Below are 131225 nucleotides of genomic sequence, written 5' to 3' on the forward strand. Positions count from 1 at the left end.
TGTTAGGATGTAATTCGTTCTTCAATATCTTTATTCAATGCTTTTATCCATTATGTATGCTGATTGTATCTTGTTATCCCTTCTGTAATCTGTATTGCAATAATCTTTTATTTAACTTTACTCCCTTTCTTTTTTGTTTTATGTGAAGCTATCTGACAGGCATTTAATGTATGAAAAGCAAAACATTAATATTGTAATTTTAAAATTGATTTAAGATTAATAACTTTGGTCAAAATAATGCCATTCAGTCACTGATTATGAAACATTGTATTCTTTTGGATGCTAAGCACCTTCCCTCACTTTGCATACTTAAGAGGGATTACTCCATGCTGACTCCTCTAGAAGCTGTAATAAGAACAAGTTACTAAGTAACGCATTACTGTTATTCCACTACTTTGGCAGTAACAAATAATGTATCTAATTACCTTTTCAACTAGCACAATTACAATAATACTGTAATAATAATTAATACTAATACTACTAATAATAATAACAATAATAAATATAGCCGCAAGCGGCGATGAGCGGGTTCAAGCACGTACAAGCAATACCACCCCTTCAGCAGTTTAGCCCATCAGGCGTAAAAAGGCCTCAAGCTGTTTGAATCTTGTTCAGAGGCCGAGCCGAATAGAACCGAAATGATGTCAATTCATCAAAAGGCCTTCAGTTGCCATAAACAACGAGCAGAGGTCTTTACCCACATTATAAGTTTCCATTTATATGTACTGAGCTACACTGGTTTGTAGAACATCCAAGAGGTTTTCAACATGTTTTGGCTCTTCTGAATTTTTTGAGACCAAATACATGAGGATTGGGCGAAAATTGGCGGACTAGTTCGCAAAAGTAGGTTTCGCATATTTCGCAGTATTGCGAAAAATCTAAGTGGGCGGAGCTAAACGGTCCAAATACAAAAGTGGTTTGTTTGGACCCAAGGAACCTAGAAAAAAATGTGCCATGTCTGGCAAAAATCTGGTTTAGGAGTTATAGGCCAAAACGCGTTGACCTTCGCTATAGCGCCCCCTTGTGGCCGACTGGGCTGATTTCATGCGCCTGAGTAGCGGGAGGGACTACTACCAGTAGACCAAGTTTCAAGTCTGTAGGACTTACGGTTTGGGCTGTGCGTTCCGTTTTAGGGCAGAAAAAGAATAATAAGAAAAATCTTGACAAAAACAATAGGGTTCTTGCACTGTGTGCTTGAACCCTAATAATACCTCTCCATGGATCACCACCTTATCGTGGTGGAGGGGTTTGCATGCTTGAATGATCCTAGGAGCTATGTTGTCTGGAGCAAAAGCTCCTGGTAGGGTCTCCCATGGCAAACTGGTCCTAGGTGACAGGTCAGACAAAGTGTGATCCATAATAACCCCTATGAAGACACAAAAACAGGACTTGTGTACCCTGCCCGGAACAGGGTTACCAGGGCCCCACCCTGGAGCCAGGCCTGGGGGAGGGGCTCGCCAGCAAGCGTCTGGTGGCCGGGCATTTACTCATGGTGCCCGGCCGGGCCCAGCCCGAAGGAGTTACATGAGTCAATGGGAGGGGCAGTAGTAGGGGTTCGGTGCGTTGTGGATCGGGCAGTGTCCGAAGGCGTGGGCCTTGGCGTTCTGATCCTCGGTTGCTGAAACTGGCTTTTGGAACTTGGAACGTTACCTCACTGGCGGGGAAGGAGCCTCAGTTGGTGCGCGAGGTTGAGAGATACTGGCTAGATATAGTTGGGCTCTGGGTCCAATCTCCTTGAGAGGGGCTGGACTTTATTCTTTTCTGGAGTTGCCCATGGTGAGAGGCGGCGGGCAGGTGTGGGCTTTCTCATAGCCCCTCGACTCTGTGCCTGTATGTTGGGGTTTTCTCCGGTGGACGAGAGGGTAGCTTCCCTACGCCTTCGGGTTGGGGAACGGGTCCTGACTGCTGTCTGTGCTTATGCACCGAACATCAGTTCAGAGTACCCAGCCTTCTTAGAGTCCTTGGGAAGGGTGCTTGAAAGTGCTCCTCCTGGAGACTCTATTGTCCTACTGGGGGACTTCAACGCTCACGTGGGCAATGAGAGTGAGACCTGGAGGGGTGTGATTGGGAGGAATGGCCTCTCTGATCTGAACCCGAGTGGTGTTCAGTTTTTGGACTTCTGTGCAAACCACAGTTTGTCCATCACGAACACCATGTTTGAACACAAGGATTTCCATAAGTGCACATGGCACCAGGACACCCTAGGCCGCAGTTCAATGATTGACTTTGTAGTCGTGTCATCGGACTTGCAGCCATGTGTTTTGGACACTCGGGTAAAGAGAGGAGCTGAGCTGTCAACTGATCACCACCTGGTGGTGAGTTGGATCAGGTGGTGGGGGAAGATGCCGGTCAGACCAGGCAAGCCCAAACGTATAGTGAGGGTTTGCTGGGAACATCTAGCAGAAGAACCTGTCAGATTGATCTTCAACTCACACCTCCGTCAGAACTTTGACCAGATATCGGGGGAGGTGGGGGACATTGACTCAGAATTGGCCATGTTCCGCTCCTCCATTGTTGAAGCGGCTGACTGTAGCTGTGGCCGTAAGTTGGTGCCTGTCGAGGCGGTAATCCTCGAACCCGGTGGTGGACACCCCAGGTGAGAGATGCCGTCAAGCTGAAGAAGGAGTCCTACCGGGCATGGTTGGCCTGTGGGACACCAGAGGCAGCTGGCAGGTATCGACAGGCCAAGCGATCTGCGGCTTCAGTTGTCGCCAAGGCAAAAACCCGTGTATGGGTGGAGTTTGGTGAGGCCTTGGAAAGTGACTTTAAGTCGGCTCCGAAAAGATTCTGCAAACCGTCAGACGACTCAGAAGGGGAAAGCAGTGTGCCACTAGCACTGTATATAGTGGAGATGGTGTGCTGCTGACTTCGACTGAAGACGTCATTGGGCGGTGGAATACTTTGAGGACCTTCTCAATCCCACTGACACGTTCTCCAGTGAGGAGGCTGAGTCTGGGGACATGGGAATAGGCTTGTCCATTACTGAGGCCGAAGTCGCTAAGGTAGTTAAGAAGCTCCTTGGTGGCAAGGCTCCAGGGGTGGATGAGATCCGCCCTGAGTTCCTCGAAGCTCTGGATGTTGTGGGGCTGTCTTGGCTGACACGCCTTTTCAACATTGCGTGGACATCGGGGGCGGTGCCACTGGATTGGCAGACTGGGGTGGTGGTGCCTCTTTTTAAAAAAGGGGACCGGAGGATGTGTTCCAACTACAGGGGAATCACACTCCTCAGCCTCCCTGGCAAGGTCTATGCAGGGGTACTGGAGAAGAGAGTCCGGCTTATAGTCGAACCTCGGATCCAGGAGGAGCAGTGCGGGTTCCGCCCTGGTCGTGGAACACTGGACCAACTCTTCACCCTCTCCAGGATTCTGGAGGGTTCATGGGAGTTTGCCCAACCAGTCCACATGTGCTTTGTGGATTTGGAGAAGGCATTCGACTGTGTTCCCCGGGGTATTCTGTGGGAGGTGCTTCGGGAGTACGGGGTACATGGCTCTTTGCTACGAGCAATTCAGGCCCTGTACAAACAAAGCTGGAGTTTGGTTCGCATACCCGAGAGTAAGTCAGACTCGTTCCCAGTGAGAGTTGGACTCCGTCAGGGCTGCCCTTTGTCACCGATTCTATTCATAATTTTTATGGATAGAATTTCTAGGCGCAGTCAAGGGATGGAGGGTGTCCGGTTTGGTGACCTCAGGGTCACATCGCTGCTGTTTGCAGATGATGTGGTCCTACTGGGGACATCAGGCCGCGAACTTCAGCTTTCGCTGGATCGGTTTGCAGCCGAGTGTGAAGCGGCTGGGATGAGAATCAGTACCTCTAAATCCGAGACCATGGTTCTCAGGCGGAAAAGGGTGGAGAGCCCTCTCTGGGTCGGGGATAGGCTCTTGCCTCAAGTGGAGGAGTTTAAGTATCTCGGGGTCTTGTTCACGAGTGATGGTACAAGGGAGCGGGAGATTGACAGGCGGATTGGTGCTGGGTCAGCAGTGATGCGGGCTCTTTACCGGTCTGTTGTGGTAAAGAAAGAGCTGAGCCATAAGGCAAGGCTCTCGATTTACCGGTCGATCTACGTTCCCACCCTCACCTATGGTCATGAGCTTTGGGTAATGACCGAAAGAATAAGATCGTGAATACAAGCGGCCGAAATGAGTTTCCTCCGCAGGGTGTCTGGACTCTCCCTTAGAGATAGGGTGAGAAGTTCAGTCATCCGGGAGGGACTCGGAGTAGAGCCGCTGCTTCTTCACGTCAAGAGGAGCCAGCTGAGGTGGTTCGGGCATCTGGTTAGGATGCCTCCTGGACGCCTCCCTCGGGAGGTGTCACAGGCAAGTCCCTGGGAGGAGACCCCGGGGAAGACCCAGGACACGCTGGCGTGACTATATCGCCCAGCTGGCCTGGGAGCGCCTTGGAATCCCCCTTGGAGAGCTGGTGGAAGTGGCTGGGGAAAGGGAGGTCTGGGCTTCATTGCTTAGGATGCTGCCCCCGCGACCCGAACCCCGGAGAAGCGGAAGATAATGGATGGATGGATGGATAATAATAATGTCTCAAATGTAGATATCTATTGTTAACAGTTTAATTATTGTTAAAAGCATACTGAAACTCGAAAAAGGTGGTTTAATGACATGGAGGTTTAATGAGAGCAGTATTTATTTAATAATTAATCATTACACCAATAACACTGATAAGTAAACCAAAAGGAACTATTACTGTACTTTAGACCAGTCACTGCTTTGACAAACTTTGACAAAAAAAATCCTTTTTTGGCAATGTTACATACAAGAAAAGACATTTCTACTGCAATTTGGTCAAAATGGTGTACCTTCTATAAAAATTCAAATCACTTATATTCAGTTTTGTTTTGATACTGGTAGTGAAATTGTACAGTAGACCATTACTAGTCAATTTTACTCAAGTAATATTTAAATAACAAGATTCATCATTTACTGTACAACAAAAAGTAAAGCTTTTTTTCTACATAAACTCGAAACTTGAATTCAATCATTAATTAAATTACATTAGTTGAACTCACAAATATAAGCTAATCATTATATCTTTACATTTAACATCAACATTAACTTGTAAACAGACTGAACCCGAGTCAAAAAGCACTCCCTCAAACATTCTGAAGACATATACCAGCATCGATTACTATTATACAGGTAAATCTATATATAAATCCAATCTACTATTTAAATTGAACTATGATTCTTGTAAACAAACATTTGCTGATGTCATTAGATGCACAAATTACTACATTCACATTACCTCAAAGGTATATTCATATTGTTGATCTACTTGTAAGCATGTAAGGCTCTATGGTCTTCCAGCTGAAAAATATATAAATTCAAAGAATAATTAAAAAAAAAACAAAAAAAAAAAACAATACCCTCTCTATAAACTGTTCCCAGATAAAGCTCTCCAGGAAACCTGTATTGTTCCTCTAGTACTTCCACGACACACTCCATTAAGGCTGTATTGTTAAAATAATTAATAAGCTGTGAGAGGCAACTATTGATTTTAGTTGTTTTGATTAGAATAATCTGTACTTGATCTGTATATCTGTATGCTCCCAAATGTACTGAAAGGGGTTTTCAGGACTCACTCACTGGTTTGAAAATAATGATGCAAACCTTACCCTTACTCTTTAGTGTTTAAAGCAGTATAATAGCTAGCTGTTACAGGAAGCACTGCATGAAATGTATCCAATGCATTAAATCGTATCAAAAGAAACCAAAAGAAGGTAAGAAACATTAGCCAATGCAAACTGTTTAGACAAGTCCTTGGATTACTATGCAAGGCGTTTTCCACTGGACAATGTTATATACGACACAGTATGTTTGCTTATCTGAATTCAGTTACACTGTACAAAATTTTCCTAGGTTTCTAGGTCCACCCATACATTCCAGCTGGGCACACCAAGTACTGTAAGATGAGTAACCACATTCATACTCTGGTACAGCACAATTTACTTGGTAGTGAAAACAGCTTTAAAATAAATTGTTTGTAACTATACCGCACACCCGGTATACACATGGAAAAAAATGCCACTAGACACCTGTGAGTGCTAAATTGATTGCTAGGAAAAACCACATTCTACAAATACAATTGAACGATAGCATGTTCCATATAATGTGGGAGAGGAGAAAGAGAAGTTAAAACAGAAATTTAGCTCTTTTAGCTATCCTGTTGCAAGCTACTACAGCTGAAACAAAGATTTCTTCCTTTAAAAGCCTCAATTCTCAAAGAAAAACTATGATCTTCTAATGAAGGTGTTTTAGGTAATTTAGCCCAGTCAGGTCCAATTTGCCACTTTTGTATACCTCCAATTTACCTATTTTCCTCCCAAATATATTTTTACTTTTTTTTTTTTTTTTTTTTTTTTTTACAATGTTTTACAAAAAAAAAGACACCACTTTAAAATTCTAATAATAGGAACACTCACCTTTCAACATAATTCTACCACACCTTTCAACATAATTCTGCCACACTTTTCAAAATCAGCTTGTAACAAACTGCAAGTAATTGACAGTGTAAAACTACAGATGTTGAAGCATTCCATTTTTAACTCCTCAAATCACTTTTGTTTACCTCATGCTCCAAATAAAAATAACAACATTTTACACATAACCCAACTAGGTTAAGTTGGATTATTCCCTTAGAACACAGTCACAAGCCTTCAAACCAGAATTTGGAGGCTGGCTGGCAAACATATGCAAAGAGGTGGTTTGTTTCAAGGCATCCAACCTAAGTCTTATATTTTACTGATAAAATGAAATGAGCAACAATTAAATCATCAACTATTCAGGGCTACAGATAAAAAACAGTTAATTAACTGGTAAATTAGCCAGAAGTGCAAAAATACAATAGTGAAACAATACTGTACTAAAATATAAAGTATTAAAAACATGTGAAGAGAGACAACATTTCAGCTCTTCTGGAAAACCATACACTCTACTTCGCAATGTCAGGAGAGATTGAATTTTCCCTTCCATCACTTCCGCCCTCTTCCTCTTCTCTGATCTGTTCCGGAACTAAAGTTATAAGGCCATTCGATTCTAGTTCTTCGCTGCCGATACAAACAAATTCGTGGTGAGGGAACTCTCCGGAAAAAAACTGCAGAAAGAAAAAGGGATGTAAATGTCAAAAGTGAAACATCTTTTTGCTGTTTATGTGATTTACTGACCCAAATAGTTTGTTTCTTTGTGTGTGTGTGTGTGATGTTTATTTAATTTGGGTTTGTGAACACTTTGTTTGCTGTGGGTATGTTGTGACACTGTGCTTGTAATTGCATGACAAACAGCTGATCATTACAGCCAGCTGACTATCCCCTAGCCAGCTGCGCACAAGACTGATTGCTAATTGATGGCCAGGTGTGAAAGAGAGACGGAGAGGGGTATTTTTGGAGTGAACGCGGAGGAACAAGAAATAATAAAAAATAAAAAAAAAGAGCGCCATGCAGGGAGACACGGAGGCTGTAGTGATATGCCTCGCTCTGAGGGCTTGTTAGGCGAACTTAATGACTGCGGACACGGTAAGAGGAAAGAGCCCTGTTCGAGTGACACAGCAGTTGGGCACAGAGTTTGATTCAACGCATACTAAAGCCAAGTAAAGTCCGATCGCCTACAGTGGCTGTGTGTGTGTCTGCGACTAAGGAGCTGTCTTTCTCCCATAGTGTGCTTATTGGTGCAAAGCAAGCTGCGACAGTAAGACGATTCGGAGAACCTGACGCGAAGTTCAGTTCAACGCAAGCTGAAGTCGCTGGGCGTGGTCGGGAGTTTGCCTGCGGAAGCCCGACCACTCGGTGCCAGCGACCGAGTACGGAGTTTTGTTCAACGCGCATTAAAGTTAAGTAAATACAAGTTGGTTTGCCTGTGCGAGTGCATGTGACCTTTCTCCGGCGGTGTGCGGCTGTGACCGTTTTGTTTGCCCATAGTGTTGCGGAGTAGCTGGAGCCTGCCTGTGAAGGCGAGACAACGAGCCTTTCCAACTCGACGCCAAGGTAGACGGACTCTTGGAGTATTATCCATGGTTTTTGAGTGGACTGCTCCTTTTGGTTATATTGTTGATTCAATGTTAAATGCCAATGGACTGTCTGCCTGTAAATTTATGACTATAGTCTATGTGAAATGGACAACTTTTTTTTTTTATTGCAGCTTCTTTTAAGCGTGCACATTATGTATTTTGGTTGTAATTTCAATAAATCCATTTAATTGGATTGGTGTCTTCCGTTCTCCAACAGTGGATGATATTATGCTGGTAATTTGGAACCCATCACCGACATTTATGATCCTGTGCGCACAGCAATTTAAAAGAAAACATTAACAGTTCAATGAATGGGTAATACGTTTCCTGCAGAAAAAATTGGGTGACAAATTTACAAAGGTATAGTGAGTATGTATTTCATTCACTGCTTAACATTTTTTTACAGCAAAACTATAATTCCTTGATATTTTATAATTTTGTTTTAGAAAGCTAGTGAGCATGTTATCCTGGGAGTGATCCAAATGGCATTAGTCACACACATGAAAAGAGCTGTGAGCCTGACAGTGGTAACATTAGCCACCTTCCCAAAGTTAGGCTGTGCAATTTATTACATTTTATTTTCACTAGCAGCTTTGGGCTTCCAAAGATCATGAAGACAAGATAATTGAGGTAAAATGATCATTGTATTCCATTTTGCATTAGTGATCTCATTTTGTCTTGTTATAAATCCCCTTTCCTTTAAAAGTTTAACAAATGCATGATTTCCCAAAAAAAAAAAAAAAAAATTAACAGATGTCAATATTAACTAAAATAATCGTAATTTCGATTTTTGCCATAACCAAGCAGCCCTAGGTCCAGATAGGCTGGATTTCTAGACTGCTTTGCGACAGCTACCGTGTCTGACTTTGGACAGTACTAGCAAGGCTGCATGTTTTTGGGCTGTAGTTTTGGAATGCCACACAAGTGTGTTCTGATAACGTACAATTTCTTCTGCAGAAAACGTATTACCCATTCATTGAACTGTTAATGTTTTCTTTTAAATTGCTGTACGCACAGGATCATAAATGTCGGTGATGGGTTCCAAATTACCAGCATAATATCATCCACTGTTGGAGAACGGAAGACACCAATCCAATTAAATGGATTTATTGAAATTACAATGCTGTAATAATTCAATATTCAAATAACTGAAAAATCACTGAAATCAAACTACTCCAATTGCACCTAATTCACCTACTATTTAATGATTGGGACAGGCATACATCATCCACCCAAGAACAATAAAAACACTAGTCTAAAAGTGACATCTCACCTCTTCAATGTGCTCAGGAATATCCAGAGGTGGCTGAAGAAATGTCTTTATTCTCTTATAATTCTTGTAAACAAAGTATAAGCAACATCCAAAAACCATCAATCCCGCATTTATTAGCACGCCCGATATGATAATCCGAAGGTTTTGCACTGTAGCTGAACAAAGAAAAAAAAGAAAAAAATTGTCAGAATTTCTTGTTTTGAACAAACAGCAGTATCAAATTCATGAGCTATAAATTTGCTATAACTTAAGTTCTTGAAGCCTTTTGACTGTCAGTCAGTCAAAATATCACGCAATGTTAATATTATCCTTAAAAGGTATACATGCTTTACTTTGATCACTGTTCAAAACAGTACTACTATGTTCAACCAGACTAAGTTTGAACATAAATCACTTGACATAGCAGATGTTTATTTAACTTTTTAAATTTTGTTTGTTTATTAAAATCCAGGTATGGTCATAACATCATGAAGATTTGCCAGCTGCGTAGGTCATTAAGCCTGAATTGGTTAAAAGGAGTGATCCGTTTTTAACTTTAACTTTTAACTGTTTTTAACCACTATTTCATGTTTTTCATTAAATGTAATGACAAACTTGTTGTTGCCAAGTAGATTTAAAATGTTTACTGCAAATCTTTTTTTCATTGATTTCATTAACTTACCCTAAGGAATAACTGTACACAATCATACTTCTTTTCCCTTTTCTTTTTGTACTACAAAGTGCTTTTTGTTTGAGGTGGCAAAAGGTCCCTAACCCTACTTGCATCGCTCCCAGACATAATTTTTTCAGACACTAATTCAGAGGAACTTAGAAAAGGTGGTATGCAATATTAGAAGTCTTGTCTCTAGCAGTAGCATTCCTGCCTGAATGATTAATTGATGACTTATTGCCTGTGTGTAGGGCAATATTGTTACTCACCGTGCTATCCAACCTTTTCACATGGTGTATTATCCCTTGACATTTACATTCAGCTAATGAGGTTTAACACCAGGGATTAAAATGAGCCAGAACACCTCTCCACCACTGCATCGTATGAATGTAAATGTAAATAGAGTGCTTGAAAAAGCACTCTATTATTCTCTCATACTTATTCTTCTTCCACACTTTTCTGTGATTAATACAGCCTGAACCGTTTAACATACAGACTCCGTTCAAACTGCGTTTCAAAGGTCTTGGCACTGTGACTTGTGCTATGTATTTTTAGAGTTGATCGGATTGGTAGTTTTTAATAAAATTAAGTTTAAAAAATTAAACCTCCCATAAGAATGAATAGCGGAATGTTCAGAACTTCAATTTCTAACTGACATCAATGTCATCACAGCAGGCCACTTAGTCTCAAAGACACATCTGTCACACAGGGAATCTGCTTTAAAATCCTTAAAACTTTCACCTATAAACTCCATTTCGGCTTTAAATGGTGGAGAAACTTTCTGAAACCTCAAAATATCTCATCAATTCAATTAGCTTTAGAGTTATGAGCATTTGTTTGGCACTAGGCACAGAAAACTGCCCCATTCTCTCCCAAGTCGTCTTCATCTTCTTTCGGCTGCTCCCTTTAGAGGTCGCCACAGCAGATCATCTGCCTCCATCTTGCCCTATCCACTGCCTCCTCTACTTTTACACCAACCATCTCCATGTCCACCTTCACTACATCCATAAACCTTCTCTGAGGTCTACCTCTTCTCCTTCTACCCGGCAGCTCCATCTCCAACATTCTTTGCCCAATATATCCACTATTCCTCCTCAACACATGTCCAAACCATTTCAACCTGGCCTCTCTGGCTTTATCTCTAAACTGCTCCACCTTCATTGTCCCTCTGATCTGCTCATTTCTAAACTTGTCCATCCTTGTCACTCCCAACGAAAAGCATCTTCATCTCCACCACCTCCAGCTCAGCCTCCTCTCTTTTAGACAGAGCCACAGAGTCTCCAAACCATGCATCATAGCAGGACACACTACTGTCTTGTAAACCTTCCCTTTCACTCTTGCTGCTATCCTTTTGTCACACATCAGCCCTGACATCCGTCTCCACCCACTCCATCCTGCCTGCACCCTCTTCTTCACCTCTTTTATACACTGTCCATTGCTCTGGATGGTTGACCCACGATATTTGAAGTCATCCATCTTTACGACCTCTGCTCCTTGCATCTTCACCTTTCCACCTGCCTCCCTCTCATTCACACACACGTATTCCGTCTTGTCTCTACTGACCTTCATTCCTCTCCTCTCCAGTGCAAACCTCCACCTCTCCAGATTCTCTTCCACCTGCTCTCTACTCTCACCACAGATTACAATGTCATCTGCAAACATCATGGTCCATGGAGCCTCCTGCCTGACCTCATCTGTCAACCCTTCCATCACCATTGCAAACAAGGGGCTCAAAGCTGATCCCTGATGTAACCCTACATTCACCTTGAAACCATTTGTCACTCCAACTGCACACCTCACCACTGTCTCACTATCCTCATACAGGTCCTGCACCACCCTAACATACTTTTCAGCTACACCTGACTTCCTCATACAGTACCACAGCTCCTCTCTTGGCACCCTATCATATGCCTTCTCTAGATCCACAAAGACACAATGTAGCTCCTTCTGACCTTCTCTGTACTTCTCTACCAACACTCTCAATGCAAAAATTGCATCTGTGGTACTCTTTCTGGGCATGAAACCAAACTGCTGCTCACTGATCTGAACCTCTCGCCTTAGCCTTGCTTCAACAACTCTTTCCCATACCTCCATGGTGTGGCTCATCAACTTTATACCTCTGTAGTTACTGCAGCTTTGCACATCACCCTTGTTCTTAAAAATGGGGACGAGTACACTGCTTCTCTCCCAAGTAAATTTCTCAAAATCAGAATCTGCTTATTTCAAGATTTTCTCTGTGTTTAACTTGTCATAACTCAGTAATTTTCTTCTCAATACACACAACATTACACCATCTATCCGGTTAAGCCACAGAGTAAACATTTTCTGAGTTATGACTGTTTGTTCAAAGGGTGCAAATCGGACTCAAACAAGGCTTTTCCACTAAGAGCTGCATAATAACAGAGTGACAGTTAATTTGAATGACCCCCCCCCCAAACACATACATCTCTCCCCCTCACACACACTACATTAGTTATTATTACTTTTATTATTATTATTATTAACAATAATAACATTTTAAAATAAAATATTAAAAATAATCACCCCGTACAATACAGAGGTTTTGCTTTAACATGATAATTATGAACTTGATAATCAGAGTGTAATAGTAATCACATCGTAATAAAAGCAAAAGAATATTGCAAAACCAAAAACTTACGTGTTTCAGGGATGACTTCACATAGCACACGGCTGGGACTTCCATAGGGCTTATTATAAACCACATACACAACATTAAAGCAGTATTTCTGTCCTGCCTCAAGTTCCTCTATTAGCAGGGTCTTGCCACTCGCATCAAGCTCCTGGATATGGTTTTTATAAAAAAAAGTTTATTTCTGACATGTTGTATGAGAAATAGCTTTAAAATGGTACAGAACCCTTCAAAAGTAGCCAGACAGTGATACCTGCTCTAGCGTTTTTGGCTAAAGACTGAAAAACAATGGAAAAACTACTAAATGTCACGTCATGTTTTTGAACATTTACAATCATGAAAGTGCTATTTATTCTTTTTTTTTTATATTCACATTTCAAAATTGTACTTTTGTCTCACAAATTCTCTCAATTTTAATTGTTTTGTTTTCTTTTACAGACTTCCCTGGAGCCTTTGTACTAGTTTGTTCTAAGACTCCAAAAGACACTAACGCTTATACTGCACATAACTTTAAGATAAAGTGTATTTTTTGTCTTAAATCTACTTCTCTCATTTTAATTCAACTTTCTTCATAGCAAAAACAGCCATTTTAACACCACTGTCTGGCGACTTATGGAGGTCAATTTTTGAGGTATCGATCAGACCTGTTTATCAGAGGCACTTGTTTCTTTCCAGTACAAAGCTCTGAAGGTGATGTGGCCTCCAAACTCCTTCTTCAGGGTCTCGTCTTTATCGTCCATCCACAGAAGCACCTTGTAGTTCTTTATTGTCAGGTTGAGTAGGGGAGCACATGCATCAGCTGTTAAACAGTTAGCACAAAATGTTAGTAGCACGAATAGAAATGAACGTGTATATACACTTGATTTCAAAGTAATAAATCCCATGATGAAAAGGGAGGCTTACTGTGTCTGCACTGGATCTTAACTGACTCCTGCCAAACTGTAGTTTGGTTTCCTCTCTCTGCTCGAACGCGAAATATCTTTCCATAGAAATCTCCATCTGCAAAGCTGAACTGCGGCTGATTACATCCACACAAGTAGTGCCACTCTTGCCCAGGATCCCTACAGTTAAAAAAATGGTCTATGTTGACTATGTGAGCCTAGAACAGCTATGCACTCACTGGCCACTTTATTAGGTACAATTGCTTGTTAACACAAATAGCTAATCAGCTAATCACATGGCCGCAACTCAATGCATTAAGGCATGTAGTGGTGGTCAAGACAAATTGCTGAAGTCCAAACCAAGCATCAGAATGGGGATGAAAGGTGATTTAAGTGACTTTGAACATGGCATGGTTGTTGGTGCCAGATGGGCTGGTCCGATTATTTCAGAAACTGCTGATCTACTGGGATTTTCATGCACAACCATCTCTAGGGTTTACAGAGAATGGTCCGAAAAAGAGAAAATATCCAGTGAGCGGCAGTTGTGTGGACGAAAATGCCTTGTTGGTGTGAGAGGTCAGAGGAGAATGGGCAGACAGGTTCGAGATTTTTTTTTTTTTTTTTTTGACTTACTTTCACCCATTTCCACTCACCACTCGAAAGTGCTACTTTTGTGTTACATGAGTGTCCATTCAAAGCAGAAGTGGGGTAGGGCTCAGTGAGAGCAGATTATACAAATAGAACACACTCACCCTCTGCAGGTTAGACTCAGTGAGCTAATTGGCTACCCATGCAAACTTTGCAATGCAAAAAAAGTTTGTAGTGTATATAAAGTTGGCTATAAACCAGAGCTGTGCTGCTGAGGCTTTCGTTTAGTTGTCAGCCACGTAGCCTTTAGCATACTAATGAGCCAGCAAGCGGAGAAAAGTAAAGTATCAGCAGTCATGTACAACAGATGGAGTCGAATGTTATGGTTTTGAAATGTTAGGCATTTTAAAATATTGCTGTCACTTATGAACAGCTCTGTCTGTCATTATTTTGCGGTTTGAAATGCACAGGTCACATTGATTTCTGGGTAAGTTCTGCTGCTGAAATCAACACTAGTGTTTGCTTGATCCCTGATCCCTCTGTGGGCTTTTAGAACACCCTTCAGCTAATAAAGTAAGAGAACAGCCCTTAAGATAGCACTGGGCATTCCTCCAAGAGGAACTGATGAGGCAAAGTGGATGAGGGCTTGTTACAACTAGTAACTAATTACCTGATGATGCATTGCACTATTATCAAATTAGAATATTTTTATATGTGATCATGCAACAACCTGGAAAAGCACAATTTAACCCGATCCCACAATAGTACATGTTTAAACTTCCACATCTCTACAAATGGCTCTAGAATAAAACATGAAGATTTTATGTATATGCACAACATAAAAATCCTAATTCTGCCTTCTTACAAAAGGTTATTTTTTTCTTTAACCTGCATTCATATTTCTGCCTGTTTGCCTACACCAGCAGTGGCAGTGCACATCTATTTTATTTGACAGCATACTTTAGCCATGCGTACTTCTGTTTCTGTCTTGCTTTCTTAAACATTGTTCTTTCAAACTCCTAAGAGTCATTATTACTCAATAAAAACTGTGTTATTATTACTCTGTTGTTTTTAACAGTTTATTTCTTGTTTTGTGTCCAAAATAATAAATCGGAGCAGTCAAATCTCACGAATATTGCTGGTAAGTTTTTTAAGGGGACAGTACATGAATACACAGAGTGGGGAAAGGATTTAAAAAAAAATTTTTAATAACTGACATGGGCAAGATTACGTCGATTAGAGGTCATTTTATTTGTGTTGTGTTTATTAAATATGTTTGCTGTGAAAGCAACTGCCACACACACTTACAATACTGGGTGTGAGAACAATCCTAACACTTGATGTGTTTTCACGACAGTGTACTTCAAAAGGGAGGAGTATTTGAGCTTCACACGTATTTTGTTATTGCCCATTTAGCTGAATCGTTAAGTATTACTCGTCCCCCAAGTGAGAAAGCAGCATTCCTCCAAGCACAGAAAAACACTCATTAGACTCATGTAATGATAAACCAGCCATTAGGGGTGTACTTTGTGTACTTCTGGTACCGGTCCCAAGCCCGGATAAATGGTGAGGGTTGCGTCAGGAAGGGCATCCGGCCAAAACTATCTTCAGGATCACAAATATGATTGCCATACCGGATCGGTCGAGGCCCGGGTTAACAATGACTGCCTCTGGTGCTGTTGACCAGCAGGGTGACGGGGGAAATTGGACTACTGTAGGTCGAAGAGAGGAGAGGAGAAAGGCGGGTTAGAAGGCAGCGATAGAGAAGGAAAGGCAGGAGTGTGGAGGTTAGAGTAGGGACTCTGAACATAGCGACAATGACTGGTAAAGGCAGAGAGCTTGCAGACATGATGGAGAGAAGGAAGGTAGATATTCTGTGTGTCCAGGAGACCAGATGGAAAGGAAGCAAGCCCAGGAACATTGGAGGTGGATTCAAACTGTTCTATCATGGTGTACAGAGGAAGAGAATTAGAGTAGGGATAATCCTAAAGGAACAGCTTGGGAAAAGTGTTCTGGATGTAAAGAGAGTGTCAGACAGGATCATGAGCCTGAAGTTGGAGGTTGATGGTGTGATTTTAAATGTGGTCAGTTCATATGCACCACAGGTTGGTTGTCAGTTAGAGGACAAAGAGGAATTTTGGAGTAAGATGGATGACGTGGTAGATGGTGTCCCTAGAGAGGAGAGATTGGTGATTGGTGCAGCCTTCAATGGACATGTTGGTGAAGGGAACAGAGGGGATGAAGAGGTGCTGGGTATGTATGGTGTGAAACACAGAAATGCGGAAGGTCAGATGGTTGTAGATTTTGCAAAGAGAATGGAAATGGCTGTGGTGAACACGTATTTTCAGAAGAGGGAAGAAAACAGGGTGACATACAAGAGTAGAGGGAGATGCACACAGGTGGATTATTTCCTTAGCAGGAGATGCCATCTAAAGGAGATTGGAGATTGTAAAGTGGTGCCAGGGGAAAGTGTAGCAAGGCAGCATGGGGTGGTGTCTGTAGAATGAGATTAGAAACAAAGAGGAAGAGAGTGAAGACAGAGCCAAAGATTAGATAGTGGAAGCTGAAGGAGGAGGATGGTTGCAGGCAATTCAGGGAAAATTGCAACAGGTCCTTGGGGGCAGTGAGGAGCTACATGAGGACTGGGAAACTACAGCTAAGGTGGCGAGAGAAACTGGCAAGAATGTGTTGGGTGTTTCGTCTGGTCAAAGGAAAGAAGACAAGGAAAGTTGGTGGTGGAATGAGGAAGTCCAGGAGAGTATTCAGAAGAAGAAGGCAGCCAAGAAAAAGTGGGATAACCAGAGAGATGAAGGAAGTAGGCAGGAGTACTGTGAGGCTAGTCACATAGCAAAAAGAATGGTGGTAAAGGCTCAGGCCTATGATGAGCTGTATGAGAGGCTGGACAGTAAAGAAGGAGTAAAGGACTTGTATCGTTTGGCTAAACAGAGAGATAGAGCTGGAAAGGATGTACAGCAGGTTAGGCTGATAAAGCATAGAGAGGGAAATGTACTAGTGAGTGAACAGAGAGTGATGAGTAGATGGAAGGAGTACTTTGAAGAACTAATGAATGAAGAAAACGAGAGAGAGAGGACGACAACTTGGGGAGAGATAGTGGATCAGGAAGTGCAGAGAATTAGTAAGGTGGAAGTGAGGGCAGCTTTAAAAAGGATGAAGAATGGAAAGGCAGGTGGTCCAGATGACATACCTGTGGAGGTATGGAGATGTTTAGGAGAGAAGGCAGTGGACCTTTTAACCAGGTTGTTTAACAAAATCCTGGAGAGTGAGAGGATGCCTGATGAGTGGAGAAGCAGTGTATTGGTCCCCATTTTTAAGAACAAGGGTGATGTGCAGAGCTATAGTAACTACAGAGGTATAAAGGGTGATGCAGGACCTGTATGAGGATAGTGAGACAGTGGTGAGGTGTGCAGTAGGAGTGACAAATGGTTACAAGGTGAAGGTAGGGTTACATCAAGGATCAGCTTTGAGCCCCTTCTTGTTTGCAATGGTGATGGACAGGTTGACAGATGAGGTCAGGCAGGAGGCTCCATGGACCATGATGTTTGCAGATGACATTGTAATCTGTGGTGAGAGTAGAGAGCAGGTGGAAGAGAATCTGGAGAGGTGGAGGTTTGCACTGGAGAGGAGAGGAATGAAGGTCAGTAGAGATAAGAAGCAATACATGTGTGTGAATGAGAGGGAGGCAGGTGGAAAGGTGAAGATGCAAGGAGTAGAGGTCGTAAAGGTGGATGACTTCAAATATCTTGGGTCAACCATCCAGAGCAATGGACAGTGTAGAAAAGAGGTGAAGAAGATGGTGCAGGCAGGATGGAATGGGTGGAGACGGATGTCAGGGCTGATGTGTGACAGAAGGATAGCAGCAAGAGTGAAAGGGAAGGTTTACAAGACAGTAGTGTGTCCTGCTATGATGTATGATTTGGAGACTGTGGCTCTGTCTAAAAAGACAGGAGGCTGAGCTGGAGGTGGCAGAGATGAAGATGCTGAGATTTTCGTTGGGAGTGACAAGGCTGGACAAGATTAGAAATGAGCATATCAGAGGGACAGTGAAGGTGGAGCAGTTTGGAGATAAAGCCAGAGAGGCCAGGTGGAGATGATTTGGACATGTGTTGAGGGGGAATAGTGGATATATTGGGCAAAGAATGTTGGAGACGGAGCTGCCGGGTAGAAGGAGAAGAGGTAGACCTCAGAGAAGGTTTATGGATGTAGTGAAAGTGGACATGGAGATGGTTGGTGTGAAAGTAGAGGAGGCAATGGATAGGGCAAGGTTGAGGTAGATTATCCGCTGTGGCAACCCCTAAAGGGAGCAGCCGAAAGAAGAAGAAGAAGACGACTTGTGTAATTATGTCTCTCTGGCGCTGTGTGGATGAGGTAATATGATCTGTTATGCCATCGCAGCTCCAAAGGTGCAGAAACTATATCGCCATAATGACAAAATTATTTATCATACAGATCTAATTTAAACAGATAACCCAGTGATGATGACACAAAAAAAATGCTGACAAAAAACTTACGCTCTGTACTGAACAGTATACGTCACGTTGTTGACTTTCGAAGGTTCCCATGACAACACTGATGAACTGACTTCTTTAAGTTTTGGTGCTGACAGATTAGTCGACCATGCTGAAATAAACAGAACAGGAGTTATTTAAAAAAAAAAAAAAAAAAAAAAATTTCAAACTTGTTCAGCCAAAGCTGACGTTTCAATTTGGAGTTGTTAAACTCCAGGTTTCAGGGAAGTAACCGGGTCAGTCACATACAGCAGTAAATCATCAGCGTATAATGATTATAACTCCATATATAATTATTATAATTATAATAACTCCAGTGCGGACAATACCTCTACAAGATGAGAGAGATTTTAAAGCAATTGACAGAGGTTTGATGGCTAGGGCAAAAAGTAATGGCGAGAGGGGACATCCCTGTCTAGTGCCCCGTGTCAATGGAAAATATTCTGAATAAAGTTCATTAGTGTGTACACTCGCTTGAGGGGCAGTATATAGCAGTCTTATCCAGGAAATGAATTTTTCTCCGAATCCAAATTGCAGTAGAACAACAAACAAATAGTTCCATTCAACACGATCGAATGCTTTTTCTGCGTCAAGAGAAATGATCAATTCAGCAGAGTTAGTGGAGTGATCCATGAAAATGGCATTTAAGAGTGCCCGGATATTGAAATAGAGCTGGCGTCCCTTGATAAAGCCATTTTGATCGCATGATATAATATTAGGGAGTACCTGCTCCAATCTCAGCACCAGGGCTTTGGTCAAATTTTTTACATCTGCATTTAAAAGAGATATAGGTCTATATGACCCACATTGGGTGGGGTCCTTCTCTTTTTTCAAGAGTAGTGAGATGGACGCCTGAGTCATAGGTTGTGGTAAGGTGCCAGAAGATAGAGACTCGTTGAAAACTGCTAATAAAAGCGGTACTAATTTCACACCAAACTTCTTGTAAAATTCGATGGGAAACCCATCTGGGCCAGGTGCTTTGTTGTTTTCCATGCTCTTAATAGAAATTTCAATGTCTTTTTGGGTCAGTGGTAGGTCAAGCTGATCAGCAAATGATGAGTTCACAACAGGGAAAACCAGTTTGCCTAAAAAAATAGAAATCTCAACATCAGATACAGCCTGTGATCTATAAAGGTCAGAATAAAACCATTTGAAAGATCTGTTGATGGAGCAGGAGTCTGAACATTGCTCATCATTCTGGTCTTTAATACAAGGAATCAGACGAGATGCCGCCAGTCTTTTCAACTGGTGAGTCAACGACCTAGAAGCTTTTTCCCCATGTTCATAATAATTACTATGTGAATGTAAAAGAAGCAGCTCTGCACTGGATGTCGAGATCAAATCAAATTTAATCTGAAGATCCAAACAACGTTTCTGCAGAACTGGGGTTGGGTTTGTAGCATAAAGCTCAGCAAGTTTTGTAAATTCTGATAGATCTTGAAGCTCGAGCTTAAGTGAGCTGTCCATGAACATGTATTCAAGCCGAGAGTAACTTTTATGGGGATTTGAGTAAAAGGAAAACACCCTGGCACCTGGATTTTTATGTCTCCAAGGGTCTAGCTGTTAAGAAATCCAAAAGAACCTGAGACATTGCCGAACTGGATCTAGCATGGAGGGATGAATTATCCAAGGTTGGGTCAACTACACAATTGAAATCTCCGCTCAAAAATAATAAGTGATTGTTAAAGATGGTATAGCTTTAAATACCTTATGCAAGAAGTTAGGATGATCAAAATTTGGGGCGTAAACACTTACAAGTAACACGGGAGTGTTAAATAAGAGGCCCTGCACAATCAAATACCTGCCATCTGTGTCTACAAAGACGTTACTCGGAACAAACTGTATCCCTTTTTTAATTAGAATTGCGACTCCTCTAATTTTAGTGTTAAATTTAGAATGAAAAAACTCACCAACCCAGGGAAAGTTCAGTTTATAATGATCTGCATTGTTGAGGTGTGTCTCCTGTAAAAAGGCTACATCTGTGTTTAAATGTCTCAGATGATTTGATACTTTTAAACCTTTAATCGGATTATTCAATCCCCTCACATTCCAAGTCAAGAATCGTATAGGATACCCACCAAGTGGTGCCTTTATATTAGAATCCGCCATTTAACCGATAGCACCAAACAAGTGGTGGTGGAAAAGGGGAGAAGAGAAAAAATTAAATAAATAAATAAAATAAAAAGAGGAAAAAGAAAAGAAAAAAAAACACGCATACACATAGGTACCTACACACATACGCAAACACGCATATACACACACGCAACAGCAACAACAACAGGAACACGGACACCCCGTAACATTTTAGTAAACTCCAAAGGGAGTCAAACCCAGTTGAGCAATGCCTCCGATAGAACAGCATCAGACAAAATGTCTGGGCTCCGCATATGAGCAATTCTGAAACAAATTCCGTACGAACTCACATACACACATTTAAAAGTGAGCTCAAACAGCCATGAACAATTATAAAATAATTTCACCCTGTACACAACAACATGCAACAGAACTCAGATAGTGCACTCCACCTATTCTAAATTCTTACAGCCATCGATTTTATGAATGGAACTAGTAACAAACAAAATATTGCAACACATACGCAAATCAGCAATAGGTTAAAACATATCAAAGACGCCCAGTAAACAATAAGTGCACAGTATAAATGAATATGACTATCGCGCCGTAACAACGCTGGTGATACATCACCCGGACATCATGGTTATGAATCGTTCAGCTTCGCCTGCAGAAGTAAACTCGTGTGACTTTCCCTCAAATGTAATTCGAAGTCGAGCAGGGTAGACAATGCCGTATTTGACCCCGTCCATTGTACGCAATTTTTTGCGAACCTCATTGAAAGCCGCCCTGGCCTTGGCTACTTTGGGCGTGAAGTCAGGATAAAGGAAGAATCGCATTCCTGCAGAGGAGATTCGCTGGCAACTCCGAGCTTCTTTAAGGATCCGAGCGCAATCTTCAAAATACTGCAATTTCACTATTATTGGGCGAGGGGGCTCGTTGGGTTTTGGACGGGGTGCTAGTGAACGATGTGCTCTATCCAAGTGGACTTTTATCCTGGGAAAATGCCTCTCTCAAAAGTTCAGACACGCTGGAGTTGGATAAGATGAATTGCGAATTGTTTTCCGTAATTCCAACAAGTCTAATATTTTGTCGGCATGAACGAGCCTCCAGGTCCTCGCATCTAGCATCGATTTTTGCAAGATCTCCCGTGAGAGATTCAACTGTAGCCCTGAGATCCACCACCTCGTCTGAAAGTCCTGACAGTGAAGTCTCAACCTCCGAAACGGTGCCACGAACCTAAGCAATGTCGGCCTTAAGTGCGGCGTTATCTCGGAGCAGTTCAGATCTCATTTCCTGGAGCTCCACTCGAATCTTGGAATGATATCCCTTTGAAATTGTGTGAAACTATGTGATGATTTCAGTTTTCAGGGCAGCAAGCTCTTTAGCCAAATCGAGAGAAGCGGGACCGCTGCGTGCTACAGACGCATCAGGCGAGGCCGAGGAGGACGCGCCAAGCCGATGAGAGGTTGTGAAGAATTTGAAGTTTTATTTACTTTCGGTGGCATGTCGGCGAATATAAATGGCGCAAAAGATGAAACAATGTTCAATATAGCGTCTGCTATAAAAATAATCGAATTTGGAGTAAGTCAAATAATATTTATAATTTTGCTCTGCGGAGCAACCTCTCTGCAACCTACACCATACCGCCCGGAACCCGAAGCCCACTAAAATGTACACTGCTCAAAAAAATAAAGGGCACACTTAAACAACACAATATAACTCCAAATAAATCAAACTGTCCACTTAGGAAGCAACACTGATTGACAATCAATTTCACATGCTGTTTTGCAAATGGAATAGACAACAGGTGGAAATGATTGGCAATTAGCAAGACACACTCAATAAAGGAGTGGTTCTGCAGGTGGGGACCACAGACCACTTCTCAGTACCTATGCTTTCTGGCTGATGTTTTGGTCAATTTTGAATGTTGGGGGTGCTTTCACACTTGGTAGCAAGAGACAGACTCTACAACCCACACAAGTGGCTCAGGTAGTGCAGCTCATCCAGGATGGCACATCAATGCGAGCTGTGGCAAGAAGGTTTGCTGTGTCTGTCAGCGTAGTGTCCAGAAGCTGGAGGCGCTACCAGGAGACAGGCCAGTACACCAGATGTGAAGGAGGCCGTAGGAGGGCAACAACCCTCTTTTGTGCAAGGAGGAACAGGAGGAGCACTGTCAGAGCCCTGCAAAATGACCTCCAGCAGGCCACAAATGTGCATATGTCTGCACAAACTGTTAGAAACCGACTCCATGAGGACGGTATGAGGGCCCGACGTCCACAGATGGGGGTTGTGCTCACAGCCCAACACTGTGCAGGACACTTGGCATTTGCCAGAGAACACCAGGATTGGCAAATTCGCCACTGGCGCCCTGTGCTCTTCACAGATGAAAGCACATGTGACAGACGTGACAGAGTCTGGAGACACCGTGGAGAGCGATCTGCTGCCTGCAACATCCTTCAGCAGTTTGGCAGTGGGTCAGTAATGGTGTGGGGTGGCATTTCTTTGGAGGACTGCACAGCCCTCCATGTGCTTGCCAGAGGTAGCCTGACTGCCAGTAGGTACCGAGATGAGATCCTCAGACCCCTTGTGAGACCATATGCTGGTGCGGTTGGCCCTGGGTTCCTCCTAATGCAGGACAATGCTAGACCTCATGCGGCTGGAGTGTGTCAGCAGTTCCTGCAAGATGAAGGCACTGAAGCTATGGACTGGCCCGCCCGTTCCCCAGACCTGAATCCGATTGAGCACATCTGGAAGGAGATCCCTCAGGAGACCATCCGCCACCTCATCAGGAGCATGCCCAGGCATTGTAGGGAGGTCATACAGGCACATGGAGGCCACACACAATACCGAGCCTCATTTTGACTTGTTTTAAGGACATTACATCAAAGTTGGATCAGCCTGTAGTGTGTTTTTCCACTTTCATTTTGTGTGTGACTCCAAATCCAGGCCTCCATTGGTTAATAAATTTGATTTCCATTGATGATTTTTGTGTGATTTTGTTGTCAGTACATTCAACTTTGTACAGAACAAAGTACTCAATGAGAATATTTCATTCATTCAGATGTAGGATATATTATTTGAGTGCTCCCTTTATTTTTTTGAGCAGTGTATATTTTTTTCTGATATCTGATAAATTGGAAAAGACAAAATAGTACCACAGTTAAAAGATTTTTTAAAACTATGCATAGAATGCTTTGTGTTCAACATTTCACACACTGTGCTGCGCTAAATCCAGTTAAACATGACTAATAATGCTCTCTTTGCATTCAAACATTGAGAAGGGAAAGATCTTAAATATCGACAATATCCCCAGAAAAGCACACCGTGTCATAGTGTGAAGGAGTTTTCACGTTTACGATATTGCCATACTGCCCAGCCCTACCAATGTTGCCATTATGTTCTGGTATCGGTAAAATCCTAGTTTGAACACATTCTGATCATAAGTGTGGTTACAGTGATCTTTTAAATGCATATATGGGCAGCATTCAGCATCCAGAAACGTGTTCCATTTTAAAGTCAAGTGTAAATGGGGCCACTGATCAAAGCACTAAGCAAAGGTCAATCTTCAGCCAGCAATAATCTCATTATTACCACCACCATAAAAAAAACTGTCTAAAAGGCCTGTTTTTCCTATCTAGACTGCAGAGTAGGTCAGCCAATAGAAGACGCCTAAAGCAATATTTCTTAACCCTTGTTCGGGAGACCTGCACTAATTCAACTAATTGATTCAACTAATCAGCCTATTATTGCAAGAAATTGGCAGGAAAGGCACTAAAATGTGCAGGAAGTCACAGAAAGTCACAGAAAAAGGTCTTTACTTCTAAGATACATTAATCTTGCACAGCTCCACTGCAAAGCTAAGAAGTAAACTTTGGCTCTGACCAACTGCCAAAATTTAGGGTAAGTTACTTAAATTAAAATTTTGGTTTCTTAAAGCTAGGGGTCAGTAATATGACATTATTACAACGTTATTGTGGTCTAATTTTGTCATAGTACATTTTTCTAACCATACTGTGGATACTGTCAGACTAACTACATGTTTTATTGCAATGTGAGCATAATTTATTATAAATTGGATTTTGTGTAGTGTGTAAAAACAGTGTGTGAAAGTCACTGTAGTTGTAGATTTATTACTGTCCATAGCATGTTCATATGTGGAACTACAGGTTCTTTTTGTCTGTTCAAACTTAATAAATGTTTTAAAAAGTAAATATAATGAATATTGTGTAAAATATGCAACAGAGTGGGGGGGGGGCAGAAAATGTGTTTTAATCAAATTGTTTTCATTAAAATCCTTTTCCCAAGCCATTTTCATTTAATTTTTATTTAGAATAACTGAAGGTTACAAGAATGGTTAACAGTGGTGTGAATTTTGCCAAAAATAAGCAGAATTCAAGAATGTTTAGCTTGAAAGGGTGAGTAGACACTGGGTTTAAAAACTCCAGCATCACTGCTGTGTCTGATCCACTCGTACCAGTACAACACACACTAACACACCACCACCACCACATCAGCGTTACTGCAGTGCTGAAAACGATCCACCACCCAAATAGTACCTGCTCTGTGAGGGTCCATGGGGGTCCTGACCACTGAAGAACAGGGTAAAAGGGTGCTAACAAAGTATCAGAGAAACAGATGGACTACAGTCTGTAACTGTAGAAATACAAAGTGCATCTATACAGTAAGTGGAGCTGATAAAATGGACAATAAGTGTAGAAACAAGGATCATAATGTTATGCCTAATTGGTGAATATATTCCTTTTTCTAACAATAAATTAGGTAACACAGCTAAATGAGCAAATTTTACTAATGCAGCCGAATCAGGTTTTTTGGTGTGTAAAATGAGAAAACAGAATGAAAACACTGACTTGTCTGTTGCTCATTCTGCAGAAAACAAAATTATGCAAATTCCTGTATACATCATAACAAATTATATGTTTCTTTTTTTACGAGAGGGAACAGGTTTGGATAAGAGGGCTGCACATAAACCATGGGACACAGATCAAAATGGCTTTTTGTTTAATTAAATAAATTAATAAACTAATTCCTTTAACATTGCTTGAAAATGATAACATAATATTACAATAATGGTGTCACTGGAAGATTTTAACAAATATATTTCATAGAGAAGTTCAATGTCTGTGAGGTGGGACTGCCCAAAATCACCCAGTTAAATGTGGATACAGACATTGTGTTTTTGTAGTTGCTAGCTAATTTTAATCTTCATATTTTAAGGTAAAGTACAGACACTTTACTGCTTTTAAAATGGTAATGGGGCATACATGAAATATACATTAACAAAGTGCCAGAGAGCCTTTTTGAAAACAGTTCTGTATAGCACCAAAAAGGGTTCTCCTATTGTTACAAGTTTATATATATATATATATATATATATATATATATATATATATATATATATATATATATATATATATATATTTCATGTTTCTAAATTTACTAACGAATTCTTGAAGAACCATCTTTTTTAACACTAATAAAACGTTTAGGCGTTTTATTAGGCGACTGCACTAGACTTTTCGAAGTCTAAAAGGAAACGTAACGTTTTCTGTGTAAATGTCTTCTTTCAGGCATCAGTTCGATCTTGTTCAATTCCGAGTTAAGGCAAAATTAGCAAGCAGCTAACCGTTAACGTTAGCTCGAAAGCAATAACGAGAAAACGTTTAACGTCATCTGGCCTGAAATCACAGGCTTTCTCGGCGACTTAAAAAAAACATTTATTTAAACAGACGCTATTTTACATTACGTTACGTCCCTGTGGCATTTGTCGTCTTAACCAAAACTTTTTACTTTTTAAACGAGGCTGAATTTAGCTTCGTATTCGAACTTTCCGTTCCGCCTTAAATGATGCAGCAGTTACACTCTGTCGCCAGAAGCACCAGAATGTAACTGCTGAACCATTTAAGGTGGAACGGAAAGTTCGGATAAAAGGCTAAATACAGCTTCGTGCTTTTGTGCTATCAATGGCAAACTTACCGCTGTGAAAAATCAGTACGAACAAAAATGAGATTAACGGGGTTTTCCAATATCCAAAATCCATAACGAATAGTAAACTGATCACATAAAATCCATTGTTTGGCTCGATGGATATCTCCTCTTCCTTCTTCTTCTTCTGTGTGTCCCTGACTGACTGACCGCCCCCTCACTCACTCATCTAGTTAACTGGTTCCGCTTCGAACAAAAAGCGAAAATACAAGTCTTTTTTACAAACCTCTCGTGTCTAAAGGCTTACCTGGTCGTGATAAATAGTAACTGTCTTTATAAGAACCATCGGCGTATTGTTGACTTAATGTGTGAGGGGGACGTGTTTTCGGTGTTTTTGTGATTACAGTGGATAAAGTTGAGCTAGCCTTCCAATATCTGTGTGTGAGTAAACTACAGTTCACACTCTGCGGTTTCTGTGGATAGAAGTGTTAACCGTGATGGTGCAGTATGAGCTGGAAACCCCAGACTTCTCGGAAGTCTCGTGTAATCCACCATGCCTCGTTTTTGGACCTAAGTAGTAAATACGAGCTGAATTATTTGTAGGGTAATTACGGAGCCCGTGAAGTTACATGGAAATTATTTTTTCATAAGCACTGCTCTTGAATTAATAAGGCAACGAGTTAAGTTTTTCGCGGCAACGTGGCCTCAATACATTCATTTGAGGCCCCCATAATTTAACTTGTGGCCTTAATATACTGATTGTGGCCTTAATGTTTTAATTCATGGCCTCAATACATTAGGTTGTGGTCTTAGTGATTTAATTCTTGGCCTCAATATATCGATTTGTAGCCTCAATACATAAATTACTGGCCCTAATCCATTCATTTGTGGCCATGCCTTACTGAAAAATAATCACCATTTTACCTTAAAGGCTTTGTGGAAAATATAGTAAGGTACGGCAAAAAATTGATGGATGCTTAGCTCGATTGCTTCTTTTCACACCTGCACTCCTTGCTTCATTACTGATATCACACTGCCAATGCTGTTACTAGTCTGTCCTTTTAGAGTTAAATCCGTGATGAATGAGAAAACTGTCATATTCCCAGCCCATCCCTTCTTCCTCTGTTTTTTCTCAGTGCGCCTCCTATGGCGCCACTGTTATGTTTGCTGTTATGTCTCTTGCTCGTTCCAAGTTCTTTGACATCTTTCAGATCAAGGGATCTTCGCATGCATACTCATTGAAGACATGTGCTGGGCTAACGGAGATGTCAGGAAGAAGGGCTTGCGGATTCATCATAGAGTCAGTAAACAAGAAGCTGAGTCTTTCCTTACCTACTCTTGTTGAGTGCGATCAGCTCCCAAGCAACCGCTCTGAAATACCTATGCCAGAAGCTGCCCGCTACCACACTCACCTGAGGTGTATTGCGGATGAAATCCCACCTTTGGATCCCGACGCCGACATCCTCCTCTTGTTAGGCCGGGATATCTTAAGGGTGCACAAAGTCAGAGATCAGATCAATGGTTTGGGCAACTCCCCATTTGCACAAAAGTTGGATTTGGGGTGGGTAATTGTCGGAAACATTTGTCTTGGATCCACCCACAGACCACTCGAGGTGAATAGCTTCAAGACCACAGTGTTGGAAAATGGTCGTACAAGCTATCTTCGGCCGTGCAGTGGTCAAATCAAGGTGAAAGAAACCTTTGTAGAGAAACCCAACAGTCATCATCAGCCAGCGCTTACTCGAGCATGCAGCTCGATGACACCTCTCAGTAGTGAGGGCCGGGCACAAGGTATCTTTGATCGCACCCCAGACGACCACAAGCTCGGACCTTCACTTGAGGATGTGGAGTTCCTGCGAATCATGGATGAGGAGTTCCATCAAGATAATGCCAATAACTGGGTTGGTCCCCTACCTTTCCAGTCGTCAAGACGACGGCTACCTAACAACAGCTCGCCTATGACCGGCTCATGTCTCTATGACGATCACTGGACAAGAAACCTGCTATGAAGGCGCATTTCTTGGACTTTATGGAGAACATGCTCAAGCGACAACATGCAGAGATTGCACCACCGCTCCAAGGAAACAAAGAGTGCTGGTACCTACCTCTGTTCGGAGTCTACCATCCAAAGAAGTCGGACAAGACGGAGTGTCGCTCAACGACGTCCTCATTACAGGCCCCGACCTCAATAACAGCTTTGTGGGCTTGCTCATGAGGTTCAGGAAAGAAGCGGTTGCTGTCACAGCTGACATTGAGCACATGTTTCATTGTTTTGTGGTGAATGAGGACCACAGAGACTTCCTTCGCTTTCTGTGGTACCAGAACAATGACATGGCACGTGAAGTCACTGAATATCGGATGAGAGTCCACACTTTCGGAAACAGTCCCTCACCTGCCGTGGCTATCTACGGCTTATGAAGGGCTGCTGAAGAAGGGGAAGCAGAGTTTGGTCCTGCAGCGCGAAGATTTGTTGAACGCGAGTTTTACGTGGATGATGGGCTGAAATCATTCAGCACTGAAGAAGAAGCCATCAGTGTTGTAAAGTAAACTCAACAAATGCTTGCAGCCTCGAACATCAGGTTACACAAGTTCACTTCCAACCGGCATGCATACCTGGAAGCCTTGTCGCCTGATGATCGTGCACAAAATATTGAAGATTTGGATCTCTTTGCAGATGACCTGCTTATCCAACGCAGTCTGGGATTGTCCTGGAACATCACAATGGACACATTCACTTTCCGAATCATCTGTGAGCAGAAACCCTTTACACGAAGGGGGGTGCTGTCGATGGTGAACAGTGTCTACGACCCATTAGGATTCCTAGCCCCAGTCACCATTCAGGGCAGACTGCTCTTGAGAAAGCTCACCAGCCTGGCATGTGACTGGGACTCACCTCTCCCACACCACATGGAAGCACAGTGGATGAAATGGAGAGACTCATTGCAAGACCTACAGGAACTTCAGATCCCACGCGTCTACACACCCATTTCCACTTCAGGGGCCCAGCGAAAGGAGCTTTGTGTGTTCGCCGATGCATCAGTGAAAGCTATGGCGGCAGTGGCATACATCAGAGTCTCATCTCAAGAGGGACATGTAGAGACGGGCTTTGTGTATGGGAAAGCGAAGTTGGCGCCTCAACCTGATTTGACGATTCCAAGGCTGGAACTCTGTGCGGCAGTGCTCGCCGTGGAGATGGCGGAGATGATAACTACAGAGATGGATGTGACGTTTGACAACGTAGTATACTACACGGACAGCAAGGTAGTGTTAGGATACATCCACAACCAAACACGGAGGTTCTACGTCTACGTGCACAACAGAGTCCAACGCATTCGGCACTCACCATGCTCTGGACAGTGGAGATATGTACCTTCGGACTTGAATCCAGCGGACTACGGATCTCGCTCTGTGCCAGCGGCTCTTCTCAGCAGCACGACATGGCTTAAAGGACCAGCCTTTCTCACCAAGTCATCTCTGTACCTCTCTGAGCCTCAAGAGACTCACGACCTCATCGATCCTGCGGTGGACTCTGAGATACGTCCCCAGGTGACAGTAAACCTCGTACACATCCCTGTGGATACTGTGGAGCCTGAGCGCTTTGAACGCTTCTCCAAGTTAAGCACTCTGATCAGAGCAATAGTGCACCTGATTCACATTGCTCGCACCTTTTCTCGTGCTGCTCCCACCAACAGCTGCTGAGGTTGGCACATCTGCCCACCTTCGGTGGAAGAGATGACACAAGCTAAAGTGTGCATACTGAAGAGTGTCCAGGGAGAGTGCTATCAAGAAAGAGATCAAGTGCGTACGAGAGAGCTTGAACACTTCTTCTTCAAGTAGCTTGTGTAAACTGAACCCGATTCTTGACTCCGATGGACTGTTGAGAGTTGGAGGCTGCATAAAGCACTCAGGCCTAGATTTGGATGACATCAATCCCATCATTGTCCCTGGCCGTCATCACGTGTCAGTGCCTCTCATACGCCACTACCACGAAGCTGTGAAACACCAGTGCAGGCATCAGAAGGTGCCATCAGGTCAGCAGGTTTCTGGATAGTCGGTGCAAAACGAAGCATTGCTAGTCTTCTGTTCAAGTGCGTGACCTGCAAGAAGCTGACTGTATACTACAAGAGCAAAGAGCCCAGTTGACACATGAGGTCTTGTCTACACTTATGGCTGAAGTAACTGCAGTGATGAACGCTCGACCTCTCATCCCAGTATCATCAGACCCAGAGTCAACTTTGATCCTCACTCCATCCATGTTTCTGACCTTGAAGACAGGATCCGCACCTCCTCCCCCCGGTAACTTTGAGGGTGGGGCCAGGTACAAGGAAGAATGGAAGAGAGTCCAAAATCTGGCTGAGATCTTCTGGGGCAAGTGGAGGCGTGAGTATCTCCACACGTTGCAGCTCCATCAAAAGTGGCAGGACAAGAAGCCCAGCTTGAAATGCGCAGACGTAGTTCTACTCAAAGATTCTCAATCAAAAAGAAACGAGTGGCCCATCGCTGTCATCACAAAGACTTTCCCAGGGCAAGCTGGACTAGTCCGGAAGGTCGAGGTAACTACTGCTAGGGATGGAAATAAAACGACTCTCTCTCGTCCCGTCACAGAAGTAGTCCTACTTCTGTCCGAAGAATGCACCAGCAATGTAGATAGTTAAATGTGGGTTCTTACGGACCCCAGGCGGGGAGTGTTATGTTTTGCATTTTAATATTTTCTTTTCATGCAATTTTCATTGGTTACATTTCTGGTAAGACTAATGTGCCTACTTTATCATTATGACTCTTATTATAAAAACGATTTGAGAGACTTTATTTTGACGATTCAGTTGAACAGGAAGTTTAGTTACAGTTTCAGTTTTCACCTTGCCTGCAGTAGAGACAGCTGTTTTTGTCCGCCGCTCCTCATTTGCTACAGTTTATGTTTCCATGTTTGTTTAAGCAACGTCTGTAAGTATTTTGTTTTTATTTTGTTTTGTATGTCAATGTTGGTGGGTTGAAAATGCAGAAGGGAAAGGAACAAAGTATTTTCTTAATGACATGGCGAACACATAGAGCTTAGCTACAGTGGCTAGTGTTTATTCTTTGCTATTTCTGATGTACGCTTGTATGTTTGTATTTCAGTTTCACAAAAAAGATTGCTTCAGTAAAAATCACAAGAAAGAATCGGCTTCTGTGGAGTTTCTGGATCCTTGTTTAGCTGCTTGGATAGCTACCTTTAGTGAGGCCAAGACAGCCACATTAATGTCAAAACTCACTCACGCAGAAATACAATTTGCGCGCGCACAGGGCCCATTGCTGCTTCTGTCAGCGAATTCTATTGGCTGATGGGCTCCTAATGCGGCGCCATATTTGCACCTCTGCTGGACTGAATGAACCGCGCTGCTTTGTTTGTTTGTGTTGAGCAGAAAAGTGCAATTTGAGCAGAAAAGTGCAATTTGAAATATATAAAACAGCTGTACAGGATTATTTTACAAAGCATCACTGAAGAGGCCGTGTCTTAATATATTAAAGTCAAAGTATGAAGTTGGACATTTAAACAAAATATATTTATTATGTATATTATTATAAAATATTATTTATTACGTAATTTTACGTGGTGAAACAATATAGGTATTTATATTACTACTCAAATAGATTAGTTTAAAATGTATTTAATGTATTTATTTATAATACATTTTTTTTTAATTAAGTGAAAGTTATACATATATAAAATATTTAGTTCTCTTTCTGTTGGGCCAAATGAAAAGTCCTAATGGTCTAATTTAGGCCAGCCCTAATGTACTTAAGAAAATAAATAAAGTGTAGATGTTGAAGAGCATGAACTAAGCGCTTATTTTACATGAAGTTTTGGTTGTATGTGATCTCTAAAGTAGCCAGGTTAGCAAATGACCAGCAGGATGTGACTGACTGTGATTGTAACATTTACCGACAGGGATAAATGAAAAGTTATTCTACCATGAACTTCAGTGATATAAGGAAAAGTTTAAACATTTTAATGTTTAATGATTTTTTTCCTTTGCTCTTTTGCTAAACACATTTCTGCAATAATCAAAAACAAAACATACAGGAAAAAAAGGAAAAATAAATCACAAAAGCACAGCAAGTAAAACCTTAGTGAATATTATTTTGGTAACATCACACAAAAACCAGAATTTCAGCAGATTCCAGCAGACTGTTTCTTGAGGACATACTTGTTATATTCTTGTCATAGTCTACATTAGGGAATGCTGTGGTAATCCAGGTAATCCTCTGTTGTAATTTTCAGTTTGGCAGTACCACAGGAAGAGCTCACTCATATCACAGGACTTTTTGTAGTGGACCTCTCTTTGGTGTCAGCTGAACTGTCTTAAGACACAACATCTCTGTCTTAAGACAAAGTGATGTCTTAAGTTTTCATCTTCAAGGCACACCAAATAATTACTTCTATGTCTTCAGATGTATACTTTCATGTCTCAAACCAAAGACAGTATCTTCACTCATACGTCTTAAGACGTTCTTGAGATGTCTTGACTTAAGAAAATGTCTCAAGACATCTTAAGACACAGTGACAGCTGGGCATTATTGGTTGGAAGACACAGATGGAAAAAGAGTCTGTAGCTGTGTCCCAATTCAGGGGCTGCATCATTCGAAGGACACAGTCCTCGAAAGCACAATAGAGTGTCCTTCTAAGTCTGTTTAGACACACAAAGGCTGAACTGAGACGTTCTGCTCTACAGCGGATTTCCTGTTTGCGTCAAAGCACCGCTGTTCCCGCCCATACCGTTGCATCACGACATGCTATTCTTGTCAAGTTTCTTAAATGTTTTTTTTTTAAAGATGGAGCCAAAAACTGATTTTATTTTTTCATTTATTAGAGCTGAAGTTCTGTCTGCCTGCTCCTTGCTCCCTAAAACAAAACGAAACATTAGTGTAAGTTTTGCTCTAGAAAACATTGCTTTTATTTTTTAAACATTTGTATCGATAGCTATTAAAGTGAGTTTGCATTAACTGTAATTAAGTATACTTCTCCTCTGCTGATACCGCCTTGTTCTTGAATCCACGTCGACACGCAACCTTGCGATATGTTGGCTGGCGAAGGATTCACTTGTTGGATCATTTGTTACTGTAAGGTGTTGTTCTGGTCATTAGGTGGCAGTATACGCTACGCGTTGTTTTTTTCTTTATTGTTGCTGCTCAACAAGGAAGGCACAGTATTGTGTGCTTCCTTGAAGGTGAGGCATGCTGATTGTGCTCTGTGATTAATCCTAATTAATCCTTTAAAAATATCTAACATCCATCAGTGTTTGGGACAGATTACCACTGGATAACATGTTATGTAAGCTTTTCTAATGCAACAGAAACATAAGAGGAATTCTACATTTTTCTAATGTAATGTTTTTATGTTTATACAATAATATACAATATATATTAAAATAATACCACTATGCATCCTACATCTTGAGACATCTTGCAATATTATTATAGCCAAGACATCTTAAGATCCGTGTCTATAGACATGTCTTAAAGACATGCCTTAAGATGTCTTAAGATGTGTTCATAATGTGTTTTTAGACATGTCTTAAGACATCCCAAGACAAGGTGATGGCTTGGTATGTAGTTGTCCAAATTAGTAGATATTTTCATCCTATTTTTGTGGGGGTTTTTTTAACGTTGCAAGCTAAAAGAATGTGATGTAAAACTAGATGCTAAGTTCATGTGTTTTATCTGTTTTAGTTTAATGTGGCCTGTTTTACATGTAGGCTTGGGAATTTAAACTGTTTAATGTACATTTTAAATGGAAGAAACTGTGAATATTAGCTGAGACTTTCATTGAGTGAAAGTTAGAAGTAGGCTTGAGACAGTATTGTGTGCTTCCTTGAAGATATGCCAAGCTGCTGTCTGAGCCTGACAATAAAAAAGCACCACCAGTTGATTGCACCACATTCCTGCACTTCCTAGTCACTTTCATTAACATCAAATCACAACGCAGAGCCCAACTGGGGAGCCTTATAGAGAGACAAGGTTTACATTACCATGGAAAAGAAGGATAGATTTCCCGGCCGCATGTGAAGGAGCCTTCGAAATGGGTCAGCCTAGTCGCACCGCTGTGTTAGAATCAGCTTTCAAATGCAGCCTCCGAAAGACTGAATTTTTTATTTTATTTTTTATTAAAATGTGATTTTATTTTGTTGTTTTGCTGGTGGCACACACAATGATTAAGGTTGCATACCTGCTCTTGTAAAACAACAAACAAGCTCTTTTGTTAACAATAATTTTTGTTTTGGTGAAAGACAGCTACATTTATATGTTGTGCGTTGTGCAGTTTAACACCATCATAGCAGAATGAGACCTGATAGTGGCATGAATTTAGCAAACTTTGGCATAGTGACGGATGATTATTAGAGGGATTTATCAGTGTATGTTGTTTATTTAAACAGTAACTACATCCTAAGACCATTTTTATTAAAAGGTGAAATGCATTGCTTGGTAATAATAAAATATGCAAATCTTGCTTAAAATTCAACCACATCTTTCATCACTGAAAGAATAACATTTGTATTGTGGTCAGTTCCGCCTCTGCAACACGCCTCTGGTTCTGTGGAGTGCCCTTTAAGTGTTTGCGAAATCCAGATGACATTACAGATGATACGTCACAGTGTACAAATCGGCCGCATGAATCATGGTTCTTTTGCGCATGCGGGTCGGTTTGGGAGTGTTTGGGAGGATTTGGTGAGACCTGCTGTGTAATAGCATCAAAACACTTTCACTGTGAGACTCAATGTTTGTCTTTATGACCAGATATGCTGTTTGTTGTGAAATGAAAGTGATGATTAACCGTTAATTACACACAGAAACAACCGATATGGCGAGTTCAATATGCAGTGTCCATATACCTGTGTGCATGCACTCGAAGGGGAGTCTGCACAATCCTGACAAAAATTCAACATCTTTAACCAGAGCCGGAGAAAAGTGGTTTCACCTTCACTTGATAATTTGTAGTCTAAAAGGAACATCTTTAACCAGAGCACTAAGACAATTGGTTTTCCCTTGGACAGATACAGCTGGAGTGCATTTAAAGTACACTGATGATGCTGATAATAAGGGATGGGGAAGTAGCTAAGTAGCGCACACTTCTTTTTGTAGTTAGCTACAAATATTAGTAGCTGTGCATTTGTGAGGTCAGACACTGATGTTGGACAAGAAGGCCTGGCTCGCCTTCTCCGCTCTAATTCACCCCAAAGGTGTTCTGTCGGGTTGAGGTCAGGACTCTGTGCAAGCCAGTCAAGTTCACACCAAACTTGCTCATCCATGTCTTTATGGAACTTGCTATGTGCACTGGTGCACAGTCATGTTGGAAAAGGAAGGGGCTGTCCCCAGACTGTTCCGCCAAAGTTGGGAGCATGAAATTGTCCAAAATCTCTTGGTCTGCTGAAGCATTAAGAGTTCCTTTCACTGGAACTAAGGGCCTGAGCCCAACTCCATAATCCCCTCTCCACCAAACTTTACACTTGGCACAATGCAGTCAGACAAGTACAGATCTCCTGGCAACCGCCAAACCCAGACTCGTCCATCGGATTGCCAGATGGAGAAGCGTGATTTGTCACTCCAGAGAATATGTCTCCACTGCTCTAGAGTCAAGTGCCAGTGATTTACACCACTGCATTTGATGCTTTGCATTGCGCTTGGTGATGTAAGACTTGGAAGCAGCTGCCCAGCCATGGAAACCCATTCAATGAAGCTCTCTATGCAGTTAGAAATTCGAGCTTTGGTGTTGACTGGAGTTTATTTCCACATACAGAGTATGGTTACAGCGTGGTCAATCAACAGTCAATCAGCAGGATCAGGAGTCTTATTCAAATGCATGCAGATGATCATGCACAGGCACAGCTTGGTCATTAGTGTGTCACCAGTCTAGTATGGTCAGCCGTCCAGTCAGCAGTCCAGTCTGCAGCCCAGTCTGCAGCCCAGTCTGACAAGTATTTTTTTGGAAGAACCTTATATACATTGAAAACAAAGGGGGAGGAAGGAGGGGGAAAAGGAGTTTGAGGAGGGATAAGGAGGGGTTGTAGAAGGAGAATATGAGTAGAGATGTGGGGGTAGAGATAAGGGGGGGTTAGATGTAGGGGTAGATTAACTATAATGAACTCTACAATGAACATGGTTTAGACCTTAAGAAAATAACATAAGGGGAAACAACATATATTGAGTATCTTTTCTCTCACTGTTCTTGAGCTAATGTGAAGGCCACATGAAGTTTGGAGGTCTGTAGCGATTGTGTAGCGGTTATGTGGCCAACCACTTTGTGGCTGAGTTACTGTCATTCCCAATTACTTCCACTTTGTTGTAACACCACTGACAGTTGACTGTGGAATATTTAGTAGCGAGGAAATTTCATGACTGGACTTGCACAAGTGGCACCCTATCACGGTACCACACTGGAATTCACTGAGCTCCACCCATTCTTTCACAAATGTTTGTAGAAGCAGTCTGCATGCCTAGGTGCTTGGTTTTACACACTTGTAGCCATGGAAGTGATTGGAACACCTAAATTCAGTGATTTGGATGGGTGAGTGAATACTTTGGGGAAATACCAAGAGTATTTCTGCTTTTATTCAAGTTTGTATTTGGACTTGGAGCCTGTCGCAGGTGCTTTTACTCATAGTATTGATTTTTGGATTATTGGTACATTTTTTATGTTTTACTACATCTTTTAGCTCAAAATATTGCTAAAAGATTTAGTATGAATTTTCAGATGCACTTAGAACTATGGCTTACATGCTTTCCTTTTTTTCTTTACTTTGCAAAATTGTTGCCTGAAAGCAAGAGCTTTCAAGATTGTGTGATGTGAAAACAATGTACATGGTTATTCACAATAACATGCTCCTGCTTGTATTCTGTTGTTTATGTCTTTTCTTTGTGTTTTTCTCATCCTTATGTTTTGTCTGGTGTTTATTTCCAGTTTTGCTTTTTTTCATTTTTGATGCAGCCACGAGGAATCTACCTTTACAAGTGACAAAGTAATTGACCAGAGACCTCCACATCTGTTAAGGGACAAGTATGTTTGGCACAGTAGGGATGTACATTCTCTTGCTGTTTCTCTGTCCCACACATACGTAAACACTCAAACATTTTTAACGTATTCCTAATTTATAGACTGCAGATCAACTACAATCTGCAACTCCTATTCCTTTTAGCTGTCTAAGGCCTTCTGCTTAGGCCCACAGTATAAGTTTTTTTTTCACTATATCCATTGTTTAGTTTCAATATAAATGTTTGGTTGAAAAGCTTTGAACTATTGGCAAAGCAGCCTGGTCTAGCATCCAATCACTGACCTGGACCAGCCTTCCTTATCTTCATAGATCAAGGGTTCCCATCTCCATAGAGCCACTGCGTGAGGCTGGTTTCCAGTGTTGGACATTTAAAGTATCCCATCACTCTATTAGGACTTAATAGGGGCTGGCTTTTATAAAGTTCTTAATTAAAATGTAACCAGTCAAAATCTATGTTTATTTGACAGTAAAGGTTTGGTTCATAACATGATTGTAACTTCTAATGTCGGTTAGTTTTGAATGCAAGCCCTGAGCAACTCCCTCATTGTTTAGTGTCTGACATGAGATGAGACCAAGGGTTCTTATAGGTTTAGATACACTGGGTGAAGCTGGAGGTTTTTATATGTCTTCTAGGCTGGGGTCTTTATATGTCTTCTGACCTCATCTGTCAACCTGTCCATCACCATTGCAAACAAGAAGGGGCTGAAAGCTGATCCCTGATGTAACCCTACCTTCACCTTGAAACCATTTGTCACTCCAACTGCACACCTCACCACTGTCTCACTATCCTCATACATGTCCTGCACCATCCTAACATACTTTTCAGCTACACCTGACTTCCTCCTACAGTACCACAGTTCCTGTCTTGGCACCCTATCATATGCCTTCTCTAGATCCACAAAGACACACAATGTAGCTCCTTCTGACCTTCTCTGTACTTCTCTACCAACACTCTCAAGGCAAAAATTGCATCAGTGGTACTCTTTCTGGGCATGAAACCAAACTGCTGCTCACTGATCTGGACCTCTTGCCTTAGCCTTGCTTCAACAACTCTTTCCCATACCTTCATGGTGTGGCTCATCAACTTTATACCTCTGTAGTTACTGCAGCTCTGCACATCACCCTTGTTCTTAAAAATGGGGACCAATACACTGCTTCAGTGCATCCTCTCACTCTCCAGGATTTTGTTAAACAACCTGTTTAAAAAGTCCACTGCCTTCTCTCCTAAACATCTCCATACCTCCACAGGTATGTCATCTGGACCAACTGTCTTTCCATTCTTCATCCTTTTTAAAGCTGCCCTCACTTCCACCTTACTAATTCTCTGCACTTCCTGATCCACTATCTCTCCCCCCATTGTCCTCCTCTCTCTCTTGTTTTCCTCAATCATTAGTTCTTCAAAGTACTCCTTCCATCTACTCAACACTCTCTGTTCACTCACTAGTACATTTCCCTCTCTATCCTTTATCAGCCTAACCTGCTGTACATCCTTTCCAGCTCTATCTCTCTGTTTAGTCAAGCGATACAAGAAGTCCTTTACTCCTTCTTTACTGTCCAGCCTCTCATACAGCTCATCATAGGCCTGAGCCTTCACGAACATGTCCAGTGAAGTCCGCACCAATTACTAATCTCTCCTCTCTAGGGACACCATCTACCACTTCATCCATCTTACTCCAAAATTCCTTTCTCCTCTAACTGACAACCAACCTGTGGTGCATATGAACTGACCACATTCAAAATCACACCATCAACCTCCAACTTCAGGCTCATGATTGTGTCTGACACTCTCTTTACATCCAGAATACTTTTCCCAAGGTGTTCCTTTAGGATTATCCCTACTCCATTTCTCTTCCTCTCTACACCATGACAGAACAGTTTGAATCCACCTCCAATGTTCCTGGCCTTGCTTCCTTTCCATCTGATATCCTGGACCCACAGAATATCTACCTTCCTTCTGTCCATCATGTCTGCAAGCTCTCTGCCTTTACCAGTCATTGTCCCTATGTTCAGAGTCCCTACTCTAGCCTCCACACTCCTGCCTATCCTTCTCTCTCGCTGCCGTCTAACCCGCCTTCCTCCTCTCCTCTCTGATGGTCTTCGACCTACAGTAGTCCAATTTCCACCGGCACCCTGCTGGTCAACAGCACCGGAGGCGGTCGTTGTTAACCCGGGCCTCGACCAATCCGGTATGGCAATAATTTTTGTGAGTGTGAGTTTTATGCCGGATGCCCTTCCTGACGCAACCCTCACCATTTATCCGGACTTGGGACCGGCACCAGAAGTACACAAAGTACACCCCTAATGGATGGTTTACAGAATCGACAGTAACTGCAACCATGTTAAGTTTAGCCACCATTATGGAAGCAAAGCAAAGCCATGCTTAACAGAAAGCTACAAAGCATGTTGCTAGTTCTCATATGTATGCAAATGATACGAAGTAAAAGAGAAAACAAGTTATACTTATGGGCATTGGGTAAATGGCGAAAAGAATGCCTTTAAAGGCAAAATCACTCTAACTATGACTTGAACGTGAGGTGGCAACGGGTGAACTACAACTCTCTTATCCACTACAAAATCCGGAAGAAAATGGGAATCTGCATATTATGAAGTAAATAACCTGTAGTGGCCAATAGGTGGAGGCCTAAGACCGCAAACAACAAATTTCTACTGCATGCACACACTACCTTCGAGATCCACTGAGACAATGACACTTAATTTTAAACCAAAGATTTTATTTCAAAGTAAAGGTTGGGATCAAAACCTGACTGTAACTTCTCATATTGGTTAGTTTCTGACATGAGACCATACCAAGGGTTCTCATAGATTTGTATATATATATATATATATATATATATATATATATATATATATATATATATATATATATATATATATATATATATATATATATATATATATATATATATACACACAAATATACAAACCGGATTCCAAAAAAGTTGGAACACTAAACAAATTGTGAATAAAAACTGAATGCAATGATGTGGAGATGGCAAATGTCAATATTTTATTCAGAATAAAACACAAATCACAGATCAAAAGTTTAAACTGAGAGAATGTATCAATTTAAGGGAAAAATATGTTTCAAAATTTCATGGCGTCAACAAATCCCAAAAAAGTTGGGACAAGGCCATTTTCACCACTGTGTGGCATCCCCCCTTCTTCTTACAACACTCAACAGACGTCTGGGGACAGAGGAGACCAGTTTCTCAAGTTTAGAAATAGGAATGCTCTCCCATTCAAGTCTAATATAGGCCTCTAACTGTTCAATCGTCTTGGGCCTTCTTTGTCGCACCTTCCTCTTTATGATGTGCCAAATGTTCTCTATAGGTGAAAGATCTGGACTGCAGGCTGGCCATTTCAGTACCTGGATCCTTCTCCTACGTAGCCATGATGTTGTGATTGCTGCAGAATGTGGTCTGGCATTATCTTGTTGAAAAATGCAGGGTCTTCCCTGAAAGATGACGTCTAGATGGGAGCATATGTTGTTCTAGAACCTGAACGTAGTTCTCTGCATTAATGGTTCCAGACATGCAAGCTGCCCATGCCACAAGCACTCATGCAACCCCATACCATCAGTGATGCAGGATTCTGAACGGAGCGTTGATAACAACTTGGGTTATGCTTGTCCTCTCTGGTCCGGATGACATGGCGTCCCAGTGTTCCATAAAGAACTTCAAATCGTGACTCATCTGACCACAGAACAGTCTTCCATTTTGCCACACTCCATTTTAAATGACCCCTGGCCCAGTGCAAACGTCTGAGCTTGTGGAGCTTGCTTAGAAATGGCTTCCTCTTTGCACTGTAGAGTTTCAGCTGGCAATGGCGGATGGCACGGTGGATTGTGTTCACTGACAAACTTTCTGGAAGTATTCCTGAGCCCATTCTGTTATTTCCTTGACAGTGGCATTCCTGTTTGAGGTGCAGTGACGTTTAAGGGCCCGGAGATCACGAGCATCCAGTAGAGTTTTACGGCCTTGACCCTTACACACAGCAATTGTTCCAGATTTTCTAAATCTTTTGATGATGTTATGCACGGTTGATGATGATAACTTAAAAGTCTTTGCTATTTTACGCTGGGTAACACCATTCTGGTATTGCTGCACTATCTTTCTGCGCAACAATGGTGGAATTGATGATCCTCTTACCATCTTGGCTTCTGAGAGACACTGACACTCTGAGAAGCTCTTTTTATACCCAATCATTTTGTCAACTGAGCTAATTAGTGTTAATTGGTCTTCCAGCTGTTCGTTATATGCTCAATTTCCTTTTTCCAGCCACTTATTGCTACTTGTCCCAACTTTTTTGGGATTTGTTGACACTGTGAAATTTTGATTCAACATATTATTCCTTTAAAATGTTACATTTACTCAGATTAAACTTGATCTTTCATCTATGTTCTATTCTGAATAAAATATTGACATTTGCCATCTCCACATCATTGCATTCAGTTTTTATTCACAATTTGTTTAGTGTCCCAACTTTTTTGGAATCCGGTTTGTGTGTGTGTATATATATATATATATATATATATATACACACACACACACACACTGCCCAAAAAAATTAAGGGAACACTCAAATAACACATCCTAGATCTGAATGAATGACACAAAAATCACACAAAAATCATCAATGGAAATCAAATTTATTAACCAAAAGAGGCCTGGATTTGGAGACACACACAAAATTTAAGTGGAAAAACACACTACAGGCTGAGCCAACTTTGATGTAATGTCTTTAAAACAAGTCAAAATGAGGCTCAGTGTTGTGTGTGGCCTCCACGTGCCTGTATGACATCCCTACAATGCCTACGCATGTTCCTGATGAGGTGGCGGATGGTCTCCTGAGGGATCTCCTACCTGACCTGGACTAAAGCATCCGCCAACTCCTGGACAGTCTGTGGTGCAATGTGGCATTGGTGGATGGAGTGAGACATGATGTCCCAGATGTGCTCAATCGGATTCAGGTCTGGGGAACGGGCGGGCCAGTCCATAGCTTCAATGCCTTCATCTTGCAGGAACTGCTGACACACTCCAGCCACATGAGGTCTAGCATTGTCCTGCATTAGGAGGAACCCAGGGCCAACCACACCAGCATATGGTCTCACAAGGGGTCTGAGGATCTCATCTCGGTACCTAATGGCAGTCAGGCTACCTCTGGCAGGCACATGGAGGGCTGTGCGGCCCTCCAAAGAAATGCTACCCCACACCATTACTGACCCACTGCCAAACCGGTCATGCTGAAGGATGTAGCAGGCAGCAGATCGCTCTACACGGTGTCTCCAGACTCTGTCACGTCTGTCACATGTGCTCAGTGTGTACCTGCTTTCATCTGTGAAGAGCACAGGGCGCCAGTGGCGAATTTGCCAATCCTGGTGTTCTCTGGCAAATGCCAAGCGTCCTGCACGGTGTTGGGCTGTGAGCACAACCCCCATCTGTGGACATCGGGCCCTCATACCATCCTCATGGAGTCGGTTTCTAACCGTTTGTGCAGACACATGCACATTTGTGGCCTGCTGGAGGTCGTTTTGCAGGGCTCTGGCAGGGCTCCTCCTGTTCCTCCTTGCACAAAGGCAGAGGTAGCGGTCCTGCTGCTAGGTTGTTGCCCTCCTACGGCCTCCTCCACATCTCCTGGTGTACTGGCCTGTCTCCTGGTAGCGCCTCCAGCCTCTGGACACTACACTGACAGACACAGCAAACCTTCTCGCCATAGCTCACATTGATGTCCCATCCTGGATGAGCTGCACTACCTGAGCCACTTGTGTGGGTTGTAGAGTCCGTCTCATGCTACCATGAGTGTGAAAGCACCACCAACATTCAAAAGTGACCAAAATATCAGCCAGAAAGCATAGGTACTGAGAAGTGGTCTGTGGTCCCCACCTTGTCTGGCTAATTGCCAATAATTTCCACCTGTTTCTATTCCATTTGCACAACAGCATGTGAAATTGATTGTCATTGGACAGTTTGATTTCACGTTTGATGTGGACAGTTTAATTTCACAGAAGTTTGATTTGATTTTGTTGTTTAAGTATTCCCTTTATATTTTTGTGCAGTATATATATATATATATATATATATATATATATATATATATATATATATATATATATATATAAAAACTGTCTTAGGCCTTCTGCTTAGTCCCACAGTATAAACTTCATTTCACTGTATCCATAATGTAGTTTCAAAATAAAGGTTTGGGAGAAAAGCTTCAAACTATTGGCAAGCCAGCATGGTGTCCCATCCAGTCACCAACCTGGACCAGCCTTGTTTTGCTTCATAGATCAATCCTACCCAAGGGTTCCCAGCCCCATAGAGCCACTGGTTGAGGCTGGTTTCCAGTGTTGGCCATTTAAAGTATACCATCACTCTATTAGGCCTTAATATAGGCTGACATTTTTAAAGTTCTTAATTTGAATTCAAACATATCTTTATTTCAAAGTAAAGGTTAGGTTCATAACCTGATTGCAACTTCTAATGTTAGTTTCAATACAAGCCCTGATCAAGTTCCACATTGCTTAGTTTCTAACATGAGACCAGACCATGGGGTCTTATAGGTTTGGATACACTGGATGAAGCTGGAGGCCTATACAGGTCTTCTAAAGTCATTCAGTAGAATGTATGATCAAGTGCATACAGAATTACAATTAGCTGTCTTAGGCCTTCTGGTTAGGCCCACAGTATGAGCCTCTTCATATGCGGAGTGGCTGCGATGAGTCTCCTCTATTTTTTTGGTACAGAAACATCAGCCTAAATTCTTATGAGTCTTAGCACAGCAAAATGATGACGAATGTCAAGTTGTACTGACATAAAAGTCACATGAATTCCGATCTGGCAGCCCAACATTTGTCATATTTTCATGCTGCTGAGCCTCATAAACATTTAGTCTGATGTTTCAAAAGAAACCAAAAACCAAAAAGAACCAAAAACAAGAACTGATCCATTTTTCCATTTTTCAATGCTGGTTTTGAAACAATTTGAGACAATTAAATAACAAATGAAATCAAGCAAAGTGCAAAATTAATTGTAGTTCCAAACAGTTTCACAACTGCATTCACAATCTAAACATCACTGAATTTTTAAGTTCCAGAGTGAGAAGCAGATTTCCACCTTTCTTTCTTGCACATATTAGGATCCCAGAGAGATTAAAGCTGTCCTGAAGGTTAAGGGTGGCCTTATTTGATATAAATGTATGTTAAGTTTCACTGTTTCAACCTCTCAGAAGATCATATAAAGGCCAGTATTTCTTCTTCAGCTTTCCTCTCCAGAACCGATGCCAGAGTCCTGCTCAGAACTATTGCTCCCCTGGCAGGACACTGCCTGGAACTTGCCTGTGCCATCCTGCTCCTGCAGTAGGAGCTGTGAAGACTCCAGCCATGGGGTGGGTGCGGACACAAATATTATGGAACAGCTTAGCTCATGAGCTTCGAGGAGAGGAGGGTGGTCCAATGGAAGTCCCTGAGAATAACAAAGGACAGATATATGATATTTTCTGCTGTGACAAATTGTATGCATAATTCAGTGTCTATGATGTAAAATGTTAGAAATGTTCAAAGTGGCAGTGAAAGCAACCAGACATCCACCTCTAAAAGCACCCTCACAGAAAGTTATTGCACGAAATAGTAATGACTATGCTGCTTGATGTCTGAGACATTGTTTTATGATAGTTTTGAGAAGGTGTTTGCCTTAAGAACCATTCATGATGGCGAATACATGCAAGACTTTGTAAGGCAAAATAATACCCAAAGAAAAATTTAAATCTGTATCTTAAACATGCTGTGCATGCAGAAAAGCAGAAACTAGAAGCATTCTGTAAGGAAGTGTAGGTGAAAATTCCTGAAACAAGAACAGAAAGTCTCTTGGCTGACTACAAAAAACTGTTTTAGAAGCTTTTGTATATGACACAATTTATATTTTTTAATTTAATAAAATATAAAGCAACTGTGCAATTTTTAGTTTGCTGATGAAGTTGTGCTTACTTTTTTCACTTCAAAAATAGATAAAGTATGTACTTTGTCTAGGCATGCCCAAACCTTTGCATACCACTGCATACACATACACACAGACAACAAATACTTACTAGAATGCTGTTAGGGGTTTGGTATACTGAGATCTTTCTTCTGAGTCTGCAGCATATGTATACTACAGCTCCTAACAGTAAGACACAGCACAGCACACTGAGCATTTTCAGCCAGACTACACGTCGACCTAAAAATGACAAAAAAAAAATACATTTTTAACATTTTAAACCTTTCTATGGAAAAGTAAAAGCTAGCAGAAAGAGGTGAGCATTAACAATCTAAATGAAAATCAGATAGTAAATGAAATGCAGTAAGAAAGCCAGAACAAAGCCAGCCACCTGTTGTAGAAACACACTGAGGAGATGTGAAACTGCTGCTTTTGCTGTAGTCCTTGTTAAAGACACGGACTTGTACACAGTACTCAGTCCAAGGTTTCAGTGAGGTGAGCGGAGCATATGGGTCATTGTAGATTTTCATGTGTTTCTGTAGATGAACATTAAAGATTAAATAGATCAATAATGAAATCAATGAGTGACATGCATTCAATGACAACTGGTACTTTCTAGTTTCTTGAACAAAAAACCTTTGTAACATTCAAATAATGCAGCTAAGCATTGAAAAACTGAACACTAGGGAGCAGAAAGGCATAGCTTTAAAGGACTATTCTATACACAAACCACCATATTATGTCATTTTCTTATCTAAAATTCAAAGTTAAGCCTGTAGTTCCTATGTAGTCTGCAGTCACACAAAAACAGTTAGTGGGCACTTGACATGATGACTCTGAGACAGGGATGCAGAGTTTCCTTTGTAAAAGGGAGATGGTAAAATCTGAAAGTTGCAGCAAAACACAAAGATGGAAACTCACAGCCTTATGTGCCATGGGTATATAGCTCAGCTTCAGTGCTTGTTTTTTGCAGCAGTTCTCTAACTTTAGAGGATTCCCACTCATCTGTTTTACTACAGTTATAATTTATATCCAAAGTCACCATGTGACATGGCCACTTATTCAGTGAGGATGAGAATGTGAACCACAGCACTCACATTCCTAGTCCTAGTTCATTTTCTGCCTGCTTGAAAGACAGCTGGAACCATTATGTAACCAAAATAAATTATTTGTCTTTTTGGTCATTTTATGCAAATCTAAATTGGATAATTTCACAGTTTTTTTGCTGGTTAGCTTAACTTAATAGGAAACGATGCATTGTGCTGTTCTGCTCTCTCACAAAAATGTCTATATTTTCACAAATTTACGTCAAGTCAAGCGATGTTTCTAGCTTGCTCTGTTGAGAATGAAAATGTGAGCAAAAACACTTGATGAATGCTAAAAATACTATCATTAGCTAGTTATGTTATATAACCAAAGTGAAGTCTTTATGTATCAATTGAAATTTTCAGAATCATTACTTTATAAACATACCATTCTAGTTTACATACTGGTGCACTTATTGGTGATATAATAGTGCTTGATGACTTTATCTTCTCCAGGAAGAGTAATACTGTTTGTTTAGGTGCAACCATATGGAAGCGTACCAATGTTCCCAAGATCCTATGTTGCCAAGCTCTATATAATCACACTTCAAGGGCAAGTGTGCTCACTGCCCCCTAGTGTGTGTGTTCACTAGTGTGTATGTGGTGTTTCACTTCACAGATGGGTTAAATGCGGAGGTAGAATTTCCCCGGTTGTGGGATCAAAAAAGTATCACTTAACCTATTCAGAGGTTTTTGCATTGAAATTCATGAGGTGATAATCCAGGCCATAGCGGAGTGTGAGTGGAATAACCCACAGACATCTGTATCACACTTTTCACATTTTTTGCCTTAACAAAAATAAAAAAGAATGGAGGTAGGTTTGCAGAGTGTGTGGTTTCATTTTGCAGATTTGTGCATTGGAAAGGTCACATTACCAGGTCAGGTTGCTGTTGTTCATAGTACTGCACTTCATATTGCAGCTTCATCAAGGAGTTCATGACCGACTTGGAGATATTTAGGATTACCATTTCCACATCTCCCTGCATGTTCACTCCACTTGGTGGCCCTAGCAGCCCTGTAAAGTTCACACATAACAATACAGTCACCAACCACTTGCCTTATAGATCCACTATAAACAATTACAGAATGTGGCCCAACTGTTATTAGGGGTCCAAGCCACCCTATTGCTTTTGCTAAAGAGTTTATTATTCCTTTTCTTTCTTAAAACTGATTAGGGAAACGACACCATACGTCATCAAAACACCAAAATTGTAGAGTAGTTGTAGTAGCCTGCACTCCCCCTACTATTTAGGCAAATAAAAAGATTCATATTGACCTAATGGTGGTGCTACAGAGCAACACTTTACATTTTGGCCTATTAAAGGTCAATATTTCTTTCTATAATTGAAATAAAGAAACACTAATGGTCTCAAATATTTGCAAATATATGTATGTTCCAAAAGGAAAAGATTGCAGTTTGACTTAAACCCATATTGGTTACAGAATCAGACATGGTTATATTTTGTCCAGGCAAAGGGACCTTCAGCTAATTGCAAACTTCAAACATATAAACAGTTTTAAGCATTACTATATTTATCTTGAAGCACAGAAAGTTTCTGAATGTTTATATTGCGCTGAGGCTGACCATTTTGCAAATACAAGTCTTTTTAAAAACTCAATTGCATCCCCTCAAACCTCTCTAAAGCTACTGGTCTCAGTAATTATTTTTAAAAATTTTGCCTTTTAAGCATCTTATTATCAGACGACATGAATCAATCAGTTCAGCCTGGCTTATTCTCACAAGGGGCTATAAATCCATCCCTGCTGCTCTAATTGTGACCAAAATATGTGCCTAATAATCATCTGAGGAAACATTTGTAATTTGACCTGAGTAGACCTCAGCTTGTCCCTGCAATGCTCAATGTAGTACAAATAAACTAAAATATTAGTATGTCTCTCTAAGATTAAAGTAAGAAAACAATGTGTAACACACAACACACCTCATGAAGACTTAAAACTTTTCAAATGTATGTATGTTTCTAAATGACACAGAAAGTAGATTAAATCCATGACTACTAAATTACACAATATTGCAATATTGCATCTTATTCAGTCACTTCAACAGTAATTTTAAAATACTGTACTTCAAAACACAGAAGCAGTCATACCCCTAATATAGTTATGTGGAAAAACAAATTGGTCCAAGTCGAGTCTAACATTTGTGCAAAAAAGCTGTAAAATGGATGTTTTCTTACTACTAGTTTTTATCCAATTAACTCAAAATTAGTCTTAAAACAATGGAGTCTGAAGATAAATAATTATCAAAAACATCATGACTGTTACTCTCACATTGTTTGACTGCAAGAATTTCAGGTACAAAAAAGTGTGACCTTGCTTATTCTGACTTAAAGAGGACAGAATTAGAGTTTATTGTGAATTATTTGTAATTATTTTATGATTATATTCATCACAATAATTGAAAGTTGGGAACTTGTACCCAAAATGGTGCTTGTTTTCATCTTGCTCCCTATTATTTCTCAAGAAATGCAGTGCTTTTGTGGCTCACCATAAAAAACTCCCTTCCAGTAAGAAGGTGCTCGGTTCAAATCCTGCCTAAGCTGTCCTTACCAAAACAAAAGACAGCTTGAAGCGCTATGAAGTTTGTATCTTCAGAGCATTTGTAGGACCCTGAAGTTCAAATATCAGTTATGAATAACGACCTTAATGACGACTGATTGTATTTGGACCCCTATGATTTTACATGTGAGCAGTTACCAATCATAGGCCAGTTTCTGATCACAGAGCTGCTTTTTTTTTTTTTTTTTTTTGACTTTTATTTCTAGTGAAAAAAAGTTGGAAAGTGACTTTAAGTCGGCTCTGACAAAGATTTGTGTTTATTGTTTATTTAATATTTTTAATTAATCTAATCTACATTGTAAATCAGGGTCACTCTCAATGAGCTTTTAAGTTAAAATAAAGGTTGATTGATTGATTACATATAGCATAAAGCTAATGCAGCATTCCACAATGCGAACATCATACCAGCAGTGAAACATGGTGGTAGTGTGATGGTGAGGGGATGCTCCGTTGCTTCAGGGCAACGTGACAAAACAGAAGCTTGAATTTTGCTCTCTATTAGAAGAACCTGCAGGAGAATGTCCAGGAAACAGCCTGTGATCCAAAGCACAAGAGCAAGTCTACCTTTGAAAGATTTGGAAGAAAAAAATTAAGGCTATTGAGTGAGCCAGTCAAAGTCCTGACTCAAACCCCATTGAGATGCTGTGGCAAGACCTCAAATGGGCAATTTAAAGCCCTTCAAACTGGCTGAATTAAAGCAGTTCTGGGCTGAAACTCCACCAGGGTGGTGTGAAAGACTGATCTCCGGTTATAGGAAGAATTTGGTTGCATTTATTGCTACACATCCAGAGATTAAAGTTACTTTTTCACATGGAAGATATGTGTTGCAAGCTTTTTTCTTCAATAAATGAAGCAATTGTTTAAAAACTGTTTTTTGTTTAACGAAGTTTTTTTGTCTGATATTGCATTTCTTTAGAGGATCTGAAACCATTTAGTGATAAATAAGCAAAAATAGAGGAAATCAGGCAAGACCAAATAATTTTCCACAGCACACTATGTATCCTTTTGTCTGCTTGTGTTTTTGCTGCTCTAACACACCCGAATTCAGTTCTGATAAAAGGCTTGATGGGGCTGGGGAAAGTTCCATTTCAATAATATTGTTACAAAATCAATAGTCCTGACCAGCAATATTATTTTTGCAATGAGATGTTGACCTGACCTGACAGAAGAAATGAAAGAATGTAATCACAAGATTCACTAATAAGGAAATGATTTTCACACAGAGGAGAAAGAATTAGACCAAATTAGGTATAGAAAATACTCTTTGGTAACACTTGATTGTATTAGGGGAATTCCACTAGTTTTTTAAAAATTCTGCATAATTACTTGGTTGAGATGTAAACAATGTCATTCAGAGTGGTTTGGTGTGAAATGCTCCACTCTAGAGAAACTTACTGAGCCAGAATTGTTTACAGCGATGCGAGAGGGACCAGATGTGAACCTATATTTGTGTTTAAGACATAGTGAGCCCTAAACCAGCCATTAAGGGTGTACTTTGTGTACTTCTGGTGCCGGTCCCAAGCCCAGATAAATGGTGAGGGTTGCGTCAGGAAGGGCATCTGGCGTAAAACTTGTGCCAAAACTATCATGCGGATCACAAATATGATTGCCATACCGGATCGGTCGAGGCCCAGTTAACAACAACCGCCTCCGGTGCTGTTGACCAGCAGGGTGACGGGGGAAATTGGACTACTGTAGGTCGAAGACCATCAAAGAGGAGAGGAGAAAGGCGGTTTAGAAGGCAGCGAGAGAGAAGGAAATGCAGGAGTGTGGAGGTTAGAGTAGGGACTCTGAACATAGGGACAATGACTGGTAAAGGCAGAGAGCTTGATGGAGAGAAGGAAGGTAGATATTCCATCTGGTCTCCTGGACACACAGAAAGGAAGCAAGGCCAGGAACATTGGAGGTGGATTCAAACTGTTCTATCATGGTGTACAGAGGAAGAGAAATGGAGTAGGGATAATCCCAAAGGAACAGCTTGGGAAAAGTGTTCTGGATGTAAAGAGAGTGTCAGACAAGATCATGAGCCTGAAGTTGGAGATTGATGGTGTGACTTTGAATGTGGTCTGTTCATATACACCACAGGTTGGTTGTCAGTTAGAGGAGAAAGAGGAATTTTGGAGTAAGATGGATGAAGTGGTAGATGGTGTCCCTAGAGAGGAGAGATTAGTGATTGGTGCAGACTTCAATGGACATGTTGGTGAAGGGAACAGAGGGGATGATGAGGTGCTGGGTATGTATGGTGTGAAAGACAGAAATGCGGAAGGTCAGATGGTTGTAGATTTTGCAAAGAGAATGGAAATGGCTGTGGTGAACACGTATTTTCAGAGGGAAGAACACAGGGTGACATACAAGAGTTGAGGGAGGTGCACACAGGTGGATTATATCCTTAGCAGGAGATGCAACCTGAAGGAGGAGGATGGTTGCAGGCAGATCAGGGAAAAATTGCAACAGGCCCTTGGGGGCAGTGAGGAGCTACCTGAGGACTGGGAAACTACAGCCAAGGTGGTGAGAGAAACTGGAAAGAATGTGTTGGGTGTTTCGTCTGGTCAGAGGAAAGAAGACAAGGAAAGTTGGTGGTGGAATGAGGAAGTCCAGGAGAGTATTCAGAAGAAGAAGGCAGCTAAGAAAAAGTGGGATAACCAGAGAGATGAAGGAAGTAGGCAGGAGTACTGTGAGGCTAGTCGCATAGCAAAAAGAATGGTGGCAAAGGCAAAGGCTCAGGCCTATGATGAGCTGTATGAGAGGCTGGACAGTAAAGAAGGAGTAAAGGACTTGTATCGTTTGGCTAAACAGAGAGATAGAGTTGGAAAGGATGTACAGCAGGTTATGCTGATAAAGGATAGAGAGGGAAATGTACTAGTGAGTGAACAGAGAGTGATGAGTAGATGGAAGGAGTACTTTGAAGAACTAATGAATGAGGAAAATGAGAGAGAGAGGAGGACAACGGGGGGAGAGATATGGGATCAGGAAGTGCAGAGAATTAGTGAGGAGGTGGAAGGTGGAAGTGAGGGCAGCTTTAAAAAGGATGAAGAATGGAAAGGCAGTTGGTCCAGATGACATACCTGTGGAGGTATGGAGATGTTTCGGAGAGAAGGCAGTGGACTTTTTAACCAGGTTGTTTAACAAAATCCTGGAGAGTGAGAGGATGCCTGATGAGTGGAGAAGCAGTGTACTGGTCCCCATTTTTAAGAACAAGGGTGATGTGCAGAGCTGCAGTAACTACAGAGGTATAAAGTTGATGAGCCACACCATGAATGTATGGGAAAGAGTTGTTGAAGCAAGGCTAAGGCGAGAGGTTCAGATCAGTGAGCAGCAGTTTGGTTTCATGCCCAGAAAGAGTACCACAGATGCAATTTTTGCGTTGAGAGTGTTGGTAGAGAAGTACAGAGAAGGTCAGAAGGAGCTACATTGTGTCTTTGTGGATCTAGAGAAGGCATATGATAGGGTGCCAAGACAGGAACTGTGGTACTGTAGGAGGAAGTCAGGTGTAGCTGAAAAGTATGTTAGGGTGGTGTAGGACATGTATGAGGATAGTGAGACAGTGGTGAGGTGTGCAGTTGGAGTGACAAATGGTTACAAGGTGAAGGTAGGGTTACATCAGGGATCAGCTTTGAGCCCCTTCTTGTTTGCAGTGGTGATGGACAGGTTGACAGATGAGGTCAGGCAGGAGGCTCCATGGACCATGATGTTTGCAGATGACATTGTAATCTGTGGTGAGAGTAGAGAGCAGGTGGAAGAGAATCTGGAGAGGTGGAGGTTTGCACTGGAGAGGAGAGGAATGAAGGTCAATAGAGATAAGACGGAATACATGTGTGTGAATGAGAGGGAGGCATGTGGAAAGGTGAAGATGCAAGGAGTAGAGGTCGTAAAGGTGGATGACTTCAAATATCTTGGGTCAACCATCCAGAGCAATGGACAGTGCAAAAAAGAGGTGAGGAAGAGGGTGCAGGCAGGATGGAGTGGGTGGAGACGGATGTCAGGGCTGATGTGTGACAGAAGGATAGCAGCAAGAGTGAAAAGGAAGGTTTACAAGACAGTAGTGCATCCTGCTATGACGTATGGTTTGGAGACTGTGGCTCTGTCTAAAAGACAGGAGGATGAGCTGGAGGTGGCGGAGATGAAGATGCTGAGATTTTTGTTCGGGGTGACAAGGATGGACAAGATTAGAAATGAGCAGATCAGAGGGACAGTGAAGGTGGAGCAGTTTGGAGATAAAGCCAGAGAGGCCAGGTTGAGATGGTTTGGACATGTGTTGAGGAGGAATAGTGGATATATTGGGCAAAGAATTTTGGAGATGGAGCTGCCGGGTAGAAGGAGAAGAGGTAGACCTCAGAGAAGGTTTATGAATGTAGTGAAGGTGGACATGGAGATGGTTGGTGTGAAAGTAGAGGAGGCAATGGATAGGGCAAGATGGAGGCAGATGATCCGCTGTGGCGACCCCTAAAGGGAGCAGCCGAAAGAAGAAGACATGGTGAGCCCTGGTTCCTATGACCAATTCTGTAAAGAAAACGAGTCTCTAAAATTAACCATTTCACACCAAACCACTTTGAATGACCCTGTTTATATCTCACACACTGGATTAGGAGGAATTTTGAAGAATTGATGGAATTTCCCTTTAATGTCTGCCTCTTAACAATTACTAATTAAGCAAGCAATTAACCGTGACCTTTTGTAAAGAGGACAATATCAAATATAAGCAAGCTTAAAAATGTATAAATATTTTTATATGATCTGTTAATATGGTCTTCTGTAAATTAGTTAATGTTTGTTGACTTGAGTTAAATGTTAATTAACTGTAATGTTGCAGTTAAGCCTACTTATAATGCCTTAATGTGGCATCAAGGAATATTTACTGTGACATATGGTACGAGACATATGGTAATTGCTAGTAAATGGTCACATTTCAGTTACAAACATATACTCACATGTTCTAAACACATTTGTACATCCTGTTTATGAACAACTGACAACTAATCATACAATGATTAGTAAAGCATTGTGACATACATTAATAATAAATTGGAGGCCTGTAGTGCATACATATGTCACCCATCCTTCCAGCCATGCTCTTGGTGATCATGTAGCTTTCACCACACACCACACAGCCTATCACAGATCTGCTTCACTGGAGTACTGATGTTTTGCACCTGTTTATTATTTAAACTGTTCCAGAGTTTCTTTTCAAGGTATTGCTTCTATTCCAAAAGTTATTTCTTTATGTAGATTACCTGTTTATTGACCCCTTGCATTTTTTCGACTTTGCTTTGGCCTTTTTTTGTCAATAATTTGTAGGTAGTTTGACCAGAGGAGGATAGGTCCCTCTTGTGAGCCTTGGTTCCTCCTAAGCTTTCTTCCTGAGTTATGAGGGAGTTTTTCCTTGCCACTGTCGCCCCTGGCTTGCTCAATTCTGTGATGAATTCTGTGAAGCTGCTTTGTGACAACATCAGTTGTAAAAAGTGGTATACAAATAAATTTGATTTGATATGATTTGATTCTCTCTTTGGACTGTGTTTGCCTGGATTTGTCTTGTTATGTTTGTCCATTGTTTATCTTGGTTCTGACCTTTGCCCATTATTCGACTATGTCTGTGGATTATCGTAAAACCAGTAGAGCCTCACTTGTGAATTTTGCCTGCAAGCATCTGTCTATGCATCTGTCTGACTAGTTCTGTCTATCTGGTATTTAAAAGCAAGCCAAGTGAGCTACCCAAAGAAAGTTAACTTTAACAATGTTAGTCAAACACAAAGTTCATATTGCTTATTTATAATACAAATGGTCTAAAGTCATCCAAGTGATTAGTGAGATTATTAAAGGAGGAGCTTACAAAAATGTTACTTAAAGCTTATAATAATATTACCAGGCCACCAACTGTTAAGGCTGGACATTATCTCCCAGACTTTCTTCAGCAAAACACAATGAAATACTATAATTGAACTAAACATTGTTACTGTGAATAGTATTTTAAGTTACTGTAAAAACACAGTGTCAAAATCAGTGTGTTTATGAAACATGCTTGGTCATTGTGAATCCAGATAATTATTATCTGTTCATATTCTTTGATTAACACATCTTTAAAAGACATTTTAAGTATGCTTTTAACTTTACGATTACAATTAACATTTAATTCAGCGCTCAACAAAGAGTTAATAATTCATTTATAGATTATATTTTTAAAATATCATATAAATAGATTTATAACTAATTTCTGAACATGCTTACAGATGTTTTGTATCTGTTTCTTTGGGCATTACTAAACCCTTGCTAACAGTTAACAGGTTATTAAGAAGCAGACTTTAATTGGGAAGAAAGAAATGTTGGCATTCACTCACCATCCTCGTCCGGCGTGAATCTCAGGCGAGTCCAATTTGAATACTTGCCTGCAGCTTCAGCCCTCACCCTTATCTGGAAGCTTGCCTTGAAGTATAGCTTGCAGGGGGTGAAATCACACCAGTGTTTTCTTGAACTGGTACACACGTACTTATACGATCGCTCGTCGTCTTTAATGTTCCAGCTGAGAAAGACAAAACACAGAAACTGCGACTGAACTGATCATGATGTGAACATTAAAGTGCCCATTATATGGAAAACCAAATATTTCTCACTTTTTAAATGCGGTATGGTAACACTGTTAAAGTTTCATAACAAACTGTTCCACCCAGTGGAACTAAAACTATGGAAACTAAACTGCAAAAGCAACCTGTTCCAGAATTTGCTGTTTTTGCGAAGTTACATAAAAAACTTATTTACATTTATTCACCTATTCGGCCTTCAGCAGTTTAACCCTTTAATCAGACCACATCTTTTACATATATCAGTCATAAAGGCATAGTAACATCAAAAGCCTACTGAATTCTAATGGATAAACCGAAGTTATGAAAAGATGAATTCTGACTGGTTTTTTTTTTGTTGTTTTTTTTTTTTTTTTGTCACAGGGTGACTTGAGAGCGGAGATTGACTGCACCTGGGAGGGATGGGGATTCAATTGTTTTCCGCAGGAACGAGTCACGCGGAGCTACACGTGAGCGCAGCATGCAAACTTTACTACGGCTTGTATTACAGACGGCAGCAGCGGGAAGAATCCACTGGTGAGTGTGAGCTTGATTGACTGGCCGACCAAAGGCGAGGTTGGCGGCTCGAGTGTGAACGCGACGATCTGCAAAGCGGCTGAATCATAGGAGGGGAAGGTTCTCCAGCACCAGCGCGGAGCGAGAGAGGAAACCGGGGCGTCACAGCGCGGTGTGCGGCTGCGGCCGCGGCCGCGGACAGCGGATCGAGGGGAAGCGTGTTGAGGAACGAGGAAGTACCCTCTCTTGTTTTTAAAAGCAAGTTCGGGTGCTTTGTGTCCTAAGCTTGTTTTATTCAATCTTTTATTGTATTTATTGGAGGCTTTCTTCTATCCATTTTAGCTGTGATTTGTATTTTTATACTAACTTGGTTCTACTTCCTCCAGTCAGACCTACTACAGATTTATCTGTGTATTTATTTATGGTAGTGTAGGTGTTTATTTATGTATGTATGTTTTGTTGTTTGATTTGGCTTGTGAGATTGGTGTTGGGTGTGGAAACACTGAGTGGTGTGAACTAATATGGGTTTTATTGGGAAGTAAGAACTGTATGTGATGCCTTTTGTTTTTAATTTTGGTTTCCTTTTTTAGAAATTCTTTTTAAATCTAGAATAGTGACTGCACCCCCTTTCTCTTTATTAGTTGTAGTCTCTGGGTTCAAGGCCCTGTGCTGTGGAGTTGCACCTGGACAGGCTGTCCATCTTACATCACATATGGACTGAGGCTCTGGGATGTTGGTGGACACGGTTTTTTCTTCTTTTTTTTTTTTATTGCTGATGTAAATAAAATGTATAATTGAAAGAATTCCTGGCTTTGTGCATTACTGGTGATTCAGCTGCAGCCCCTAGGTAATTTGGCTCCTAGATAATACACAGGGAGTTTATACTCCCGCCTATGTGGCATATTGTATGCTACAATGCTTCTCACTTGTTCAGATGCACAGGCAATACACAGCACCAGTAAGAGGTTTGGTTACTACTCATACTATGTTTAAAAATGGTTTTAAATTAAACATTAGTTACCAGACTAAAAGTATAGTAAATATTTCTAATAGAATTTGTGAATATACTAAGAAATTAATTCTAATAGTAAGTTAGAATTGGCAAATATAGAAAGAACTAATTAATTCTCATAGTAAGTTAGATTTAAGTACATAATTCTAAGTTAGAATTAGTAAATATAGTAAGAAGCAATACAGTAAGTAAAAATTTGTGCTTATAGTAAGACCTAATTATGTAATTCTAATGGAAAATAGGTTTAGTGAGTATAGTAATTCAAATAGTAAGTTTGAATTTGTAAACATATATCCCTGATGATAAAAGTTACTGTACAGATAAAAACGTGAATGCAATGATGTGCAAATCATTTAATTGAAAATGTGTTGCATCACCTCTTCTTTTAACAACACTGTGTTTGGGAACTGATCTGACCACTTGCTGCATTGAAATGTTTTTCCCATTTTTGCTTGATATAGGATTTCAGCTACTTGACAGTTTAGGGTCTCCTTTGTCGTATTTTTCACTTCATAATGTATCAAATATTTTTAGTGCTCGACAGGTCTGGACTGCAGGCAGGCCAGTTTAGCACCTGGACTCTTTTAATGCAGAGCCATGCTGTTGTACTGGGTGCAGAATGTGGTTTGACATTGTCTTGCTGAAGTTCTTCCCTGTAAAAGACATCGTCAGATGTGTTCCTGAGGCCATGCAGTGATTTGTACTACAGAATCATGTCTGTTTTTAATGCAGTGCGGGCAGATCACAGACAGAATGTTTTGGTTTTTTTGGCTATACAGAGATTTCTCCAGATTCTCTAAATCTTTTAATGATAATACATGCTGTAGATGATGAAATTATTTGCTATTGTACATTGAGAAATGTCAATAAATAAGTCAATAACAAGTTAATAAGTTATCCAGTCCACGATTGCCCCAGTTTTTTAAATTCTTGAATTGTTGCACTATTTGCCCATGCAGTCTTTCACAGAGTGATGAACCCCTTCCCATCTTTGCTTCTGAAAGACTCCGCCTCAATAATGTTACTGACCTGTTGCCAAGTACCCTAATTATTTGTTAGATGTTCCATCAGTTTTTTTTTTGTTGTAGTTTTTCTGAAATGCATTGCAGGCATCAAATTCAAAATGAACATATATTTAATAAATAAATAATATCTAAAAAAATAAAATCTCTCAGTTTCAACATTTGATAAGTTAGCTTTGAACTATTTTCAATTAAATATGTTGTTTAAATGATAAGCACATCATTGCATTCTGTTTTTGTTTGCAATTTGCAGTGTCCCATTTTTTTTGGAAATGGGTTTGTAGTAAATAATTCTAAACATGAGTGCTAATTAGTGAGCATTGTAAGTAATTTTTAAAGTCAGTTACAATTAGTACATAAACTCACCAGCCACTTTATTAGGTGCACCTTGTAAGTAAAAGGTTGGACCCAAATTTGCCTTCAGAACTGATTTAATTCTTCGTGGCATACTTTAAACAAGGTGTTGGAAATATTCCTCAGAGATTTTGGTTGGTTATTTGAAATACTGTTTCTTTCTATCATCTCGAACCAGTCTGCCCATTCTCCTCTGATTTCTCACATCAACAAGGCATTTTCGTCTACACAACTGCCGCTCACTGGATATGTTCTCTTTTTTGCACCATTCTCTGTAAACCCTAGAGATGGTTGTGCATTAAAATCCCAGTAGATCATCAGTTACTGAAATACTCAGACCAGCCTGCCTGGCACCAACAACCATGCCACGTTCAAAGTCAGTTAAATCACCTATCTTCCCCATTCTGATGCTTGGTCTGCCCTCCAGCAAGTTGACTTGACCACCTCTATGCATTGAGTTGTGGCCATGTGATTGGCTAATTAGCTATTTGTGTTAACAAGCAATTGAACAGGTGCACCTAATAAAGTGGCTGGTGAGTGTATAGTAAGAAAGTAATTCTAAAAGTTAAAACTGATGAGCATAGTAATTCTAATAGTAAGTTACAATTAGTGAATTCAGATTCAGATTCCTTTATTGATCCCAGGGGGAAATTGCAGACAGGGATATTTGGCCAGTCACTTTCCCATGACCGTGCTTCTCCAAGAAAGTCAACCAGCGAGATTTGAACTCAGATCACTGGATTCAAAGTCAAGAGTGCTGACCATTACACCATGGAACCACTAGTGAATAAAGTACGTAAACTGTGTCTTAAGGTCTGTTAACTCAGTATTGTTCACTATGTAGCTTGGTAACTAACTTTACAGTGAAAGGTTTTCATTTTAATGATATCTTATATATTAGATTCTTGAAAGTGGCTAATATTGGCATTCTCTTCAGCCTCTTCGTGAGGAGCCACCTGAGTGATTTTCCAACAGGACTGAAGAAGATACACACATGCGAAGACCTTGTTAGCTGCTAAAAGCTATTTTAGTGTTGTGGCTTTGGGTATGGACAGCTTTTTTATTTACAATGTGTTTATTTTCCATCTGTGAGGAAAGCCCCAGGGCATTCTAATGATTTGTGAGAAATCAAAAAATATATCTCTGTAATCTTCAGGTGTTTTTATTTGTATAGAATAATGTTGTATTTGAAATCAGCAAGTGTTGTAATCCTCTTAATTCACTGTTCAGTTTTGGTTGGAAACAAAAGGCATTGACATATGATATTAAAATGGAATATTATCCCATCAGGATTGCTTTCTTTGTGGTTTCTAGGTAGTAACAGCCAAGCAAGCTCTCCCATTGCTTAGAAGTTCAGAAGCCAGACTGAAGAACTTACACATTAGATTAACTACCAACATGACTAGGAAGTAGAGGTATCAAACAATCATCTCCCTAATTTAGGGAGAAACAAATCGGTCTAGACCTTCTGCATAGTTCTTGATACATCACTGACTGTGAATTTGAGCTGTAGTCTAAGCAGGTTTCAGTTAGTTGTTAGTAATGGAAAAGAGTGGTGGCAGCTCTGTGCTAGCATTCCTTAATGGAAGACTCATTGTAAAACTTATAAATACAAGCTTAAATAAAAACATTTGGAATGTCTTTTGCAAGCTTTAAATGTCTGTGATTAATCCAGAAGAGCAAAGAATGCTAAAAATATTCATGTGCAATAGCTTTAGCTTAGTGCTACTATACAATTCAAACACCTTAAGGGTACTAGCATAAATTAGCCTAATTGTAGAGGTGTTTTTTGTCAAATTTTTTTTTGCTTTGACATTTATGGCCCAAACAGATGGCCTAGCTCTAGTAGTCATTGTCCAAATCATAGGCATACACAAACTTACATCGAGATGTCTAACATTGTGAAAAAAATATACATTCAATCAAGAAGTTTCAACCTTTAGACTGTTAGTTTATATCTTGCCTGTTTAGTGCCTTCTAAGCAGATGCTTTTCTGAAAAAACTCACAAGGTATAAGCAGCAGTGAAGTTGGCAGAGTCATTGAGTTGTGAGTCGCTCCAGGCCCACTGCAGGGTGTAGTTCAGGTCCATCGCAATCATTCTTACATCATAGGGAGTGGACAAAGTTGTGGATGCTGGGGGGACAAAAACAACATTGTATTTTTGTTGCAACATTCATACTAACAAAAGTTCTGATGCTTTACGCCTCTAAGTTTGTGAAGTGAAGTGTCAATGTGAACATCACTCATAGAAACAATTTCACAAGGTTATATTTATCAAGGATGGGGAAGTAACTACAAATTTTTGTAGCTAATAGCTGTAGCCAATAGTTTTATGAAAAGTAGTTAATAGCTATAGTGCCTAAAAGTTTTGTGTAGCTATAGCAATAATTTTCACTACAATTTTGCTACAGGCTTCAGGCAATGTACGCAAAATGTGGGCCATAGAACGTGCTTGTTACTGGGCTACTGACGACTGTGCCTCGGAACACTCATGCGCTGGCCCCACATGCTGATCCCCACATGCTGAAAGGACAAAATGGATTAAGAAAAGACATTTGTCCTTTCTAAAAAATAAAAGTAGTTTGGGAGCCACTGTTATGTCTGTTTTACCATCATGGCAGTAAATATGTCTCAGTTATTATACTATAGTCAGGTATAGCCTCTTTTCTCACACAACAGTTAGGAAACTTTCAAATGCAAGACGTTTCTCAACATTTAACTATTTATGAGGCTGATGTTGGCTTCTCCTTTGCCCAATTCTTGGTTGAATTTGACCACCTTAAATGGTCCCTGTGGCACCAGAATGTACTGCTGCGCTATTTAAATTGGAACGGGAAAATTTGAATGAGAAGCTAGTGAAAGAGACTTCACGACTTAGTTTTTGACAGTTTCTCATTCATATTAAACCTATCAGGAAATGAGCTGGCGTGATTATAAATGCAAATTAGTCCATTCATCTCTAAATTATCCATTTATCTCATCGCTCTCTTTACGGTTTTGTTAGCTATGAGCTAGGCACAGTTGTCTGCGTCACTGTGTGGTAAGTGAGTAGATGAGTAAATGCAGTGTCTTGTTCACACTGTCAGTTGAGCTTGTTTAGTGTGTCAGGTGGAGATTCAAGAACATTCTGAAAATCGCACTTTGAAAGTATATAAAAAGTAGTGCACTACTTTTCAAAAAGTAGCTAAAAAGTAGCCACTACTCTTTCTATTTGTAGCTAGCTACAAATTTTGGGAAAGTAGCTACAAAGTAGCTAGCTACTAATTTTTCAGTAGCTATCCCAATCCTGCATTTATCCTAAACCTCCTCTGTTCTGTTTTCCTCTATTTTTTGTGAATCTGTCACTACATGGTTTCGGATCCTCAGAATGTAAGGTACACATAGGAATGTAAGGTACGCACTTAAAAAAGATGGTTCATCAAGGTTCAATATAGAACCATTTCATGCTGATGATTCTTTGCATGTTTAATTTTTTTTTTCAGATTGATGAAGAACGTGTTGTATATAGTTCTATTTAAAACCTTTTAAGGATTTTTCAGTTGCTTGATATCATAACAGTGACAAAACCTTTGGTGCTAAATAATAATTTTCTGAAAGGTTCTATATAAAACCCTACATAACACATTCTCCATCAATCAGAACCATTCCACCATGCAAAGAACCATTTCAACATAAAATGGTTTAATATAGGACTTTCATTGCCTTTACTGAAAAACCCCTGAAGAAGACAATAAGAACAAGAGGGAACAAAACATTTTGAAATGACTGTTTAATTATATAAGGGGGAAAAACTTGAAACTCCTTTAGACCACATCAGAATTTTTATAAACATGAACGTTGGCTATACTTTTGGGTGGATAACACACCCAGTCAATTGTAGAAGCAGGTTGTTTTAAGTAACAGTGAATAGAACAGGATGACCCACAGTTGTCAGAATCTCAGAGCAGGGTGGCAGGTGGGCTTTGGAATTGCCAATCCACTGTGCAGAAGTCAGACATCATTTCAGCCCTCACATCCTTCCATTCACTGTACTTTTTTGGCGTTCACAGAGACCTGGATCACTCCCATGAACTCCCATGAATTCACCAGACCTGTCTCTGCACTGGATATAACAGTAATTTCCCATGCATCGTTCTGATCACCACTTCCTATCTTTCTCGCTCTCCCTCCCTGCCACTCCTGTCCATTCCACCCTTTTGTGCTCCTCTTCTTGACACAACCTGCACTCCACTCCTTTCTTGTCTTTCGCTTCAACTATCCTGACCACACTTCCCCATCCTGATTCATTTTCTTCTCTCTCACCGAACACAGCTACAGATGCTTTCCTTTCTTCACTCTCATCTGCAAATAACTTTCTGTGTCCTCTCTCCTCCAGGCCAGCAAGATCTTCCCCACCTGCCCCCTGGCTGACAGGTGTCCTGCACAGCAACCAGCAAGAACTAAGGAAGGCTGAGAGAAGGTGGAGGAAATGCCAGCTTGACTCAATCTTCACTCCTACCAATCTCTCCTTTCCAGGTTCTCACTCAAAGTTACTGCTGCAAAGTTATCTTTCTACAGAGGGAAACTGGAAGCAACAGCATCTGATCCACACAAGCGCTTCAGCATTTTCTCCTCTCTCCTCAACCCTCCTCCTCCCCCTCCAACCTCTTCTCTCACCCCTGAGGACTTTGTCACCTTTCTTTGAAGAGAAGGTTGATAGAATCCACCAGTCTTTTCCCTCTGTCCCCACTTGTTCCACTAGATATCCTCCTCTCATTCTCAATCCCTTAAACTGTTTTTCTTCTCTTTCCACAGATGCTGTCCTTCAACAGATCAAATCCAGTAACCCCACCACCTGCCCACTGGATCCCATCCCCTCTGCATTGTTCCAGTCAATCTCCAAGGACCTACTGCCCATCATTGCTTTTTTCATTAAGTTCTTGTCATCAAGTTCCATCAACTTTCAAGATTGCAAGAGTACTTGCCTTCCTGTAAAAACCCACGCTTGACAGTCCTGATGTCAGCAACTACAGACTTCTATCACTTCTTTCTTTCCATTCAAAAATTCTTGAATATGCAGTCTTTAATCAACTGTCTCTCTTTCTCACATAGAACCAGCTCCAGGACACCAACCAGTCTGGCTTCAACAGAAACTGCTCTTATAGCAGTGACCGAGAAGCTCCAGTCAGCAAGATCTGCCAAACTGTCATCAGTCCTGATTCTTCTTGACCTCTCAGCAGCTTTTGACACGGTCAACCACCCAATCCTTCTATACATCTCCACCAACCTTGGAACCACTGCGTGGAAGTGGTTCAAGTCCTATCTGGAGGATTGCGCTTATCAGGTAACATGGAGAGGGTCCATGTCCTCTCCATGCAGGCTCTTCACTGCTGTCCCACAAGGCTTGATGCTGGGTCCTCTTCTCTTTTCTCTTTACACCCTCTGACACAGGTTTCCAGTCGCATCTCAGCACGTCTGTCTGACATCTCTTCATAGATGGCAGCTCACCACCTGAAGCTCAATCCTAGCAAGACCAAGCTGCTATTCATCCCTGTAACAACATGTCCTCATCATGTTCTTGCCATCTCATTCGAAAAAAGATTGTTCCATCTGTAGAGGCAAGAAGTCTTGGTGTGATTCTGGATGGCCAGTTATCGTTGTCGACTCACATCACAAACCTGACTCGGTCATGCATATTTCTCCTGTACAACATTTGTAGGATCCGACCCTTTCTCACTCAAGAGGCCACCCAGGTGCTAGTGCAGTTGCTTGTCATCTCAAGACTTGATTACTGCAACTCGCTCTTGGTTGGTCTTCCCATACAGGTCATCAAGCCTCTGCAATGGTAAAAGCTTTGAGTACAGCTTGGCTCAATCCACCATCCTTCAAGGCATGTGGAAGACAAGTATCAAGACTGTTCTCCCTACTGGCACCCAGGTGGTGGAACAAACTCCCACAGTCTCTTGCTGTCTTCAAACGCAGACTGAAGACACATCTCTTTATACAGCACTTAAATTAGCACTGAATTAAGTATTGATTGCAATGTATTATACTGCACTTATGTATTGTATTATATTGTATTGTATTGTCTTGCACTGTTCTGTGTTCAGCTCTGTTCCTTTTTTCTCTGGGTATCAACAGTGACTTTTTTGTTTCTGGCAGTGTCTGAGTGTAACGATGAGGAGCAGTGATAAGCAAGATTTATTAAGGGCAAATCCAGACTCAGGGTCAAGAAATTCCAGGGTCAGAGAGCCAACCAACCAACCAACACGGGGGTACCGAGGGACAGACATAACTAAACACAGGCTGGAAACATGAAGGAGGCCAGAAATAAACAAAACACCATAGGATATAACAAAGACCACAAGATAATACACCACACAAGAATACAAAACAACGACCAGCATAATAGGGGGAAACACAGGCTTAAATACAGGGACAGGTAACAAGACACAGGTGGTTAACAAGAGGGTAACAGGTGATAAACAATCAAGGGCAGGGTCTGGAAACAAGGGGGCAGGACCGGGAAAGAATCAAAACAAAAGCTCATGGATGACTGGGAGGGGCCAATTGTGGCACTGAGCTCAGGAGTAGCTTTCTCTCTAACCTATTGGTAACTAGCAAAGATACTTTCTCTAGATAGACAAAGCACTTCTTGTAAGTCCCTCTGGATAAGAGTCTCTGCTAAATACTGTAAATGTATTTGTAGAACAGATTGAACCAAAATATGGCAAATGAATGTGCTTGAGGCTGTAAAATCAAATGTTAGAGAGAGAGAGAGAGAGAGAGAGAGAGAGAGAGACTGTTGGGAAAACTACCTTTTTCTTTCTACTTTATCTGCCCCATGGCTCCCTAAGTTTAATTTCAGTGGATGGAACCACAAATAAATGCTGCCATCCTTTGCACCAAATGCATTGTAATGCATGGAGCTTAATATTCATTAAACACTGCAGTGAAGATCAATGGCTGGTGGATGCTTGTGATTTAATGGTGAAAATGAGCCAAATGCAGTCCAATTAATCATCAAGTTATCAGAGTGAGAAGACCAGTTTAAAATAGAATTAAGTGGTCCCAAAAAAGCTTTAGTAACACACAGGTTTATGAACATCAACAACAATAACATTAGGAGGCATATAGTTTGCCATTTAATAACAAATATTGTGAGGTACACACTATCTCAATATATAGATGTTTTATCACAAGAGCACTGGAAAAGTTCTGTTTTCTCTAATGCCTTTGTTAAATAACTTTGGTACAAAATCCTCTTGTATCAGTGCAGCACTACTAGTGTAATCCACTGGGAAGTAAGTTCTTTGTTGTTGTGACCAAATGCTGATTTATCCTATAATAATAAAAATAAATAAATAAAAGGTCAGTTCATATAGTGCCTTTCATAAACCCAAGGATGCTTTACAAAGAGGAGAGAAAAAAAGACATAATACTTTGAAGAAGAAGAGTAGCGAGCAGTAAAGAGGAAGGTTTTAGGTAAAACTTTAAAAGAAGAGAGAGTAGAGCAGTTACAAAGAGATTGAGGTAGAGAGTTCCAAAGTTTGGGAACAATAGCACTAAAAGACCTGCCACCCACTACCAAGAGTCTTGTGCATGGAACAGCAAGAAGGAATATCGGGGTGAGACCATGAAGAGCTTTGAAGGTTAGAAGAAGAAGTGTATGCTTGACACGGGAGGATTTTGGTAACCAGGGAACCTGATGGAGGATGTGGTGATGTGTGCAGTACACATGGTAAAAGTGAGGACTAAAAGTGAGTATGTTTACCAGCATTATGACATCAACATTGTTGAGCAGACGGGGGAGGCATGCAATGTTACACAATAGTAGAATTCATCTACAGCTGTAAAAATAAATAAATAAAATGTCAGTTCATATAGTGCCTTTCATAAACCCAAGGATGCTTTACAAAGAGGAGAGAAAAAAAGACATAATACTTTGAAGAAGAAGAGTAGCGAGCAGTAAAGAGGAAGGTTTTAGGTAAAACTTTAAAAGAAAAGAGAGTAGAGCAGTTACAAAGAGATTGAGGTAGAGAGTTCCAAAGTTTGGGAACAATAGCACTAAAAGCTGTAGATGAATAAATAGGGGTGAAAGCAGATTGTCAGACTGTCAGCATTTTGAAGTTGGGTAATTTGGGAGAGAGAGGACTGTGCTACAGTGGGGAGTTCCTGGTAGATGCTGTTAATTTTGTCCCTAAAGACATCCTGAAAAGCCCGGCATTGAGCAGGGGAGCAGGGAGTAGATCACATAGGGGTTGAAGAGGTTTGTGTGTGGTCCTAAACACAGTTATGGGCTGCCACCATTTATAATAGTTCTGGGAAATTTAATTTTACCGACACAACACAAACCTTTCTTTTGTTGAACCAAATGTGTCAATTATAATTTATGCAGAAAATGTGTAAAATTGATGCTGCCTACTGCAACTATGTGAACTTTTATGCACAGAAATGCAGATATGTGACAAAGAATATAATAAACACTGGACACAGAATGTGCAGTACCTAGAAATATCTGCCAGTCTGTCAAGTCCAAGCATGTTCTAGTCACATGAGTACTAGCAAACACTTCTATGCAGGAAGTCTACTCACTCAGTGAGGATATGAGAATTAACATGCTTGTAGAAGTTTCAATACAGTAGAAATAGCTCTGGGAACTGCAGCTTCTCTACTCATTACCAAACAATACTGTCTGATCTGTCCTTTGTGACTACTTTTTGTGCACTAAAACATCTGAACAGATATGAAAGGCAGCTAGGCTGACATTCTTACTTTGCTTTCTCTTTTGAATTCACTCGTCTTCTTACCAGAAAAAAGGACAAGCAGATTCAGTCCCACGTGGAGGTACATTCCTGTCGGAGACCATTCAGAGCTGTATTTGCCAGATCCTCCTGAACAATCTGTAGCATCAGCCAGTGCCAGGAAAGCATTCATCACCTTGTCTACAGGAAATGTCGGGTGGTGTGTAGAAAGTCTTTACAGAACCGGCTCTGACAGACATGCCACCACTTCCGTGCCATCGCAGCTGAGCAAACAAAGAAAGCAGATGTAATGAGGTTTCTGAGTTTTTTTTTTTTACCATTGTATATTCACAGCTCTCTTATCTATATTCAGATTCAGATTCAGATTCCTTCATTGATCCCAGGGGGAAATTGCAGTTGTTACAGTTGCAGCCATTTATGTAAAAATAAACACTTTACTCATAATTTAAGACAATATAGAGAATTTACAGTATGCACACCAGATTTAAGTACTTAAGAATATAGTAAGATGGCGGTGATAGTAATATGAAACATCAGGTATAAAGCAGTTACAATTATTTAAATTATTTAAATTAAGTTAGTGTCCCTCTGAGTTATTGCACACACAATTGTTATTATTGCACATATGAACAGTTTCGTATTGAGTTTTGTGAATCACACACTGAGGGAGGAGTTATAGAGTTTGATGGCCACAGGTAAGAATGACTTCCTGTGGCGCTCTGTGGTGCATTTTGGTAGAGTGAGTCTTGAGCTGAATGAGCTCTTGTGTCTCATCACCGTGTCGTAGAGTGGGTGGGAGCCATTGTTCATAATGGCCTGCAATTTAGACAGCATCCTCCTCCCCGACAGCGAGTCCAGCTCCACACTCACAACATCGCCGGCCTTGCGGACCAATTTGTTGAGTCTGTTGGCATCTGCCACCCTCAGTCTGCTCAGAAAATAGAGACGACTTTGGCCCTTCCTGTAGAGGGCGTCAGTGTTCTTAGCCCACTCCAGTTTATTGTCAATATACACACCCAGATATTTGTAATCATCCACAGTGTCAGCGATGACACAGGGGTCACCGATGCCTTGTGCCTCCTCAGGTCCACCACCAGTTCCTTTGTCTTTGTCACATTGAGCTGCAGGTGGTTCCGCTCGCACCATGCGACAAAGTCCTTCACCGTCGCCCTGTACTCATCCTCTTCACCCTTGCTGATACATCCAACTATTGCAGAGTCATCAGAAAACTTCTGAAGGTGGCAAGTCTCTGTGCCGTAGCTGAAGTCCGTGGTGTAGAGGGTGAAGAGGAAGGGAGAGAGGACAGTACCTTGTGGGACTCCAGTGTTGCTGACCACTCTGTCCGACACACAGTGCTACAGGCATACGTACTGTGGTCTGCCAGTCAGGTAGTCAACAAGGGGGGCATCTACCTGCATCACTGTGAGCTTATCACCCAGAAGAGCGGGCCAGACGGTGTTAAATGTGCTGGACAAGTCAAAAAACATGACCCTCACAGAGCTGGCTGGCTTATCCAGGTGAGAATAAACTCGGTTGAGCAGGTAGATGATGGCATCTTCAACTCCCAGGCGGGGCTGATAGGCAAACTGGAGGGGATCTAGAAAAGGCTGGACTATGGGTCGGAGCTGATCCAAGACAAGCCTCTCCATGGTCTTCATGACATGAGACGTCAGTGCCACTGGCCTGTAGTCCTTGGCGTCACTGGGTCATGGCGTCTTTGGGACAGGAACAATGTAGGATGTCTTCCACATCATGGGGACCCTCTGGAGACTCAGGCTCAAGTTGAAGACATGTTGAAGTATTCCACAAAGTTGGGTGGCACAGGCTTTAACACTAGAAGTCCCAGAGAGGGGTCATTTAACATTTCTACCTCTGGAACCTAGAGACGGGTCGAGTGACCTGAAGGATTTTAGCTAACATCCTATAATCACCGTCTTTTGTTCTGTAAATAAGGCCATTACTGGCGCACCACAGGAGGTTTGCCATTGAGTTTAGCTATTTAGTTTCTAGTTAGTTCTATTCAGTTTATTGTATTTGATAATATAAAGATTATACATTTTGTATTTAGTTTAGTTTTATTTGAGCAAAAAAGCAAACAATGAATGATTTATTTTTTTTTATTTTAAATAGAGAATTAGAAATTTTACAGCAAGGTACAGCTGTGAGTAATGACATTTGTGTCAAGAGGACTGAAATTTCAGCGTGAAAAATTTAAGAACAACTCTTATTTGTTTCCATGCTTTTTATTTTTGTTATTAAAAATAATACAAAAAATACAAGGAATAAAACAATTCCACACATATTTACAATAGTCTGCAGTGGGGGGCTGAGTGTGTGTGAGTGGCATTTCCTTGTGTGGCTAGCATTTCAGCACTCACTCAGCAGTCTTTCTGCACTGTCAGAACATACCTGGCACTGCCAGGGTATGTCCCTGGTACATTTGCCACACGTGTATTTGTAGCAGTCGACACATCTCACTATCCTCGACTGTGCCGAGGATAGTGATTTTCCGGCTAAGCAGTCGTTGTGCAAGTGAGAGTGATGTAAAGAAATTGTCCGTGGTTACAGTTCTGCCCTTGTCCATGAATGGTTCCATCAGCCTCATCACTACAGTCTCGGACAGTCTCTCCCCGTTGGGACGACTGGGGTCCTTGCCAAGATATGGGAGGACATTACAGATGTACTTTGATTTCAAGTCGCAAGCCACCCAAAACTTAATACCAAACTTGTCTGGTTTTGTTACACTGTATTGCAGAAAACAGCAGCGAGTCAGAGATTGCAGCAAACTTATCGGTCTCTGCTCGCTCACTGCGTGTGAACATGTCATCAAAGCGTAGGTGTTGCATGATGTCTTGGAAGCGGTTTCGGGCCATAGTTGCAATGATCCTTGGGTTTGCAAGGTTTGCTGACCAGCTGTCACGTAGTGATGGAACCTTGGTCACCCCCCTCAAGATAATGACTGAAATAAATGCCATTAGTTCTGGGAGATCCATGAACCAATCCACCTGCTCCGTATGACGTGCATGTTGTGTCGTCCATTCTTGAATGCTACGAAGCATGTCAAGAGTGATAAAACAGAGGAAGCTCTGAAGGCGACTCCGGACACTAGCTCTTGGCTCTCCATCTGTAGGGTACGGTTCTATTGGGGTGAAATGGAGACGTTTCCCCACTTGTTCTTCACGCCACACTGTACCATCTTTTGTGGTCTCTGTCGGCTCACTCGCCAACCGAGCTCTCTTTTTTAGTAGAGGAGGAGTTTCCTCATCTGCAAGATAAATAATTAAAATTTTAACATTTTGTTTTGGTTCTAAATAAAAAAGATAGTCAGAAAATGGAAATAGGTAATTTGAGAAATCTAACCTGAAGACAGCTCAGAGTCCAGTTGAAGGACTATGTCTTCTCCATCTGATTCACAAGGGTTGGTGTTACTCAGGATCCGTTCCAATGCCTGTTGAGTGGTGAACCTTCTCTGCATTTTGTTTCTGCTTCTTTATTCCTATTTATCCCCCACAGCACAAAAGGCTGCATGCAAATTTGCTAAGGTGTTAGCAACCTTATGCATGTCCCCTGCACAACAATGCAGCTGGGGGGTGGACAGACATTCAGGAGCAACTTACATTCTTTTGCTTACACCCTGCAAGGTTTGCAAGAGGTTTAGGTGGATCAACACAATTAATTTGTTTTCTTTTTCTAAACTGTCATTTTGAACCCACTTCTTCCACATCTTTTTTAAAAACTTTTGCATATTTCTTGAAACAGATTGTATGTTTTGCAAACTATATGTACTTTTGGCAAAATTACCTGTATAATGCAGCACAACATCACAGATCAGCAGCGAAAGGTCACATCTCCCCCATACACTTTATGTATGCTTCAAAACAAAATGTGTTTTATACAAATTGTCAGTTCCCTCAAAATGCCCCAAAAAAGTGTCTTGAGCTGTGTTTCACATGGTGTTTTGAGAATGTCACCTCGGTTTCAAGAAATGAGCCAAACCAATTGAAAAAAAAAGATCAACTTTTTAAGATTCAACTAATTTAAATCAACTTTAATTTGTTCACAATGTGCACCACCATGCCACCATGCTCAGGACATGCCCCCTCCTTCTACCTAACCATTAGAGCACTATCAGTCCTCTTTTGGCATGCATAGGCTTGCAGGTAACACACTATTCAACCTACCCCCAGCTAATCTATGTTTTTGTATTTTGCTAGCCAGCATGGTCAAACAGTTTTCATCCTTATCCTTCTTTTCTTCAAAAAAATAAATAAATAAAAGGTTTTGTCTATTTATTCTTTTACATTTTTATTTTTAACTTTTTCTTCACCTGCTTTTTTTTATTAGTCAGCATAAATTATTATTGGCCAGCTTATTTTGCTAGCCAGCATGGTCAAACAGTTTTCAAATAATATTCATATATACATACATGTAACAATGTAGAGAAAAGAAAGAAGGAAATGGAAGGGAAGAACAGGAGAAGAAAAAGCAGGTGAAGAAAAAGGTAAAATTAAAAAATTAAAAGAATGAATAGACAAAACCTTGTATTTTTTGTGAAGAAAAGAAAAAGAAAAGAAAAGAACAAAAGGGGAAAGAATATGTGAGCATAAAATATGTTGAGTAATAAAAAAAACGTATTGGACGACAAAGAGAAAATAAAAAGAAAGGAATGAGAATGAGATATATTTTTTCATGTTTTTGACTAAGGACTAAGATATGAAATAAATAGAATTAAAGGATATAAAGTAAGAAATGCATATAAGTAAACTGCAGTGTGTCTATTGATGTTGTAAGATTTTTTTTCCTGTGAATAATCTTGCTGCCAATTCCTGTATGTTTCTTGAAACAAGCTCACTCAGGCCTGTCTGTAGAATTTGGGCAGAGGGGGATGAGAGGTGTTTGTGTGTAGGCAGGCTTTGGGTCCCCTTGCAGATTCCTCAGGTAATGGCCACATTTACAAATGAAAGGATGCTAATTGGAGCCATCAGAGTCATCAGTTTGGACTAAGGGTCTTTTGACCCACTTTCAGGACTTCAGGGGGTAGGTTGAAATCTCTGGGACTTCTAGTGTTAAGCACCCTGGGTGGAACCCCATCAGGGCCTGCAGCCTTGTTTGTGTGGAGTCTCTTCAGTTGTCTTCTCACCTGGTCAGCAGTGAGACACACTGTAGAGGTGGTGGGTGGGGGAGGGATGGAGGTGTGATATGGGCTGTCACAAGAGGGGGGCAGGCTATCAGGAGGGGGAGGGGGGATGAGTGGTATGGTCTGCTGAGGACTGGCAGCAGAGGAGCCAGGCTGGGGGGGACAGAGCCTGCCGTGTCAAATCTGTTAAAGAACAGATTTAGTTTGTTGGCCCCATCCACACTGACCTCTACTCCTCTGTTGTTGCTAGAATGCTAGAATATGTGTACTAAGCTATAATCATAGCCACATTGTAACATATAGCATTGTATAAAGTAAACAATCCAACAAAGTCTTCACAAAGGAAAAGTCCAACTCTATTGTCTTTGAACTATTGACTTTTTAAAATGTATTTGCAGGGCTGGGAGGATTACATTAAAAAGGTATTCCATTAAACATTTACCTGTGAAAAAAAGGTAATTATAACCTAAACCAAAATATTTCACCAATAAAGTAATGCAATCTGATTACTTTTAATTACTATTGGATTGCTTCTCTTTTTTAAAGTCATTCAGTTCAACAAAGAAAAGAGAAAAATGGTTTTAAAAAAATGGATATTTCTACAAGACTTTTTTATTAAGAATTTACCCTTAATACAAGGCAAACAGGAACACTGCACTAGTTTATGAAACAGAATGATAGATTATATTTGACTTACATATTGTGTCATTGATCTCACATTTGGAGATCACAAATGGCTAGCTGTAAGCAGAGATATATATGGAAATATTTCAAACATAAAGCTGACCTATTTGTACAGTCTGTGTGAGTTTATGTGACATCATATGCAAAAATGAAACAAACTACCACACAGAATATTGTGTTCTCATTTCAATTTTATTTTTTGGGTGTATGGTTCAGTGTTCCAAAAACATTATTTTTATCATACTGTACATTTCAATTCACCATCCATCAGAAACACTTTGTTACAGATCATGTGTCTTTAAGCAATCTTCCTGACCAGCCCAGTGTGCTCTGATTGGTCAGCTCATGACTGCAGTTCTGCCCTTACATGCTCCTCCCTTGTATTACAGTCAGTAGACAGGCCCTTTTCCTCTGAGCAACTGTAAACACTGATGTGGCTATTTTCTCAAAGGCATCAGATCTGCTGGAATGATTTGAGCCAGAGTTCAGTTGGGATTTTCTTGATATGGCATAGCTGAACAAATTCCTCCTGACATCCAGGAGTGTCCCTTGTGTGCATGCCAAGCTTGCTGGGAGGCATGCAATAAGGAGGGCAATAAGGATTGTGTTAGGAGACTGTGTTGCGTCATCTTGTAACAAAGGAAAAGGCCTAAAAAAACAAGGCAGCTGAGAAAGGTGGTTTCTGTGGTAGAGTTGTACTCCCTCTGGTGTAGCTATATAACACAGACAAAAATGGAAATCTGGAAAAGTAGAATGGGTCTCTTTTAATATTAGGTAAACAGTCACAAAACTTTGATTTATGTACTGTAGAATTTTATGGAGCAGCAAACCAGGACAAAAGGCTTTACTGCAAGATCTGTCAGTCTGCTGCTGTAGAATCTGGTGATATAGAAAATCCGGGTAAATGACTGATTCAAATATCTTTGGAAAAACACTGCATATCATAGTTCTGCCAATAAAAATAAAACACCTGCTAAAAAGAGATTAGGCTTAATAAAAGCTCAAGATTAATGTCCTGCATACAAGGTCTGACAAGGTTTGAACTGTCTTCAGAAATGCACACAACCTTTTATTTTGGAAAATAAACTAAGACAAATATTACAAACAACTGAGAGAAAAAATTAATGACTACGCTTGATTTTGTTGAAAATGTTGTTGCCGCTGTTGACACTGTGCTATATTGATTAAAGCTCGATACCTGGCTTTATTTATGATATTACTGGTAAAAGTATTTGCTAAATTTATGAAGAATAACAAAAGAAAGAAACGGAGGAGAAATTAGTAAATTGGACAGTGAATGGAAAATAAAAGATGAAAAATGGCATTTTGTCTAATACTCTGTTTAACCAACAGTGGGTCAACCTGAGGAAAAAGCCGTTAGGCCATCAGCTTTGCCATCAGCAGGCCAACAGTGGCCCTCTTGCTACTCAATATATTCCTCCCTTACCACAAACGAGACAAATCAGCCAAGACACTTTTGGTGTCTGAAGTCTCATTCTTTAGCTTTAGCACTGGAGCTACAAGGTTAATGTACCTAATGGACGATTATTCCTCAACAGCCTGCATCTTTGCCATCTGCATGCCTAAATAATGTGTCATGTCAAATAGACTTATATAGTTTCTGAGTATAAAATAAAAGGAGAAAAATACATCCCAAATTCTGAACATTTATCAAATTTTTAGATAAAACCATGATGCTAATGTGTGGCAAATAAGATTCCATTACTTGTTTGCCTAGCCTTGTAATGCCACAGCAAAAATTCAATTTTGGGGGGACAAAAAAACAACAAACATTTGAGGGGAAAGTTGGGAAAATTAGGCTTTTTTGGTAGAACCATTTCTTGAGCAAATGGCTTAAGCCTGCAACTGAAGCTGTGAAGAAAAGATTTCCCAAAAGCTTTGCAACATAACACATCCTTTATAATGAATATTATATGTAGTAGGGCTGCACAATTTACATTAAACAGTAGTACTGTGATTAAATTGCTATGTATGGTGATCCATCTTCCTATACATAACATAAGGATATTTGGCTTTCAGGTGAAATTTATGGAAAACATCAAAAGTTCACGCTACAGTGATATTATATCATGAAAGTAGGGCATTTAAGTAGAAGCATGCAATGGTGATTTCCTCATGTCAAACAACTTATTGAAACAAAAGCCAATAACAGTGGTGGGTATACCCTAACAAAAACGTCAATGTCTCAATAACTTGTCATGTGCCCCTGAGTATCAATTACAGATTCACAACGCTGTCTCATGCTGTTCACAAGTCAACTCATTGTCTGCTGAGGCATGGCACCCCATTCTTCTTGAAGAGCAGCCCTCTCATTGAGTCATTGAGTTTCTGTGGTACAGAGTTACGAGCCTCTACATGGTGACTTAGCTGATTCCATAGGTTTTCTATGGGATTCAGGTCTGGAGAAAGTAAAGGCCACTCCATTTGAGATACCCCAGTCTCCAGCAGCTGTTCCTTAATGATGTGACCTTGATGACCTGGAGCATCGTCAACCATGAAGATTAAATTAGGCCTGTGTTGTTCATGCAAAGGCACAATGACTGGATTAATGATGTTATTCAAGTAGTATGGGCTTGTCACTGTACCATTCACAAAGTGTAGGCCAGTTCTGCATTGACTAGACACACCTGCCCAAACTGTAAATGCATTTACACTCTGGTAAATCAAATAAGTGTTTAAATATTGGCCTACATTATTTTATCCAAAATAATTTTGTTGGACTACATGAACACCTAGATTAATAAAAACACTCATAGCATCAGTCTCTCCCCTAGAGAGCAGCAATGCTGCAGCACCCAGTGATACTTTTATGTTTACAGCTGCTGAAGAGGAAAATGGCAATACTAAAGACAGATAGTAAGCAGTATTATTTTGACTGTATTTTCTTTATTTTACATTCCAGCTCAACAGTCTGTGGTCTACAAAATGACCTCAACCCTTATGGCACTGCAAGACAAATATGACTACCATTTTCCACCAAATCATTTCCAGGATGGATAGTAAAAAGGCATAAAACAAACGGTCACTTTGAAGAGATGCAGATCCAGCCAGAATCATGCAATTGTCTTTGTGCAGCACTGTTCCTTCAAGATGACAATTTTCTGCATTCCAAATCATCTTACAGTTTACTTGATCTTCACAATTAAGAATCATAAACATTTCACTTCAATCTTCATGTAGAAGATAAACAATTAATATAAAAATTGTTTTTACATAAAACATTCTGATAGTTTGGGACTAATGCAGAAAACATAAGTGCTATACTGAGCTTTATAATGCATCACAGGAGACAAAATTCTAAAGTAGATTAAAGACAAAAATGATAACGTTATTAAAGAAATTATCAGCTTCAGATTCTATAAGAATCATATGAACCAAACAGTTTCAAAACAGCCTCAAAATTTGATATGACTGTAAAACACGTACAAGGACACACAACTTGACTTCTGATAGATGACAATATCAAATTTTTTAAGGTTCATCCATTTTCCTTTTTTGCTTTGAATATAATTAAAAAATAATTACAATACAATTATACAACAAAAAGTACAGACAATGCCATTTCAGCTCAGAAAAAGGCAAGACAAACAGAAAATGCTAGTTAACTGGCCTTTTTTATGAAGAAATATAGCAGGCAAAAGCCAGCTTATTTGTGAATTCTCAAACTTGCTCCATAATTCAGTGTTTGAGATGTAAACAGAATCATTCAAAGTGAAATGGTTCATTGTAGAGACTCTTTCTTTACAGTAGTGGTTATAGGAACCAGGGGTCACCATGTCTAAAACACCAAAAAAACAATGAACCTACATATGAATTCATACAGAGTGTTGATGATGGTAAAATGGTAGGAAGTCTGAAATAAGTTTTTTTGGGGACTATTTCACCTTTCTCTATGCCATGAATTAATTAAAATATGTTTTAGGCCAAAATCTTCTCAAAACTACCAAAAAGCAATGTGTCAAGACATCAGGCAGCGTATTCAGAACCATTTCATGTAAACTTTCTGTGAAGAAGCTTTTAGAGCTGGATGTCTGGTTCCTATTATGTCCACTGTTAACAGGGCATTTTACACCTAAACACTCTGAATGACTTTGTTTACATCTTAACACTAATTTTGCAGGAATTTCTGTTCAGGACAGCAACGTTACCAAGCTACTAAGATATATTCTGTTACAGTAAATCACAGACATCATATTTTATACATACAGGAGAAAAGAGAAGAGAAAAAAAACAAAAACAAACAAAAAAAATCACCTGTGCTACAGTGCTCTTGTCCTAGCAACTGAAAACTTGGATCAATAACTAAATAGCATTTGTATTAGAGCATACCATATTTGCTACCACAGATCAGTCTGCTTATCAATTTTCAGCTTTCAGACACTAATCAGTATTGTTTGTTCACTGTCACAATTAACGTGAGTAGCAGCTTTGCAGCCTTGAGAGCTGTTGTGTTGTGAGAGCATTTGGCTGGAACCCAAAAGCACTGTCAGAACTGTTATAGCTTGAGGAGAACTACAGCCAGTACCAAAAAAGGCACCACAGCAGTCTGGAAGCACATGCAGAAAAGAGATAAGCACTTGGCATGGAGACAGTTCTGCAAAGAAATTAATTAAATTACCAAAATTTTCCTTTTAAGTTAAACGTAACAAATAAGTCATGACAAGTCTGGCCATATTTTAGTCCATGTTTTTAGATAACACTGTTTCATACAGCATCAGAAAGAACATAAGTCTATTAGAGATTACAAAACAACTCCAAACGCTTTTAATATATGTAATATATGCATGTAGTCTGCACCACGTTAATTGTCGCGGTAGGGTTGTAATGGCTTCATAGTCATTTCATATTTTCTCCGTTTCATGGTATAAAGCAATCATTATATTTGGCATTAACCTTGAGCACTACATTTCAAAAAGTACCCGTTTAAAATACAAACACAAAAGGAATCAAAACTATTTCATCCACTACTACAGTGATTCAGAGTGGTCAGAGCCTGGGCAAGTGAAGGTATGCACTGAGGGTAATAAAAACAAATAATAAAAAAAAAATCTCTTACTGGCACAGCTGGCTGTGGCAGCATGTAGGTCTATGCCAAGCAGCTAACTTCTGCATATCGAACATTGCATGATTTTTAGCTAAATGCACCTAAAAAGTGCATAAAAAGTACACATGTTGCTTTGTTCAGAATGATTGAGCTCGGAACAGGAGCTGTTGGGGGTTTGTAAAGCACAGCTTTATGCATTTATATAAACAACTTTAGCTGAAGGCAGTTGAACTGAACAGAGACTCCAGGACAGATATCAGGTCATAAAGCAAAATATTCCAAACATTTTCATAGATTTTTAATTTTATTGACTATTTCTGCTCAAATGCTCACTAAAAAGTAGTCAACTTAAAAATGTCAATTTAAAAATGAATGAACAGAGAACATCAGTAAAAGTGATGTGTCTGATCTTTTATGTGTCTGTGGCGCTACCCAAAAATCACTGCCCTGCAAGACAATCACTTTGAATTAACTTACAAAACTCACCCTAAGGAATAAAATTATAAAATAAAACTCAAATAAACTCAAATAAAACCCAAAGCTCAACATGAATGACACTGAACGCCCTTCACTGACAAGCGCTGAAGGCTCACTAAGAACTCATCACCCACAGTGTGTTCGAGTTTGCCGTAAAAAAGTGCTTTTCTTATTCGGTCACTTCTTTGGTTCGAGTCCTAGGATTGTTTAAGCTGTTATCTGGCGCTGCAGCCTTGGGCTCCTCCGGTCGCGCTCGGCAGTTTTGTTTAAAACCACTTCAAACCCGGAGTGGCCGCGATGAGTCTCCTCTAATGTTTTGGTACAGAAACATCGGCCTAAATGGTTATGAGTCTCAGCAGCGCGAAATTATGATGAATGTCAAATTGAACTGATGTAAAAGTCGCATGAATTCCGATCTGGCTGTTCAGACTGAGTCGCATTGCCGCAAATCGGATAAGGATCGGATTTTAGTACCACATATGAAAGCGTCTCAAATCGGAATCGAAAATGTCAGATTCAATGTGGTTTTTGCTGTTCACACAGCCACACAAATGGCAAATCTATGGCTACGTTTACACAGCAGGTAAACGTGGCCCAAATCCGATTTTTTTCCTCATATGTGATACAGATGTGTCATCTGTGTGGCTGTGTGAACAGCCAAAAACGCATTGAAGCTAACATTTTCAATTCCGATCTGAGACGCTTTCATATGTGGTACTGAAATCCGATCTGTATCCAATCTGCCAAAAAATAGAAATAGACTCATCGCAGCCACTTCGAGTTTAAAAAGGTTTCGAAAGAAACAGCCAAGTGCAGCCGGAGGAGCCCGAGGCTGCAGCGCCAGAGAACAGTTTAAAGAGGACACGAACCAAAGAAGTGGCCGTGGCCTAATAACACACTCTTTTTACGGCGAACTCAAACACACTGTGTTGCTGTTAGTCATTAGAACTTTAATCGTTGTGATGCTGTGATGCTGACAAAGATGAAACTGAAGCTCCAGGAGTGACTGGCGCTCTCTGGCCATCATGACTGTTTACCGCTGGATGAGCATGCCTTGTGAAGCTCTGTTCTTTTGCGCATGCGGGTCGGTTTGGGAGCTGATCTTTTTAGACTGATGTCACATACAGATCACATTTAAAAGATAGTGTGAACAGACAAACAAAAAAAATCGGATTTGGGGAGAAAATCGGATTTGGGCCACTTTAACCTGCTGTGTAAACGTAGCCCATGTCACATATGAGGAAAAAGATCGGATTTGGGCCACTTTTACCTGCTGTATAAACGTAGCCTATGACTGACCAAATTGACCTATAGACCCTCAGATAAACGCATCACTCTGTTCAGGGGTAAGCAGACAATCCCTTATACTGTAAAGCTTGGATAAATGAACAAATGTCTTAAGATGTTGTATAAGCTGTTGTGTAACATATGCATATTTCACAGCATGGAGCGAAAAAAAACAAAAACGTTCTTTTCTATGGCCACCTCATTGTCACAGACATGACAGAAATTCAACAATCCACCCCATTCTTTTATATATATATATATATATATATATATATATATATATATATATATATATATATATATATATATATATCTCAAAACCAGTGACTGATCAAAACATCCTCATACCTCCTCCTTTTCTTCCGTTTCCGTTTCCTTTCCGTTTCTTCTAAGCTCACAGGAGAAAGCAGATTTGGGGTGGAGGGTTGTTGGGGGAGGGGGTTTGAAGAAAGTACAACAAAACAAAAGCCTACTTTAATCTCATCTGGAGGCTGTTTTGTTTGGCTGCGTTAAACATGCACATCTGACTCCACCCGTCCCTCCTTTTGAAAGCTTATTAGTCCCATTTTCTCCAACTTCACTTCTTCTCCTCTGAAGGTCTGGCTGCTCTGACCAGACTCCTCTGCAGAGTAGACCCCTGAGTCCCCGCTGTTGTGACGACTGTAGTTCCTGCTGTCCTGCTCAGAATCCTGGGGTGGGGCATGGATCTCCATGATGACATTGTTGACCAGGGCATCAGAGGTCAGGACATCCAGCTGGTCACAGCAGAACTCCACTTCAGAATCTGTGGTCAGCAGGTGTGGCATGTCTGAACCAGGGGAGTCGCAGAGGTACTACAAACAGAAAACATGTTTGACATGTTGGACTGAAAGTGTGACCTATTTTTCTGTTGCACATGAGCATCTATATACACACATATACACATGCACATATTCATGTGTAATCTTGGTTTGGGCAGAAAAAAATATTCTGTCTATTAAAATTTCTGTTAATATCTATAATCCTTGACAATTGTAGATGAAGCTGCTGTACCTCTTGTATGTGGGTGGGCAGTGGGATAGAGGGGTAGAAGGTGTTCTTGATGACCTTAAAAGACTTCAAAAAGCAAAAGAACAGCCCGAGCACAAACAGGAAACTCAGCGCCAGTGACAGCAGGAAATACAGAAAGATCTGCCAATAAGACATCTGACCTGAAACCACACAAGCATGCAACACAGTTCAAAACTCAAATTGCACTCATTTTTGGAAATGTTTTTCTAGACATCTTCCTTACATTTAATAGAGAGAACAAGCAGATAATGCATTTACATAGGCAATAGAAACTGACTGGCTTGACTGCCTTGACTGCATTATTCAAATCCAGGCCACAGTGTGGAAGTGACCAGACATGTTTCACAGTTAAACCAATTTTCAACAACCAAAACAGCACAACATTTATTGATTAAGTTTACCCAAATACAGAACATTCCATTGGCTTGCAGTGCACTCTTAAAACCTTCACTCTTTTGTGAGGAGCAAATGGGTGAATTTTGCACATATAGCTTAGAATGTAAAAACATAGAAGCAAGGCGGCCAGTATCAATTATACTGGTTGTCGAGTAATCTAGCTATTTTATGACTGATTCATCTTTTTTAATCCTTTAAACCTCAAAAGAATTCTAGAACACTTTGCGATTCCAGGCACTTTTCGGTTTCATCATAAAACCAGAGAAAATATGTTATATTAAAGGTAAGTCCCTCTTTAAAGCTGTACTATGTAAGATTTGGACCTCTCTGGTGGAAATGTGTAATTGCATGCAACAATTTGGAGTACCAGAAACCCTCCTTGGGCATTCAAAGAGAACAAAACTTGGCGATTTCTATCCAAATAGCAACTGATTAGTAAAAATGAACAATAGTTTTTTGACTCATAGCACTGGGTCAAACAATTTTATCTGTCAATTAATAGCTAAATGATTAAATGTTCACATTGCTAATTGCTAACAAATAAGCTCACATTTTAACCAATAAAGGGAAGAGCTTGTGTACAAATACTGTGCTGTGTTGGGCAGGGGCTGTAGGAGTAAGTAGTTAAGCTTTAAACGTTGTTCTAAAATCAGTGGTTCACAATTTTTGATGTAAGACCCCTCAAAGAGGTAGGCTGTTGTCTATTTTGACTTCTTGAAACACTTCAGCAATCTTTTTCATACTACTCCCTGCACTAGGGAACCTAACAGGCTTTAAATACTTATTGCACTCATGACATAATATCAACGTAAAAATGACAATGTTTACATTTTATAAATCATACTTTTAAGCACGTCAGTTACTGGAGTTCAACATTTATCCAGTCAGGCTGAAGCCCACCTGCAGTGCACTGTATACTGATGAGAAAGAATCCACAATTTAAGTCCTCATTGAAATTTAGCTTTTATGATTCACTTCTACCACCAATATAGCATTTATGTGTCCCATATCTATGTGCATAACTAAATAGAATTATTGTTTTATCATTAAAAAAAACCTTATAAAAACAGTTCACTTTAATTAGCTGTGTTAGTCATATTGCTTGGCTACTTTAAGATTTTTATTATGAACCTGAGAATCACCCACAAAAAACACTTTGACTGGTGGACTTGGTAGCAAGCTCCAAGGATACAATGAGCTGAACCACTGAAACTGTAATCACGTGAATGACGTGAATGTCTAGGATACATTTACGGTGCATTCACCTAAATTATGAGTCATTTTAAACATTTTTAATATTTCTATTTTTTTTCTAGGACAATAATAGAGAAAGCTGATCTTTTTAAAAAATCATCATTTACAAGTTACCTTCTTCCAGAAGTTCAACCCTTAAATTTATATTTGTGAAAATAATACTTACAATACTTATTTTCTTTCTTAAAACATCTTTTTTTTTTTGCATTTTTACATTTCTTTTCGAGGGAAGCTGAACGAAGCAGATTTACTATGTGCTTAATTAAAAATAAATAAATAATAACAATCCTAATAATAAAAATCAACTGTTTATATTATTTTGACAGTAATATGTTGTAAACTCCTCCACATAAAAATATATTAAAAAAAAAATAATAAAATAGAAATAAAATGGACTCATAAAAATATACTGGGCTGCAACAGATCCACTTATTTCAGTTAAATATTAATAAATTAATTTCCAAAATAAACAAACAAGATCATTTTTACGGGCTATAAAAACTAATCCATGACCACTAATATGAAACATAAGCCTTTACCTTCAATAACATTACCTTCAATAAACAAAATCATAATCAAAATAATCTCACTTAATGTAACTTAAATAACCCTATCACATGATATTTAATCCATTACCATGGCTAGTTTTATAAAAAGATAAAATGAGGATCTCCCTGATTTGTCAAAATGTGAGATTAAGCATGGAGAGACTTAGCCAGTCAGATTTCTTTACAGTGCAGTTCATAGGAACCAGGGGCTCTGATATATGGGCAGTGTAAATATAGCCAATTTATTTCTATACAAAAGAAGAATAACCTTCACGACTTGAACTTTACATGTCATGTTGGTATGGGTAAAATGGTTGAAAATGGGGAAAAAAATTCCTCTGAAGTATTTTTGGTCTGATCTCATGATTTCAATACTATCATAAACAATGTCTCTGACTTCAGGCAACATATTTACAAATATTCAGTATAACGGTAACACTTTATTTGAAGGATACCTACATATGGGCTTCATAACGCATTCATAAGCACTGAATAATGTGTTTATGAAGCAGTACTTGAACATTTATTAAGAGCTTATGCCGGTTCTCGCAACGTGACATAAGATGTTTTATGAAATAAATGACATTGTACTGACATAATATGAAAAAACGTTGAACATATTTAGAGCACTAAACATATTTAAAACACTATACATAACTATTTATGTCAGCATTCTCAAGATGACATTGTATTGATGTCAGGTGAAATATGCCTGGAAAACACCCCCTCTTCCCTCCATGGCGTGGGTGATTGATGCAATTTTATATCACATCAGAAGGTAGATTACGACAGAGATAAATACATAAAGGTTGCTTTTACAGTTTATGTATGAAGTATTGCTTTTGCTTCATGTCATTCTTCTTCTCTCTTAAACCACATATATGAAGTCTTGGTCTTGCAGTAGTGTCACCAGGACAGTGCTTACCTGTTAAGAAGTATGTTTGTCGGCTTCACAAAGGAATTTGATATCCTTAAACTAAAGTGATGGATATTTGCTTTATTTATAACACTGTTATGAAGTATGATTCCCACAAGATGTAGAGTTTATAAGACAGATGGCTATTTATGAACAATACATATCTGTTCTATGAATGATTTTAAGGCCCACAAACTAAAGTGGTAACACATTTTCCATCCATAACACCTTCATGTGAAAATGAAGATAATGTTAAAATGAAATAAAAAGACAATAAATGGAATATTACAACTTTATTTATAGCAAACACACAAATTTCACAAATCCTTAACCATATTACTGACTGTAAAGGGCATCTAAAAACAAACACAATGTGCCTTGGAAAACACAAATATCTGTGCCTTATACATTTTATGCCTGTATATTTCTTGCCTTTGCAATGAAAAAGCAGTATCAAGCTCACAAGTGGTACCTTTTACAGGTTGTACCAACTGATTAATTTGTTTGATATCCTAATACATATTCCTAATACATAATGACAATGACTAGCTTTTGGTTAACTAATCCAATGCCATAACAGCAGTACAGGAGCAATACAACTATATTTTTAATATTCTCTTTAATTAGTCAAATACATATTAAGAAGGTGTCTATACAGCACTAAAGACAGTTTAGTAAGCGTTTTAATACTGTGCAATGTACATGCACTTTTAGCGACGCCACCCACCCACACAGTCTTTACCAGCAACAAGCACAAATCATCCCAAAAAGGCATGAAAAAAGGCACTGAAGATAGATGTAAGTACGCTGTGCACTGCATTTTTAAAGCTCTTTTACACTTTTATTTGTCGTGTGATTCAATTGATAGCTACAAATAATATTACGCAGAGGTAACGAAATGTTATTATGCTCAAACAGTTATTCAGATAATTGAGCCCGATAAGCTAGCTTAGCTAACGTTAGTTGGCTAAGCGAACTGCACTGACCCGTATGATGCACTGACTATCGGGATGGTCAGATGTCCAGCGAGCTAAAGTTTCAGAGAATTGAGAGATTGTGATGGACAACGCTGAGCAGTTAATGGAAAGGGCCACATAGCAAGTAATCTAGCTAACCTAGCTAGCTACAGAAACAAGAGTTGTTAGCAGGCTGTCGACCTGCTAATTTCACTTATATGTTTATCGCTAGCTTGACTTTTGACTTCATCTGCTAGGTTAGCTAACCCTAGCTAACTTTGTTTGAATGCAAGTAACGTTACTTTGCTACGATAAGTACTGTTCATTTTGACAGTGTTTGGATATGTATATCACAGTAAACATCATATTACTGTATCGCTTTTTAAAGAGTCTTTATTACATTGAAAGAAAGTGACGCTATTTATTTCAAACAGCAGTCGCAGATGGAGGCCCGAAAGCGTCGCTGCATAGGCCACAGCCGCCACAGCACCGGCTGAGCCTGAGGCTGAACCGAGAGCTGCAGTGGGACAGTGTTCCACCGAGTCAGACCAGTTGTTTGCTAAGACAAAATGTTTGTGTGCTGGAAATGCAAAAATTACTTCGCTCCCTGTCTCACTTATTAGTCTTTGTAATAAATATCAATGGAAAAGTTAATTTATTGACACTGCAGTCCAGAAATACCTTAACCGATAGCCTTTTATTTTTTGCCATTAGTGCTATGGGCATTTCACTGAGCTTGTGACCATGTGTAAGCCTGAGTATTTCTCCCATGTCAGATTATCCAAATTCAGTTCTGGACCTGCAAAAAGTGAAGGCCCAGGTCGAGATTGAAAAGACAATGTTCTTTTCTTGAAGATAAGGTTAAAGAGCTTCAAGCTGCTAAAGCCTTCCTACAGAGCCAGCTGACAACACTAGAGAAAGGCCAGTCTTCAAGTTCAGGTGTGTTGAGTCTTTTGTTTGTTTGCTTATTCAAAATTTCCAGTACTGCAGTGATTCCATTTAGGTTGTAACAACATCAACTTGTATATAAAATGGTTCACCAATTTCAGCAGTGGAAAGTTATCATTACATGCACTTTGTCATAAAATCAGGTAAACTTCAAAACAATACACTTCTATCCAAAAAGCTTTTTCACCTTCTCCTTGGGAGTCAAATAGTTGAAACCGATATGCATGTTATACAGCATACATGTCAGTATGTTTTTAAAATATGCTTAGCGGTGTTATACAATGCGTGTATGTTATTGCCATTTGCACAGACACATCTCTAATCTACTGATGACTTTAGATCAGTGTAATGTCAAACAGAGATACAGGTTATACACATTTATATGTAGGTTTAACAGTAATTGGCTAAACGTACCATGTTAGACAGGAAACCTACTACACTAGCTAGCAAGCTATTGTTAACAGCTACAGTATTTCTTTGCCCAGGGGAGCAGTAAACTTGCTTTATACTGAAAAAATGAAAGTAATTGCACACAAACAAAATATCCTACACCAGCAAAATGTATCTATTTTATTTAGCTTGAAGCGGCGCAGAAATACTTCAAATAAAATAAAAGTTTTTGCCTTCTTCTGTAAAGTTACTGTTTTGGAAATACATTTTTTAAAATCACATAATAATAATAATAATAATAATAATAATAATAATAATAATAATGTATTATCACAATTATTATTGATTTTGTATTCTTGGTCTCTGTTATAGCAATGCCTTCCAGCATAAAGATATCTTCTGACTCAGAGTCTCTTTTGACTTGAGTCTGACTCAAAGTCCTTCAACTTTTCACTGTCATCTGATGAAGAGGCTAAACCACAAGTCAAAAAAAGAGTCATCCCACTATGACAACAGATGGATGAGAAGTGAGTTTGAGTAGTTTGCCCATTATGCATATGGTGACATGCTTTAGATTTTGTGTACAACATTCTTAACATTTCTTAGTCTGTTTTGAGGCAAAATAATTATTTTGGTTTGAGATATTTGTTCAAATATGGAAGGACTGTACTAAGCACATGTCAAAGTCACCATACATGTTTGCTTTAAAGGTGATCTTGGTAAGAAGCATTTTACACAATACTGTTTGACAAATAAAGCAAATGTTAATAACATTCACAAACCATAACAGATTAACAAGCCAATTAAATACCTGTTTTAATGAACTTTACCAAGCTTTGTTAAAATGTGTTACCATTTCATAAGTTCTGAGTTCTGAGTTTGCAGTTAGTCAGAAATCACATGACCAATAGCAGTCTAAATAGTTTTAATTATTACTTTAAAATAAATACTTTCAGCATTTTTCATGAAAAATATAACATTGGAATTCCCGATTTATTTAAAGAAGCATTATGCAAGAACAAGTATTTTTGGGTCTTGGACTCCCCTTCCAACACGCCTTTGCGTGCATGCGCATCATGCAGGCCCATGGATGCTACAGATTATGCTAATGATTTTGATTATTTCTCTGTTCCTGCTAGGGAGTGGGATATCTGTAAAACACCAGCAAAGCCAACATCAAAAGAGAAAGATCTAACTGTTAACTTATAAGGTAGAGTAGCATTAAAGGATTTTATTGCAGGATGCTGCAAACGTTTAAGGCTAACTCTTGAGATGAATTATTTGTTTGCATGCTAGCCTTAAATGAAACTGAGTTTAGATGACTTTTGACATCCAGAATAAATACAAGACTTCATGAGACAGCAATGACACAGATGAGGTTACAGCCTACGTGTTTCATAAATAACATTACCAAGGATGTACACTCTCCTGTCAGATTTTTGTTTTTGTTTTTCCCCCTTAGGGCTGCCTTGCATCTTTTTACAAGGCCTGGATGATATTTAAAAATAATTAGCAGGATATTTTGTAGTTAGTAAGTTAGTAAAAAAAAAAAAAAAAAAAAAAAAATCGATGTTATCGATAATATCACCTCCAAAAAATGCAGCCTGCAGCTGCTTTGACCTACTTTCTTACAGAAGTTGTCAAATTAAGTCTTATTTATTTATTATAAACAGGTAATTATTAAGGTATTTCCTTTACATATTAACACAATTTTATTTTCACTTGCAGTGAAGACCATGGCTGGTGGGATAAGCAGGTACAAGAAGGCCCTAAAGTATTACAAGGAAGCTGGATCAATACAGAGAGGTTTTTTTTTTTTTTTTTTACTTTATTTTTATTGGTACATTGAGGGAACAGGCAGGCACAAATTATAATTATAGCAAAAATGGGGGAGGGGGAGAAGAAAGAAGAAAAAAAAATCAATAACAATAATAAAGTGGGGGGGGGGGGGGCGGTGGTTCTACATCTGGTCAGGGATTAGTCCTTATGTTGAGTCTTTTGTTTTATTATTAAGAAATTTGTCCCATTTACTCCAAAGTTTATAAGACCTTTCCTTCTGTAGCCTCAAAGATAGGGTTATGCGTTCCATGTGCTGAATTTCTTTGACTACGTCCATCCATTGCTAAAGAGTTGGGGGTGATGTTTGCAGCCATTTCCTTGTAATGGCTTTTTTGCTGGCTGCTGTAAGGATTCAGAATAAATACTTGTCCTTCTCCCTCCAATCTCCAGGCATGAGCCCCAAGTACAAAGTGGTACAGTTATATGGTATGTCCAGCTCTAAGATTACAGATATTGTATCTCTTATTTCTTCCCAGTAAAAAAGTAGTACAGGACAAGACCAGAAGATAGAAGTATGATCTGCAACCTTTTCACCACAATTTCTCCAACAGCAGCTGCTTTGTTTTAGATGCTTTAGAACTTCTTTTAGAGCTTTTAGTTTAGAACTTCTGCTCTAAAGTAATTTCTAATCTGGAGATACCTATAAAAATCTTGATTCTCCAGATTAAATTCCAATTTTAAATTTTCAAATGATTTTAGGTTGTTATTCTGCAACATAACACAGAGTGGAGAGATACCTTTAGCAGCCCATTGTTTAAATCTACCATCATAACGGGCAGGTTCAAAGTGAATGTCATATCCTGGCCATGAAAGAAGCTTAAATTTATCTATTATATCTGACCAGATCTTCAATGGCACACGAACCCACTGACACTGCTGTACTCCCGCAGATTTAATCATTTCTACTCTACTTAAGGCTGCTTGGAGGGGAAAGCTGAGCAAATTGGTTTCAATATTTTTCCATTTGGATTGGTAATTAGTATTACACCAACATAATATTGGTCTCAACTGTGCAGCAATGAAATAATTCTTGAATATAGGTAGTGCCATACCTCCCGTTTTCTTAGAAAGCTGTAATGTTGTGAATTTTACCCTGGAACGTTTCGCAATCCATATAAATCTAGAGATTAGTTTATTATATTAGTTTAGAGGCTCAACATACAGTGCAAATAAGGAGGGAGATAACACACACCCTTGGCGTGTTCCTCTTTCTAGTTTAATTCGATCTGATAGGGAACCATTTATCTTAACTATTGCAGTGTGTGAGGAATACAAGGTCCGAATGGAATTTATACTTGATTCATTAAATCCAAATTTCCTCAATACTTCATAAAGGTAACCTCACCCAACCGAGTCAAAAGCCTTTTCAGCATCAAGACTAATTACTATCGCTTTTAAGTTCCTCTGGTTGATATGATCTAGAATGTGTAGCGTCCTTCTGATGTTGTCTTGCGCTTGTCTATTTTGTATGAAGCCTGATTGGTCGTTATCTATTCAATCTGGTATTATCTTTTGTAGTCTTTTAGCTAATATAGAAGCATATAATTTATAATCTATATTCAGGACTGCAATTGGCCTATAATTACATCCATTTTGTTTTTACCTTCCTTCGGTATTACTGATATAATCGCTTCATTCCATGAGGGGGGGACCTCTCCTTTTGCTAAAACCCATTTAAAAAAACTAAGTAAAAGAGCTGTTCTTTAAATATTTTATACCATTCTGAGGGGTACCCGTCTGTACCGGGAGATTTGTTCCCTTTCAGTCTGCCTATAGCTGAATTAAGTTCTTCTAACGAGATTTCTGAATTTAAAAAATTGTTCTGTTCTTGACCAATAGTGGGGAGATTCAATGAATCAAGAAATTTTTTTATCGACACATCCCTGCATTTTCAGGTTGTGTGTATAACTTCTGATAATAGGTCTCAAACGCCTTTAAGATATCTTCAGGTTTAGAGGTTACTTTCTTAGTTATTGGATCCTTTATCTTTGATATATTATTTACTGATTGTCTCCAGACTAATAATTTAGTAGCTTTTGGTCCCTGCTCGTAGTATCTCTGCTTTAGGAATCTATGTTTTTTCCCCATCATAAATTCCATTAATTTCTTGTCTTATTTTATGTAATTTGGGCAATAATTTTAAATCTTTAGTTAGGCTATGTTCCTTTTCTATGTCCTTTAGTGTAGTTTGTAATTCGTTTATTTTTGCCAATTTCATTTTTTTTTATTGATGACATTCTTGATATTATTTGACCTCGGAGCACTGCTTTTGCAGCATCACATAGTATTGAGGGAGAAATGTTGTCTGTATCGTTCTGCTCCAGGTACACCCCCAACCCATTTTTAATAAATACTATAAATGATGGTTCGTTTAATATCCCTACATTGAGTCTCCATAAATGCTTTTTAATTAGGCTATCCAAGGAGAGGGTAAGGTAAATTGCGCAGTGATCTGATAAGTCCTTCTTACCTATAGTACAATCCTTAACCCTCCAAATATAAAAAAAAATCCAATCTAGAGTATTCAAGGTGTCGTGCTGAATAGAAAGTATAGTCTCTCTGTGATGGGTTAAAATTTCGCCACGTGTCTATTAATCCCAGCTCCTGCATAACTTTCCTGATCTTCATCTTAAATGGGCTTCTCCTCTGTTGGTTGGTACTGTCGAGTTTTGGATTTAATATTAAATTAAAATCTCCAGCACATACCAATATTCCTGATGTCTCAGTAGCAACTAAGTTGAATATTTTGTCAAACAGGGTCCACCGCTCTCCAGGTGGAGCATATACGTTACAAAATGTAACCTCATTGTTCTCAATTTTACCTTTAACAAAAATATACCGTCCTTCTTTATCCTTAATTTCTGAGGTGCACTCAAAATAAACAGAGTTAGAAAACAGAATTGCAACACCCCGTATGCCTTGTTTGAAGGATGAAAAAAGGTATTTCTATATCCAAACTTTAAGTTTTTCATGTTAGTCATTACCTAGGTGTGTCTCCTGCAACATAACTACATCTATCTTCTCTTTCCTCATTTTGGACAATATCTTTGCTCTTTTAATGGGACTACTTAAACCATTAACATTTAGGGATATTATGTTAAGATGGCGATGCATAACCATTGAAAGATAAAATTATATACAGAAGTTGGCCTGCATAATGTACCAAAAACAGTGCAAAAACAAAAACATTGAATAGAAAAGAAAGTGGGATTTCCAATGTCGAGTGGCCGTTATGCCCTTTTGCCTTACCAGGGGAGAACCGAAAGTAGGATCCCCTACAGGCATGGCTAGATAGGAGAAACACTCCTAGAGGCTAAACAATGTTGGGGGGGTACCCAATCGACCAAATAGTAAATCGAAGCGATAACAGAATCTCTAGTAACTTTCACATTAATGGATTATAATGAGTTCTCAGTATAGTACTCATCACTCAATTGTCCTTATGATCCCTTCGGAAACCTCTGTTTTTCTCGGATTGCTGCCCCTTGCATGTTTGCGTCTCCTTGCTGTGCATTTTGCTGACGTGCTAGACGGCGTTTTGAGCTTTTGCCTTCTATGGTAGACCACTGGAGTAGCTTGTCGAGTTTGTGTTCAAGAGATGAGGGCTGGAGTTTAGCGCAAAATTCAGTCAGTACTCCCCTTTTTTCCAAGCCATTTGCCGCTTCTTCTGCGTTTTCATAGGTAGTTACTCCATCTTCCCAGAAGACCCGCAGTCACGCAGGAAAGGGGGTCTGAAAACGGATCCCCTTACCCTTCAATGCCTTCCTGATAGGGGCGTACTACTGTCTTTTCTTCAAAACCTCCTTAGCGTAATCGTGGTCAAAGAATATGTGCTTGTTCTGACAATAGATGGGTTCTTTCCACGCCGCTCTCAGCACCTTTTCTTTCACCGCAAACTGGAGGAAACCCACTACTATGGAGCTTGGAGGAGCACCTGCGGTGGTTTTGGTGCCAAGGCACGATGAGCTCTTTGAATCCCCAGCGGGGTAGCATCGTCTTGTAGCAGCGGTATCATCAGTTCTTCCAGAAATTTCTGGACCGAGGAACCTTCTGCCCCTTCAGGTACTCCGTAAATGCGTACGTTATTTCTTCTCGAAAAACCCTCCAGTTCTGTGATTCTCTTTTGCAGACCTCTTTGCTCTTTCAGCGTGTGTAGCAAAACCTCCTTAACCGCTATGTTTCATGTTTCGGATTCTCCTACACGCTGTTCTGCCTCAGACATTCTGGTTGAAATGTCGTGGAGTTCTTCCGTAACATCCTTCAGCTTTCGGCACATGTCCTTCTGCATTTCCAGCAGTTCTGCCCGTACATCTTTTTTGATTTCGTCTCGAAAAACAGAGACTGCTTCACGCAGTTGGCTGCTAATCACCTCCTTCATCATTTCTCGAAGGGAAGGTTCACCTGTTAGCTGCATTGTGCTAGCTCCTACCGGAGTTTCCAAGTCCGGTCGTAAGTTACTGTCCTCATTCACTATTTTAAGATTTTGCTTCGCAGAACCCTTTCCCCCTGACATTGCCTGTGCAGTTGTATCACTTAAATATACAAAAGACTTGAATTTCAGGGGGAAAATTGTCCGTCGATTGGGAAGCTCTCCCTTTAGGCTGCCATTTTAAATCTTGCCGGACCGGAAGTCAATACAGAGAGCTTTTGACTGCCTGGGTGTGGACAGGAACACAGTTGCCAATACTGCACCCATCACAGAACTCAGCATTGCCTCACCAGATGTTTTTGCCAGCCTTCCATCATGGAATGACAAAAGCTTGCTGCATTCGCAGATACATGCCATTCTGCGCTCACTACAGACATCAAAAAACAAATAACTGAAATGAAGGGCAAAGGGGAGCTTTTACCCATTGTTCATTCATAGAAATAAAAATAAAGAAGCGTGAGCTTGTAATTCTGCTTTATTTTGTTTGTTTTAGCAGCCATATATTCATAAGAAGGACCTTTTTGTTTTCTTAAGCAGTGTCTTTGTTTTGGAAGACATTGGAAGTTGTATTAGCTTGATGCTGTTTTTTTTTTTTTTTGGGCAAGAAAAGACAAGTATACAGGCATAAAATGTAAAAGGCACAGATATTTGTGTTTTCCAAGGCACATTGTGTTTGTTTTTAGATGCCCTTTACAGTCAGAAATATGGTTAAGGATGGGACTTGGAGCAGTATTTGTGAAATTTGAGTTTGCTATAAATAAAGTTGTAAAATTCCATTTATTGTCTTTTAATTCATTTTAACATTATCTTCATTTTCACATGAAAGTGTTATGAATAGAAAATGTGTTACCACTTTAGTTTGAGGGCCTTAAAATCATTCATAGAAATAAAAGAGTCTTATAAACTCTACATCTTGTGGGAATCATACTTCATAACAGTGTTATAAATGAAGCAAATATCCATCACTTTAGTTTAAGGGTATCAAATTCCTTCGTGAAGCCAACAATCATACTTCTTAACAGGTAAGCACTGTCCTGGTGACACTACTGCAAGACTTCATATGTGTGGTTAAGGAAAAAAGAAAAATGACATGAAGCAAAAGCAATACTTCATACATAAACTGTAAAAACAACCTTTATGTATTTATCTCTATCATAATCTACCTTCTGATGTGATATAAAGTTGCATCAATCATCTACGCCATGGAGGGAAGAGGGGGTGTTTTCCAGGAATACTTCACCTGATATCAATACAATGTTATCTTGAGAATGCTGGCATAAATAGTTATGTATAGTGTTTTAAATATGTTTAGTGCTATAAATATGTTCCAACGTTTTTTCATGTCAGTACAATGTCATTTATTTCATAAAACATCTTATGTCAGGTTGCGAGAACCAGCATAAGTACTTAATAAATGTTCAAGTAGTCCTTCATAAACACATTATTCAGTGCTCATGAATGCGTTATGAAGCCCTTATGTAGGCATCCTTCAAATAAAGTGTTACCAGTATAACTTTCTGTGATCTTTTAGAGGCATCAAGTTCTCTTGATGTCTGGTTCCTATAAACTCTGGAGTAAACAAATTGACTTACAAATTGAGTACATTTCACATCAAACCATTGTGACTGACTGTGATTGACTTTGTTCACATCATAACAACTGCAATCCAAGTCTGGTCTTGGCCAAAAGAACCCTTGAAAATCGTTACAGATAGTTTGGGACCAGACTCATACTGTCAAGGAGCATGTTGGTATGGTAGAAAAACCAGTCCCAATTTGTCTAATGTGTCTTATAAAAGAAGTCCCAAACTTCCTCTGGGAGGTGGTTAGCCATCTGTTTAGGTGCTGCCCATTAAAACAACTGAGTCAGATAAAAGACGCTTGCTTTGCTCTGTCAGCTACTGAACCTTTCACACCTGTAGTGCTGCCCAGTAAGGTTAAAAGCACTACAAGTATGTTTAACATTTTGCAAATATAGACAAAAAACAGAGATATGATACCATACTTTCTGCTAAAACAGACCACCAGAATTCAGCCTTTGTTAAATGTGAGGAGAACAGCATGTAGATGTGAAAAGTCAATTCCCTCAAAGTCTTTCAAAAACAGGCATAAAATTGTAGGAAAAATGTTAAATACTATTATAAATCACAGCTTATAGGAAAATTCTGGCTACAGCACAGAACAGTGATATGGCAATAATTGTCACGATTAGCCCCTCCCAGTCCTGTCCATGTGCATTTGTTTTGTTTTCTAGTCCTGCCCCCTCTTTTCATGACTCCACCCCTGATTGTCTCCACCTGTGTTTGCACCTGTCCCATGTTACCCTTATGTATTTAAGCCCTGTGTTTTCCTTGGTCTGGTTACTGGTCTTTGTTTGAATCTCTCTGTGTTGTTGGTGTTATATGCTGTGTTGGGTGTACTGGTGTTGTTTGTTTGATTCTGGTTTATGTCATGTGTGGTCCCCGATCTATCCGTGTTGGCTCATTCACCCTGTCTCAACCCTGATTTTGGATTGACCCTGATTTTGTCACAATAATGCAATATCACAATACTCACAATATTTGTTTTCCCTATACAAAATAAGGTGCAATACATATCTTGTCTGGTGTATGGAGTAAATTCACATTTAAAAATAATATCAAAAACTATGAATAGGCCTACATTGATTTCTACACAACATTTCACACAGGCTAACCTGCTGCACTAAATCTAATTAAACGGGAACATAGGCTCACGTTGTAGTCAAACAAGAAGTTGTTTTTAAGTACTGACAATATCTACAATAAACTGTTCTCTCTTAGAGCAGACAGTAAATTGTCCACAATGAGCTGAAGACAGACTCTCAGCTCCTTCACATCGCTGTCGGACTGAAAGCCCACCTCACTGACAGGCATTCTCAGAAAGATGTTCCTCAGGTCTACGCTGTACTTGTGACAGAGGAGAAAATTCCCCAGGTCTTCTGAAAGAGGTCTCAGTAAGTCTTGCTCTATCGATACTATCTGTGATAGTATTTCAACTAGTCAAAAGTGAGACTGCAACCCTGTCCCTAATGATCATGTGGTAAGCAGACAGATCCCATTGTTTTGAAGTAAATTTGTTCCAAAGTCTGAAAGTCAGTGTGAAACATAAAAAAATTTCTCTACCTAAACATACATTTTCCACAGTTAAGTAAACATTTTTGTTTTTTAATGAAAAAAGTATGCATGTACAACTGCTTAATGCTGTTTATTCTAGTCTTGTACTGTGTTTTTTAAATTTGATTGTTTTGGTAGTGACAAAACAGAATGCTCAATCATCTGTTTTAATAAAATAAACATAATTAAGCTATAGGGCCACTCAAAGCAACATAATTTTAGTCCAAGTCAGAGCCCAGTGGTTTTTCAACTTTTGCACAGATTCGGTAGAAAAATCCTACTGCGTGATAGTTACAGGCTTATATACATATTTGTCACCACAAAACCTTATCAAAGGGGTATCCAAATTTTTCTTTTAAGCACTTATAATAAATTGTTTATAAGTAACAATACAACATGTCTAATGTATTAATCATATTCCTGTTCAAGTGTTTCTATGCATTCTATGCATTTTTGTTAGATAATGTTCTTTAAATATCAAATAAATGCAGCATAGCCACATTTTTGTTTGACCTTAAAGGTCTGAACTACTGAATTTGCTCTCATAAGAAGTTTTCTATCTCGCCAGTTCTCAGTGTTTAGTTTGAGCTTTATGCCTGTAGTCTTGACTAAATGTCATTTAATAAATGAAGCTGAAGGACTGGTCAGCTGCCACCATCAGGTGAAAGGAAGAACTGCAGCATACTGGGCCACTTTATAATACACTGTAAAACAGAAAGTGGGGCCAATTTAAATCTGTCCATGGGCTGCATTAGTCAAGCCATGTTTGGTACTGCCACAATAAAATGTTTGGCAGAGCTATCTCTGCAAGTGCAGTTTTAGCTCATCTGTGTGCTTTGTGGAAAACTTACGATCTGTTTGTTCACAATAAGTGGGACTGAAGACGCTGATCTTGTCATAGAAGTCATAGCGAGACTGCACTCTCACACAATACCATGTCCGACTCTCCAGGTCAGGCAGAATTACCAGGTTATTTGTGGTTGTCAGACTGGTAGGTTTCTATATAGAGAGAATGAGAGAGTAAGAGATGCTTATAGGACAAAAGAAGTGCTTAGAAACATACAACATACAAAATAATATGAAGGCTCTTAATTATTAGGGTACAAGGTGAGTCTTAATAGTTGTTTTCATGCTATATCCACTCTTGTGCAAAAGGACAAAAACAGTATTTGAAAGAGCATCACATACTAGACAGCAAGACATGCTCTGATATGCTGAGATGGTTATGTACCATGGACCACTCTACTGCATTACTTTTTACGCTGCGGGCCCAGAGTAAAAAAACTATTTAATAAAACAATTAAGTATTTAGACCTTAGATATCTACAATTATGTTGTAACTTTTGTTATGACCTATTGAAACCAAACACATTAATAGAGACTGTAATAATCTAAATATATACAAAAAAGGTAATTTACAGGGGTATGTTGTTTTTAAACGGTCCTTTTTACTTAATGTTAAAGATTTAGATTTATCCTGAGTAAATTCTTTTATTTAAAATCTTATTTAAAAAAAAAAAAAACTGATGTCACTACCACAACAAAGGAAGTGACACTGCACCTCTGCCCTGCACTGCCACAATGGTGAGCAGTTCAATCCAATTGTTTTTTTAAGTAAATGTGCCCCAGAGTCTAAAAATCTGTGTGGAACATTCAGAATGGTCACTAGAGGAACACATTTTATTTGTGTTTTAAAGAAAAATATGATTGTGTGGACAGCTGTTTAAAGCTGTGTTTTAAGTTCTGCTCAAAATAAGCTACAATTTATTTTGCCGTTTATGAGTCAATACTGAAACATCGTGATGTACTAAACATAATTAAGGTATAGAGTCACACAAATCAAAAGGATTTTAGTCTAAAGTTCAAGTTTAGCTAGAAGTCCCAAATGTGTTTTTAACTCTGACTTTGAACCAGTTCAGTAGAATGATCAATATATTAACAGCTTCCATGTCTGTAACCACTTGCTATATAATAGATATACATTCTGTAGGTGAATTAGTGGCTAAGGAACAAGGAAAGAAAGCAAATTCAAATAATGAAGTCATGAAACTGGCCACATCATTTATATATAACAAACGCTAATCCCAATGATCCACAATGTGCTGCAGCTTTACCACTTCTACCTATATCCTATTCCAGGATTCTCAAACCTGTGTCTGATGAAGCCCCTTAATCCTAAATTATTTGCCCTAAAGTATCCCTTGAGATTTAAAGTAAATTTGAAAAATACTTAAAATTAAATGGTTTTAGGTCCAGGTGTGCATGTTTGCATTCAGTACCTTAAGAGATTCATTAAATATACTGTATAGATGATTTCCAAAATTGTATATCATGAAAAAAATGGAAATTTATGTGTGTTTTAGAGGGGAAATTTTGTTGTGGCACATTTTGCTTGTATGTATTCACAATAATGTAATATTTCCTTTTTTTGTAAAAACATCTTCAAAATGTAATTTCATTTTATATCAGTCTTATGAACCCCCTGCAATGCCACCACAAACCACTAGGGGCTCAGCTTCTAGTTGAGAAACCCTGTCCTAATGTCTGTTCTTATATGATTTTGAAAGACTTTTGATTTGTAAACGAGACATATTGTTCTCGCTTACTGTACTGCCAATTCAATCATACATTTCACAAAACCATATGAACATCTTTCTTGATGAGGTTCAGCCAGCTGGTGTTGAAAGCGAGAGGAACCACACTGAAAGACTAATCTAATGTTACAGTAGGACAGAAAAACAGAAAGCACTAACAAGGTTGTGTTTGAATAAGCAAATGACTGTGATCTATTCCCTTTGCTCTGACTGATGTTATCTGTGACTGGTAGTCATACATTGTCATATATCTGCACTCTCTGTAGTCCTGTGTAACGTTCTGCCTAAAGACACTAAAGACCTGACTTGACATAACTTGAATGCTAGTTGATGCACTCTTTGGGAGAGACATGCTTCCTGTGTGTGAAACTGTTTGGCAAAAAATGTAATTTACAAAATGTTCTCTTCACTTCAAATATAGTCGATCAGCCAGGATGGTCTGGTGTCTAAAGTCTGCTGCTTTAGTTTTAACACTGGAACTACATGGCTAATGTAAGTAATAATGAAATATAGAAAAACAGAAATAATTAAATGGAAAAAAAAAAAAAAATCAATGAAATATTTAAATATTATTAAAATATTAAAAATTTTAAAAACTAAAATGTTTGTAACTTAAAATTTTAAATGTTATTGCTGATAAGATCCAAACTTTAACACAGTCTCTTGTGAGGGTTTGATATTTTTCATGGAAACCAATGTCAATGACCATCCTAAAAAAAATTTAAAAAATTCTGTTTCATATGTATGAAACCAAGAACAACTTTTAATGCATATAAACCAGCACGTAGTGCTACATTTTCAATCTAACAAGGCTGAGAAATGTCAAACAGTTCTGTGCTGTTGGTTGTGGTGTGAATTTATGCAATAGGCTAAAATAATTTGAGTAAATAAAGTTGAGTGACTGGTGCTAGAGTGACTGCTAGCTGGAATCAAACCTGTTCTGCACCGAGTGGTGCTGTAAGACAACTAGTTAAGCTAGTGTTTGTACATAGTGATAACTACGACAATAGAGTAAAGCTGTTGCGGCGCGTTAGCTCCATATTTGGGGGCAGTCGTGGGCTGGAGGTTAAGGATCCAGCCTTGTGACCGGAAGGTCGCCGGTTCGATCCCCAGAGCCGACAGCACATGACTGAGGTGTCCTTGAACAAGACACCTAACCCCCAACTGCTCCCTGGGCAAGTGTGCTCACTGCCCCCTAGTGTGTGTGTGCTCACTAGAGTGTACAGTGCCCTCCATAATTATTGGCACCCCTGGTTAAGATGTGTTCTTTAGCTTCTAATAAATTGAGGGTTTTTTTAAATAATATAGGACCACGATGGAAAAAAGAGCAAAATCCAACCTTTATCTCAAGTGCATTTATTCAGTAGGAAAAAAATCCCACATTAAGAAATAATTGTTTAACATCAAATAATGTGTGCCACAATTATTAGCACCCCTGATGTTAATACTTTGTACAACCCCCCTTTGCCAACAAAACAGCACCTAATCTTCTCCTATAATGTTTCACAAGATGGGAGAACACAGAAAGAGGTATCTTCAACCATTCCTCTTTGCACAATCTCTCTAAATCATCCAGCGACCTGGGTCCTCTCCTCTGCACTCTCCTCTTCAGCTCACCCCACAGGTTTTCAATGGGGTTAAGGTCTGGGGACTGAGATGGCCATGGGAGGAGCTTGATTCTGTGTGTGGTCAACCATTTCTGTGTAGATCTTGCCATATGTTTAGGGTCATTATCTTGCTGAAAGACCCAGTGACGACCCATCTTCAGCTTTCGGGCAGAAGCCACCAGATTTTGTTTTAAAATGTCCTGGTATTTCAAAGCATTCATGATGCCATGCACCCTAACAAGGTTCCCTGGGCCTTTGGAAGAAAAGCAGGCCCACAGCATCACTGATCCTCCCCCGTATTTCACAGTGGGCATGAGGTGCTTTTCTGTATACTCAGCTCTTGTGTTACGCCAGACCCACTTACAGCATTTGTTGCCAAAAAGCTCTATCTTTGTTTCATCTGACCAAAGCACACGGTCCCAGTTGAAGTCCCAGTACTGCTTAGCAAACTCCAAACGTTTACGTTTATGATTGTGAGTGAGAAAAGGTTTTTTCCGTGCATGCCTCCCAAACAGCTTGTTGGCGTGTAGATAGCGTCTGATGGTTGTTTTGGAGACTTCGTGACCCCAAGATGCTACCATTTGTTGCAGTTCCGTAACAGTGAGCTTTGGAGAACTTTTTATTTCTCTTATCATCCTCCTCACTGTGCGTGGTGGCAAAATAAACTTGCGTCCTCGTCCAGACTTGTTTACCACTGTTCCAGTTGTTTTAAACTTCTTAATAATTCCTCTGACAGTAGATACGGACAGGTGTAGGTGAGTGGCTATTTTCTTGTAGCCATTGCCTGACCTGTGAAGGTCAACACACATCTGCCTTACTTGAATGCTATGTTCCTTTGTCTTTCCCATGTTGAAGAGAAATGGCCTCTGTGTCACGTCATAATTATACCCCAGGGAAACAGGAAGTTGTGAATTGCTAATTAAATGTTCCTACATACTTTGATTAACTTCGTAAACTACTGTAGAAGTGACAGAAATTCTTTAATTACATTTATTTCCTAAGAATTGTTAGGGGTGCCAATAATTGTGGAACAGGTGATTTTATGAAGAAAAATTATTTCTTAGTCAGGGATTTTATTTTCCCCCTAAAACTCTACTTGAGTTAAAGGTTACATTTTTCTACAATTTTCAGTGTGACAGTATGTTTCCACAATAAAAACTGAATTTATTTTAAGGCTTTTGACACATCTTAACCAGGGGTGCCAATAATTATGGAGGGCACTGTATGTGGTGTTTCACTTCACAGATGGGTTAAATGCGGAGGTGAAATTTCCCCATTGTGGGACTAATAAGGGTCTCTTAATCTTTATCTTTCATTCCTGTGTGAATTGGCATGTCTGTAAAAATGCCATCATATTCTGTGGGAAAAGGATTTTGTGTGGAGGCTTGCAAAGTTTTTTACTTATGTTCTCTGAGGCTAAAATCAAACTGATATACTATTCACCTCAGGTACACTCAGAACATGCAAAACTAATGTAAAAATTCTTACACTGATGTTAACTGCTGGCTTTGAATTCCTTAGCTAAGGACATTACTAATGCCACAATGCATTAACTTCACTGTAAGGTAGGTTTAGGATAAATCAAAAAACAGCTAAATTAAAAATGTTCTATTCTTTTCCACCATAAAAACAGTGCATAATTGAGAAGTTGCTTTCATCTCATTCATACTGAGATTTCTTATCAGAATCAGTCATAAACAATTCAGACTGGTTAACTGGCATAATCCACCTCCCCATGGAAAACTAAATCTGTCCCAATAGCGCTAAACACTCGAATCTGCCGGAACTTAGTTGACTGAGTCTTAGCTAAAATCAAACAATTACATTAGCTGTAATGCTGCTTTCAAGTGAGGTGGTGGTTTTCTCTGTGGAGGAACTTGTTTGCCCATGGTGCGCTTTCATGTGGTTTATAAGCGAGATAAACAGTGAGAATGTGAGATGGGTGTTGTAGCTTATTAGCTAGCTAGCATCTGTCAGTTTTAGCCTGTTTTGATGCCATTTTGAACTCAAACAAAGCAGAAATAAAAGGACTTCACTTCTGTTCCCCAGCATGATAAAAGCATCATTGATGTCAGCACTGAGACCAGTTTGTGGTGCATACAAAATATTCAGCATTTAAAACAGTGTTCATGCAGTGCCTCCTGATGGAAAACTCTGTTTCCGATAAAATCAAGACCACTTAAAAGCAACATAAGCTTGTCAGCTAAGCTAGTACTAGCTTCACAACCTGTACCACTCTACTTAACACAGTTTTCAGTCGTTCTTTCCTGCAGCCACTACACATGTCTGTTTTTACCTCTTCGCTGATACCCAACTGTTGTTTGAGACAGTTGGAACGAAATAGGACATGCTCATAAATAGCAACATATCTAAAGATAAAGCATCCAGCTGCCCTACGCTCAGGGTGTGGAAGAAAGAAACCAGAAGACCTCACTAGGAATGCAGGGGTATGTGTGTATGTGTGTGTATGTGTTTTAAAGGCTGTGGTCAGTCTACTGTGGTGCGGTGTTGTTGTTTCGGTATGCATGGTATAGGTCTCAAAAGGGAACCATAGATTTGAGATGTGAAAGAAAGAAACAACTACTGGCACCTGCCACCACAGTAAAGTGAATAAACAGCTTCATCACCTTTCCCTTAATATCTATAAGCCTTTACAAGACATACATTAAACAGTTCAGCAGATTTCAACCTGGAGGTACTGCTAGTGAGCAGTTTTGTGGTCATTTGTGTGCAAAACTTTGGGAACTCCTGGAACAGATAAACATTTAATGATCCCAAAGGAAAGGCAGTAACAAAAGCATGAAATACAACCCTAATTCTAAAAAATGTAAATATATGTAACCAAAATACAGAATGCAATGATTTGCAAATGTCATAGACCCAGATTTTACTCACAATAGAACACAGAACACAGATGTTGAAAGTGAGCCATTTTACCATTTAATGAAAAATATTAACTCATTTAGAACTTGAAGGCAATGTATCTCAAAGTTGATTAGACACACCTAATTTCATGGCTGATATTGTTTGGCAGCTACCAGGAGCTGTGAAAAACAGCATGAAATACTTATTGCTATATTTCCTGTGTATCAGTTTATGTTTGGGAGATGTTAATAAAAAGGGACAGGGTAAAAAGGAACTGGATAAAGCAGACCCTACCTGACTCTCCAAAGGGTCCTTCCAATACTGAATATAGTAATACATATGTTGTAACAACATTTTCATTGAAGCATTTTTGTTGGTCAGAGGGTCAGAGATGGCAACCTGCAGGAGACCTTTAACAGGACTCACAACCACTGCAGAAGGCGGGCCAATGGCAGCTACAGAAAGGGAGAGGAACGTACATAGAGTCAAAAGACAAAATTTTTAGCAGCAAAAAATCAATGACTCACAAGACTGGCCTCAAATTTACTTGATCCGTTAAGAGATATTTGCACTTACTTTTATTTAGGAATAAGAACCAGTGCCTTGGCTTACAAGATTGTGTACAATATATTATGGGCTGAATGTATCCCTACAGCCATCAGCAACTGATGGTATTGCTTTCCAAAAGAAAAACAACAACAAAAGAGCATATCTGCTGTGCCACCTTCCTGTATCACCAGCACACAGGATTTCACAGGGGTTTTAAGACCATGCTATAAGTGATTATGAATTGTTACATACACAGGATCAAATGTACAACTGGATGCTGAGGTCTCATACAAACAGCTAATACTCAAAAGATGTCTACATAAACTCTGTCTGATCGTTTACAAGTGGCAAATCATGTTTCTTTAATCTGAGGGATTAGATGAAAGATGTGCGTTACTGAGAGCAAACAGACATGTGTAAATAACTACCCTCTGCTGGAAAGCAGTTCGGGTTTGCCACTCGTGCCACAATACTCTGGTTTAAAACTGGAGAAGGCCAAAGCTCAAGTGCATCTCAAGGTGCTGAAAAACCTCACATATATTGGACTTGATTACTACAGCAGCCATGAACAACTAATATGTTAGAAGCCTTAAGCCATACCTTAAGCTAATATAAGTATATTTTCATTAACAAAGAGTTTTATTTTGTTTATTTGATACACAAAAACCAGTCTTGGCTGATCATCCATTTTTGTCAAAGAAGTGCTGATCTAGGTTACTCACCCTCTCTGTCGGGACAGAACTGAATCTGGATCCAGGAGGACACAAGCAAGTCATTTTGAGCCCTCACACGCAAAATCCAGATTCCAAAGTAATACAGGTCCTCAGCTGTGAAGTCACAGTGGTGTTCTGATGTGGCCTCACACACTGTTGTCCAGTTGTACTTGCCCAGAGCCTTGATTTTAAACCTACTGTTGGGAGAGGGACGGACAGGAAAAATAGCTGGATGTAAACATTTGTTTCTTGTTGAATATGTAAGCTTCACTCCTCCCATCCAAAATATTAGGATTACATAGAGGTCTTTTGTTAGTAGGCCTGTCACTACTACATACACAGATAACATTATGGCCACCTCCTTGTTTCTATGCTCATTGTCAATTTGATCAACTCCACTTACTGTATAGGTGCACTTTGAAGTTCTACAATTACAGACTGTAGTTTGTTTCTCTGTTTCTCTGCATACCTTGTTAGCTCCCTTTTGCCCTGTTCTTCAGTGGTCAGGACTGTGTCCACTCACTGTCCGCTCTATTAGACACTCCTACTTTGTTAGTCCACCTTGTAGATGTAAAGTCAGAGATGATAGCTCATCTCCTGCTACAGTTTATGTTGGTCATCCTCTAGTCCTTCATCAGTGGTCACAGGACTCTGGACTGTTTAAAAAGTCCAGCAGCACTGCTGTGTCTTGACCACTGAAGAACAGAGTAAGAGGTTGCTGACAAAGTATGCAGAGAAACAGACAGACTACAGTCTGTAATTGTAGAACTACAAAGTGCACCTATACAGTAAGTGGAGTTGATAAAATTGACAATGAGCATACACTGTTCTTCAGTGGTCAAGACCCCCATGGACCCTCACAGAGCAGATACTATTTGGGTGGTGGATCATCAGCACTGCAGTAACACTGACGTGGTGGTGTGCTGGTACAAGTGGATCAGACACAGCTGTGCTGCTGGAGTTTTTAAACACCTCAATGTCTAATAGAGTGGACAGTGAGTGGACACAGTCCTGACCACTGAAGTTTATTGAGTGTTGTTAGAAGGAAAGGTGATGTAACACAGTGGTAAACATGCCCTTGTCCCAACTTCTTTGGAACGTGTTGCAGGCATCAAATTCAAAATTAGTGAATATTTGCAAAAAACAATAAAATTGATCTGTTTGAACATTAAATATCTTGTCTTTGTAGTGTATTCAACTGAGTATAGGTTGAAAAGGATTTGCAAATCATCGTATTCTGTTTTTATTTATGTTTTACACAACGTTCCAACTTAATTGGAATTGGGGTTGTAAGTGGAGCTGATAAAATGGACAATGAGCGTAGAAACAAGGAGGTGGTAATAATGTTATGCCTGATCGATGTAACTGTCTGACTACAGGTATATATATATATATATATATATATATATATATATATATATATATATATATATATATATATATATATATATATATAATTGCAGACAATTTTTTTCCACAACTGTTAGCTTTCACAATAAAATGTACAGCGACATTTCAAAATTTGTGCAGAATTCAATAGTTGCAATGTAAATAAGGTCATTCTGAGTGGTCTGATGTGAAGCGTCATATTTATTTATTTACAATGATTGTGATAGGAACCAGGGTTGCAAAGTCTGTAGTGCAAATAATTCTATTTACTATTTAAAAAGATTTTTTATATATAATGCTGTTAACAAAAACACTGTTAACAAACAGCTCCTCTGGGCCTTTTCACTATAAGCATAATAAAAACTGGGCCCAGCAATGCCACTGCCATCTGTGTCTAAAAGAGTTTAAGTGGCTTCGCAATCTCTGGGAGGGACCTGTCTGTTGACTTTGCCTTAGGGGCAGTTTGAAAAGATGAAACACATACAAGCTTTCATCCTCCCAGCTGACAGGAATAACATGCCGAGGTAACCTGGCCCAAAGATAATTGTGAGAAGGTGCTGTGTAACTAAGGAGCTTGTGACCAGGTGTAAACATGGTTGACATTGTCTGGATATGACACACATGATGTGCAAATAGGCTCGTAGGAAAGTGGAATGACAGGACAATGTGAACAGACTGATTTAATGGTGATGATCTGGAATAGTGTGAGATAAAATTAGCAATCTAAAAAAGTCCTTCAGTTTTAATGTTGCACTCAGGAATACTGTACTTGAAGCTAAGAATTATTTGTGATGTGTGACCACTGTCAACCAAGAATATGTTTTAAAAGTTTCAGGACAGGACAACAGTGATTACCTCGGCAGGAGCTCTTGTCAAGCCTTATTCTGACTGACTACTTTGAGCCTCTTGCTCATGGTACAGTGGCATTTAGTATAGTATAGGAAAGTATAGGAAAAACAGGCTTCGGACATCGCAAGTTAATAAGGACATCTCATTATGAAATGCTTGAATAGTTGAAAGTAAGTTTGATAATAGTTAATAATAGTTTGGCAATTAGTATGATAATAGTGAGTTTTAACAGAATATATAAGTAGAGTATTGTCAGTTGTTGTTGCTATGTTTCATCTACTGGTTTTGCTTTGTCTTAGGAAACACAATGGAAAGGCTCTTTTGCCTGACTATTTCTCTGTCAAGGTGTGAACAATGCTATGAAGTAGTTAAATAAACTCAATCAAAAAGTGATTGAAAATCTATGACACATTTTAGCAGCAAATAGTAGTAGGCCCAATCCCATTTCACCCCTTGCACCTACCACTTAGGCTTTGTATCATTGAAAAAATAGAGGTGGGCAATCATAAACTGTTGCACCCCCCTTCTTTGAGGGCATATGATTCCCTAAATTTAACTAAAGACCAGCAGTGAGGTTGCTAAACTTTACTGCTCCTCTGCTAACACTGGAGCCTGCCAGAGTTGCTAACAGAGCACCGCTAATATGAATAATGAAGTAATGTTCTTTTTTATTTGAAGGTTGTCCCATTTCATTGGGGGATAGGTCGTCTAAAGGTAAGCTGTTAAAGTAAGCACTTAATAGGTGATTTAGGGCTAATATGGGCAACAAATTGCAGTTAAAATCTATGTGAAGCTGACACTTGAAATTTTGCATGAAGAAATACTGACTTTTTCATCCATTATGTACTGTGTGCAAGCACTGTCTTACGCCAGATACTGTGCAGTGAACGTAACGGATTTGTTGTCTGGTCCCTGATCCCAGTGCCATTTCAAGATGTAATTTGTGTTAAGGGTGTGAACAGTGATGTTTCTAGGAGTGGGTAACTCAGCAAAAACTGTGGAAAAAGAAAAGTGAGAGTGAGACCGAGAGAGAAAGAAATAGAAAGAGAGACAGACAGAGAGAGAGAGAGAGAGAGAGAGATAGATTAACATAACATTGATCTGATAAAGCAACATGCAGCGAGACAACTACCCAAAACACTCCTCGCACATCTTAGCAACCCAGGAGACTTTTTATAGCCAAAAAACAAGAAATGCTTGAAATCATTTAGCTATAAAATTATTTACCTAACTCCAACAGACCATAAATTTCATACACTGAAGATGAAACTGAAGACTACAAGGCTCTATATTCAGAAATTTAATAACTGAACATATTTCTTGTCAGACACACTTGAAGTGTCCAATAACTTTTTGTCATTTGTTATAGTACAGGGAGATTCAATTGAAAGAGGCCCCGAATATTTTGTAATAACTCTCTCTAGGATACTCTCACTGTAGAAAATAACTTTTGGTTGTAAATATTGTAGCAACCTGCTTCTTCGATGGACACGTGGGAGGCCTGGGCACACACTGAGCACCTCAAGAAGCACCAGACTCACAGTAACATCAACAATCAAGAACAAAATTTGATTTTACATCTGAAAACAGAGGCATCAGAAGAAAGATAATAATTACCAATATAAATGAATGTGCATACCACAGCCTCCAAAGACACTGTAAATGACGGTGTTTTTACTGACACTGAATTGCCTGGGATTAATATAACCAGAGTTTATTTTTACTACAGAATGTTTCTGTGCTGGGATTGAACCTTGTTCTCCCACATGGGGAAGAGTAACTGAATGGGGATGGACTGAATGACAAAAAACACACACGTGCACAGCTGAAACACTCCTCCATCCTGAACCACACACCTGTAAAAACACATTAAACAATAGAACATATTTCATAACTAAAAACTCACTTCACCTGTTTTTTCCTGCTTCTGTATTTTTAAATATTTTATAATAATGATATTTGCTATCTGGCGTCAAGCACAGGAGGATAGTTTCCCTTTTGAGTCTTGGACCCAGATTTTTCTCTAAAGCTGCCTTGTGACAACACCTGTTGTCAATGATCGAAACCGCTTAAGACTCAACAGTACAGAGAGGCCAAAGCAGCTCTACTGGCCAAGAATAACATGGCAAAAATGAAGCTCAAGCTCAAGCACTTGTCGGGACTAAGAGCGATTCGGCCTCCGCCCCATGTCTGGACATATGTTATATTACAACTGATCATTTCTAAGTTAAGTGTTTTTTCTAAATGATTTCTGTTCTCTTATGGAAAAAGATCATAAAATTAAAAAGCATTCTGCAAAAGTAAAAGAAAAAGAAAAAACAAAGTTCAGTTGATGAATTCTTTTCAGAAGGAAGGAAAAGGCCCTCTCTTCATTTATTGAGCTTCAGGTGGCAAGATGGTTCCCGGTCAACCACATGCAAAGATCATCATAAAGCATTCTTCTTTATATCCCATTTCAGGGTGAGCCCTTCACCCCGCCCTTTTTTATATGCCCCTGAATCACCTTTTCATTCCCATTACGTATAAGTTTAACAAGTCTTTTAGAAACACTTATTTCCAACCACTCTTAAGATATATTCTTTAATTTTCTCAGCCTTTCTGTATCGAGTCGTCCTGACCTCCCCAAGGCCTTTGGTTGGGCATTTACCTCATTAATTTGGTTCATGCACCAGCTTTTGCCAGTCCTTATCTAGTCTTCTCATTAACAGCTAGCTTGTTTTCACATTTTTGCTGTGCAGGTAGTGTTTCTCAGTCCTCCCAAACTCCAGGTGCTTTCTGCCATCTAAAAACCCTTTTATATAATTCAAGTTTTATATAATTCAAAGTTCATTCTGTCCCATGCATGCAAACGTTAGGCCTGTTTTCTAAATGAAGAGATCTGTCTATCCCCAATTCCAATGAAGTTGGGACGTTGTGCAAAACATAAATAAAAACAGAATATGATCATTTGCATATCCTTTCAATGTATATTCAATTGAATACACTACAAAAACAAGATATTTAATCTTCAAACAGATAAACTTTATTGTTTTTGCAAATATTCACTCATTTTGAATTTGATGCCTGCAACACATTCCAAAGAAGTTGGGACAGGGGCAACAAAAGACTGGGAAACTTGAGGAATGCTCACACCTGTTCCACAGGTGAACAGGTTAATTGGAAATTAATTGGAGCATCCCTGAAAGGGTTGGGTGGGGCGAGATTCACCACTTTGTCAACAATTGCGTGAGCAAATAGTCCAACAGTTTAAGAACAATGTTTCTCAATGTGTAATTACAAGGAATTTCGGGATTTCATTATCTACAGTCCATAATATCTTCCAAAGATTCAGAAAAACCTGCAGAAATCTCTGCAAGTAAGTGGCAAGGCAGAAAACCAACACTGAATGCCCATGACCTTCAAACCCTCAGGCGGCACTGCATTAAAAACCGACATCATTCTGTAATGGATATTACCACATGGGCTCAGGAACACTTCAGAAAACCATTGTCAGTGAACACAGTTTGTTGCTCCATCTACAAGTGCAAATTAAAACTCTGCCATGCAAAGTGAAAGTCATATATCAACAACACCCAGAAATGCCGCTGGCTTCTCTGGGCCCGAGCTCATCTGAGATGGACTGAGGCAAAGTGGAAAAGTGTCCTGTGGCCTGACGAGTCCACATTTCAAATTGTTTTTGGAAATCATGGACATCGTGTCCTCCAGGCCAAAGAGGAAAAGGACTGTCCGGATTGTTATCAGCACAAAAGTTCAAAAGCCAGCATCTCTGATGGTATGGGGGTGTGTTAGTGCCCATGGCATGGGTAGCTTGCACATCTGTGAAGGCACCATTAATGCTGAAAGGTACATACAGGTTTTGGAGCAACATATGCTGCCATCCAAGCAACGCCTTTTTCAGGGATGTCCCTGCTTATTTCAGCAAGACAATGCCAAGCCACATTCTGCATGTGTTACAACAGCGTGGCTTCATAGTATCAAATCAAATCAAATTTATTTGTATAGCGCTTTTTACAATGGATGTTGTCACAAAGCAGCTTCACAGAATTTCAGAAAAGACAAAGTTGTAACAGGACTGTAAGAATGTACAACCCCCCCCCCCCTTTTTACCTACAAGTAAAAGAGTGTGGGTACAAGACTGGTCTGCCTGCAGTCCAGACCTGTCTCCCATTGAAAATGTGTGGTGCATTATGAAGCGCAAAATATGATAACAGAGACCCTGGACTGTTGAGCAACTGAAGTTGTACATCAAGCAAGAATGGGAAATAATTCCACCTACAAAGATTCAACAGTTAGTGCCCTCAGTTCCCAAATACTTATTGAGTGTTGTTAAAAGGAAAGGTGATGTAACACAATGATAAACATGCCTCTGTCCCAACTTCTTTGGAACGTGTTGCAGGCATCAAATTCAAAATGAGTGAATATTTGCAAAAAAAGTTTATCCGAACATTGAACATTAAATATCTCGTCTTTGTAGTGTATTCAGTAGAATATAGGTTGAAAGGAATTTGCAAATCATCGTATTCTGTTTTTATTTGTTTTACACATCGTCCCAACTTCACTGGAATTGGGGTTGTACATGACAACAATTTCTAAATGAATGATTTTTACAAAACTTTTATTAAACTGTGATTCAAGAACTTATTTCATCAGAATTTCTGACATTTCAGACAGGACAACAAGTAACAGCTGACTGACATTTAACAAGAAAACTACCAGACTACAACAAGCAGAAGAGCAGACTGAGAGAGGCAGAAACAAGGCTCCAAGCACCAGCAACACTATTGAAGCACGCTGTCCTTAAGAAATGGGGTTGGAAAAGTATGTCAAAACAAACAAGGTTCTGAAAGAAATCAGGTTCCAGACTACGCATTTAGCAAGATTCCAGGTCTTCTACAAGGATGGTACCCAGCTGTATCAGACTGTGGCAGAGGCAATGAAGGACAAGGCTTTGTAAGGTTTTCAGATCTAGAGGTAAAGCCTTTGCCCGACCAGGACCAAGAGTATATGCAATTTTTAGCTTCAAAATGAGCTGTAAAAAAAAGTAATAATAATAATAATTCCTAATTATTTATCATTTTGATCTTTCGTTCAAAAATATTCATAAAAATCTAACCTTTCTATTAAGGAATATCAACTGAGAGAAGAAACAAAATCTAAAAATAAATCAGGAAATAGCTATGAGAAAATAGCTGAAAAATTATGTCAGGAAGAGGACAGATGTCTATATTGACCCCATAGAGAGTGAGGAGAGTGGTTTGACTGGACAACATATCTCCAAAAATCATAGATGGGAAATTGCAGAAATTAGCTAACTCTTGACATCAGAACATCTCCCAAACACAAGCATCACCTATATAACCACAAATTCTTTGGCAACGGGGTTGCCAAAAGATGTCCACTGCTGTCAAGAATGAACAAACTCAAGCTCCTAAAGTTTGTCAAACATTACTGGAATTTTCAGCAGGAAAGCAGAAAAGTACCTCATCCCCAATGTGAAATATCGTTGTGGAACCTGCAATACTGTGGGGCTGTTTACTTCCAAAGACCCTGGACAGTTTATTTGGATACATGGTATCATAGTCTAGTAATCGCAGTATGAGCAGAAACAAAAATAATTCCTTCATGCTAGGGCTGTTGCGGTGAAAGAAATTCCCCTGTGGTGATTTAAGGTGGCTCAACACTGCGATATGCAGTATTAGCACCATTTTTTTTTGCAAACTACTCAATTTATCCTGATTTTGGTACTATATAAACAAACTTTATTGATTGTTTTATAAATGACAATGACAACACAGTTTAAAGACAAATGAAAAACTCCTTTATTGTTAATTGCAGAACACTTAAGGGCAATGAGGTGCAATAAGAATGCACACCATTTCTCCATTAAGGAAAAGGCATTAAGCCTAACCTATATATATATATATATATATATATATATATATATATATATATATATATATACATTGTGAACTGAAAAACAATACAGCATATTGTTTAGGCTAAATCTAAAAATAAATGAGAATGAAACCTTTTCTTTACCATAAAAAATAAACTACGACTTCATCCTGTGTATTAATGTCCTTGTTGCACGCTAGGAAAACCAATATGCTCACCTTATGTGGTTTCAAAGAGGACCTGAACAGGGTAACAATGTTACCCACAGCACTAAAACTCTCTGATGATGTGATCATTGCACAAATACACATGTACTTGTGGGTGACCTTAGAGAGCATAGGAAATCTAGCCTGGTTGTTGCGCCACAAGGCAAGCAGATCTTCATTAGAGTCTATTGGCTCTGTGTGCGCATCTGCTCGAGCTCTCCAAGGTATGAGTGTGGAGGTGGTTGTCAGCAACTTCCAAGAGTCTTCTTTTTTGCTGCAGGTGGCACCGCCACTTGTGCAGAGGACTCTTCCCCTCCAACCTCTAAGTAACTGGCACTGCTCCCTCCGTCCTTCACTCCCAGCATCTCTTCGACGAGTACGTATTAGGTTTCCTCTGTGTTATCAGTATAATTCCCTCTATTTTGGGGGTACAGCAGGTAGGCATTTGCCAAAAGTTTTTCAAGGCAGCTGGTTTGTACTTCTCCTCCAGAACACTGCACATTTTACGCTTGATGTTCGATGTCAAGGTGGTGTCCTCCTCTGATGGTTTCAGAACATCTCCAGTAAGAGTTTCAGATTTTGACTGATGACAGGGTAAGATGGCTCTCGCCAGACAGCAGATCCGTAAACTCAGCTGCGGGTTTCAAGAAGGACTCAAGAACAGCAATGTCCGGCCAGCTCAGTCATCCAGAACTCGTTTGATAGCTGGGATTTGCTCCAACACACTGTCCATTTTCAGTTTGGTGTCCCATCTTGTAGCCCAGTCTTGCACAAAATATTGGCCATTAAATTAGGACCGAAATTAGTCCTCATCTATTTAGTATTTAGACTAATTAACACAATCACAATAGTGGCTACAATGTAAGTTATTATTCATTTCAGTATATTTTTATTAAACAAAAAAATACATTTAAATCATCCTAGCAAGCCAGCAACAGAATATTCTCAGGCTGCAATGCCATATTAACTGGCGTTAAGTGTTATAGTGTTATTTCGATGTAGCCTAAATGACAAGTATTTTATTGAATGTGAACTCGATATTCACACTGCAATTTGGTTATTAATGAACTTGCCTATAAAAACCTAATATTCTAACTTTCTAGCTTACCAGTATAAGGCCATGCCAGGGGATAGGGAGCTCCAGCTGGGCTTTTGCCAGATCTCTTGTCTTCAACCAGCTTTGAGAGAATGTACTGACCAAGGTGCGGCACAAACCCACTGCTCAGGCCGTGCAGTCCTTAGTGCTTGCCATTGCGTGTGTTGCTGCCAAATGTAAATTGTTAACAAAACAGTTCAGCCATGGTCAGTTTAGCTTGTTCACATCTGCTAAATGGTTTGTTGTGATACAAGCCAGCTTCTTTTCATTCTGGGACCACTCATCAAATGCAAGGTGGAGATCTTCCGAAATATTGTCAGACGTGTGGTTTTGGGGCATTAACACTGTTTCGAGGCAACGTGATTTAAGAGCCCAGTTCGTGGTCAAATAATGCACAGTTAGACTCATGTAAGGAGCCATATTGACACTTGACCACATATCAGTTGTGGCAGAGAAGTAGTCAACATTTTAGAGCTCACCTTTGACCAGTGCCTTTACAGTGTTGTACATTTTTGGGACAGTAGTATGAGAAGTAGGTCTTGCTGGGCAACTTGTACTGCTTGTCAAATTTTTGAAGCATTGACTTGAACCCAGGGGTTTTCTCATAGCTAGGTTCTCCACCATGCTAAATCTTAACCAGATATTGTGTAACAGCAGCTGTAAGGTATTTATGGCTCTTACTTTCACGGCTGTATTTGGCAACTTGCACAAAGGATTCAGCCACTCACAACTGTCGGCTGGAACCAGCCTGAGCTGTGACTTTTAAGGCTACTCCACAATTTGGTGCTGGTGGAGGCAATTGCACTTTGATAGCTGGATGTTAGGTAGCTAGGTGAGATATTTATTTTAGGCTAATTAAAAGGCATGTAAACTCGCAAATGGCACCACATAAAAAAACATAACATCACATGAGGTCAGACAAGCGAGCAACACCATAGCCCAAAAAAAAAAAAAGATCTTGGTTTCACTTCTAAGATCATTTTTATCTCTGCCAGTATTCTGTTGTTAGCTAATTGCTCTATAAGATGTCTACATGTCAAAATTAAAGCCAAAACAGAGACTGAGGCTGCAGCACAGGATAAAAAGCCAAAAGAGATTTTGTTCATAGTTATTTACTGGAAGCTCTGAAGCTTTTTTTCTGCTGCTGTTTTTTCTCTGCAGTACACATGCAGCTTATTTGTTGCTTGACTGTTCGCTTCTACAAGCAACCAATAACTGTAAAATCCTGCCCCACTCGGTCATAATACCCACACATACCCACAAAGAATTCAGTGATTTCACTGCAAACCTGGCTGTGTGCAATGATAAAGTAATAATTGTAGGAGATTTTAATATTCACTTTGAGAAGGTAGATGACCCACTAAAAAAGGCATTTACTTCAATTCTAGACTCTGTTGGTTTTACCCAAAATGTAACAGGGCCTACACACTACTGCAGTCACACGTTAGATTTAGTTTTGACACTAGGTCTCAACATAGATAAGCGAAAATATCCTTCCGCAAACCTCAGCAGTCTCCAACCATTACTGAATTTCGTATGAACTATGTCTTAGCCATAATATATGTATGTCCCCTCACTATTCTGCAAAGAGATACCTTATTCTATAGAGTATAGAAATGCTCTCACAAAACCTCGCTCAGCATATCTGGCATCGCTGATTAAGAATAATAAATATAGTCCTAGAGTACTGTTTAGTGTGATTTCCCAAATCACAAAAAAAAAATCAGGCAGGTACTGAACCAGAAATCCCAGCAACTCTCACCAGTGAAGTTTTATGGACTTCTTTACTAATAAAATTGAAAAGATTAGACAACAAATTCAACCCACAGTATTAAATCCAATTTGGCTCTCATCTTGGCTGATATAAAACAAAACATAGTTGTAGAAAAGAGCCTGGAAACTTTTTACCCACTCCCAAGACTAGAACTAGAGAAGATTATCTCTTCTGCAAATTGCACAACCTGCATACTCGATGCAATTCCCTCAAAATTACTCAAAGAAGTACTGCCAGTCATTATAAACCCTATTTTAATTATAGTAAACTCGTCCCTTAGTCTGGGCTATGTTCCCAAAGATTTTAAACTAGCAGTTATTAAACCCCTGATCAAGAAGCCAAATCTTAATGTTAGCATACTGTCTAATTACAGGCCAATTTCTAACTTACCATTTATATCAAAGATCTTAGAAAAAGCTGTGGCCCAGCAACTTAGTTCATATCTACATAAGAACCATATTCCGGTGGTCCGTGAGTGTGTTTCTGTCAGCTTAGCATTTTATGACTGTTAGACAACTTATTTGGGTCCACCCTGTTTGCTTGTAAGCAACAGGGCAGGGCGTGTTTGTATAAAAGAAGGAGTGCCCTTCTTTCTGTGTGCAGAAGACTTAATAAACTCTTTGATTGCTTATGAGAGTGGTTCTGTCTTCCTGCACCGAGCGCGCTCGCTGAGACTGAGAGATTCTACTGGGCAGGTGTTATCCGCTCTCTGGTTCTTCTTCCACGATCGGACCCGAATCGGTCGGTCCTTATCACTGGATGTTACGGAACTTCCTGCTACTAAACAGTAACAAAACAGAGGTTCTCCTTCTGGGTCCAAAATTAGCAAGAAATAAACTACCAGATTTAATTTTAAATCTCACAGATTTTCCAGTTACACCTGGCTCAGCAGCAAAAAATCTTGGTGTCATAATTGATTCAGATTTATCATTCGATCAACACATAGGCAGCATCGCTAGAACAGCTTTTCTACATCTTCGCAACATTGCCAAGATAAGAAATGCCCTATCCCTGCGTGATGCGGAAACACTAGTACATGCCTTTATTACTTCCAGGTTAGACTACTGTAACGCACTACTGTCAGGATGTACGAGCAGGAATTTAAGCAAACTTCAACTAGTCCAAAACACCACAGCCAGGGTCCTCACTAAGACTAGAAAATTTGATCATATCGGTCCAGTGCTATTATCACTTCATTGGTTGCCTGTTAAATTCCGTATTGATTATAAAATTCTTTTATTGACATATAAAGCCCTACATGGGCTCGCACCTGAGTACTTACAAGACCTTATTTCCCATTATGAGCCATCACGACTACTCAGATCCCAGAGAGCTTGCTTATTAATAGTTCCCAGAATTCATAAGGCTGCAGCTGGGGGAAGAGCTTTTTCTTATAATGTAGGGGAATATTACCTACCAAAAGCAAGTGAGTTTTCAGCCTAGTTTTAAAAATTGAGACTGTGTCTGAGTCCCGAACATTTTCTGGAAGATCATTCCAGAGTTTGGGGGCTTTATAAGAACAATAATAGATAGAGGCAGCATAATAGGCATAATAGATAAAGGCAGCAGATCCAGGGGTCCATGGACACAGGAAATTATAGTCAACTGAGACGCTGGTGCTGTCATCCCGCTGCTCGCACACGGTCACTCAGGTTTGTGGATGGTGGAGCAGAGGGATGCCAAACTGTTTCAGATTTCTCTCGTGTCTGTGTGTCCTTCTGGTTCTCTCCTTTAGCTAAGCTGTCATAGTCAGATCTGCCGGAGTCATTAGCCACACTCTCGAAATGTTTACATCCCCTGTTTTACGTACAATAAGACAGAATAAAACTAATTCCCTCTCCCTGCTTTTTTCCCGAGTATACAATCGCCCACATGTCCGGCCGGACACTGAAGGACGACTGACTGTCGAGCCCTCCTGCTACCCACTTCAGACCAGCTGCCCACGCCCCAGCTACCGCCACCTACCTTGGACTAGCTGCCCACCCTACACTGATGTTTTCATAGACTCCTAGCTATTCCTACTACCAATACTACTGCTATTAATATTAGTAGTATAATCACTTGTAGGTAGTTTGACCAGAGGAGGATGGGTCCCCCCAGTGAGCCTGGTTTCTCCCAAGGTTTCTTCCTCAGTTTTGAGGGAGTTTTTCCTTGCCACTGTTGTCCTTGGCTTGCCTGCCGGAGGGGGGTTTACATTTTTTTTACATTCTTGTTAACTCCTTGTCTTTTCTGGAACTCTGTGAAGCTGCTTTGTGACAACATCCATTGTAAAAAGCGCTATAAAAAAGAATTTGATTTGATTTGATAAGCCCTAGCCTGTTGGCCGTTTACCTGCAATGCAGGCCTACTGTGGTGCACACCAATATATATGACAGAGAACGATCCCTTTTAACCCATAGACCTTTCCAGTTATTATTGCGTCTGCTAAATTATTTGTGTTATTGCATAATGTGTATTTACACAGTCATATATATTGAATTATATTTACATGCAATCATTTTTCAATATAGAATACAAGATTAAAATCTGGCAAAAAATGTACAAAATTGTTTTCCTGTCTGATTTGGTATGCCTGTTCACTTGTTTCAGTGAGTAAAAAACATCAAATTACAACATTTTGTTTACTGACTTTTACAGGTTAAAATAGTCTTTAACAGTCCTCAGACATGAGACAAAAACTCAAAAAGGATAACCTCTAAACATCTAAGGAAGAGGAACTTAGTGTTTTATAATAATAGCCTCAAGGGATCTTAAGCAATATCCCGAAACTTCAGACTAAAGAAAAAGGGCTTGTTTAGAGAGTTAACTCATGCCTTCTGAATTTTTAGCCAGAAAAAATAAAAAAAGGGGAAGAGACAACGATTCCACAGCTCTCCAGAATTACTGACAGGTAATATAAACTGCCTGACATGGTTTTGAAAAGTAAAGTGCAGCTGAGCACACCGTAGTAAAACAAACACCTTATAACCCTTCAGGAGAAGATCTGGTTTAGTGCTATAACATAGTCATAATGACATGCTTGCTGTTAAACAACTCACACTGCCAACACCCTAAAAATATACAGTTAATTTTGTATGACCAGCTGATGGAGATCATGATTTTTCAAATATGACATTAGCATCACTGAAGCTGAGCCAGGACGACACACAGTAACAAGCTGTCAGTCTACACCACATAAACGCATTGCTGAAGAGGTCAGCCAATTAATACAAAAGCCTGGACTTAAACAGCCCATATCAGAGAAATATTAACAGTCCTCACTTTTGAGAAATACTGGCAAAGTTTCAAAATGTACCATCCACTCACAAAAACATTTTAATATCTTTGCCTGTTCATGTTAAAGTTATAAGAAGCGCTTTAGACCTGATTTTTTAAAATAGGTCAGCCAATCAAAACTTGGAGACAGCCTTTTACAGAAAGAAGAGTCAGTATAGATCCACAGCTGAAAAACATTGACTAGCTAGGCAAGAATGACTATTGATGAAATTATAGAAAATAGTATTGAAATATAGATGGAATTCTGTACAGTTTAACTCTGCATTATGACCAGCCAAAACATGAATAAAAATCATTTAATTTTGTTTATTTTTTTTTGCATGTAAGAGTATAATACAGAACTAAATAGTGAAGCCCTTACCTGCCACAAAACTGCAAAATGTAATTATTTTCTCATTAAGTAAATTGCTATGCCAACACGACATACTAGATTATTTTGAGATAGAAAGACAATATTTTGAGATATTGTCTTGAGATATTACTTTACACGTCAGCTTATGTACATCTGGCCTGTCTAGTATTTACCGACTACACCAAGTCGTAGAACTGTTGTACGCCAGACATAAAAATACGAGGTTCAAATGCTAAACATGCTACTAGTCCTCTTTTCGTCAGCGCTAGCGAAGCTAAGCTAAGGTAAGCTAACAGACGCTTTGGACAGCCACTAGCTACGTCACTGATTATATTTACCGTTGTTTAAGTTATTAGAATGTTTTAATAGTGCAGTGTCCTCGACATATATAAGTTTACGTTTTCAATTTCCTTAGCACCTAGCAGCAGCTCGTTATCTTCACACCTCTGTTTCGTCTTTCAGTCTGTCAGTCATAAACAGTACATGCCGAGGTTAAACTTGATTAATTAGTAAACATGATTGATTATTATTATTATGATACATTTTAATATTAATAAAACCCACAAACTCACCGACTGCAGAAATTCCGAATTGTAACAACAGTGAAACTCTAGTGTGTGTCTTCATCTTTGTGCACAGCACGGAAACAGACCAAAACGCACGAAAAAGCGCAAAAGGCGCCGGAAAAGCTCAGTTTATCTGCTGAATGTCTCTTAGTGTCCTAAACTAAGCGGTATGTGCCGATCTGACTGAGAGAAAGATACAGCACACAGTAAACACGGTTAGTTTCAGACGCATCCGGTTTTCTCTCTCTGGCTCACAACAGCACCAGAGCCGTTATAACAAAAACATTTAATCAGCAGAGGGCGCCTGCTAGCGAGTCCTCAATGAATGGGAGCAAATGGAGCTCAACGGCCAAAAATGAAATGTTAAACTAATTTCTAATCACTCGCCCAGAACGTTTCTTTAATTTTAGAAAGTAGAAGGATGTATTTCACTAAAAAAGCAAAGAAAAGCAGCTATATATTTAGTTTTTTTCCACAGCAAACGTGTTTTTGGCCGCAGGAGGCGGGTTCTACTGCTAGAGCGTAATGATTGATTGGCGAGCGCAGCACCTCATTGGCTGTTCGCTCTCTATGACGTCATATACATACATGGGGTGCCGTTTTAAACTCCTATAACTCAAGTTTAAAAGCTCTTAAAAATATAAGAGCGATGTTAAAATGTTTTATGATATTCACCATTCAGGAAATGAATGTATTATTTTACCCTAAAAATGTTTAAGCATTTCTAAACTATGATTTTGTTCAAATGCTCCATATCAACCCATTCATTTTGGACTCACTCGGGAGCGTCCTCTAGCGTTTGAGAAAACCGAAAGAAATTGCAGAGTGGGAATTCTCCTCTCTACACGTTCTCTGACAGGACCATCCTGTTTACTTGTCCCAAGACATATCAACCTCTGCGGTTTGTAAAAACTTTATAAATGATCACCAAGAATACCATTCCAAAACCACATTTTTAAAATGTAATTTATTATTATTATTATATTTTTTTACTTTACTTTACTCATTTTAAATGTTTGGCTTTGATGGCTCTGATATAAGCCCTTTTCACACTTCCGGGTTTGGAACGTGGGGTGCTGGGGTGCTGGAGCCTATCCCAGCAGTCTTCGGGCGAAAGGCAGGATACACCCTGGACAGGTCGCCAGTCCATTGCAGAGCAGACAGACAGACATTTCTAAATGGGAATTCTTAAAATATAAAATCCGTCAATATTCTATTACATTTGGAAAATCTCAAAATAAGGTATCCATAATTACTGAACAAAATACTATAAAATAAATAAATCTCCTCTACAATAAGACCATTCCAACTGATAATGATAAAAAGAAGTTACAAACACTGTCAACTAAACTGGATGAGATTTATCTGAAAAAAGCTGAGGGGGCTTATGTGAGATCCAGGTCTAAATGGATTTAGGAGGGTGAGAGAAGCTCTGCTTATTTTTGTTGTTTGGAAAAAGGGAGACAGAAAAGAAACTCTATTAAAGATTTGTCAATAAATGGACAGATGCAGTTAATCCCACTGAGATCACCAGAGAAACGGTCTCCTTTTATTCCAACATGTACTCCTCATCCTATTCTGCTAATGACTCTAAATCATTCTTTGATTTAATAATTCATCTAATCCCCCATATTGATAGTGATTTCTCTCAGCTGTGATGCAGATGTTACCAACTGGACAAGGCAGTAGAAAATTTATCCTTAAATAAATCCCCTGGCTGTGCCGGCCTTTACAAACATTTTTGGGATGTTCTAAGAGAACCTTTTTATCTAATGATGATGGAAGCTATAAACAATCTATTCTTCCCAGACACTATGAAGCAATGTGTTATAACACTTATCCCTAAAACTGGTAATGACCACACTATTTGAGACAATTTAAGACCCATCACTTTGCTAAATACTGATTATAAATTACTTTTAATTTGCCAATAGATTAAAAACTAATATGCACCAAATAATCAGTGACACACAATCTGTTTTGAGGAAGGAAAGATCTAAATACAATAATATTCTCCTCATACAGGACCTCATTGATTATAATCTTAGTGAGGATGACGATTTTCCTGGATTTTTATAAGGCCTTCAACTCTGTCGAGCATCCTTTTATTTTTCACAACTTGAAATCTTTTGGTTTTGGGATTCGCTTTCAGAAAATCATTGAATATTTATATGAGAACACAACCTCCTCAGTTTCACAGCCAAGAGGAACTTCCCCTTGATTATTAATAGAACGCAGAATTAAACAAGGGTGTCCCATCTCTCCTTTTTTTTTCTTTTTTTTTTATAATGGCTACAGAGATGCTCTCTATTTTTGTTAAAAACTCTAATATCTCTCCTCTTAATATGTTAGGAAGACCATTCATATTCAACCAATTTGCGGATGACACCACTATTTTCATGAAAGATGTGAGATTCCAAAAATTCTTCAAATTATTATTAGTTTTTCGAAAGCCTCAGGTCTTAAATTAAATTTGAATAAGTGTGAAATGACGTAAATCCATCCTATTAATTTAAATGAGGTTCATAACATCCCAATCAAAAAATTTGGGTATACTTATTTCTAAGGATCCGGATGAGAGTGAAAAACAATGTATGGAAGGTTATTGAAAAATGTCTGTCTAGACTTAATTTGTGGTTGTTAAGGGAAATTAGTTTGTTTGGTAGAATTTTCCTAACTAAAATGGAAGCAATATCTAGATGTATTTAACCAGCGTACTGTTTAGCCATCCCAAACAAAGCTGTTAAAAAAGTTAATCAGATTAACTATGATTATATATGGAAGAAAAAGGTACACTACATCGAAGAAACAGATATGACTAAATATTATGAGGATGAGGATTGTTTAAAAAATTGGGAGGAATCAAATTTCTTTTGAATTGAGTTGTGACTTTGTCATTCAATGTCATATCAAACTTTCACATTTTCACCAGCAAGTGTTGTTATACTGGAAAATTATGTACAATCATAACTTCACTCCACATAACTCACCAAATAATCATTATATCACAGTGAAGAACAAATCGTTGTTTAATACGGACTGGATGGAAAAGGGCATTTGGTCGGTGTTACATTTAGTTGATAATAATGGCTGCCTGTTGTTGTACGATGTCATCAGTATAATTTGAAAACAAACCAAAAAACATATACATTTATTATTAATGCTATTCCTCTTCCTCTAATGCTCTTCCATTTAGAAACTCCATTTGTCAAATTTACCCACCACAATCAATTTATAAGTTATGTACCAGATACCTCAAATTTCCAATCGTTCCAAAAGCCAAAGAAGTCCACTTTAAAACTTTAAATGGAATCTATCCTTCCAGTCACTTTATTCAGCAGTGATTTGGTATTGAAACAAATAGCTGTGTCTTTTGTGATGATGCAATTCTTTCACTGCTTATATGTTGAAACTTTGTGGTCTGATATATTTGATTGGTTATTTCCCAGAGTTCCTTTTCTCAAAATATTCTCTGACAAGGACATAATTTATGGACTTATTATGCATAATTACAATGATGACTTTCTCATAAACATTATTATCACCCTGGGCAAAATTTTCATCCACAAAGCCAAATACTTTAAAGTTAAGCCAAAGTTTTGTGCTTTTCACAATTACTTTATTTTGTATTGCAAAGCTTAGACTGATGCGTAATAAGTATGCCCACCAACTCTGTTCTTCAATTGAAGATTATGATTTAGAATTTAAACCTCAGCTCTCTATGTTTTTCTCTTCTTTCCCTTTCTTCTGTATTCTACTTATTTATTTTCTTCTTTAGTTGCACTCATCCTTTTTTCTTTTCCTTTACTTGCAGTACTCTTTTAAAGTGTGCCTTTTTGTATCTATGCATGTTCTTTGTAAAATAAAGTAAAAAAAAACACTCTGCAATGTCTTCCGGTTTTCTCAAACGCTAGAGGGCGCTCCCGACTCCAACATAAATGGGATGATGTGGAGCATTTGAGCAAAATCATAGTTTAGAAATGCTTAAAACATGTTTAGTGTAAAAGAATATATTCACTTGCTGAACATAGAACAATATAAAACATTTTAACACTGCTCTTATATTTTTAAGAGCTTTTAAACTCGAGTTATAGGAGTTTAAAACGGCACCCCATGTTCATGACGTCAGAGAGCGCGAACAGGCAATGAGCTGCTCCGCTCGTCCATTAATCATCAGGCTCTAGCAGGAATCCCGCCTCCTGCGGCCCGTTTCTGGATTTTTCTTTCATCACTTATAAATAGTGCACTTATTTGGTGGTTTCATAGAACTAACAAAAGGCTATTAAAATAGAAATCCTAATGTTCTGGCTCCCATAGCACGTCCCCTTGTGCACAATCACCACACACAAAAAGTACCCCAGTAAGATTCTATTAAAAAATTACTAGTGCAAACCTCAGCAACTAATACTAATACGTAGAGACATTTGAGACAAAACGTGTGAAATCTGATTTTGTGTACACCTGGTACAAAATATTTTGCAATTAGTTCAAAGAGCTATATTTTTCCTCATAATGGCACTTTTCTTAAAGATTCATGTGTCAATAAAGTGCAGTGCAAAAACTCAGCAATACTACTTGTGCTGATTTTGTCTATTTACATAGTTCAAAATGTGGTGCTAGTGGTTCAAAGACTCTATTTTCCATCATAATGCCAATTTACTTATAGATTGTTTCTTGAGTAAGTAATGCTAATAAAGTAACAGCAAAACAGTATTTCTCAGCCACACCAATTGTATGAGTCTTAGTCCAACAGTCAGAATTCCATTTTTTTCTATTCTGATATAAAATATGGTGCCAGTGTTCCACGGCCAAATTTTCAAAATATTACTTTTCTTAAAGAACTGTGTGTTCTGAATAAGATCATATTAATGGCGAGTGAAAACTGTATTTCCTGAGCACTACAGTATATTAAAATCCCTTCTTCCAAAATATCAGAAACTCTTCGTTTTCTTGGTCTAATATAAATCTAAATTGCATTCATGTAAAAAAAATGAACAATAAAGCTAAAAAATAAATTGCTAAAATTCATTCTTCAAAAACCTTTTTTGGCTTAAGGCTGGAACCACACAGATCAAGCCTGCAGTTAGCAACTGTATTTATACATTTCTATAGCTAATTTCACGGCATTCTGGTCATGTGACCACATGTGAAATAGGCAGGGAAAAATCATAGTCACATGATTATAACATTTCGATTATGAAACTACTACGTATTAACACATACACGGTTATGTCATGCTCCATCGACACCACGTTGTAACACAGGTAAGCGCCTCATGAATATGGAATACCATGTGTTGCATCTCATCAGGTGTTATCATGCTCCCTTATTAATATGCAGATGTAATCATATACAGCTTTACTGAGTGGATGTAAGATGTCAAAACGGGTAAACACGTAATTAGTTAATGCGTGTGTAACCCACCCTTACAATAGTATTTTTATTTTATTTATTTATTTTTTTGTTTTGTTTTAATGAAAAAGGTTCAGAACTGTTCATGTATTTTTCAGACACTTCTCCTCTGACTGTTGTGTAATTGCCAGACGTGAACTGATGCGCCCTCTGTAGGTCAGACTCGTGGTGCAGTATTTGCAGTTTAGAGGGATAGTTCGGCTGCTCGTGAACTCACAGACATTGCGAAAATTATATTCGCTGTTTAATTCAGAAAAGCCCACTCAGTGTGTCTGAACTATATTATTCTTCATATTAGTTAAGAAAATTTAAGTTATCTTGTATATTTTCCATTTTATTTCTACATTTTATCTTCTGAGCACATGTACCAGCCACTGTGTGCTTCATGCTAACTATGGGGAGATTAGCCAGCTATTTGAATGCATGTACCAGGTTCAGTTCAGTACGAAAATAATCATAAAGTGTTAATTAATTGTTCTATTTGCTCTTGGTTCATTTTGAAGGTTTATATTGTGCTTTTGTACCTTTAATTGTTTCTAGGAAATATATGTTATAGTCACGGTCAGACTCGTGGTGCAGTATTTGCAGTTTAGAGGGATAATTCGGCTGCTCGTGAACTCACAGACATCGCGAATATTATATTCGCTGTTTAATTCAGAAAAGGCCACTCAGTGTGTCTGAACTATATTATTCTTCATATTAGCGAGGTTGTCCAGAGAAAGAGAGAGAGACAGGGAAAGGGACCCGTTGGGAGAGCGGCTGCCACCGAACAAGAGAGCGAGGAGAGAGAAACAGAAAGAGACGCTTCGCGGTCACTGCTCATCATCCAAGCACCACTGGAGTGGTATTGCCCTGCCTCAATAAATTCAGAAAAGGGATTTTCTACAGCTCTACAGTAAGACTGTTCCACAAACTGCCGATACACAGTGATCTATTTCAAACCAAATGAGACTTAAGCTGCAGCTATTTTTTTTATTTTCTTTTATGAATGGCCATTCATACACTTGTGGTTAATGTTTGAGTCGAATACAATATACGTGACACATTACAGATTCATAGAGTTACAAAATTCTCAATAAGAATGCCTTTAAAAGTAAATGCAACTGCTGTGGTGTGTGCTTATTGTGCAAATTAACGATTTTTCTTCCTTTGGCCGCAAGAGAAGAGAAAGTAAATTACATGTATATATATTTATATATGTATATTATATTTACTTAGTTTCTCTATACACCTCTGAACCTCTGATCTCTTCCAGTGATCAGCCCATATTTAGAACTGGGTTACACGTGCACACTTGCATTTTTTGGATGCGTGATATTTTCACTCGTGCAGACGATTGCTCATAAGGAGTTTTGGCACTATTGGCTTTTCATACATGGGAAGCAACTGCAGCGATATGGAAAGCCAATAGTGACAGACTGCACATTTTATCCACAAAGTGCATCCTACTATATCAGTCCACTTTAGCCCACCCACATTCACCAATCAAAATAATCAACTGTGTGTTTGTTTTGAAGAGATAAAGGAGAGAAGAGAACTCCAGCTGAGGAGTTATTTCTGTTTTCTATAAGATTACGACCTGGTAATTCACGCCCTTGTAATTCAGAGGATCCAGTGGTATTCGGGAGAAAAATGTACCCAGGACAGAACGTTCTGAACATTTTTATTTAACACGGGGTGGCCATAGAGAAATGGGGCTTAGACCCAGAGTTCCTAATATGGGCATAACGAGGTCTACAGAATGGAGAAGGGGGATGATGCAGGCTGGAGCCCTAAAGGGGAGTGAACTCGGGGCGGGAATCTGTCAATAATTTTTTGCATCAACCAATTAAATATCTACTCTTGGCCATCAATCACATTTTGCATTGGCCAACCGCAGATTAGAACGAGCTGTTCGCCATTTTCTGCATTATCCAATCCGGGGGTCTGCAGACCTGCACTCTCAGCCTGACCTGACCAGCCTGTTAACTGTCAGCACTGCTCTGACACCACAGGGCTTTTGCTGGTTTTATGAGGGAAAAGCAGCAAACCACGTATTGTGGGACAACAAGAGTTACACTGAATGTATATTAACATTGTCAGACTAATTATAAGGTAGTTTAATGTGGAAACGTTCGCCGTGTTATGGACTAGAAATGGATTAAGTGATGACATCGGTAAGCAGAAGCAGCCAAACGTTAGCATGTAATCCACATGTTAAAGAAGGGTAAATTCTGCAGACCGGAGACCTAAAATTGTCATGAGCACAAAACACTGAAGGCAAACAATTTACATTAGGAACCAAGTGTCCATGAAAAAACATTTTGTGAACAAGCAAAGTTTAGGTGGAAACCGTGTTTGTATGAACTCAGAAAAAGACACATGCCAGTCAGAACTGCATATGTGCACATTTCTATATTGTGTTCATGTCTTTACCCACAAAGTCAGGAAGAACATGTTCTATCAGTTCACTAATGCTTTTATGTGTGATGGTCAGTCAGTGTTTGCAAGAACTCTGTCCTGCTTTACCTGCTAAAGAGACCTAAGCATGTACATATAAGCAGGTGCACCTGCACACATACACACACACAAGTGGAACAATAGTTATAATAATGTATTGATCTGAAATAAGAAATTAGGTGATATGTAAGGCAACTTCAAACTATTTTCCCACTTTCGCATGCCTGAACAGTATGTGACGCATTTTTGCACTTTCCTTCAAACCACTGGCTGATGCATAAAATGAGACTAGTAATTCGCACTTGTGATTGGCAAATCCAAGCTTTGATTGACAATTCATCTGTTATATGATTGCAAGATCCGATGCAAGAAATGATTGACGTTGACTCCAGCCATTCGTTACACCCACTGGTTCTCGGGCTGCAGACACATATACAGTGGTGTGAAAAAGTGTTTGCTCCCTCCTGATTTCTTATTCTTTTGCATGTTTGTCACACTTAAATGTTTCAGATCAGCAAACAAAGTTAAATATTAGACAAAGATAACACAAGTAAATACAAAATACGGTTTATAAATAAAGGTTTTTATTATTAAGGGAAAAAGAAATCCAAACCTACTGGGCCTTGTGTGAAAAAGTGATTGCCCCTAAATCTAATAACTGGTTGGGCCACCCTTAGCAGCAACAACTGCAAAGTGTTTGCAGCACTTTTACAGTGCTGTGTAGGAATTTTGGCCCACTCATCTTTGCAGAATTGTTGTAATTCAGCCACATTGGAGGGTTTCTGAGCATGAACCGCCTTTTAAGGTCATGCCACAGCATCTCAGTCAGATTCAGGTGAGGACTTTGACTAGGCCACTCCAAAGTCTTAATTAAAAAGACATTCAGAGGTGGACTTGCTGGTGTGTTTTGGATAATTGTCCTGCTGCAGAACCCAAGTGCGCTTCAGCTTGAGGTCACGAACAGATGGCCGGACATTGTCCTTTAGGATTTTTTGGTAGGCAGCAGAATTTATTGTTCCATTTATAGTTCCACAGCAAGTCTTCCAGGTCCTGAAGCAGCAAATCAGCCCCAGATCATCACACTACCACCACCATATTTTACTATTGGTATGGTACTGTTGAAATGTCAAAGTCTTGGGGATCATCAAGATGTTTTCTGGCAAAACTGAGACGAGCCTTTATGTTCTTTTTGCTTTTTTAAATTCGTTTGGTGATCTGAAACATTTAAGTGTGACAAACATGCAAAAGAATAAGAAATCAGGAAGCGGACAAACACTTTCACACCACTGTAATTGCAACGCTGGGTTTAGTCGAACACGCCTTCTGTCTGCATGGAGCATCACATTCAGACGATACTAGAGAGATTTCAGGCTGTTTAGCAGGCCTGACTGACCTCCATCACTTATCCTTTCCCCTAATTTTAACCACACACTTTTCAACCTAACCTCCTGTCACTTATTTACTTTAAATGTATTTTCTATTTTGAATGTAGAATATGTGTATGTTGTATTTGAGTTAGGGATCCACAGAGATATTAGGATCATATCAGTATCAGCAAATATTTGCTGGAAATAAATGATCAGTATCAGAGTGATTGTTAAATTTGGCTGAAGTTTGAAACTGTATTTTAATGATGTGTTTATCATACTTCATAAAAGAGCTGAATGTTTAGACAATGCTAAGCTACTTTGCAAAAAGAGATGAATATTATTAGAATTATTATTAGAATTTCTTTATAATGCTACTTTAGATGAATCTAGTTCTAGATTTTACATTTTATAAATCTTTATGTATTGGCATCAGTAGATATGTACATGTACATGTGTTCCTCAATTCCCATATCTAAGCATCCCTAATTTAAGTTGTAAAGATATTAGGTGTTAATTACTGTAGAATCTGCTGTATTATCTATGCAAAAATTTTTCTTTGTGAGAAATAAGATTAGTTTTGTTTAAAGTCTTTTTATTCTTGAATCTTTTTAGATACAGAGATTATTCATGTTTGTATAAGATGTTTTACACTCTGTTTCTCCTTTCTTCTTTCTCTTTTTTACAAGGGATTGTGCTACATCTCTAAATGCTGTGCACTGTTACATCAACTGTGAGTATAAGAGTATATTTTCTTAAGCAATATTTTTTCCCTTTGCATGCTTTGTGAGTATGTTTCTAAAGCTGACAAAGCTGAAAAAGGGAAGTGAAAAGAATTGGCTAAGAAGACAAAATATTGTGTAAAATAATTATATACATTTCTCATTGTATGAAAATGAATGCAGTGTATTTGCTCCTTTTGCCTACAGGTTGTCTCTTTTGCCTACTGATTGGATTAAACCTGCAGAAAGTCCCTTTGATGATCATCTACATGGACTGGTAAAGTAGCTTTATTAGCTAAAGGTAAACTGACCATCATAGAACATTATGTACACACTTTTGATGGTTTGTCAAGGGTCAAGAAAATGGTTTTATGTAGAAACTTAAACAGTCAAAGAACCCTTTGCGTAACGAGTCAGGATGAGCCAGATGCACACAGATAAAAAAGAAGAAAGAAGCTTTAACAGCTAACTCGTGGTCCAGAATCGTCATCAAAAAAACAGGCATAGGTCAAATCCAAAACAGACAGGAGGCACAGAAAAACAAACGTAACATTAGGCAAACAAGTCAAAAGCCACACCAGCCCAGGACCTCCACATCCAGCATCTTCACCTCCAAGATCGTCTGAGACCAGCCACCTGGACAGCTGCTGCAACAATTGGTTTGCATATCCAAAGAATTTCTATGCAAACTGTCAAAAACCGTCTCAGGGAAGCTCATCTGCATGCTTGTTGTCCTCATCGGGGTCTCCACCTGACTGTAGTTCATCGTCGTAACTGACTTGAATGGGCAAATGCTCACATTCGATGGAGTCTGGCACGTTGGAGAGTTGTTCTCTCCACGGATGAATCCTGGTTTTCGCTAGATGGCAGACTGCGTGTATGGCGTCGTGTGGGTGAGTGGTTTGCTGAGGTCAACGTTGTCAATCGAGTGGCCCATGGTAGCGGTGGGGTTATGGTATGGGCAGGTGTATATTATAGACACAGGTGCATTTTATTGATGGCATTTTGAATGCACAGAGATACTGTGACAAGATCCTGAGGCCCATCGTTATGCCATTCATCCACAACCATCACCTCATGTTGCAGCACGATAATGCACGGCCCCATGTTGCAAGGATCTGTACCCAATTCCTGGAACCTGAAAACATCCCAGATCTTGCATGACCAGCATACTCACCAGACATGTCACCCATTGAGCATGTTTGGGATGCTGTGGATCGGTGTATACGACAGCGTGTTCCATTTAATGCCGATATCCAGCAACTTCACACAGCCATTGATGAGGAGTGGACCAACATTCCACAGGCTACTATCAACAACCTGATCAACTCTATGCGAAGATGTGTTGCACTGCGTGAGACAAATGGTGATCTCACCAGATACTGACTGCATAGTCAATGACTGAGTGACTGCCTTGACGTATTTTGGTCAAGAGCTCTCCACTTACTTTGTCCTCATAAGAATTATCAAAAAATTCTGAAATCTTTTATAAACTGGTCATAAGAGGTTAAGAACTTGGGGCCAGCTAAGCCTATTCTAATGATTGATCTGAAAAGCAAAAAAATCACAAAG

The 131225-nt window shown here is 39.5% G+C and overlaps 3 protein-coding genes across 3 annotated transcripts; all 3 read right to left on the reverse strand.

Moving 5' to 3' along the window:
* Nucleotides 1-4600: 4600 nt before the first annotated feature.
* Nucleotides 4601-26785, reverse strand: ifngr2 (interferon gamma receptor 2). The gene is given in 7 exon segments (NM_001360785.1): nucleotides 4601-7101; nucleotides 9284-9438; nucleotides 12592-12733; nucleotides 13227-13381; nucleotides 13486-13643; nucleotides 18581-18689; nucleotides 26645-26785. Coding segments are annotated over 7 exon segments (945 nt in total). The 5' UTR covers nucleotides 26709-26785; the 3' UTR covers nucleotides 4601-6939.
* Nucleotides 26786-44584: 17799 nt separating this feature from the next.
* On the reverse strand, nucleotides 44585-67714 carry LOC108413043 (interferon alpha/beta receptor 1a-like). The gene is made up of 7 exons (XM_017685352.2): nucleotides 67519-67714; nucleotides 60736-60862; nucleotides 55606-55787; nucleotides 47572-47711; nucleotides 46003-46147; nucleotides 45724-45851; nucleotides 44585-45101 (listed from the first exon to the last, which is right to left on the reverse strand). Exons 1-7 carry the CDS (start codon nucleotides 67643-67645, stop codon nucleotides 44895-44897), a joined length of 1056 nt encoding a protein of 351 aa, XP_017540841.1. The 5' UTR covers nucleotides 67646-67714; the 3' UTR covers nucleotides 44585-44894.
* A 12728-nt stretch (nucleotides 67715-80442) lies between these two features.
* On the reverse strand, nucleotides 80443-119958 carry LOC108413041 (interferon alpha/beta receptor 1a-like). Its single transcript, XM_017685349.2, has 7 exons — nucleotides 119720-119958; nucleotides 107417-107543; nucleotides 104320-104507; nucleotides 103343-103503; nucleotides 96834-96981; nucleotides 81156-81313; nucleotides 80443-80956 (listed from the first exon to the last, which is right to left on the reverse strand). Exons 1-7 carry the CDS (start codon nucleotides 119772-119774, stop codon nucleotides 80633-80635), a joined length of 1161 nt encoding a protein of 386 aa, XP_017540838.1. The 5' UTR covers nucleotides 119775-119958; the 3' UTR covers nucleotides 80443-80632.
* Between the last annotated feature and the right edge of the window lie 11267 nt (nucleotides 119959-131225).

This window comes from Pygocentrus nattereri, chromosome 6, assembly GCF_015220715.1.
Source record: "Pygocentrus nattereri isolate fPygNat1 chromosome 6, fPygNat1.pri, whole genome shotgun sequence".
Taxonomy (NCBI): Eukaryota; Metazoa; Chordata; class Actinopteri; order Characiformes; family Serrasalmidae; genus Pygocentrus; species Pygocentrus nattereri.

Bases quoted from the DNA above. Each gene is read 5' to 3' on its own strand.
- LOC108413043 (XM_017685352.2), bottom strand. From the start codon at position 67,645: ATGAATGCTTTCCTGGCACTGGCTGATGCTACAGATTGTTCAGGAGGA. The intron at 46,148-47,571 runs GTAATGTGACCT...GTTCATCTACAG, and splicing joins AACAACAGCAACCTGACCTG to AAACACATGAAAATCTACAA. The intron at 45,852-46,002 runs GTGGCTGGCTTT...TGTCATTTTTAG, and splicing joins TCAGTGTGTTTCTACAACAG to GTCGACGTGTAGTCTGGCTG.
- LOC108413041 (XM_017685349.2), bottom strand. From the start codon at position 119,774: ATGAAGACACACACTAGAGTTTCACTGTTGTTACAATTCGGAATTTCT. The intron at 104,508-107,416 runs GTAAGACAGTGC...CTCTCCCAACAG, and splicing joins TTCACTGCACAGTATCTGGC to TAGGTTTAAAATCAAGGCTC. The intron at 81,314-96,833 runs GTAAGTTTTCCA...GTGTGGTTTCAG, and splicing joins TTATTGTGAACAAACAGATC to GTCAGATGTCTTATTGGCAG.